At 38.7% G+C, this 144,179-nt stretch overlaps 1 protein-coding gene across 1 annotated transcript; it reads right to left on the bottom strand.

Moving 5' to 3' along the window:
• Positions 1–42,826: 42,826 nt before the first annotated feature.
• Positions 42,827–103,517, bottom strand: TRIQK (triple QxxK/R motif containing). Its single transcript, XM_077188031.1, has 5 exons — positions 103,493–103,517; positions 102,616–102,707; positions 85,511–85,591; positions 58,086–58,171; positions 42,827–48,122 (listed from the first exon to the last, which is right to left on the bottom strand). The coding sequence occupies exons 2-5, from the start codon at positions 102,680–102,682 to the stop codon at positions 48,009–48,011; spliced, it is 348 nt and encodes a 115-aa protein (XP_077044146.1). The 5' UTR covers positions 102,683–102,707; positions 103,493–103,517; the 3' UTR covers positions 42,827–48,008.
• Between the last annotated feature and the right edge of the window lie 40,662 nt (positions 103,518–144,179).

Here is a 144,179-nt window from a genome sequence, read left to right as displayed (position 1 = left end):
GGCCATTATCTGTGTTTCTTCTGCTTCTTTCTCTTTTGGCTGAAATGTCACATCTCACTTAAGCATAGAAGGGTGGCCAACAGAAGAAATGGAGCCAGCTACAGGAGTGTCATGAGAATACATGAATGAGACATGTATATTCATAGAAAGATTCATTTTAAAACAGAGTAGCAGAGCGAAGACACATCAGTTGCTCTTGCACACTGATAATTTACACATTTTACACATTAGTACTTTGCTGTTCTACAGCAAAAATGTAGTTACTATAGCAACTGGTTTGTCATATGACCAGGATTCTATTTTTAATATCACTCAAAGGTACACATTAACATGCATAATATACGGACTACTTATGGGGGCTGAACACATATATTTTAACATTTTAAACCTTAAGAGAGGCAACCCTTGATAATTTCTTTGACTATCTGCAATGTTTTATTAGGTTACCTATCTAAAGACTCACAAAGAGTGACGGAATGAAACTGTCATTGCAGCTCCTAGTGAACTCATGCAGTTTTCTCCTTTGTAGAACAAGAGACCAGAGGTGTCTATGAGGTTGAGAGCTCCCGAGAGTTCCAGGGCACTGACAAAGTCCAGATGGATGTTTCCAAGGGCTTTAGCTCCTGTGTATCTTTATCACCAGCTTATCATCTTCTCTTTCTCCCTTTTTGTACCATGCTCCTGAGCAAGCTTATTTTTTTGGATGACTTATGTTGAATGAATCAAGAAGACATCTTAAAGCATCAGTTTCTTTTCTCAGTCTAACATACAAATTGTTTCTGTAAAGATGTCATCCATCTGCAACAGACACAAATAAACCATCTCCCAGTATCAGAGAGCTCCTGGAGTCCCTTTCACAAGATGGCTGATATGACACCTTTCTCATTGCTGTTAAACAGAATTTATCAAATTGCAGATTTTCAGTCCAGTGGTCAAAATTAGTGTAGAAAGGGATGTTTAGAGAAAAAATAATTTTAGAAAAGGGGTGGGAGGGGGTTGTACATTTTTTCTTCTTGTCTCATTTGACTTTAACACTGAAAAATTTTTGGTGGTGTGGGTGTGGGGAGGACTCTTACTGAATTTGAAACTCCCATTCTGGGACCAGAATACCCATACAATCATTTACTGCAGCAGCCAGGGAATACACTGCAGCAGAGCTTCTCAGGTTGCGCCACTTTACAGTTTGTTTTGGAGGCCAATGCAAAGCACTCCTATTGCTCTATTGAGCCTTAAACTACTTAAAATTGTAACTGGTTAGGGAGGGGGAGGGATCCCAATTCAAATTATTTCAACCTTTTTACTCCCTGTGGAGACTTAACATGCTGTCAAGCCCCCTCTGACTTCAGCTGACGGCAAACTTAGATGGTTTCTACTCCAATATATAGTTTTAACCTTACAGATCCCTTAACACAGAACTCCATCTATACCATGCCCTATAGCCTTCAGCAAAGTTGTCCACATTGCAATTCTGAACTCTCAAAGGTAACCTTGAAGTATAACTCAGGTTCTTTCATGCTATGGGAGGCTTACAGGAATCAGTCTGCATGTCACTAACTTATGGGTAGCAGAGAGAGGCGACAGATGCAGAGCTGCCAGAAGTCAGGAAGGAGGACTTGTGGTATTGCTCCTGCATGTCTGAACCCAGAGAATCAGGTCAGTTCTCAACATCCTGCAGGAAAAAAGTGCATCTGTCTCTCAGCATGCTCATGTCATCCGTGGAGCCTTCAGTCTGTGGTTGATGCTGCAGCTGACATTGACTGGCTGTGTGACTGTGTTGCTGGTTGTCTGGTGTGGCTAAAATTATTCTCACATTGACCCAAACTTGAGCACCAAAGGAAAGTGTCTCTCTCGTGGTGTCATACTGCTGCAACAAGTGGCTTCTAGGATGCTTACCAGTATTTTTCACATGAAAAGACATGCAAACAGCCTGCGCAAAGAGCCCAAATGAAATCATCCCCTTGCCTGACTAAAAAAAAAAAGGTCCAAAGCCCAGCATCTCAAAAGGTTTGGGATCACAAGGACTGTCACAATTAAAGAAGGTTTGTCATATTCAGTGGCCAAATGGTTCCGACAAGTCAAAAAGACCTTGCCTTGCATTAGATGACAGCTCTGGTATCTTGGCAGGAGGAATTTGTATGCAATTATTTGTGCAGGAGGAGAGAATCATGAAGAACGTCTTATATAAATCCCAGTAAATAAATCAAAACTGCTATCGCATGCAGCTCTGTTTCCATTATTTTGCTGTTATCATGGTATACAACAGAAAGCTTCATTATCTATTTACATCAACACTCTCACAGGCCAGAATGTTTTTTTGCTTTCTGTTGCCATTATGTTGTATTATGTGTGGCAATGCCATAGCAACCCAAGATAACACAAGTAGTGTAGGGCAACAGTGTAATATTTTCTGGCTTTTGTTTTGAATGAGACAGAACACAGCTACCCACTCTATGCAAGCTATACACAAATACCAAAGATTTAGCAAAATGAGTAGCAATTAGCAAACCAACAGTACTTATTACAAGCCAGCATTTGTCTCCCTTGTGTTCTAAAGGTTTAAAATCACTGATGGGTACCACTACAGCATCTCAAAGGACTGAGCAACACATACAGCAGTGTTGTTCATAGGTTTGGTGTATGTCACCATCCACTGATACATGTTTGATCTAATTGAACATACATATGAGACGTCTGGGCATCCACATTGTATCCATCCCATCTGAACTGGGTCAGGTCTTGAATTAATAAGCTAAAGGCTGAGGATACCTTAGGATATGTTTATTTGGCAATCACGACAACAGTGCTATTTGTAATAGAACTTGTTGAGAATAAATAATCAATATGTGCAGGCAGAGTGAAATGACATTTTCAGTCTCCTGAGACTATGAGTTCAGCGTGCCTTCTCTGGAACATGCACTGATTACCATGCCATGACCATGTGTGAATAATGTGTTTGAGCAATCAGGCACAGGAAAGTATAGAGAGTATGATCACCCAAAGTACCGAACTTCCCTCCTGCTTGTTTAGCTTGTGCCCTGAAATCTCTCTGGTACCCTGGGGATGATGTAACCTGCAAGAGTTCAGCTTTTCAATATATTGGGACATTCACCATAGATTGTCCATTGCTAGTGGTTTGGTTTTGTGTGTTCTATCTAAAAATGACACACAAGCTGCTTCACACAAGCAATATACACTCCTGCAGTAGGTCACTTTGCATTAATTTGACTGCTTTTTTCCCCCTTCATCATTAGAGGGTTTTTTCCTGTGCTGAACTAACTTAGTTGGACAGGGACCAGATGACAGCCATTTTGAAAACTCTGACCTATAGATGCTATGCACAGAAAATAGACACCTAAAAAGATTTAAATATGCTTTATAAGCGCCAATAAAAATGGTCTTACTGCCAATGTACAGTGCTAAAACTAATATATGATTAGAGTTAGTATTAAGCATTGTTAAGGTTGACTTAGGTAGCTACTGAGCTGATGTTCAGATGTTTGGGTGGAAGCAAGAAGCATATTTGGGCAAACAGGTAATGACTGAACAAAATACAGAAGTATGCAAATACCCTCAGGAGCCTAATTTACATGGATGCCAAAGCTTTTCTGACCTCTGTGTGCAGGAATGGATGAGGATGAAAGAGAAAGAAATGTTCTTGGAGGCAGACAAGGCAGATTTGGTTAGTGCCAGAATTAGGATTACAGTAAGCCTCAATGGAAAAGCCCATCTGGAGCAAAGGGTGTTGTCTTGGATAGGCTTAAAGACACAGATAAAAGAAGACAAAGTAAATCCCCTAAACAATCTGGAGTAATTTGATCTTCCTGTCCATGGAACAGGATATTGATATTTTCTTGTAAGCAAATGTACCCACCTGACTAATATAACCTTTTTCCTTAACTGGTGCAATCTGTAAAATGTTCAAACTACTGGATAGTTTCTTGGGTTAAGAATGGAAATACACTTTATAAATATAGTTGAGTCACAAGATTATTTCACAACCATTTAAAAAATGCTCATTTTCATTGTGCAGGTGAAGCCGGAGTTAATTAGCATTAGTCACTGGAGAGAGCAATAACTCACCTAATTTTTTTTTTTGCTTTTGCCAAATGGATTGCAATTACTCCCCAAGTAATACTGTGATAACAAAGTTTAATACATAAAAAAAGTATTAAAAGCATCAAGAATGCATCATGGGAGAGTAGTAACTAAAGAACAAACTGAGTTAAGCTTTTTTGTTCAAATCTGGAAAAAAATATTTCTCCTAATAAAGACAGGTACTTTCAACATGGTTTTCATGGTTTTCTTTCAACCCCAAAAGACTGCAAAGATTAAAAACAAGAAATCTTAAATAAGCATTAAATATTTTTATAATTACATACATCTGTATTATTTTATACAGATGTTTACAATTGGGAAGGCAATATTAGAGCAACCAAAGGTCTTTTCTGTGTGTAAGCAAGCAGGGCCACATGTTCAGGAAACTGAATAAAACCTATTTATTGTCCCTGTAGGTTTGAGGTTTGGGGATTTTTTCCTGTTGTTTTGCTTTTTAATTCTGGTATTTCATTTTAATACAGTTTGTTAGCAAAGGTTAAAAATATCCTAGTTCCATCCCATCAAATGTTAATAACGCTGTTAAAGAATTGGATATCAAACATTGCTGATGGGATCCCAATAATCATGGAAATGGCTAAATCATTCCATAGCAGCACAGTATGGACACTGCAAGTACAAGGCTGTACAAAATCCAGGGTTTTCATTATTGTCCCTAGAAAACCGTGAGTAATGCCACCATTGTCCTCCAGATCAAGCTGAAAGATGAAAGTAGTTTTGCAGTTCACTCATCATTAAATTTTTATATGTCATGGAAAGATAGGTTGCTCTATTTAGCTCAACATGCAGAGCAAGCCTCTCACAAACCCTGCTGTAGGTAGAAGTTGAAGTCTAAAGAATAAAAAATGCTTTAGATTTGTATCTATTTTATAATACATAGTATTTTTTTCCTAAGGACTATGTTAGAGAGACATGCTGTAAAAATCCAGAGATGCTGCCAGCAATTAGGCAGTTGGGTGACCTAGAAATCTTCTCTGTTACACTTGTGTTTGCTTGCCAGTTCTTCATGTTCTGTCCTGAAAGACTGTTTTGTTTTTGTTTACACAGCTCTTGTAGGCAGAATGAGTAAACCTTTTTTCCCTGCATTTGCCAGTATTGGCTTCTCCATTTAGAGGCTTTGGATGGGCATTTCAGAATATTTGGTTTGACCAGAAATCAATTTTCATGTCACCTAAAAGAAAATGTCTTTTTAGAGCTGAAAGTATTTGGAACCATTAGTCAGGTAAAGCTGACAATGAAGTTTACATGTGGTTTAGAAAAGAGATCCAGATGTAAACCTTAGTTAATCTGAGTCAGGATCAGTAAGGCACCTGCTAAAAGGAAATTCCCTGTGGAAAAAAATCACCTTTCCCAAAAATATCCCCAATTTCCCATCTCCCTCCTTCCTTCTCCCACTACCTTTTCACTGTAGGTGTTATGTCTGTTCTGCTGAGATATTTATAATCTCCCCGTTCAAAGCCCTCCTTTGGGGCTCTCAGGCTAAGCAAGGAAACAAGGCAATGGGAGCTCTCACAGGAGAAGCAATTTTATTTGCTGCCTGAAATATTTTGGCAGAGACTCATTAAGCATGCATGGGAAGAGCTTAGGCAACTGCCTGAGATGTTTGTGATATCTTCTGCTCACACTGTCCAAGTATGTGGTCCTCACTGAAAACAACAGTTCAAAATTCAATAATTTTTCTTGCTTCTTGGAATAGCAATGATTAAAATTGTACATTTTTGACATATGGAGCACTTTCTTACTTGCTATTGTCTGAAATGATAAGAAAACAAAAAGGAAATAACTATGGAGTTTATTTCTAATTTCTAATTCCAGAATAACTATTCTGGAAATTTCTATTTCTAATTTCCAGAATAACTTTTTACTTTGGGTGGGATCTAATCACAGTGTGTTCAGAGTAAGGGGAGGAAGTTTGAGAAACTTATAAATTCCAAACATATATTTAAAAAATACATTAATTTTTTCTCTTGATCAACAAATATTAAAGCAAAATGGGAAAAGAAATAGTTACTAAAAGTATAGATATAAATATAGCAGAGGAAATATAAATTTAAACAATTATAAAAATCAGAACTCATATAGCAAATTTCACTGGAAGATCTTCAAAATATATTAAAGACTAAAAAGCTTAAGACTTCAGTTGCAGTATGTTCTTACATTCAGAAAACTTAAAGTTGTACTATTTAGAATAATATACACAATAAAAAATAATGTGATGCTGCTACAGAAATGTTAGCACTTTCCTTATCAGAGCCTGTAATTTAACATACTCTGCTAAAGAGTACATTTTTATAGCCACCTGGAGCAATCACCAGAATTACCAGAAGAATCAGAACAGGTTTTTTGACATTAGATGTTTAATTTCATATCACTTCTTACAGATACTGTCCACTATTGAACATTTTTAGACATTTCCAGCTCCAAAATGCTCTGAACTTCCTTCTCTGCTCTGAAAATTTCTGCAAGTCTGAAAACAAATGAAAATAAACTATTTCACATTTTTGAAGTGGAATAGATTTTATTTTGTAGCAGATTAAAATTAAATACTCCAAAGATAGTACTTAGTTTGCCACAAGCAACCTACATGACTATATTCAAGCCTCTGAGTCTATTTCTCTGTGTTCCTATAGATAGCAAAAGATACTTCTGTATTTGCCAACTGCAGTGCTTTGTGCATATACTTAGCTGTCATCTCACAGTTCTTCCGAAACCCATGAAAACCTGGAAAGACACTGAATGCATAAATGCTAACTCTCCATTTCCTTTTGCAACCATTTTCAAAATGCACACAATCCATATCCAAAAAACTTAAGGCTGGAAAGAGGACATGCTCTAGGCACTAGTTTTAGAGGAACTTACAAGTGGACCATAAATTTTTACAGCATATAAGAAGCAGAAGCCTGCAAATAGCAGGCAAACGCTTGCTCAGTTTAAGAAAAAATAATTTTTTTATTTCCAGATGTAATCTTTCACACTGCTGTGTGTACCTCCAAGACACATGAGTACAACCCTTGCACCCAGCACAATTCCCTCATACTGCAGTCATCCATCCATCCATCCATCCATCCATCCATCCCTACCAGCAGGACTCAACCTGTGCAAGCTGCCTTCTTCCACACAAGGATGTGCACTGCTTTGAAGCAGTTCATCACCTGGATAAATAATGCAGCTGTTTGTTTTGACAGCTAAAAGCCATCACTGTATCACTGACGTGCCACTGAAGATGTCAGAAGCCAGGCCATTTCACTGTGCTGAAGTGCTTTTCCTTTTATTGCCAGGCCTATAACGAGATTATTGAAATGATTCAACAATAGTCAAGCTGCAGTTATAGATACTTGTTGAAAGTAAATAATAAAAGCATTTTATCAGAATTGCTGTCATTTTCCTGTTGAGGGATACATCTGTTTCATAAGTACATTTTTATGTGTGCCTGCCTTATGTGAACCTGCTCTAATTTAGTTACACTGATAGGTACAGTTGTAGCTTTCTTTCTAACAATATTAACAGATGAATAGGGCAGTCATTTTCAGACAGCAATTTGCCACCACTACAGTCAAAGTGGATTGCATTGAGACTGCAACCTAGCAAGAACTACGATTTTATTATTACTATTGTTGCTGTTACTTTGCTGTTAGGTTGGCTTTTTTTCTTTTTTTTTTTTCTTCTTTTTTTCTTTTTTAGCAGGCTACTTGTTGGTATGCATTAATTTTAGACAAAAATCCATTGCAAGGAAAACTAAATGGGGGTCAAAAATATTCTTCTGAGAACACCAATGGTAAAGTGCAGCCTACGGATAGGAAAAGGTACAGACAACATCACCTTTCTAATCCCAAATAATGTCCAGAAATGCAAATCCTGATCACTCAGTGCAGCTGTCCAAAAGAGATGGAAACAGTCAGGGACATTCTTAGCAGATGACAGCTAAGGAGAACTGCAAAGCAAGTGGATGCAACATTGCATTTCTGAGGAGAGGAATCTGTACTTGTTCTTGGAGATACAGGGAAAACACATACAGTTTTGAAAAGCAAGTGCTTTTGTACTCAGATCCAAACCTCTGAGCTATCCACTTGATAAGTCTAGGTGCTGTTGTTCAAAATAGCAATCCCACAAACCCCACCCAAGCACCTAAAGGCAACTAACCTCCTACCCAGAAGCATTTGTCCACATTTGCTGCCAAGAATCAACTTGACCACTTCCAATCAGTTTTAACTGATAGCAGTCTGAAACCTACGAAGTTCCACCCAGAAGTCAGTGACCTTACAGGGGAAAGACACCTGAACCAACATTTCCCCTACCTAAAGAAGTGGGGTTCAAGAGCATAGGTTCCCCTTTCTGCTTGACTTCCTGGCTAACTAGCCAAAACACTGCCAAGTGTTCTGGGCTCTGGTGGTCTAGGGCTGCCAGGATCTCTTACCTCCACTTTCTAGATCCTTTAAGCACCAAACCTGTGGTTCTGCAAACATAAAGATAACTCTATCTAATTCCATGTTTATGTACTATAGGTTTTCAGACCTCTCCCTTCCAGGGCAAGTAGGAAAGCCTTGTTCTTTGAACACTCACAAGGAAAGCCCCCATGGAGCTTTTCTTCCTGTGCTTTCCTCACAGTAAGCTTGTCAGGGAAGAAGACATTTCACCCAAGTCTTCACCTACACACATTACTCCATCATGCAATGTTGCACCAGGCAGCAGCATCCACCTTGCCTCTGCTTGCAATGGTGAACAAGGCAATGAGTGGTAATGAACAGCTCCAGGAGATCATCTGCCTCTCCTCTTCAGTGAAGGAGTGGTTACAGTGACACCCCTGCCCCACCACCCCACCCCTCCTGTGTGGTGAGGCACAAGGAGAAAGATGGGCATAAAAAACCTATTTTATTGTTAAACGAATAATTACTTCTTCCTGAGTTCAGAGGCTCTAAAGGCTAAATTTATTGGAAATTAAAATGAGCCAATGAGCCAATAAACAGTAAGATAAAACAAACACTGAATTAACAGCTTTTCAGCATACAAATTTCCACTGCTATGACTTTACAGACATCAGTGTTTAACTTTCTTCTCTCTAATTTTCTAGATGCCTATTCTTAGCTAGCAAAATCTGTGAAGTGGGGAATTCTGTTGAAGTCCTCTTTCCTTTAATTTGCAAGGAAAGAAGAACAAGAGCCCAGTCAGCCTCCAGAGACAGTGGATTCTGAACAATATTGCAACTTGGCAATAATGAAATCCTTTCATCCTCTTTAATGTTTGCACCTGACAGTTAAATTCAGAAACTCTCAATTACTGGAACCTAGAAATATCAAAGAGTGCTTCAATATTGATTGCTACTACCACTCCAAGAATATTGGGAGAAACATGGGCATAGGCTGCCCATCTCCTCCTCTGCTCCCAAGAGATATGGGGCAGTAAAATCTTACAGGGTGAAGGAAATGGCATCATTGCAAAGCCAGCTTGGACTGTGTCAGAAAAGTTTCTTTTATCAACTTTTATTTTTTAATACTCTTTGTTTTGCTTAGAAAAATACTGTTTTCCCTCACATTTATCTCCATCCTCTTCTCTTTTTAAATAATTTCAGAAGGAGAAGGTTAAGCAATCAACAACCCTGAGGGACCACCTAAGTCAAAGGTTACCTTCAGGGGTATTTTCCTTTAATTTATTCCTATAAAAATATGCAATAGAAACAAGTTATCTATTCCACAACAGAGAGGAAGGGAGAGCTGCAGCTGCATGAGCTCAGAGACCTGGCATGATGCAGGCTCTAGAGGAAACCCCCCCACAAACCCCACTCCAGAGTATGGAGGAAGAAATGAGCTCCTCCCTGCTCCTGGGAGTCCTGCCTCTGCTTGACTTCACAGGAGCTGGCAGGAGCACTGATGGGAGCTTCCACAGAGCCAGAACTTCTCCCCAGGATATGAGAATCAGCACAGCACTGTTAAACACATCCTGAAAATCTGCCACGTCTCATGAAAAAAAAAAAAATTGGAGGTGGTTTCCCCTTCTCCTCTGCAGAGAGGGAAGCTCCTCACACTGTTTGTATTACATCCAAATATCTTCTTCAAACAAAATATTTCCCTTGTGAAGCAGTGCAGCCAAAAACCTGGAGGAAACCTTGGTACAACTTTTCCTCTGAGATGACAGTCCTTACTGGTAAAAATAAGAGCATAGTTCTGTGACTGGGGAAGACATTGACATCAGCAATGTGGGGTGTTAGATTAAGAAAGAGAAAATATAGTTGGAATCCTATTGTTTGTAAAGTAAAATCTGATCTTTTTGCTTGTTGGCCTATTTTAAAGAACTGAAGACACACTCAAATTTTATGTATACACATGTATAGATAAATAGCTAATTTATACAAATATATTATGTATGTTAGGCATTAAAAGCCTGACTAATTGTGGAAGTTTGTTTATTTTACCCAGAAAAAACAGATAAAGATCCTTGAGGATCTTTGCCCTTGAGGGTATTTTTCTTCTCAGTCATACAAGGATCAGCACAAAGAATCTTGGATAATACCAGAGTTTCCTGGACTGCACAGTTGCATAAAAGGTAGGTTACCTTTCTTGTTCCATTGCATTATTTGCTGTCACTTGTGTTGATAAAGATACCCCCATCTTTTTCTTCCTAGTTACTTCTCAAAGCTTTGCTCCTCAGCATTTAAAAAGAAAATTTCAGTAAGCCAATAAAGATCATTTGCTGTGCTTTAGAAACCCAACTTAATTGGGGTCTCCGTTTACAGTTGTTCTACAGACAGCTGCTTGTTGTCTTTTTCTAACTAAAGTGATAAGACTGAAAAGACAAATTTGGAAGCTTTCTACCCTTTTTCTAAGTCATCTGGCCTGTGAGCTGTGGAACCAGCAAAGCCCTAAACATTACTTCCCAGCAACCCACACTTACATTCACATCCAGCACAGATCTTCCCACTATACCTTCAGTTCCTCCTTCAAGTCCTCCCACTTGCTGGGTCTCATCCCCATCAGAGGGACAAATCAGCAGTGGCTTGTGTGGTGGCTTTTTGTGGAACAGGCATCCAGCAGTGTGCTGAGGCAAACACATCTGTTCCTCCACTGGTGCAGCTACACAGCACACAGCTGCTGGGCTCATGCTGCAGATACACTCTCAGTTGAGGAATTAATTTTGGCTATCCACTTCTATCCACTTAGTAAATGTTCATTGATTTGGTATATTTACATCTTTGAAGTCAGTTTTGGTAGAAAGTGGTAAACGGGCTCAAAAAGATAGGGGAGATGAGAGGACTAAGATTTTGCAATTGCTTAAATCTTTTTACATAGAGCTAAAAATGACTACTCTCAAAAAACGTCCTTTAAAATATATTTTATCCACCAAGCATTCCATGCAAGTGGTTAATGTGCCACAAGGAACAGAAAATCTGGAAAAAGATGTTTTCAGACTAGTTTTCTTGGGCCCAGCATCTATTTTTTTCATTTCCATATTAAACAAAAAAGCCAGTCATATGTAGGTTAATAAAGTGAACACAAGGGAGATGTACCTCTAAATTGGAGCCAGACGGTGAATAACAGAGCAGGAATGTACTTAAACCTCGGTACCAGCTCGTGACAAGGTCTGCTCTCTGTCTTAGCCCATGGATTTTGGAAAAAAGCTTCAGGAGCTAAGAGAAAAACTTTCAAGCTGACAAATACTCCTTGGCTGGAAAAGGCTCCTGTTTTAATTCAGCACAGATGTGGCTTTTAATGAAAGCATTATGGCTTTGCAGCTGCATGGATGATACAAACCTTTTTAAAGGAATAAATGACTCAAAATGCTTTATTTTCACTGCACCATTATGCTTGACCTTTGCTGGGGTACAATCCTAAAACCAGCTACAATGCTGTTTATGCTTACCTGTCTGTTATCCAGCCTAATCTTGGGAGAAATGGGGCAGCCTGACTCCTGCTAGATGAGAAAAGAGAACAGCCCCTACCTCCCATGTGGGATTTAACACTTTGCAGGATTAGGTGTCTGGTGAGTATAGACACCAAAGGTAAACAAAAAGGAAAAAATCTAAATGCACCAGACAGGGAACTGCAAAGAAATACTGGCTCACATTAGCACAGAGTCACTAGATAACTGAAAACTAGGTCAATGTGAGGAACACTGGGAGCTTTTGCTACAGCAGTCATTCTCCAGAAATTAAGCTGGATCCAAGGGCTGGCTATTTGGCTCATATTCAGACACCTGCTTCACACAGGCACAGGGGTAAATTGTAAACCTAATTTCTTTCCTTTGTTTCATGTCTTAATTCTGCTGGGCAAGAGACAAGACAGACACCTGTGCAATAAACTTTTTTTCTATTTAGTCAGGTAGCATCTTCTTTATCTCACATAGCTTCTGTCTGATTAGAGTCCAGTAGTTTCCTTCCACACAGCAGCATCTCTGGGGGTAATTAACCACACATACCTTACAACAGGATAAATCAGCTCCTAGAGAGAGGCTGTCTCTTTCCACCTATAGAAGCTCAGACCAGACAGCTTTCAGATAGCCATTAAGGTGCAGCAAATCCCACCCTTATTATATACAACCCCACTGTGTAATTAAAAAAATAATACTGAAATCAAGCATATCTTTTCCATCTCACAGAGCAAGCACTGTTGCTCTGAACATACAATCTAAGGTTAATTTTAGGTAAAACCTTTCAGTCCATCTTCTTTCCTGCTACTATTTCTGTACATTTATTTCAGATTTGTTTCCCTACAAGAAGAAGAAATCAACCCCCTGTGGTCAACATTTTCTTTTACCCAAAATGCCCTATATTGACACTGCACTAGTCTGGCCCTGAATCAGCAGAGCACTTATCCATTTATTTAAAGACTGCTGAATCAAGGCCAGAGGTACCATCCTGTGCTCAGCAGTGAACTAATAAGCCAAATATTGTGGAGTCAAGTTCAACATGCTGAAAAATTCACATTTATCAACTTGGGTTCCTGGAAGTCTCCACATTTCTGAAAAAAATTTGGACTTTCACTGATTATACTCTCTGTACTGGAGGTACAATATGTTGCATCTTCTTACCTACTCAGTAAAGTTTTAAAAGTATTTACCAATGCTCCAGTAAATCATTGGTACAACAGCCTCCAATAATTGACCCATAAAATGTGTGTAATAGGCAGAGCATATGGAAATAAAGAAAGCATTGTAAGAGACCAGTTCATTTCCTAGGGTAGCTAGAAAAGGAAATAAGGAAACCCTGGACAGCTGATGAGAGAGCCTAAACAATTCTGTTTGAAGGGAGAAAGTTAAAAGTTATTATTCTTTAGCAAATCATCCTGAATGAATTTCATCATTCTTGATTCAAATGTGGTTTTTTGACACTTTAATTATAAAGAAACCATTCCTGAACTATACAATATGAACAGAGATGCCATAAGTTTAAGTAAAATGCTATTACCAGCTCATTTTGCAAAATTCACAGCCTCATTCAAATTAAACAGCATTTCTCTACAACAGATGAAATGAATATTACAAAAATGAAATTGTATGCATGGGTTCAGGAATATTTTAACTATTTTATACTTTCTATACATATGTATGCATGCGTGTGTGTGTGTGTGTGTGTGTATGTGGTTGTCAAGAATGGCATGCTGGCAACTTGCAGTTTAATAAGTGTATTTTTTTCCCCACAGTAAGATACACTCTTATGTTCTTGAAAATTAGAAACATTTACTACAGCAGTATAATGAAGCAATGTTCATTAAAACAGGATTTGTAGGTAACACATTTCTATTACCACATTACAGCATCCACTTAACTAAAATACACACGACTCTATGAATTCACCTAATTTTTTTGCTTGTATTCTCCTGCTCTTCATTTATTATTGAGCTTCCACATTTATACACATTTGGACAATTTGCTCCAGAATAAAGCACAACCAATCTGCACAATACAACGTTTACCTCTCACCCCTTGTCTTTTTTTTCCCTTCTCTTCCCTTTTCTAGTCACAAATCATTTTCGCAAGCTCTGACTGATTAGTTGTCAGTTTTCTCCCCATTTAAAATTTAACAAAAACCCAAAGTTGAGCTCAGTTTGTTTTTCTTTAATAAACACATGCTTCTGAATAATGCAGGGCAAGCAGTTACTTCAGATATTACATAACACTGTAGCTCAATTGATAACATTTTCAGCCTGTAAATCACTTTCTAAATTTGTATGACAAGCATGGTTCATATGACATTTAAGCTAGTGACTTGCTTTACAAATGTATGACTCTTCTCTTCCTATAATGCTAGAAAAACAGGAAGCTTTAGTGCTAAAGTATTTTGATTCCCAAATGTAGCAAACTCTGTTCACACTTGCAGGATCTCTGTTCCTCTGCCATGCAGTGAATATTCAGGCAGCAAAAGGGCACTGCAGAGGGTACAAAACATAAAGGGAGACAAAGTAAGAAGCCGTTTTCAACACCAGCCAGAAGTGAATTGGAGCCCTTTGCTCTACCATATATAAAGAAAAAAAAAAAAGAAAAACAAAAACAAAAGCAAAAACCTAAATAAAAATCTTTCCTTAGGGAACAGAGCAGACATTTGTAGAACCTCTTTTCGTATAAGGTGTCCTCAACTCAATATTAGCTGAGGGAGAAAAGCAAGATGATAGTTGCAAACAGAAGCAAAAGCACAGCAACAAATCTAATGTCCCATATTACCTCATTTCTCCATTTTCACATTCAGGGTAGACAAACATGCAAATTTAAAAAAACTTTCTGGTTACACTGAAGGTAAATATGGTGATATTTTTGTCCCACTGGCATTAAGGCAGCTTAGGCTTTCCCTGAGTTACTCAATTCCTTACTGTACCTCCTTTGTGCAGCTCTATTAAAATACAGCACATGCAGAAGCGTATTAATTCAAATTGCACAGTTGTATATACACAGACTGACCTGATTTATAAGAACAGTCTTCAGTAAGTACTTAACACCTTGAATCTCCAGCTCAGCTGCACTCAAATAACATATATTGGACTCAATTCTCACCTCAGCTTGCTCAAATACAAAACTCCCTGTGGTTTGGGGGGCTGGTGGCTAATCAAATGCCAACCAATTAATGAAAAATAAGAGGTAAGATATTAGCTACACTGAAAACCACCAGCCAGCACAACAGGAAACAGGGCTGAGTGAAATTATAATTTCAGAATGCTATTAATTATTTGCAACTGAAGAAGGAAAACCAGTCTTGTGGTTATGAACCTGTAATAGGACTTGGGACCAGACGAGTGACTTGCTCTTGGTTGTGTTGAAGTTTCTCTGAATAACTTTGTGTTGGCCAATTTCTCTCCCATATCATTTTTTTATATGTGACATGACAATACCTACACCTGTTTGTCTTTCTACTTCTCTGTCCTCTTTCCTCACCTTCACCCATAGAAACAGTGCCATGGGAAGTACCCTCTCCTAAGTGCCTGTTACATTTTCTTTGTAAAAAAATACCCCATGGGGTTTAGGTTAAAGGAATATGAAGTGCAAAATTTTACAGTAAGATTGTTTTTTTAAAAAAAAGTCTGTTAGACTCACTAGAGAAAAATGCTGAGGTCTCAGTGAAACTATATCTATATGCTATTCATAAAACACAAATTTTATGCATATTAAGATATTACCTATTTCAACACTATTCAACCTTACTATATCACAAGTCCTAAGCTTGACTGCAGAAATACTATTTTTCAGCAACATTGAACTGCACAAAACCTTCTGCAAAATAAATAGAATCAGCTATGAATTAAACATTATTCAATCTTAAACAAGTCTGCATATAAAATTTTACTATACAATCAATAAAATTTTCCATTTTTTTATTAAACAATATAGTCAGCATTTTTCTCTAAGCAAGACTGTCTTTTGGTGAGGTTCTAGGGCTTATATTATGCAAAACATCAAAGTCCAGGGCCCACATCATGAATATATATACCTTTTCTTCCAGCAACCTCAGCAATTATAAAACTTGCCTAATTTTTTTTATTCTTCACTGAAATACATTAATTGAATGGATGATATGCATGCTTGTTAAACCACAGGGGGTTGAGTGACCAGATGAAAGCATTTTTTACCCTTATTAGGAGGCCATACCAATTGACTGAAAGACTTAGTTATCTTCCCACAAATATAATCAATGAAGTTTAAATTTAATATTACGTAAGACAAAAATGCAGAACTGCTAGAGTACACAGGAAAAACAAAAGCTTTTAAAATAGTTATTCTCTTTTTTAGCAGTCTGTACAGTGTGACATATCCCAATACATTGAGTACATTAATACATGTATGCCTTAAAGATCACTACCCAGAACACACTTGCTCATAATGCATTACAGATGGTTCTCTGCTAATTATTTACATTTTGCTGTATGGAGGCTATGCTGCTTACTGCTTTGATGATACTTTGAGTTACTGTTTTGATGACTCCAAATAACTTTGAAGACTTCAAGGTGATGCTGTGTTCCACTTATAAGTCTTCTCTTGCTCTTATATATGTGCTTAGCATGCAAATTGGAAGATTTCTATTTACAGGCCAGACACTAAGTGAAAAACAATCTGTATCAGAAAATCTAAAGAAGATAGTAACCTATGCTTCTCATCCATTGCTTCTATACTTGACCAGTCAACAATTCAAAATCTAAAAATTATTTCTCTGCTTGCAATGTTTGTGTTGCTTTCTTAAGTCTTGTGAATAATTATATTCAATATCTATTCCAAGTTTTTCAGGAATAAATCTCACACACTGATCTACCCTATTAAGTGTCATCCTCTGTCACTTAGTTCTCTTCATCTTATTAAAATATTTATTATAAAAATCTTATTTTTAATAACAAAAGATACTTTTGAGGGAGAAAATTATATTATTTAATGCAATTGAAGAGAGCAATGCTATATTTATGATTCCAAGCATGTACATTTTTTAATATACCATTTCCATTGTTTAGATAGAACTGTAAAGTCAATTTAAATTTACACATTCTTTTCTGATCATCCTGAAGGATGAATTATATACATCAGAAGAGCAAAACACTTCAGAAGTGGTCTTGTAGGAGTGGAAGAAAATACTTTTTTAGTTTAAAGGTGGAAGAAGGCTTCTGCAAAAACTTCCAAATTACTTTGTTGCTCTGAGTCACTTTAATCCCTTGCAGAGAATATCTTCTGGAGTGACCTCCTTGAACCTTTGTGACCAAGGCAATAAAACACCAAAAGACCTAGAGATTAGAAAAGAGAGTCTTGAAACTAAAAAGGGTGTTCCTCAGGGCTATAAGTTACACCAACAGAGTGAGAATGAATCCCAGTGGGAAGGGAAGATCCTGTATCCCTATCATTAATTATCTGCTTCGTAATCTACTCCCATTATAATTGCAATACTTTCCAAATGCAGCTCTCCTTTCTCATGCCTGCAGCAATGCACGTTGTTCCCTGTCTGACAAAACCAGTCTTTGTTTGGGATTCACAAGCTATGTAAACTGCAGAGTAGTCTTTAGGAAAAGAATCAGATCTTTGTAGTGTTTACGCTACGCATTTCTCTTCAGTGTTTTATACACATGATTTGCCCACAGAACCTCACTGATATTCCAATAGCATAATTTAAGAAATATTGATTTGCATGTCTAAATGCTGATTTGTTCTTTGCACAGCTTTACTCACCCCATGTGTCTTCATTATTTGCTTGTTCTTTCCTGTTATTTAAAAATAAAGAAAACCAATTTTATTCTGGGGTAAAACTGAGGACATGAAAACCTTGCTCAGAAGAACCCACGAGGATAATTTGGACCACATACGAGCGCAGTGCATATGTTTAAGAAGAGGACTGTGTTTAATCCTGCAGCTCACACAAGTGGCCTCCACCGCGCGCTTGGAGCTCTGTCCACCCATCCGGCACGAGCTGCAGGCCACACTCCTGCACAAACCTGCCGGAGGCACCGCAGCCTGACCCCCACCCACTGCTGACCACCCCACGCCACATCGTCCCTGAAGACACCAAGTGCTGTGCCCTCGTTTGCAGAAGACCACCCTGGTCTTGCCAGGGCTGCTCTGACTCTGTTACTGCACAGGCACTGATAACAGAGCATCTCTCCCAGACATGGTCCTGCACCTTGAGAAATACAGGACAGAACGCTTTCAATTAAGACAATAAGATATGAAATGCATGCCTGCAATTTCACAACAATGTCAAATTTAATATTTATGCCAATATTCTATATGGCCATATATAGTGTAGACACATTTGAGAGGTTTCATAATTTTTTGCTCATGTTTTTTTCCTTTTCCAAAGAGCGCAAAATTACTGGAGCACTCACACTCCTTCAGTTGGCGATACTATTGTTGCTAAGGCTAACTCCTGATTATATCAAGTATAATTCAGCAATGGCTCAGCTGTTAAGAAAGAACATTTAAAAAAAGAACAAGGCCTATGGTTTATGAAAGGATTTGTGGGAATTGGGGGACAATTACTATTCACTAAGACACTTGCTTTGCCAGCTGCATACATATATTCTATCTCCATGAAGACCCCCAATTCACAAAACTGAAACAGTCTTTCAGGAAAGGCAATTGTTTTGTGGGGTTCATTGTTACAAAGGCAAGCAAGATAATCAAGAACTGATCATTTATATTTGTCTCTTTTAGTCATAGATATGCTGGCTTGAATCTGGAATATTTCTAAATTATTTTTTAGTTATTCAATATCCTTTTTAATTCTTTGCTTTGATTTTTTTTTAGTAACTTGGGACATATTTTATCTTTAAAGTTTGCTGTTTCATTTTCTAATACTTTTAAAACACAGAAGAGAGGTGGCAATAAAGTAATCATTTTACATTAAGCATCAGGAGAGGAGTAATGAAGTGGAATCACAGTGTTCAAGTCCTTCATTTACAAAACACTCTTTTATCCCAAACACCTGCATCTTTCCCCAGGCTAAGGGAGTATTTTGACTTAGAATGTTAGAAGCTCTAGTGCATTATCACTTCAGATCACCTACAGCCAACTGATTCTGGGTGCCAATTAATGTTATTACCACCTAATCAAATGCTACTTAATGCAAACTGTGGGCTATACCCTTGGCTTTGTATACAGCCTGAGATTCACAGCTGACGAGAAGAAACCATTTGCCAAGGGCAGTTTACAACAACTGCAAGTATTACACTAATTTCTAAACCAAGACAGAGAATTAGAAAGAATTATATGTATTTCAAGAGGGAGACCTTATTAAATTACTTTCAAGATATTATATACAAAGGTCATATTGTCAAGAGTATCACAGGTTTAGAGGTTTCAAAATCATAAAGCTGAGTAGGACTCACTCCCTGTTCTGTAGGAATATTCCCAAAACTGGAGTGGGGGAAGGGTGGACTAGGTAATCTCCAGAGACACCTTCCAACCTCAGCTGTTCTGTGATTCTCTAGTAATTAGCCTTCCAGGTGGTGGGCATGCAACTGTGATATACAACCAGCTATGGTACACAGCCTTGCACCCTCTCACAGCCACGTGAATGGCTGCTCACGTACCAAAGCCAAGGTATCTCCCTTTTCACCTTCATCTTCCTGAGAAAACACCTTAATCAGCAGCTTGTAATCTAAGGTGGTATTTTCTGAATTTCTCCTATCTTCTCTGCAGGTGTTACTACAGTATAAATGTAAATGAACAACACAGCAAGCTTGGGCTTCCTGTGCTCAGGACAAAGCCCAAACACAAAAGGATTAGCTGCAGCTTTGCTACACTCATGTTATCATATGAAACACCAAAATATGCACTGCAACATGTTTTGGAACTCAGAAACTGAGGAAAAACTTTCCTGGGTGATGCCAGAACCACTGAATCTCCTTGTTTTTTTGTCCCAGGAACTGCCAACAGCTCGCCTCCAGATCCCATAAGGTCCTCAGACACTTGCAGCTGTCTCCTGGGAGTTTGCTGGTAGAGTGTCATATCCCTGCAAATGAACAAAGAGGAAACGAAACCTAAGACAATCTTTCCTTGCAGTTAATCTCCAACTCCTGACAGTGACAAAGAAGACAGCAGCATCAAGTCTCTTCACAAGTATAAGCATTGGTCAGCATGGTCTTTTCCACCAGATCAAAGTTCACTAAACAGAACATGCACAAGCCTTCTCCTATAAATTCTGATGGGGCAAAACCTGCAGTAGTCATATGATAAAAAGAGCTAATCAAGCTTTCACTTTCCCAGTACAAATTCATGCAAAAGTTCTGACAAACTTTCTGACAGCCTTTGTCCTATTCTTTGTTCTGACAAGGAATCACATAAAAACATGAGGTCTAAACTCTAGTGCATGTTTGGCTAATTTATCAGGAATGCTCACATACTCATTTTTGATCCAGATGAAATGTGGACTTAACAGACCCAATACTGTACTGTGCCGCCAGAACCTTCCTGCAAAGGGGAGTAAGCGTTTCTCACATTCCCAGCAAAGAGACCATCTATGACCATGCTTTCAGGATTTTGTGTGTCAGTGTTGCAGTGTGATGCCATTTCCTGTTTCACCTATCCCAAACCCCCAGGTGTGCCAGCCTCTCCTTTCCCCTCCCCCTGTCCCCGGGCTTAAAAGGAGACGGGACCATGCGGTCTGCATTCTGTTGGGAGCTGTTACATGATTCAGAGGTCTGTCATCCTGGAATAAAACTCTGGATTAAAACTCTGTGGCAGAATCCTCTCCTTTTTCTCTTCACCATCACCTGAACCTTTTCCACCAGAGGTAAACTGAGTTTCTGCTATGCCTGGATTTGTTCTGAGTGCCCAGCTGCAGCATCCAGCTGGCCAAAGGTATCTCTGAGGTGAAACACCACAGCTGCCACCTTTGGTCCAGCAGCAAGGGTCAGACGAGGCCAGGCACGTCCCACCCAGAAATATTGGAATTAATATTCCATATGTCAGAACAAACAGCACACTTCTCCACTTCTGACTCAATTTCAGAAAATCTTGCACACAGATTGAAATTTTCCAATATCTTCCCAGAATGCCATTCAATTTGCATGGGAGCTGGGCTTCAGTAGCTGGGCCTGTAAAATGTGTTGGGTTAGCTCAATCCATTCACAGAATATGTGATCACTATCTTATACATTATTTGAAACCCTGCCAAAACATACTTGAGAAATAAGTTATCTCACAAATTATTTCTGAAGAATTTCTTTTCTATTATAATTAAAAGCCCACTTTATATACACTAGGCATCTTATTCCCTTAATTATTATCAAACAGTTCCTGAATGGTTTATGCATTCATCCCCAAACACCCCAGCCCGTTATTCCCCACTGGAATTTAACATACGCTGAATAATAATTATATGAATATCTAAATGACAAATATTCTTTTCCAATATCTGTTTGCTGACCAAACTTTTCATTATCAATTAGGCAAGACTAAAGAAGGCAGAAAAAAGCAGTGTCATCCAGCAGATATGCTCTGTGTGCTTTGTGATGCCTTGAGTATAGGCACACTTTGGACAATCCTGTAGCTGATTTACACTTGACATCATTGCCAAGGGTTCTCCAGTTGGAAGGGCAAAAATAAAAAAAAAATATTTTTTATATAAAATAAAATATATTTTATTTTATATAAAAATATTTTTTTTATTATCAATGTGGTCTAATGGTCAACCAGTAGACCACATTGATAATAAAAAAATTTATTAGAGAATTCAGAATTCATTCTTCGAGTTGTATTTGATTCAAATTCATCATGCCCAGACCTTAACTGCTGCCACCCTCTTAGTCGATGTGTTCTTCTTTGCTTGCCTTTCAGATCCAGAGTGAGAAATTTCTCTCAGTTGATCACAACCCAGTTTTGATGCCTACTGCTTTTATTCTTCTCTTTACAACTATTTTCTAGTGAAATATACACACAAGCATATGCATTCAAACAAAATCATCATTATTCTCTTTTGACGAAATGCCAAAAAACTTTAAAATTAATGGCATCCAATCCCTTAATAACATTTTTCTGCAATCCCTTAATAACACTTTTCTGCAAACTTGAATATGGCAAAGAAACACTCTGAGTTTTCTGGTTTAACTATTTGGATTTTATTACTTTGTCACACATGACAACAATCTTAACAAACCATGAAAACAATATTTTATTATATAATAACTTTGTTTATTAACAAATTAAATTATTTTTGGTAAAGCTTCATGCATCTATCAGAAATCCTAAGATTCTATGCTTGAAATTGCATAGAAATATGGGAATTATAGTTTTAACAAAAGAGAAAGGCAATAAAAGTCTGGGGTCTCTGTGTACTCCAAACTCATATCTAATTCTCAGTCTAACTTCATGAGGCCAGTGCCTTGATTCTAATTCTCAAAGAAGATAGCAGGTAAAGTCATTGCCATATTAATAGCTGCTTCCAACTCAGACACCACCAAAGTAGCTGCAACTCCATGTGCTAAAGTTTACTGTAAATGGTTGCAACCATAGTGAAGGCTATTGAAATTTGGAAGTAGAATATTTTAAGAAGTGGAATCTGTGAAACTAACTCCTAGAAACAGGTCAGAAAAATGCAAAGTGCAACTGTTTCAGAATGGGACTTCATATTCAAGGTCCTTTTGACTTAAGCCTACTTTTGCTGCAATGCTTCCCAACAATTTAAGAGGTATAATTGTAAAATATTTGTACCAGAAAAACAGAGTCAAACTGAGAAAAATGTGAAAGTAAAAAAGGGGTTTTATCTGGCCAGTTTTTGAACAAACAAAAAGTTTGTTAATGCAAATTGCATACTAAAGTGTAAAGCTTTCTGTAGTTTTGGCTTTTAGTCATCAGGGATTTTTTTAAATTTTGTTTGTTTCTTATTGAATTTCTTTTAAGGCTCTTGTTCTAGCCTATTAAGGAAGTGTGGTCTTGCTGTAATTACAAATGAAATTTTAACTCTCACTTCGATGAAAGAGCACAGCCAGTTCTTTTTGAAGTGATATAAAAGGCAAGTCCATGTAAAAGAAAGGAGTCGTATTTTGATGTAAGAAAAATGTTGGCTACAGAGTTTCTTCAGAGAACGCTCAAAAGCAAACAAAAGTTGCTTGGGAGTTAGATTAATTTTAATGAGCTTCTAGGAACATTTATGACATATCTACCCCAGTGACCACAGGTGGATATCCCTGCTGGGTAACACTTGGCTGCTCCTGAATAAAACAGCAGAGAGCAAACAAACAGAAGAGACAAAGCAAAAAGGAAGATATTTGTGTCAGGCTACACTTAATGAGCACCTGCACTTCACAGGCATGGGTAACTATTTACCACCTTCTTCTCTCCAGATAAATATCTACTAAGAAATTAGTCCTCTTTCTGTATCAGTGACAAATTAAATTAAACACTTGAAGACTGCTTGAAGGCAAACTACGCATAGGTTAATTTTCCTTTTTTGTATGTCAGGAAAATAATCATCAAGGGAGCACGTAATTCAAAAGGACTCAACCCTTTGAGCACAGTCACGCTTGTTGCTTCATGACAGAATGACTATTGACCTGGACATGGAGAATGCAATTAAACAGAGCTTCCACCTTTAGTGGTCCAGCTGCTTGGCATCAGAGCACCCTAGCAGGTATCCATCAGAAAATCACCTGTGTAAACTTCAAACTAGCCACAGTAAGAGACATCACAAGATATTATTACATATGGAAGAAAGGTCTCAACATCCTTTGCATCACTGCTAGTTTGGGAACTTTGCCCATTTGTCTGGGTCCACCTCCCTTCCTCTCATTTGCAATGGTGATTTATGCACTGGGGGACTGGGCTTGTGCAACATATTTAAGAGCCCCAGACAAGTTACCCAAATAGGGCAGCAGCCTGAATGCAAGCTGTGTATGTAGTCCATGTGCCACAGCTAACAGGGGAAAACAGCTAACAAACACCAAGAGTGCCCAAAAGCTAATTTCACAGATAGTGTAGAAGGGCAGCAAAATAAGCAATACATTCTAGATAGTGCTAAATAAAAGTCCTGATTAGGGCATTGAAAACAACCACTTTCCACTTCACACTGGAAGCAAACTAGTGGCAATTCCACGAGGGGAAGCCACAAGTTCCTCCAGAGCTGCCCAGAGCAGAAGCTGAAATTCTGGCATGTTCAGCACACAGACTGACATCTGTCCCCAGCAGCATGTGCCATCCTGCCCATCAGAAGTGTTTGTAAAACACCAGTGTCCTTGTGGTATGACAAATGTGTATGCCAATACAGGACAGCATGTTTTTCAAAGATGCTCAAGGACTGACAGGAATCTGGAATAGCTGAAGAGTTAATTTTAAAGGCTAGATGTAGAAGTCATCTTAATGAAATTTACTTAGGTGTCCAATACAAATTAGCCACCTGAGTACATCCAGGAATCCTGACCACTGATTGGATGTCATTTCCTCTGGAGAGGACTGTTCGTGTTCAATGAGCATAAATGGAAATTAAACATTGTCCAGAATAGCCATGGAAGGCCAGATGGTTTAGACTTGTTTTAGATTAAGACACTTGCATTTAGGTACTCAAGTATGGATGTCTTAATATCAGACTGAACACTGCCCTGAACTTCTGGCCTAGCCTAGGACAATATTGTCTTCATGGGTTGAGGAAAAGGCACACTTGCAATAAACTTCCCCAAGATCTGCAATCAAGCAGAAGCGTATACAGGAGTTTTTTTGGCTCCTGACTAATCCAAATGGGTCATTTTCAGACTTTCTACTTTATGAGCAAAGAGCAGCTCACAGCAAAATCATAGAGCAGTCCTTCCTCAGGTATTAATCCCTTATTACTTTTTGTTTTGCCTTTAAAATATTCTAGAGGAAATAATTTCATTTAGGTAATATAATTGCTTCTTTCCTTCTATTTATCTTGGTCCCCTCTTTATATCTGCTACACCATAAATGATAGCATTTTTGCTTCACCTTCTCTCTCTTCTTGTTTCACGGCCTCAAATTATTCTTTTTATAAGTGGTTACACAATTTTCTGCTGCACTGACATGAATCTAAAGAAAACAGACCTCGTATTTCATATTTTAAATGCTAAACAAGGAGAAAAAGGATGAAAGTCCCATTGCAAAAAATTTTTCACTCAGATCCTATATTGTATCTACTGAGGGTTTTGCATTCAAAAATTTTGGATACACAGTAAGAGAAAAATACTTAGAGAAAGTAGCAGTACTGGTATTATTGCATTAATGTCAAAACAAATGTTCCACACTCTGATGGCAAGCAAGTCAATCCATCACCAAGGGTCAATTGCTTTTGCTAAAGGTGGCTTAGTTGTCATTAAAACAAATACACTGTTGTGACAAAAGCATCATAGGAATTATGCTCTGTGCCCCTTACAAAAGGAGCCTTGACATCCTACAACAAAACTGGACCTTTGGTACAAAAGGCCAAAAGCTTCAAATACTCTGTGTATGACAGAAGAGAACAGGAGAGGTCAAAGTGCACCTCCTGGTGTCTTATGTCCTCATAATAGCCGCTAGTGAAAAAATGGATTATCCTAGGAAATTGGCCATATCTACAAAGGCAAAGAAAGTACTCTCAGTGTTCTTTGCCAGCCTGTCAAGGGAAATCCTGACCTCAAGTCCCCAGTGATTGAACAGCCAGGTACCCAAACTGCTTCACAATCAACTTGGGACACCCCCTGTGCCTTGCCCAACATCCCAATTCTGACTGTGGCCAAACTCCAGTGCTACTAAGAAGTATATTACAGAATTTGAGATTCTGCCTCATTTGGGAGGTGTGGATTTGCAGATTCTTTCAAAAATATTGCAAGATGTTTATCTCACAGTGTGTTGATACCAAAAATATCCCTGCTATACTGTAGTGTTCAGAAAAGAAACAATATATTGTCTGAAACTAAAATAAGACAGTAATTCAATGCAGAAATTTATAGACAACATGTGACACTTGAATTAATCTTAAAGACTGCACTTACAGTCCCCCTTGGATTAAAGCTTTTCTAACACATCAGGAGAATCAAGCAAATAAAGTCTATGTTTCTGCACAGAGTATTTTATGTTCAATACTTCAATATTTATGTACAGCATTATTTACCCTACACAAAAATATAGTCTTTGTGCTTTTCATTGATTCAACACTTTAGAATTGCTAATACCCATGGGTATATTACACCCACAGGTTTATTCCTCTGACAATGCTAACCTCAAGAAAATGAAATTTTACATTTTAAATTAAAGGTAGCTCTAATTTGCAATCGTAATGCACTGTAAGAGATTATTATACAGTATGTGTGCCAAAGGACTACCTTATGCTGGTAAGGTACACCATGGTAAGGACTGCTGTGAATGAATGTGACACAGGAGAATGAGGGAAAAGATACATCAAGTAGCTCCAGCTTCTGACTATAACAACTCCACACTGCTAAAGTAATTTTAGATGTGGCTGATAATCTGCCAGAACCCACCAATCTCTCCAGCCTGGCAAAAAAACATCACTCACACACTACTCACCTGCAAAAACAAACCATGTCTTTGTAACTATGCAGAAAAAGGGATGTCCCCAGGGTATCTCCCTTTTTGAATGGCCTTGGTGTTAACTCTTCTGTCGATGAACATTTTATCAAGAGATCTTTCTGATTATATTGCATGATCAGGAGATTCTCAGTGTACTAGTTATTCATATTCCTATTTAGCCTAGATCTATGCTGAGTGTCCATGTCAGTGATCCCTATTCAAAGAAGCCATTCTGAAACAAAGTTGCTAAGGGTCTTCCCCTACAATTAACAACTGAAATGCTAGCCTGCTAAACTACCACTGTTTAATTCTACTCCCACACCAGGAAAGCTCCTGGTTCATCACTATCCTCTTCCTTCAGAGCTAGGAGCAAGAGCCCCAAAGAAGATGGCTGTACCATCTCCTGTACAGACTCATATACTGCGAGAGGTGTAAAAAGGCAAGGTTCACTCAGGATGATGCTCCACTATCTTATTTAGAGTTGCCTAATATATATCATGCCTAAATTGCTCCCTGAATCCCAAAGATCACTCCCACAACCCTGCTACAGCACACAGTAGTTAATAAATCTTCAGAGTGCTACCATTTCTCAAGGTGTCGTTTGTTGTCCTTAACGCAGGAGGAATAACAGAGTTCATGTTCCTTGACAGCCTTAAGTGTCCTGCAGGAAGAGACTGCCTATCCCTCATAAACAGCCACAAGGGTTCATAGGATTTGTGGTCTGAAACGGGCCAGATGCTCCCTCTGAGCCCTTCCAGAGCTCAGAGGCAGCGGTGCCAAGGGTCCTCTTACACTCGTTATGCGTATTGGCTGGTCTTATATTAGAAGAGTGTCTCAAAAAGCCTGTATGAAAACAGACCCCTTTGCCTTCGGGCATTGTTTGCTGCCAGTGATCGCAGCATCAGAGTTACTCTCCCTGATGTGGTCTATCGAGTATTTCCCGCTTAAAACTAATAAGCTGTGAGAGTGTTATTTGTTCCCCCACCTCCCACTTTTTCTAATTTTCACTGCAAACACAGCTTATTTACACTCTGTCTCTTTTAAAAATCAAGTGTCAACCAAGTGCTAAACTGCTGCTATTTGCCAACGTTTCATTAACACCTTATTAACTTCCAACAGCTGAAGGTGACTGGACCCTCACCTCTGTTTATTTCCTCAAAGTAACAGTTAACTGAAGCATCAGGATAGAGGCACCCCTGCAAATATGACTGAAAACAAATATGCATGCAGAATATAATCAGGCACAACTTCAGCCAGATCTGCTAACTGACACATCTAGTTTATTTTATGCACCATCACATACTATCAAGTTTGGAGCTCAGATTTTTATTACAGATGATGATAAAAGATCTCTGCTTTTCTCCCCTAGTCCATATCAGAAACGGGCTAAAACAGAAATACAAACCTTGTCCCAATTAGGCCATGAGTAGTTTGCTATTTCAGTTTAAATACCAGGTACAAAGGTGTGATCCTCTTGTCATGTAAATCAGCACAGCTCCACTGATTCCCATAAAAACTGTAGTGGTTTACACAGCTGAGCCTCCCCCCTGTGTATATATGTATATACATTCTTCTATATTGAATTCCAGTCCATGTAGATGCGACTGTAAAAGAAAGGAGGGGAGAAAAGAAAAGGCAAGCTCCAACAAACAGGACTCCCAGAACAGGAGGATGGGAAACATCCCCCTTCAGAGGTATCTCTGAATAAAAGGAATTAAAGCTTTTCTTCAGCTTTCCCCAATTACCCTGCCCTAACCTTCCTCTCCTAACACCCACTTCTGTGTCCTCATTTAATTTTGAAAGGAAAGGGGCAGGAGAGCTTAGATATGTATGTTTACTATATCTCTCTTTCTCTGTTTTTCAAACCACAGAAAAATCTTTCCTGACAGTATTTTTTTTTTTATCTCACCCTTCTAGACTATAATTTTGCACACCTGGAAAAAGTAACTGATTTGCTGGAAAGCAATATAGATATTTTTGCTCCTCTGCCCAAATAGGCAGGGTCATTGAGCTCCAGTGATGCTGGAGGAGCTGGAGCTGTTATGGTTGTTCTCCAGTTCATACTTTTATTTTTGAATGGCATATTGTTTTCTACAACTGCATCACATAAATATTAACTCTGGGAGCTCAGCTGTCAGAGGGCTAGTTATCACTTTTCATTGTCCAAACAGGAAGAATACAGATGTTTCCAATAAGCTAAAGAGGGGGCGGTCTCTTCTATGAATAAGCATTCAAGAACTTGAACTAATCAACAATAAAATTTTCATGCATCTAGTAAAAAAAAAAATCACTTTCTGAAATAATCACTGGAAAAGCTGGTAAATCACAAAGCAGCTAAGGTGAGAAGAGTAAAAGGAAAGGAATTGGCTAGTATTTAGTCAGAAGTCTAAAGTCCACAAGTACAAAGAATCATATGGGTGATTAATAAAACACGGATAAAATAAAATGGATAAAATGACATTAAAAAAAAAAACATGGATAAAATGGGATGCTGGTGCCACTAACAAAAGTAATGTACGTAGTTATTTCAAAGGCGGATCCTTGAATTATAGTTCTCATCTCAAAATATTGTGTTAAACTAGAACATTTAAAAATATTTGCAAGCTCATAACATGAAAATTAATGTAGCTCATCTGATTTTTTTTATTTTGCATCTATCCAGAAACACTCACAGGTTTTACTAGTTTTGGTATAAGATAGTGGATAACTTTTAATCTTTTATTCTCTTACTGTTCACTTTGTTTATGCTTAGTGTTACACAGAGACTTGTGTTCAAGGATTTAAAAAAGTCTGCAGGGTGGTATTTTTTACTTGAGGATTGAAATGAATGCTTTGCTCTCAGATCTCTGCAAGTACATCAGACCGAATTTTGGTCTCATTATCACCAATTTAAATCTGGAATAGTTCCACTACTCTCTGTAATGTTACTCCCAATACATGCTGATTTAACTGAGTTCACAAGCTGGTCCATTGACCTAAGTGGTGTCAGTGGGAATGTACTGTGAAGAAAATTTGATCTACTAAATTCAAATCCTCGAGGTGTTGTTCTAGCAGCCAAGTTGTTTAGAAAGAAAACACTGAACTTCAGTGTTGACCCTTCATCCCAGCTGGATCTCCACGTAAACTGTGCTCCTGCTGTAGCCTTTTAAATAGATCAGCAATTTACATTTTAAATAGATCAGCAATTCAAATTAGTGAAATGCCAGAATGTAGGTAGTGTGTAGTGAGAAGATTTAGCACTACCTGAAATTTCATCAGTGTTCAGCAGCATAACTCTCTGTACATTTTCTGAGAGCAGGGACTGGATGGGCTGTAAGGATTTGGCAACTGCATGCCTGTACCCAGGGATGGCAGAGGTGGCTGTTAGATAAGGGACAAGCAGAGATGGACATAGTGTCCCAGATTGTCACCAGACCTTGACTGGTGATAGCAGGTGGGCTGAAGCATGAACCTTGCTGGGGAGAAACATGCTGAAGAAGCATTTTGGACAACTGTGGGAGGCACAACCGTGTTCTGGCCAGGCATGGTTTGCTTATGTGGATGTGTCCCACAGGTATTAAGAGTGTGGGGAATGGAGTATATGGAGCAGGGATGCCACAAGATGATGGCTCTGTGTTCCAATTTGTACTCCTTCAAATGCCCAAATGTATCCAAGAATAGGAAGCATTTGCTCCTGGGAGTTCTGGGATCTACTTAAATGGATGTGGGTGCCTTTAGGTTTAAACTACATTGGCCTGTAGGTTTTTATATCATATTCTTGAATTTTAGTGCCACAGTAGGTAGTCAAAATCACACCAAAGATAAATGACAGGTTGTGAGAGCATAAACAGAAGTAAATGGCAAGGCCAGTGTAAAAGTGTAGCTTTGTGGTGTTTTCTTCTGAAGGTCCCTGCCGACGTCAGTCTGTGTCACACAGTGGCTCATTAGGCCCTGCTAGACAGAGATTTGTCCATCTGCCTTCCCACAGAGCCACACACAGAGCAACAGCCCGTGAGGGCCAAACGCGCGCGCCGTACAATAATCCTGTGGGATTGCTTGTAAGGTAGAAGCAGACAGTTCTTCTGAATTAGTGATAGGAAAAAATACAAGCATCACAGAATGAGATTTTAATGAGATGTTTTGTTTGCTTGCTGCTTTTTGCGGTGCTTCCTAATTTATTTGTCCCTCTCTTCTCATATTTAACCATTGCTGCTGGGCAGCAAAAAGGCTTGGAGCTACATTATGTGCACCTTTGACCTTCAGCACTAGTCTTACTGTGAATGGGTCAGATGATTTGGGGGTGATTAAATGCTGCTGCAGTTCTCAAGCCCAAATAATTTTCCCCTCAAAGAAATGGTGAAGTTTCGGTACTTAGGCTCATCTACATCCCTTCCTTCACACACACAAAGAGATTTTAATTGCTGCCACCAATTAAAGGCTGCAGAGGCAGGCAGCCCTCACCCCCCACTGTGCTAGGTCTGTCTGTCCTTGTGTCGAGGAATTCCACTGCATTTTATCGGCCTCCCTCACGGCCTGACACGCAGGCAGAGCAGTGTCACACACCTCCGCGTCTGCCTTAAAAAGCATCTGCGCCAATCACAGCACAATTATTCTTAGTCCCTCCAGCTCTGGCATTTGTTCACCTCACACCAGGAGGAAGAATAGGGGGCATTTGCTTGGGATAAACACGAATGACTGTGGGAGATCCTCTCAGGAGCAGCTCTGTCAACGAGGACATTTGCCTCCTTGACAGCCCCACGCAGCCTGTCGGCTTGGCTGCTCTCTCCACAAGAGAAATGGCAGCATTTCAGGCTCTTAAGGGTGTGATTGATGGGTGTTGTCGGTCCCTACCTGTCAGCTCATTGCACTGACAGGAGTGAGACGCCCCAGGGGAGGCAGCCTTACACTATACAGCCCAGCCGTCCTGCTCAGCGAGACCCCGATGTCCCTGCGCAGCGCTTCTGGCAGGTGGCAATCTGCCTGGCAGGACGGGGGAAGGGCAAACGAAGAGCTGGGAGCGCAGCTTTCGCTAGCAAGGGCAGTGACATCTCTCTCACAAGTACCTGGAGACGCTGGAGCGGGGCTGCCAGAGCAGCTGAGGCAGGCTGGCTGCTGCAGAGCGCTGGTTCAGCCTGGGGTTAGGACAGATCCTGCTGCTGCAGCTGCAGCTGAGGGGACGTCAGTGGGAGAAACTTGTGGGATGCTGGCACGACTCCATGGTTTCGCATGTGCAACATTAAACACGTGCAGAGGGTTTGCAGTATGTGCTCCTGAGCCCAAGGGATGACAGAGGTGATGGAACCATTTACCCCCGCCTGGAGGAATCCCCCACAGATGCCCATGGCAGAGCTGGCACACGTAGGTGTGAATTCCTTACCCCACAGGAGCGAGGCTCAATGTCATCTGACTGTTCCTCTGGTTTTGCATCTAACTACATAGAAGAGGCTGGTCAGAAAAATAATTCACCCTAGGAACCAGGAGCTTTTTTTCTGTTTTGTGTTTGACAAGCAGGAGGTTTAGGGCTATTTTTAAACATCAAAGTTTAAAGAGGATCTTTTCATCCACAAGAACATACAAAACCTCAGACCATTCAGCCAGTGTTAACAGGAACAAAGCAACCACAAGAAAATCCAGCTGCCTTTCAGCTGTCCATTCCCTTTCTAGCTGTCCCCTTTTCTTCCCCACCCTCTGCCCCTCCAAACCAGCAGTGGTTAACCTTCGAGCAGCTTGACCTGCCTCTCCCTGCACCTGGCTCAATCAGCACTAATGCTCGGGCCAGGAAACCCCAGTGGGGCCATCCAAAGCCCAGTGAAGTCAGTGGAAATACTCCCACTGGCTTCAGGGGCGGCTGCAGCAAGCCCAGCTTGAAGCAGAGCCATCTTTCCTTTAAAACTTTTGCTGGACAGTTCAGAGCCCGCAGTGTCGATGCATTAATACTTTTGGGGACTTGCTGTGGTGCCTGCAAGGCAAGCACTGACGTCACAGCTGGATTGCTCCTTTCAGCTGGTGCCTCGGATAACAGCCTCACAGCTTCCCGTTCCCCTCCAAATCAAAGGCAGCGGCTGCAGCTGCACAGACCAGCGAGTCTGTTTAGTTTCTGTGGGCCAACAGCCACCAGCTGTAGAGGCTGCTGTGCTTTTTGCTGGATGGGAGCTTTTAATTCCAACAGACAATGTGTACAAATATTTCCCATACCAAAATTGTTCCATATCTTCCTAAGTTAATTAAATGCTAATTTTCTAATGAGGTGGCAACAATGGCAACAACCTGTTATCAACATGCTAGCTAGTGCCCATAACCAACCGGTGAACACAGAACCCTTGCGCTGTTATTAAACTGCATTCCTATATTAATTAATTACTTTTGCAGCTGTATTATTCTGAAGCTGGACACAAATGTGGATAGCAATTAAATGAAAAAAAACATTTACCTCATTTGTAGATTCCAGGATTGCTTTGTGGAATTTATTATTTCACAGTGTTGTTATAGAAACCTCTCGTGTTTTCATGTCTGCTGTATGCTAGTTTAGCAAGAAATGGTGAAAGGAAAACTCAGGATAAAAATGCTATTTGTTGTGGTCTAGCCAGCAGCCAAGTCCCACACAGCTGCTAGCTCACTCCCCCATCAGCAGGATCAGGGAGAGAATCCAAGGACAAAAGGTAGAAAACCCATGGGTTGAGATAAAGACAGTGTAACAGGGAAAGCAAAAGCCACGAACACAAGTAAAGTAAAGCAAGGAATTAATTCACTTCTTCCCATGGGCACGCAGGTGTTCAGCCATCTCCAGGAGAGCTGGGGCCCATCACACATAATAGTCACTTGGGAAGACAAATGCTATCAATCCCAACATACCCCCTTCCTCCTTCTTCTGACTACTTTGTGTACTGAGCATGATGCCACATGGTCTGGAACAACCCTTTGGTCATTTGGGGTCACCTGTCCTGGCTGTGTCTCCTCCCAGCCTCCCATGCATGCCCAACTTCCTCGCCGTTGTGGCAGTACAAGAAGGAGAAAAGGCTTTGGTTCTGGGTGAGCCCTGCTCAGCAATAACTAAAACATCTCTATATGATCAGCCCTATGTTCAGCACAAATCCAAAACATAGCCCCATACCAGCCACTGTGAAGAAAATTAACTCTACCCCAGCCAAAACCAGCACTCTCTTCAATATACATTCAGCATAAATTAAGGTTTAAAAGTTTCCTGAGTTGTGCAATAAGAATGAAATCATGGAGTTCAGATGGAAGAGTTTGGATGTATCTGTCATGGCTTTATACTCAGAAGAGGACTTAGGTGCTTACAACATGACAGAGTTGGAATTTATGTGCTTACATCCAAAAGAGAGATTCTGCTGTCTCCTTCAGGAGGTTTCCAATCTCTAAACTCAGCTGCCAGTACAAAAGCTTCCCAGGCATCTTGAATTTGGGTCATACTCAATAGCTTTTTGGTGTTAAGAAGATCAAATTGCCCAGCATCCACTTCAGGCAGAACACCTTAGTTCAGACACAAAAATATGTTCTTCTGTTTATCTTCCTTCAGGGCTGGTTTGAGTACTCCAAGAATTTCTACCAAGGAGCTCTGAAATTGGATTTTTCATAAAACACAATGGCAGCTATTGATTTCTTTTGAAATATGGCTGCTGGAGTCCTCCCCTGGTGTAAGCTACTGTAGTATTTGAATGGGATATCAGAGATGCAGCTCAATGCCTTACTATGCCCAGTCAGAGCTCATAGAACCACAGAGGGTCCTGAGTTGAATGTGACCCTCAAGGATCATCAAGTCCAACTCCAGATCCTGCACGGGACCATCTCCAAGAGTCACACTTCCTGCTCGACAGCATTGTCCAAACAATTCTTGAACTCTTTCAGGCTTGGTGCTGTGACCACTTCCCCAGGGAACCTGTTCCAGTGCCCAACCACTTTCTGGGTAAAGAACTTTTTCCTGATGTCCAACCCAAACTTCCCCTGACACAAATTCAGGCCATTCTCTCAGGTCCTGTCACTGGTCATGAGAGAGAGAAGAGATCAGTGCCTGCCCCTCCTCTTCCTCTCATGAGGGAGTTGCAGACTGCAATGTCTCAACTCAGCCTCCTGTTCTCCAGGCTGAACAGACCAAGTGACCTCAGCCGCTCCTCATGCAGCTTCCCCTCAAGACCCTTCACCATCCTTGCTGCCCTCCTTGGCAGCACCTCCTCCCTCTCTAATAGTTTATTACCTTTGTTCTCTTGTGGTACCCCAACCTGCCCACAGGATTCGAGGTGAGGCCACCCCAGCGCAGAGCAGCGCAGGACAATCCCCTCCCCTGCCTGGCTGATGATGCTGTGCCTGATGCACCCCAGGACAGGGTTGGCCCTCCTGGATGCTGGGCCGCTGTCAACTCATATTCAACTTTTCACTGACCAGGACCCCCAGAGGAACATACTCCTCTTGTGATATACTCTAGTCAGAAGATTTCATCTCCCTGGAAGTCATTGTGAGATTTTCATCCCTTCTCATAGAAAAAGATTGGTAATTTCCATCAGGACCACGATTAAGAGATCCAACAGGTGCTCCATTTTTGACAGACCTGGCACCTACTGCCATCAAGAGAGCATTCAGATGGTGGAGAAATGGACAAGTCCTCTTGATGGCATTGAAATTAAAAGCCTGTTGAAAATTCCAAAGTGGAGAAGGGCATGGGATTTCAGACAGAGTCCTGATTTCCACATATCTGTGTCCTGTCATCAAGTATGCTCCACCCTCCAGCACTTCCATGTGCTGTTCATGGACCCTGGACACCCAATCAAGGATCAGGGACTGAGAAATTGAATACATCAGGGGTAGAGTGTTGTGGTGGGGAAAACCTGCACTGGTTCTGAATCCTCTTAAATCCTGGAATTTGTATTTGGGAAACTCCAAATATTTTTTTGCCAGTGGCCAGCATGCTACAAAAGTACAAAGGACAAACTTTTCCCCACTGTTGCAAAACAGACTATGTTTATAATGACTAACAGATTTTATTAGGAATAAATTTTATGCACTATGTTTAGATAATGAGGTAATGCACTTCCACATAGAACATTTTACAGCCATTCTCTTAATGGTATGAATTTCATCACAAAGAACAACAGGTGAGATGCACCTGTAAAACATTTATTTGAGGGCTTCACAGAGCCAATAAAGTGCATGGGATTCACAAAGCCAGTGTCCTACCAAGGAATAATAAAGTCTGCCATGAAAATTAAGACATAATGTAAAATTCATGTTAAATCTGTTTAAAACAACTTGTTTGCTGAACTCAGGCAAATACCTCTGAATTGTTTTCATTACATTAACTTAACTTGAGTTAAGTAAAAAAACACAAAGCTGATAGTAAACTGTGTTTGCTATCTATCACACTAAGGAATAGGCAGACAATTGCCTCCTCTGTATTCCTGTGTGCTGTATTCTTTTCTACTCCTAATGCGCATAGAAAAATTCTTAGTGTTCACCCTAGTAGTTGATGACAATGACAGTAATAACAATGATGATGATCATGGTGATAATAGTGAAATAATTTACATTGAAATAAAATGTTTCCATTAAATAATTCTACAAACTTTGCAAAATGATGCAGTGGGACCACTTTACTCAGTTACTGAAATGCAGCCACCTCTGGAGTGAATCACAACATCTGCTCAAATATGGGTAAGGTCAATCCTCTATGATAGATTAGGATCAGGAGAAGGAATAAGTACTATTATGTAACAATGAAAGGGAAAGTATTTGAGTTCAGGTTTGTAGGAAAACAACAGCTAAAATCCCTTTGCTTCAGAGAAAAGTCCTACAAGGTGTTTAGTACTTACTATGTTTTTGAGTTTTGCTTCAACCTCATGGCAAAATCTTAAGCTGCGCAGTGATCCCTACACTATACTGGAGGAAGGAAAAAACCTGGCTGTGACATACCAGCCCTGTAACTTCCCTGGCTGTCAAACATATCCTGAGGAGGATTCAGGAGGAAGCCTGTTGGCATCATGCACTGAATGAAGTGAACTGCTTTTTAAGATGACTCCTTTCATCCCAACCTATCACTTTCATCTTAATGAATTTGGTATTATTCAGCACAGTGGATTTAATTAAAGATATTTAAAGTATTTAAATTAGTAATGTTTTAATAATTAGAAATAAGTATTTTAATCAGTGACTGAATAATGTATATTATTAAATTCTTTTTTTTTTTGCAAATAATGGACTAGGTTTATTCATTTCACTGTATTTTCAATTCAGCACTGTTCAGAAGTTGCAACTCTATTATACTGGCTTGTTGCAAAATATAGTGAGTGCAAAACATCTTATTTAATGCAGCCCAAGAAAACACACATACATGTGGGAGAAAGAATATGACACAGTCTACTAGACCCCTGCTAAACTCTCAGTGCTGATTAGATACAGTGGTGTGAAAAACACTGGAAAAAAACAAATCACAAGTCATAAACAAAAAGGTTATAATTATGCCAGAGAAAATTTACAACTTTTATACCACTAGAGATAGGACAAGATGTAATGGCATTAAATTGGAAATGGACAGGTTTCGATATTAGGAAAAAATTCTTTACTGTGAGGGTGGCACTCTGAGACATTGGAACAGGTTACCCAGAGAAGTTGTGGCTGTCCCATCTCTGGAGGTGTTCTAGGCCAGGTTGGATGGGGCTCTGAGCAACCTGGTCTAGTGGAAAGTGACCCTGCTTAGGTCAGGGAGGTGTGATCTAGATGATCTTTAAGGTTCCTTACAGCCCAAACCACCCTATGCTTCTATGCATGTGCCCAGAGTCTTACTCAGCACATGCATAACATGTGTATTCATCCCTCATACAGGCAACAAACATGGGCTAGCCTGGGAGCAGCCCTTCAGAGACCACACACCCAAGCACACCCACAAGTAAATTTAATATTGCCATGGCATGAAGTGGGTCAGACAGGTTGTTGCAAAAGTCACCTGTGGTTCTACTGTGGACTGGGAGCAGACATCCTGGGGGATGGTGGCCCTTTGGTGGCATATTCACACATCTGCAACTCCAGACTGCCTTCTGCTCTACAGAGACTTCTGTTGTGCCCAGTTGTTCACTGCATACTCAGAATCAGTTGAGAATCTGCCCTTAACCAAACCAACCTCTAAATTATCTTCATTTCTGACCAAAGTTGGATTTAGACACCAGCCTCCTGACAATTCAGCAAATCTGAATCTGTGTCCCCTGTGGCTTCTGCTCACCCTGCCATGAGCATTCCTGACTTGGTTTTGTCTCCAGGGTATTGCTTACTCAGGTCCACTGCAGAGACCAGCCCTGCCAATACTAAAACTGCCTGGAAGGCTGATGCAGCACAGGGAACACATCAGCTGCACTGGCCCTGCAGGGACTCTGAACTCCCAGAGCAGGCAATACCACTGGGAGAAGTGTGTCATGATGGCATAACCTTGAACAGACTTCTGCCTTCCCCAAAACAAGCCTGCCAGAGGCACAGCACCCATCTCTGTGCCAGCCACAGTGAATCAAGCCACTGTCTGCGTGGGCTATTTTCACACTTTAATGCAGCTGCCATATAGCCAAAAAACAAGTCATTAGGAACATAGCAGTATTAGTCAAATCAACTTTGTTTTTCAGAGGGATGAAAAGCAGTGATACAGTTCACAAGTAGGGAGTGTCAGTGGGTGGGAGTATTACACAGTTTTCCAGGCTATTTTCTTCCCTGTGAGCAAATTTTCATTCTTGCAGAGACCTCCTGCATAATTGCTGCTGGAGGTCACACGAGGTTTGTTTTTCCCAAGCTCCCAAGCAGAGTGAACTGGCCAAAGCTTGGGATTCAGATGGAGAGGAAGCGCTGCTGCTCCAGGCCACGGCACTGCTGTGGATTTGAGGCTCTGGAAGAAGAGCGTGCTCTGCTTGCTGGTTGCTTTCAATTCACTACCATCTATTCAGCCACATCACTGATTATTCCTCCACTGGGACATAGATGGCCCAAAGCATTTTCCACTGGACTTTCCATAGAGGAACAACAGTGTCTTTCCTGAAATACTTTATTCCAGTTCCACCTCCAAGGACAGCTGTGATATCTGTCTTCAAATAATTAAGACTAGCATAAAGTAGAGGTTTTTACAGACTATCCTCTTTTTCTTCCTCATTAGCCTGCCAACTTCATCTCTCAGCCCATGCTAAGGTCAAGAAACACCTTGTGAGAGGACCAACATATTACAAAATCTCTCAGAGAGTCTCTATTCCTCAAGACTTCTGAGACACAGAAGAACTTGACAGAGCACGAAGATGTTGCTGGTGGATCTGATTTGATATTTGGCTGTGAGGGATGTAATGGTGGGGTATCTATATAAGCTATAATTTAATGAACTGAGAGCTTTATTTCTGCAGGTTTCTAAACCAGGGCAGTGAGGTAGCCTGGTGTTTTGTAATCCTGTTTTACTCAATTAAAGTATTCCTGTTGGCTGGGTGGAAAGATGTGTTACCCTATGACTACACATGATGAAAGGAGACATCAGGAGTGTACATGACTCCTTCCTCAGACTCCATCAGCTAGGGCCTCTGTAGTTCCTCTGGAAGAGAATTAGCATAGTTCTTATTGAAATATTTTTGGTTATTTTTGGTGTTTGGTATTTGGTTTGTTTTTTTTGGTTGTTTTGTTTTGGTTTTTTTTTTTGCTTGTTTGTTTTTGTTTTTGGTTTTGTTTTTTTTTTTTTTTTGTGGTGTATTTTTTTTCTCATATCCAGCTGCACCAATTTCCTGACTTCAAGAATTAAATTGTTTAGTTATCTGTAATGTGCATAGAGTTCTATGAAGCTTTACAAAGGAACCTTTGCTGTTAGGCTAAGAATGGTTTATTGTAGCACCTGCAGTTCCTCTAATCCTGAATTGTTAATGAACTGAACAACTTTTCCTCCTTCTTAGCATGAGAAACACTTCTCATGAAAAAGAGAAACACTCTCATGAAAAGACTGCATTGGGGTCCTCTCATAAGTTTTCTTGGGTCTCTGCCATTGGAGAAGGGAGTCCATAAGCAGCAGCATCTGGCAGAACATCTGCATCTAGTCCCTGCTGACATCCTGAGATCTGTCTGCCCAGGCTCACTCCTCCCTTGATACAGAACTTGACACATCGTGTACCCCACTGCCAGACAACCTCAGCAAATATTTCTCTCTCTAAGGGAGGCTGTGTCAGTTTTTCAGTGTGTTCATCCTGTGTTACCTCATTGCTTACCTGATGGAAGACTACTCAGACCCTTCTCAAACTGCTTAGGCTCTCTGGAAGGAACCTGATGAAGAACCTTGATCTGAGCAAGCTGGAAAGCCTGATCTAGGTGCAAAGATCAAATCTAGCCTTCTCCAGACCAATGACCAAGGAGTTTTAATTCTTCACAAATGACAGGGAACCTCAGAAACTAAGATAAATGTCAATGAGTGGATGTGACCAATCTGTTCCCCAAGGCTTTGCAAGGAAGCAGCAAGGAAGTGGTGAAGGTCCCCATGCCAGCTCTGAAGGTGTTTGGTTGAAATCCAGTTATATTTTTTCCCTGTTATTCTACATCACTTTGAGTTGTACATTATTGTAAATACTCCCTGGTAGACCCTTTCAAAGCAATTGAATAACTCAATGTTTAACAAAGATACATTAATTTTCTTGGTTAAGTTTTGGGAAATACAAGCTCATTTTTCATTCTGAGTTGGCAATGACAATCCTTAAACTAGTGGTGGAATAGGGGGAATAATAGCTTTGTGGAAATTATTCTAGAGATCTGTACTGTAAGGAATGGTGGATCAATGAAATCTTCCTTTCTGTATTTGTATTCTTTTTTAAATTGAACATGTTTGATGACTATGCACAACTCCTGTGCTGCAGGAATGATTCTTATTTCTAAATGCCCTTGCTCGTGGGGAACATTTTTTTCTTTTTTCTATCTGTAAAGAGGTATAAAACAGAATCTATCTTTTTCTGTAGATAGGAATTAATTTAGTAAAAGATATCTCTTCTGTGTAGAGGAGCCTAATATAGTGTAGAAGAAATGCTTGCCACTGTGGGTTTGAGGGTGCTACATTCACAAGCCAAGTGAGCTGTCTCGGATGGGCTGCCTCCCCATCACCCCAGAACACTGACATAAGCCCAGTCGCAGCCGTGTGTACATGAGAGGTTGAATAATGCATGGGAACAGTCTCTTGAGCATTTATTTTAGTCCTTTCATTTGGCCTTCAGGCATTTCCCACTCCATCCTGATATCAAGTTGAAAATTTCCTAGGACAGAAGATAAAACCCACTGAAGGAAAAATTTCAAAGCCATTGCTTTTGTTGGAGTCATACATCTGATATTTCTGTGGAGAATTGATCAAATTTCATCATCACAGTCTCCAGAAAAAGTCATACATATTACAAATAATTCTTATTTTGAGGTAACCCTTAACCAAAGCGATGTAATTACCACTCTGTAACATTTCAGATAAGAAGCTATATTTGACCAAACTGTATCACTGAAAAATAAAGGCCACTCTTCTATTAATTAAAGACAGATGATTTCTGAGAGGCAGTTTATGAGAAAATAAAAAATTCAGATGTATTCTCATGAATAACACAGTCATGTTTACAACTTATTTAAATGTGAACTCAAAAACCTCCATGTATAAGTGCAAGGACTGTCAAATATAATTCACAAGAACAGGCTGCTCTTCAAAATAAACATCTATACAGTGTACTGGGAGAATGCCTCCACATATATTGACTAACTTTAAATTAATTTGTGGCTTTGGTAATGATCTTAAAAAGCACTCTACTCTCTTTTCTGTTTAGTGCATCCTGTTATTACTGGAGAAGCAGAGATTGAGTGGAACAAAGGCAAAGTACTGCCTGAGAAGAGCAGTTCAAGAAAGGCTATGATTAATGAACACATGAACATGGTTACCTGCAGTCATGAGCTCTTTGGGACAGCAAAAACCCATGATACTGTTGTTAAAACAGCCCTGCCTTAAGTAGACAAGCATAGCACCTTGGCTCATCTTAAGTTGAAGGAAGTAATCAAAAGGGAAGTAGGGAAAAACCTGAGTTTCAGCATGCTTGTGGCTCTAAAGGTTCCTCAGGCAGAAAAGACTAAATAAAGCTGCCCTGAATTCACAATTTGCTGTCCTCACCAAAACAGAAAAAGTTTTACTACATTACACAGTAATAGTGACTTGAGGCCTCTTCAGCTCCAGCCATCTGAGAGCAGGGGAGATGGCAGCTCACTCCCCAGCCCCTCCTTGCAAAAGGAGAAGGGCTCATACTACCAAAGGGCAGTAGGCATCAGTGTGGCATTCTTTGACTGGATAGGAGTCCCACAGACAGTAGGCAAAACAACTATGCACAACAGTTTCAAAAGAACAACAACAGACAATTTATCTGGCACCTTCCTGAGAACCTAACAAATAAAAGTGAATTTACTTGTGGTAACAAATCAGGCATCAGTAATGGTAGGAGATTTACCCAGTAGATTAAGCTCTGCTCCATTCTTTTTGTAGCTTGTCCAAAGCAACCCAGGACTGCAGTCCTACTCTAAACACCAGCAGCTACCACTGAGCAGGAGAGATGCTTTAGGAGTGCAGAATCAGCAAAAGGGCTCCCCTGCCATGTCCCTCCACATCCTCCCTCTCTGCTAATAGTCTCACAGGAGAAGGTGTCTCTAGAAAAATGTGGACATTGCCAGTATCAGAACATTCACATTTAACTCTGTAACAGATACACAAAGCTACTCTGTCTTAGCATAACATGACTTTTATACACATGAAGGGAGCAGCAACTACTCTGACCTATGCTTTGTGTAAATCCCCAAACCCTGTTTCTTTCTTACTTAAATAAATGACCCATTGGTCCAAGAAGAAGCTGCTTTGCTCCAGACACCTTTATCTCCTTGTGGCCCTTTTATCATTCTATGAAAAAGAAGAAGTTGTGGTAGCTCTGACTTAGCTCTTCTTGAGCAACATGAGTTGTGAGGTGGTTGGCTCCTGGAAGAACTGGCCATTTTGCTTTGATTTTCGTCCAGTCTTGTTTCTGGACGAAGTGAAATAGAACTATGACATCTGTTTGTCACCAAGCTCCATACTCACCTCTTGTGGTTGCACTATTTTAAATTTCTACAGTATCTTTGTGGAATGGCAAAAAGAGTACTAAAGATCTATATGCTGCTCAGTTTTTCCATGGTCCAGCAAAGCTCTTTGTAGCTCATATTTGTAACTGACGTGGACATACACCTTTTAGGGAGAGTTTGGGCAAGGCATGAACTGTGGTCCAGGGTGGACAGCTTTTCTATGCTGTATGTAGCTATGGAGAATAAGACAACAGAATCAAGCCTATTGATTGACTAGTCAGGTATTTATTTGTTTTTAACATGCAAAACCAGTACAACAATCACAGGAGCTAGAAAAAATGTAGCACTGAAAAAAGTATTCATGCAGAATGAGTATTGTACTTGAACTATCCTCCACAATCATCAGTCAGTCTGTCCCAATATTTATAGTTCATCATTACAACTGCCAAAACTGGCAACCACAAGGATTGTTGTCTCAATTAAGGACAGTAAACAGATTGTCCCATTTTTTTTAATGAAAAAATCTAAAATGTAATACTTCACAGTTTAACATGTTTATTCATTTAAACGAGCTAAAAAATAGTGGTGTGACATCTGCTTCAGAGACACTGGTACCTAACATTTTGGCTGTCTCCCCACTAATTTGATTGTGATTAAAGGGGGATAAAAGGATGAGTAGAGGATTCTGTCAATTAAATGAATTGATGAACTGCAAAAAAAATATATTTTCACTCTTGGAAATGTGTAGAAAGAAATACATCTCCAAAAATGCATTCCAGCAAACTAAGAGGATGATATAGAAAAGTACTGCAAAATATCTCCACTGGCTCTTTCAGGAAAAAATATTGTAAGCATAAGATCACAGATAATCTTTGCCAATTTATTCATGTGATGGCTTCACTTCCCAAAGTGCAGGCATAATCCACTGTAAAATCTTTTAGGATGCAGTTCCAACATCGCATTTCTGCTGTCTTATTGATGTGCCATACTGTTATTTTCTTAGTCATAAGCACCACTAATTACTATGCTACTGTAAGTAGAACTTGAAATGCAATCAAGATCTGTAGTATCTCTTTTGTTGGCACTCTAACTTGCCTACTCTGCTTTTCAAGTACAGTTCTCTACAGAGGATTGTCCTGAATGCATTTGACCTTCACCAAGCAGCTCAGTTGTGCCTTATAGGGATGACAATCCCTTATCAATCATCAGTCTGCTGGGAGCTCCTAGCAGCATCTTCCTTCTGAAAATGGCAGCATACAAAATTTGGCCCTAAGTCAGCAGATGAGCCTCTTCCATGGTAGCAACCTTCTTGGAAGAGGCATGAACAGCTTTGTAGGGCTTTCACTGTGCTTTCCTTTAGTAGAATTGTTTAACACCTGTGTTTTCAAACAAAACTTTTAGGTCAGCTGCTCTAGAGGACACCTAAGTAAACAGATGAGTTTGCTCTTGTTGTAGCTACTTGCAGTTATGTGCTGCAGCACAATCTCCCAGTCTACATGTCCTGCTACAGCTGGTCTGATGCATGGAAGGAGCTGATTCTGAATCACATGGTGTCTATATGACATGCAACAGTGAACATTAACTACAGCATTCTTCAAGAAAAGTTTAAATGTTTCTCTAGGGTCTATTAGGGAAATGCTTAACATGCCTCCTAAGCTTCCAGTAAAATATGTTTATGGACTCTAGGTAGTAGAGCTAGAGCCTTTCCTTGGCAATGTTCACTAGAAGCACTAGTAGAAATACTAGATTGAGGCTTCTGTCCTGAGATGGTCTACATGCTGGTTCTGCTTTTGAAGAATCAAAGAGAAAAGGAAAACCACCTAGGAAGATTTACAGAGCAAAATCACTTCTGGAAGACTGTTATGCCTTCCTAGGCAGAGATTATTCCAGACAGGACATCTGCTCCCACCCACAGCACAAGGACTCAGTATAGGCATTTCCTCCACAACCTCTGCTAGAAAGAAATTCAGTTTACTCCAGGAGTAAAGAGCAACTACTGATGTCTACCTTTTCCTTCAGGAGAATATTTTTGAAAAAACTCATTAAGCCAGGTGTGCTGTGTAAATTATTTGATCAGCAATCCTTCTTTGAAACAAGCATATAAAAATACTAATTTTATAATAAAAAAAGTCTTGTACAACTGAAGTGATAGAGCTGCATGGATCAACTCCAGAAAGAGAACTGATCTATTAGTATTGGGTAGGATGTCAAAGGAAGTTCTCTTCATTGTCTTTTATGCATTCATAGGCCACATTCAGTTTTATATGAGTTTAGCATCTAGAACTGCCTAAAGTAATCCAGATATTCTAAAACTGACATCAGTGCTTACTTTTGAACATTGTGCTGTTTAGATTGCTTTAATGTCCTTTCAAATGTATATATAGTTCAGTGTGTTCAACATTAATAAGAGAACCAAATAGAAAAAATCATTTATTAATCAAATAGACACCGAGCAACTCATACAACAATAGATGGTCCAAAATCCAAAAGGTATATTTCAATCTCAGATATAATCAAGGGCAAAATAAGCCACATGTCCCATTAGGAATTATTGTACAGATAAGAGAAGATGTGTATTTGCTGCAATATTTACCATATATTTCTACATACACTGAACAGAATTCTACCCGGTCTAAGGAAAAATAAATTTTCCTGTTACATGAGAATATCCTTCTAGTACCTGAAGGGAGCCTACAAAAAAGATGGACTTTTTACAAAAGCATGTAGTGACAACACAAGAGAGAGTTGATTCATACTAAAAGGAATTAAGTTTAGGTTAGATATTGAGAAAAAATTATTTATTCTGAGGGTGGCGAGGCACTGGAACAGGTTGCTCAGGGAAGCTGTGGATGCCCCATTCCTGGAGGTGTTTGACACCACGACGGGGCTTTGAGCAATGTGCTCTAGTGGAAGGTGTCTCTGACCATGGCAGAGATACTGAAAATAGATGATCTTTTGCATCCCTTCTAACACAAATCATTCAATGGTTTCATGATTCTATGATGTTTCATGCAAATGAAAAGACCTAATCCAAACAAAGCCAATAGGCAAACAGCAAAGTGTGGGCAATAAGGACTCATAAGCCACACATCGGGGAAGCTGATAGAATCACATACATATGCACTTCAGGTTTGGTCTGATTCACAGTTATGGGAAATGGAATATTCCTGTTCTAGGAACTTCATGTTCATAAATTTGACAGTAAGAATTGCCTGCTTTTTAATGCAACCAATTGAGAGAGCAGGTTATGAGAGAGAGAGAGAGAGCAGGGCAAAGAGAGAGATGACCTGCATGAAGGAAGTAACTACGTATCTCTCTCAGACCATACATGACCCAGAGAGCTATATGCTGACATTAAGGAAGCAATCCCTCCAGCATGTTATAGAACATGAAAACTGCTAGTGTAAAGGAACAGAAGAGGAGTAACAGGAGAGGTCTGCAGCTTCTGTGACACGTGGTTGGGTGCTGGTGGAGTGAAAGGAATATCACATGCAAGGAGACAGCTTGTGATATGCTTTTCCCTCCACTGGAAGTTGGGCCATGTGTCAGACAATGCTTCACCATAAATTCAACATGTTGCAAGGTGTTTGGTCAAGTGTGCAACTAGTAGGGGACTGTAAGTCATATGCATACAGAAATGTTAGGCTTTTGTGTCTGTAAGAGTCATACATAGAAAATGAGATATATTTGCATATATAGTTTTCTCTTTCATCTATTTTTCGGAAGACTGTTGTACTCTGAATTTCTAGAGTCGTTATTTTGCATGGCATAAAGTGAATGAACACTATGACACATATGAAGTGGATCCTTAGAGACTCATAATGTATATGGTCATAGTTACTATATGGTTTAAAAATTAACTGTATTGATCCAAGTTTCTTAAGTGGTGATAATGGGACTGTGTCAATTTAAAAGAAATATATTTTCCATTATAATATTTGCTGTGATTTGTATCCCTTTGTCTTCAAAATCACTATAAGAAATCTTAACCAGGCATCTCAGGAACAAGACAGTAAATACCTCAGTTGCAATTAAATCTAACATTCAGCTCTGAAATTTATGTCAAAGGCAAAACCAAGCCTCAGAATTACGAAAACTTTTCTGAAAGTCAGCCTGCCTAAATTTCCTTGCGACATTCAGCACCAGTGGCTTTAAACATTCTTGATATCAAATGGAATCGGAACTGAATCTCAGTCAGGGAAAGACTGACCACACTTTTAAGAGGATCAAAATGGAGTCTTTACATCCACAAGCTCAGTTATATGCCAAACTCAAAGCAGAACAGGATAAAGCCAGAATTTTAAAGCTCCCTGCAGCTGCTCTGACACACCAAATTCTTCAAGTGGCTTTTGGCTATGAAAAGGAAAAAAATGCTATCTACAGTGCCTAATTTGAAAGGTACTTTTCAAGAACTGAAGGATGTAATGGAGCCAAGATTTACCAGTTATTAGTATGCCAGGAGAAAAAAAATGTTTTCTTATTACTTACAGCTTCTCACATTAGTTTGATGATTAAAATGATTGTATAGCTGGAAAGGAATGTTTTTATACAACATGCCCCTAATAGGTAGAGCAAGTTGATACCAAAACCATCAGGAAGAGCATAATTAAAACACAATTTTGACTTTATATTAATAGTAGACCAATAAACTAATTAAAACCAACATCAACTAAACTTTCTATTTACACTAGTTCAGACAGCACAGGAGGCAAAGAACTGTGTTTCAGAAGCATATGTGAATGTTAGAGCTTCTGTCATCCAGGTGCCATTTCTAACAGAACACATGTGTGCTGAACAGTTGGCAAAAGAATGAAAAAGATTACTGCAGATATATGGGCACACAGAATCTGGAATGACAGAAAATTAAGTCCATATAGAAGGTGACAGACTGCTTGTAAGAAGATATTCTTTTCCTACAATTTTTTCCATCTTCATGCATGCGCACACATGCACAAGAAAGATTAAAAGGGAGAGAAAGGATGAGGGTGTTTTGATATATTATAAACACAAATGAAGAAAAGACTTTTTATTTGGTATTTCTGCTTTCTTTTCAGAAAGGAACAGAAAACTAATTTTGTTATTAGGAAGCTCTGATTCCTAAATTCGGTCAAGGCAGACACTCCTGTGAAGTCAGCATCAATACCCATGAATATAGTAGCACCTGTCTTTTGACATCAAAGTTTTCTGCCTGAGAAAAACATAATGTAAACAATAAACTTCATGTATTGTACTGCTGCTCCTGGCTTTGTTGTTAGACAAATACACTTGGCCAGGAATAAGTGTTCTTATGTTGGAGACCTGGAATGTGACTGACGTATTGCAAAACTTTCTTATGAATTTGGACTGAAGAAATGGCATCATTTACTGTCTTACAGTGAAGGGACTGTGTGTTCCTATGTAGTCTTGTTGAAGCTGAAGAAATCTTGATGATAGATTCATTGCATCTGCTAGTTTTCATCTGGATCCAGATCAAGGTCCACTTCATCGGAAACATTAAGATAAAAAAAAGCATAGAAAGCCAACAAAAATACCAGTATAGCTGCAAGGACAAGGGCAACTTCCTGTAGAAATAAAAGAAAACAAAAACAAAAACCTGTTAGAAATAATACCATATTTTCAGATTAATCAGGAATAAATGTTATTTCTCTTCTACAATGCACATCAGAATAACATCAGACATAATATAATTGCATAAGGCATTGATACTTTATTGATTTCTCTATTGTGGTTACCACTCCAAGTGTTGTACAATCCATTCACTCACCATTTGGTGAATCTGATATACCATCAGAAAGAGGATATTTAGCTTAAAAATCTTTAGTCTTACCTAGAAATAAGAGCTTTATATCTTTTTATTATTCAATTCCTTCTTTTTTAAAGGAAAAGACAGAATTCACAAACCACAGTTTTGAACACAAATTTAAGTTATGAATTTACACTGTGAATTTTGATGTTTTCTAGCAATATGTTACTGCTTTTTGCCAACAAATTTGTAATTTTTTAATGAAGCAAACACAGTATGGTGGAAGTCAATGAAAATTGCTACCTCTACCTCCCAACCTCCTGGCATGCAGTACAGCATGGAACTACATACTCAGAATTGGATGAAACTTTTCTTTCTTCAGCTCTGCAATAAGGCAAAAAGCACAACAATTTGCACTTGCCTCTCTTCCCATAAAATATTGCAACTTGCTGCATCTTCCTTAATTAACATAAAAGAGACTTCCAAAGTATACATGATTTATAGCAGCTTTCAGAAACAGAAAAATGTTTTTATACTACATATTATACTCATTATGTGACTGCCTATCATCTTAAGGCTGGACTCTGTAAAAATGCAATTATAGTACAATCATCCACTTAATATTTCTTCTATTTCCTGTATTTCTTTCCTTTTTATTTCATTCAAAGACACCGTACATTTTTAAGTTTTTATTTTTCTGTAAGGCACAGCACACTTTCCATAGTTGACCCTCATTTTGCTGGACAATGAAAGATTAAAGATAAATTTGAGAAAAATCCTTATGTCCCTTCAGCTCACAGAAAGTATGACTCTATAGCTAACAACTTCTACTGCTTGACTCTTGATCATCATGATGAACTTTTAAAATTGTACACTCAAGATGCTCCAAAGGTTAGTTTGTACCTCCAAATCCCACTCTCTCTCTAAGGAAAGAAGTAGAACTTCCCCTTAAATTCTCAGCTTCATGTTAACCTACATTTCATCCATTCCATTACAAAACAACTACATCAGAATGATCCCAATGTACATTTAAAATGAGAGAAGAAAAAAAGTTCAGTGATTTTATAACAACTGATCTGAATTGGTACAGAAGATGTCACATCAAACTTACTCTGTCAGTGAGACTGAAAGGAGATGCCTACATTGAACCAAGACAACAAGACACCCTTTACTGTCCAAGGACAGAATCTGTCCATCCAGTGTCCTCTAAGAGAGGCCAGGTGAATTCTTCCCAAAAATTACCATTTCTCCCCTTAGACTAGAAGGGAGTGCAGATGGTACCTCTTGTGTGCATTGTGGGATAAATCCTACCCAGCATCTCTAGGTCGGTGGTTGCTTTGTGACCAGCATTGTGTTCACTGACATGAAGGAGTTAAAACTGTGCATTTCATTTTTTAAAGTCTAGCCCATAATCTGGCATTCTTCTATAGAGCAGCATTTAATTTGCATTTACATGAATGCATTATATAGTTTATCAGAATGTTGGATCAATAATTCAACATATGCCATCTAATAAATTTTGAAATACTACTGCCTAGTTGGCATATGTTCTATAGGAGCATATTCTTTATTCTATAGAAACCTTTGCTTTCTATTTTATATGGATGATTGAGATGTATTTTAAATTTGTTTTACCACATTAAAATTGCTCCTGCAAATTTGCTGAGGCTGTTGGCTACAGATTTCAACTACATTTCCCTCTTAGAATTGTATCATCCTCTGAACTTCCTCCTCCTGATTTCATGATTTGATTTGAAAAAAGTACATCTAATTCACTCATATATTAAAGGAAAGTGATTTTTGCTTTGTTGCAGTTGCAACACGTCAGTATCTCACAAAAGGGCATGGCAGCATCAGACAGGTTTCATTTATTTCCTTGTATCCACAGCTGTGCTCCCAGACCCATCTGGCCGCACAGCTACTAATCTTAAGAGGATGTAATAAACAAGTGACATACAACTGCAGGCTCCATCTGCTCAGGAGAGTGGACAACAAAACCACACAATGCAGGCACGGCTCACACTTGACACAGAGAGCAAATTCATTCCAGTTTTAAAAAGTTTTTTCCGTGTTTGGATGCCACACTTCCCACGCTTTCTGCTTTACAATAGGTTTACCTTTCCCCTCCCTCCTCCCCAGTCTCCCTTATGAAATGCTGTGAGTAGCAGCAGCAAATTTTCAGGAACCTTTGCATTAAAAATTTGTTTCAAAGGAAGTGGAATTGGGAAAATCCTAAGTTTTATTCTCAGGCTGCCCAGTAACTGCTTGACAGAAGCAGTTCTTTAATTCCTCTGCCTAAGTTTCACAGTGAGTAACGCTGTGATAACAATACTATTTTCCCTGCACAGCCATTAGGAACTGTGTGGGTGGAATAGTATTTATTATCCCTGGGAATGAAAAGTCTTACTAAAACTCCAGGTTTGAGAGTTATACAAGAACCTTACTTTTGAATTACTGAAAAAGGCAGAGTAACAAAAATATAAAATAAATGGCCTTACAAAGGACATCTGGCTCACAGCTAGGGATATGCAGTCTCTTAAGAATTGCATCCAGGTTATGGACTTTTATAAACATAAATTTTGCAAGGTAAATAGCAAATGAGATGCTGCACCACTGTACTGTATTTGCAGCAACAGATATATATTGTCATTTTAATTTGTTTTATACTTTTCAGGCTTTGCTATTTGTATTTTAAGTCATGCATAGAAATGAAATGTTAAAATACTCCCTGCTTGCCATATACAGCTCCCTTTCTCTTGCACTTTATGGATCATCCCCATCATCCTCTGCAAAATCCATTTACTCAAAGGATTTTACCATGAATAATTAAAGAATAGAGAAAAAGTTCTATAGAAATAAACTTAAAATGATCAGAGGGAATTTTCTCCTTTTTTTTTCTTTTATATCATGGTACAGAACACTAGGAAACAACATTTCTACTCTCAAATCCCAAAGTACAGCCACAGAAGCCTTTAGAAAGGAACAGAATTTTCTATTTTATTCTCTTACATGTAGAATAGCATATGTAGAACCCTACTGATTTCAGTTTGGTTAAGTTTTCCAGAAACTTTTCATAAAGGAAATGCATACCATTACAGCATGATGTAGATTTAATTTTCTTATCATTTTTTGGCAGTTTTATGTCTCTCAAACCAAAATACTTGGATTATGTCCTCAAATTCACCCTAATGGAGCAAGTGGCAGAGCTGGGATCTAAACGAGATTAATCAGGAGAGGGGTTGAGGAAAAAATGTTGGCTATGATAACAAAAATCTGGACACTATGTATGGCAGCATCGTATCCTACTCATATAGAGAAATATCACACTTCCAGGAAATGTCAGGGGGGCTTTACATGTTTTTTAATTGTCCTTCAAATAGAATCACACCTTTTTTACCTGAAACCTGCATAAAATTAAGTGAAAGAGTAGCCCAAATTGGTCTCTTTGAATTGCTAAATTCTCCCTAGTTCTTTCTGAAAAGAGATGAAAAGAAGATCAAGCTGACCAAGGATACTTGTGAAAATAAATGTATAGGAACTCACAATCATTTTACCTTATATAGTTTTTAACTGAAGACTTTAGGTGAAGATTCACTGCGACCATGTTTTAGAGTTCCAACAAAATTGTATTTATAAATGAATGTTTAATTCCTTAATGCAGGACATTCTACAGCTAACAGAAGGCAGCAACAAAAGTAATTTATGAACTTTTATCCACACTTTTAGGTTCCAATTTTTTTCTGTGAAAACTTCAGATGGAAGAAAGATCATTGTTGTCTCAAAAAATGAGAACAAGGTACTATTAGAGAGTCATCAAAAACACCTGGCTCCATGCCCACAAAACAACAGGATTCATTTTAAAACAGCTAGATCCAAAATAGTATGCACAGGTGTCAAAGATCCATACAGTACTTACAAAGTGGAGTACTCTGCCTTGAAAAACTGTGACTCTAAGAAGGTCTTTGGATTTCATGGGTAACTACTCCCTCACTGTGATTTCTGGATGTACAAAGGTGGAGGGATTTCCAGCAGGGAGATGACCAGTATTTATTTTATCATAGAGAAGAATGAGAGGTAGTTTGGTTACAGCATGTAATTATATACACCTGTATTTAACTAAAGCATTTCACTGTGTGGGGTCCTTTTATCCTGTTTACAAGAAACTTTCAAGGCCCAGCTGCAGTTAGGTAAGTTCAGTCTTGAACTAAGATGCCATTTTCTAGGAGCAAGAATGATTGAACATTCTTCAGGAAAATATGGACTCCCATATCTGTGAGTCCTTAATCAGCTGATCTCCCTCAAAAAAGTATGCTTTTATTTAGCAATTGGAAAGAACACTTCAACTTTGACTTGTGTGAAAAGAAGGACTTGGCTGCCAGGAGCCAGCAAACTCAGCTCTCCTAGCTGCTCCTCTCCTTCAGGGCCCTAAGAAAACTCAGATTACTCCCATGGCCAGTGCTACAATCTGAACCCCACAACTATCAGGTTATTAAAAGTAATAAAGTAATAGCATCCTATGTTTAACTGCTCAGACTTTTTTATATAGCATCAAAAGTTTTCTGATGTTGACATTTTCCTCCAATTGTATTGATTTTGTTTCCAGGATTTGAGGTTTTGCTGTTGTTGATTATTCTTTGAAGTGCTACAGACTGGTCCTAAGTAGACACATAAGAAGGTTTGAGAAAGATGGTCTACTGCTCCAAGCTGGTACAGAAAATCCTCCTAAGATTTTGGTGGGTGCATCTTCTTCACATCTCAAACCACCATGATTACGATACTTATGTGTTCAGGTGAAGTAAGGATCTGATTTTGTTCTTCTCTTTGTACTTGTTGTTTCCCCTCCCTTTCATTTCAAGGTCAGGGATCAAAGCCTGACTATAGGGATAACTGGGAATATCACACTTATCCACTGCTGGCACATTAAGCTGCTCTGCATTTTGTGAGACACATAAGTTGGTTTGAAGACCCAGTATTTTGGCCATTACAAAGTGCTTGGACTTTGCAGAAAGTATTTGGATGAAATTTTATGATCTGTAACATACAGAAGTGCACATCAAATGATCTAATAGTCTCTTGTGGCCTTAATTTCTACAAAGCTATGAAACTGTATCTTGAAAAATGTAGTTCACTAACTTAGCAGATTATGAATAGCATGAAATTGGAGAATATCTTTTGCTAAAATACACCAGGAATGTGTTGTTATCTATTGCTATCTAACTTGTTCCATTTGAAAGAAACTCTCTATAGTGAGGTATCTAACTACACAACAGATTAAGCAGATATGCAAAAGAATGACAGACTCAAGCTGTAAGCTCTCACTTTGTTTAGGAAACATTTTTTCCTTAGCTGAATCGATGTACTGTGTTGCTAATAATTCTCTGTGGAGTGATATTCTGCAGTCAATAATGTCTTTGCAGGTACTTTGCAAATACTACTGTTAAGATTTGTGCCTGCCTTTCAAGAAGAGAGAAAACTTCATCACTTGTTCCATGGACTACTGATTTCTTCTTGCAGCCTGTGAAAAAAATCTCTCCCCAAGAACTCCCATAACTTTTGGTCTCTGCATACCAAACTCCAGCTATCTGGGGGGCAAGCTTCCACACTTCTCAAACCATTTTTGCTTGTCACCCTCCTGCTGGCATGTTTTCCTCACCCAATGAGAGCAGATCTAGCACCAGTGGTGGAAAGGCCTTCCTGCTCTACTTGGTAAGGATGAACAGCTGGGCTTCCAGCAGGACAAGCCCCATGCAGGGGGCCAACAAAATGATCCAGAGAAAGCTCAGAGGCTCCCTTTTTGGTATTACTACAAAGGATTTTGTCTTCTCCAAACACCAGGAGACATATAGCACATTACTTTCTCTTGGAGCTGTTTCTTGAGACTAGGTCCTGCTTTTCCAAGAGACACAATATATTTTGGCACTGTCTACATTAGTGTCACACATACAAACAGAGCCAGTACAATAGCTCTGCTACAATATTTAATCTTTAAACATGTTTAAAGAGCAAATATGACACACCAAGTACTAGCATGGTCACCCTGCTTGAACTAACTTTGGATAGTTATTAGTACTCAGCTGCTTCTCTGACATTATCAACACAGATAAAAATCCCTCATTGGGGAAATTAAAAAGTACTAAATGCCAGTGACTGAAAGAAACTTTGTTACTTTAAACCTTGCATTAAAATGACAAGGCAATCAAAGTTTGACAAGACAAGCTAATTAGTATGCCAGCGATGAAATGTGAAGAATCTCCAGGGGATTGGTTCTGAAAAGTTTTATGTCATTTATAGGGCCTTTTTTTAAGCTAATGTTGTCAGCTCTCATGGTGAAATACACAACAGTTGAATTTCATTATCCTCGTTGAAATTAAGGACTAAAATCCCCTCACTATTTTCTAGTCCTCTTTTTTTTTTCTGCCCTAAATGCTACATTAAGTCTTAGTTTACAGCCAGGCATGTAATTTCTTCAGGACACTAATGCAAAACAACCCTAGAGTTATCAATGACATAAAACAGCTTATTGTTTTAAGTGGCTGTATGGTGCTTATTGTGTTAGCTTATTGTGTGTATGTATTTCACAGAACTACAAACATATTCCCCTTTCCCAGAAAGTTTATACTTTTACATTTATCCTTCCTCTACAATATTTTTATTAGCTTCAACTTAGCTTTTTATAATAAAAGGTTAATTTACTTTGAAATGTTGCATACTGCATCATGTACTGAATAGATACATATATAAACAGTACATTATAAATACACGTATGTGTCTGGTTTCTTCTCAAAGATTTACAAGAACTTTGGACATTTCTATTTAAAGTGCCTACTTATTACATTGCATTGTAGTTATATCACTTTGTTTTTTCTCTCAAAGCAAATTTAAGTTAATCAATTGCTACATCACAGAATTAGGGCCTACATAATAAAAAAAGACTAAAATCCCAGCCTTTGGAAGGTGAATCATGCTAGTCACTACCATTACTCATCCCAGGGAAAAGGAGCAGCTCTTAAGAGACAGTGGGGAGTCAAAATGGTTTTTTGCTTCGGGTGGCAGGTGAATTCCCTGCTGACCTACCTCACCTCTCCAGGTGCCCTTACAGATATGAGACCCTGGAATCTGAGGACCAGGGAGGTGAGAATGTGGATGAAGATCCACCCAGGTTACAGGGGTTGTCTAGGGCAGGGCAACCTACCCTGCACATGAAAACCTCCTCAATTAAGAAAAAAATAAGGGTAATAGTCATTGGTGACTCCTTTTTGAGAGGAATGGAGGGCCCAATATGCCAACTGGACCAAGCTCACGGGGAGGTGTGTGAGCCTCTGGAAAACCACCAACAAACTTCCCAGCTTGGCATGGCCCACTGACCATTGCCCACTGGTTTGCCAGGTGGACACATACAAAGTCCCAGCAAGACTAAGGATGATCAAGTGGGACCTCAAGGCATTGAGACAACTGGTCAAGGGATGAAGAACAAATTGTGTTCTCTTCTGTCCTGCCAGCTGCCGTCACAGCAAACATAAATTGTCAAGAATTATTTCAAAAATTATCCAGAAAACAACAGAGGAGGATTTAGGATAGGTGTGGAGGATGGATGTAAAAAGATGACACTTGGCAGCTGGAGGATCCTAACACCAGACTGAGCAAAACAAGCCGTGCTCCAGAGAGGGGTTATGGGGCTTCACAACTAAGCAGCCCCTCCAGGGGTAAGAAGGAGATTTCCCTACAGACACTCCAGGAGCATCTACTGCCCATGGTGAAGTTCTGCTGCTGGAGGGATTGAGCAGGGTGAAGAGCTGTCACTGTGAGGTGGGAAGAAGTGCACCTTTACCCCAAGACATTAAATACACTTCGCTTCACTGCTGAGCACTCTGGGGTCTGGAAGCAGTAAACTCTGCAGAGTTTACTCTACAGAAATTGCCCACGTTCTGGTAGAAGTATTGTAACATTTACTAAGCCTGAAGTTGTTGGCATTAAGCAGGCTCAGTGAGAAGGATGCATTTAAAAGCCCTCCCTTCCTTCCCCTACAAGCAGAGCCCCGAAGGGAAAGATGCCCAACTTACCTTTCTTTTTGCTTCAGTTCTGTCAGTTTTTCTCAGCAATTTGGAAGCAAAAGAAATTACTGTGATGTATTTGGGAATGATCCAGATTTTTTTTTAAGGTCCAGAAGCACAAAAAAATATTACAGCCAGAAGAAAATATTTAAAAGATTTTTTTTTTTAAGGCAGAAGCAGAATTGTGAACCTCAGACATCACACAGTGCAACAACTAGCAGAACCCCAGAAACACATCCACTCAGGACCTGGAGAGCACATGTGCACCTTGATGGCAAAAGTCCTTTATTCACTAATCCTCAATTCTTCATTACTTATATGATTACATATATGCTTTCCCATTCACTCTCATTTTTAGGAAAGAATTACTTAAGAAAATAAGGAAATGAAACAGGTTTTGAAGGACTAAATCTCATACTCTTCTCACTTGTGAAAGACATGCAAAAAACATGTTCATTTTAAAAGAATTAGGCTGTACACTAAGCCTCCAAGTAGAACATCACTTTTAAAAGGTCACGTCATTGAAAGAAAAATGAAAAGAAAAAGGAAAATTTAATAAGAAAGGAAAGAAAAGGAACTCAAAAGGTTAATAATTTATCCTTTAAACAAAAAAGGCAATCTACTTTTTCTCATTAAAACCTGACACACAGCACTAACTGAGGAGAATATGTTGTGAAAACATACTGCATCACACGGTAATGCTTGATCGAGATCAGCAATCAGGAGCAAAAAGAAAGCACTGTTTCGTGATTATAATAGCAAATTCTGGAAGACAACCAAATACATCATCTGGCAGCCTAACAGCTGTTACAGCTTGGTAGTAATACCTTGGCATTTGCTATAAGCTATAACTTGAAAAAATTGATTTCTCATCTGCCAGAAACAAGAAAATGTTCTCCTTTTAACATTTCTGAAGTTTCTTTTACTAGAATACTCAGATAATGGATCTACATTTTTATTTTCCTCAGGTTTTACTCTTGCTGTTAAGTTAATAGTGTATCAGTTAGATTAAAAAAATAAATTTGAGTAAAAAAATACTGGAGGCAACATAAATAATGTGTGTTCAGATAGATCCTGTTTTGATGACACACTGGGTAGTAGATAACAGAGAATATTTCTAATTGTCCTCCTCACTCATATTCACAGCTGTGATCTAAAGTAATTGTTATACTTCATACCTGCCTGAAAAGGGAACACTTTCAAAATAAAATTTAGTACCTTTCCATATGCTTTCCTTTGCTGTTAGTTAAGTCTTCTTTTTCCAAGTCAGAAGCACTACACAAGGATGCAGACTGAGACAATAATGCTGAGAATTAACAATACTTAACAAACCCAGTCTTTAAATGACTACCGGTATAGGATGAGAAGAGGAATATGAAAAATGTTTATTGTAATTTGTCTAACTATATGAAATAGTAAAGAATTTGTTCCATGTGTAGACAGGCTCCCTAAAACCATCAATTTTCTAACCACACAGTACTTTAAACCTTAAAGTAAACATGCATCATAACAAGGACACAGACTATGTAAAATCTTTCAGCACTTCAAATATTCAAATCATTTTAGGGTTAAGTAAAAGCAGGTAATCATAAATATTTTAAATGCTAGGATTCTACTTAGATTTTGAAGTGTCATAAACAATATCTCTCAGAAATCAATATTCACACAGTACATCTATGGGGAAAAGAAACAAACAGAAAGGTGGTTTGAGCTATCAAAGAAGTTTCTACCTTTATGCCTAGTGCAGTTTTCTTGGCCTCTGCTTTTAATCTTGTAGCTCTTAACATAGGCCTGGTTTTCTTATAATCTTGTTTCCCTAGAGTAAAAAAGCATATTCAATGAAAACAATGTAAAAACAATACAAAGAACGTGAGCATTTATTTCAGTTGAAAAGTTAGATTCAATATATTAAAAACATCTCACAGTCCAGCATTTTAAACAACAGCTACTATGTAACACAGGGATTCAATCTGTGGAACAACCACACTTAACAAAGACAGTGACAGAAACAAGATCTGACAAATCAGTGTAGAACCTGTTACTCCAGAGTGACATCAAAATATATGGATAGATATCCAGCAGTACAATGTTTAATAAATTGTTCCATAGGAATCAGTCAGCAAATAAGTTGATTAAAGGTAGATTATACTTTTCCCTCTCATTGAAATCAAAACAAAAATTTCCATTAGAATTTTTCTTGCTTAGTCATCTCTAATGCACATATAAATGTGGAAGACAAGACATTCTGGTAAATGTAAAGGTTTGTAATTCTGAACTGGAACATTATTTGCAGGTATCAGAACTCAGAGATATGGAGATCAGTCTAAGTAAATGGTAATAAAATCATTGCTTGACACAGTCTGCTTGTAGAAACACATTACACAAAATCTTCTAGATTAACTTTCTTCAAGTTACAGGAACTGTCTCTTGCAGACACGAAGAGTGCAGCCCAGGGCTTGATTACACTGAGTCCATATGAACTGAGTTCAGAGGAGGACATGTAAGCATTCAGAAATGGTAGAAATGGTAGAAATCATTTCTCTCAACTTAATAACAAAGCATAGAACACCTGATATCTCTCAGGGATATTTCTGCTGTCTGAAAGGCCTGTTAATGTTGTATCATGAACTATTAACCATAGCTTCTTTAGGTTATCAGAAGTCAAGGTACAGATACAGTCACAAAAGGAGAAGAAAAAGAAGAACCTGTGAAGAAACCGCTCAGAGGCATACAGCCTCAGTACAACTGCTTTGGCTTTTTAAAAAAGTCCTTTTTATTTTTTCCCTCCTGATGCATACATATATATTTTTTTTTTCTTTATGCCTAATTCCAAAGCTAAACCATAATGATTAAAGCAGAGTGTTTGGTCTTTTTCAAATCACTAAATTCACCTATTTGTACATTAGCTTTCATTACTGTTACAGTCAAATAGTTTAACCTTTCCTTTAAAACTTTGTCCAGTGGTTTGTACACAAAAATCCCATTTATCCAAGCAGATGTGATTTTATATTAATAATCAATAATGCAAACTTCTCATTTTATGGCCACCTTGAAAACTGGGATATTATTGTGTAGTGATGATATTCTGAAATGTGAGTGTCTCTTTCCAGTAATACACTGGATTCATGGAAACCCACTTCTGGCTTTGTCTGCTCCTTGTATTACCCTGCTAATACTCAATAGAGAGATGGTCTGTGTAGCATAATGTGAATGCTGAACTCGCATTACAAATTTGCCTTTATTATATAATCTCTCCTCGGCCCTATGGATTATATATTGGGAAGGTCTCCATACTATTCTTTGGTCAGATATTATTCATTAAAGACTTGAAATAACTTAAAAATACTCAATAACAAATGGAAAAATAACTGAAACCATATGTATTAGGAATAAAAAAAAGGCAGCATATATCCAAGGAAACCCAGAAGACAGAGTGAAGAAAGGATGACAGAAAGATGATTTATGTCAGAGACTCCAATATATTCATATCCAGTCAATACATCTTACTAGCAGGACAGGACCACTGTACCATTATTTTTCAGAAGTCAGTAATATCTGATAATAGGATGCATCAGGAGTACAGTAATCTTTTAGAACAGCTGGAGAAAGACTTGCAGAAACCACAAAAATGGCTAAGTCATGAGATTACATCAGCCAGAGAAAGAATAATTTTCTTCTCCCTAAAGTCTCACACTCATACTTTTGCCATGAAATAGTTAAAAGATCTTTCAGAATTTCCATTACAAATGGCAGGAGTTTATTACTCATAAAAATACACTCCAGGCTGAAATTTGGCGTAGATACACCCCAGCCTTGAATTTTTTGTTTGTTTGTTGGGAGCCAACTTTCATAAGTGATGCAGCTGTTCTTACTTACTTGTGAACAAACTATAGAAATGTATCAATCTGAAATGTTTTAAGCATGAAAAATATCTTCATTTAGAACTATATAACTGACAAGCACTAAATTCAATCTCAGTTCTCATAATTCAGGTTTGCTGCTCTTCCATCAGGGGTAAATGAAACAAGAAAGTCAGAAATTTCCCTTCCAGTGATGCAACAGTATTAGATAATGAAAATTAGAAAGCCTGATAAGGTCCACTAGGAATGGGACAAAAGTCAGGTAGTAAAACACACCTTCCTTTCTTCCCATTGCCCATTCTCCCTCCTCTTCTCCACAGCTCAAGTGCAAAGGTGACATGAGCAGGGGCAAATATTGCATAGAAGACCCAGTCTGTGAAATACATGTACTGGTAGAACCATGTTTATTCATCCAAAGCTTACTGGTGCTCTTTCACTTGGTTTCTGGCACCCTACTATTCCTTATTCCAGTATCATGGCTACAGCTAAGACTGGATTCTATTTACCTAGAGAATACTTCCAGATTTATATTAAGTCTGTTATGAACAACTAACCCTCCTATAACAACTAGGCTATTTCAGTGATGACTCTACAACTGGTAGTTCTCCAAATCCATGCACCTGCCATTAATTTACCACTCTCCTTGCTAAATGTAATAGCCAAAAGGAAAAAAAATACAGTAGGGAAACAGTCTGAGTCCATCAAGTGCAAAAGTTTAAAAAGGGCATCTGTGGACTTCTTTGTAATGAAAGCCAGATTCAGCAATTGTACTAAATGACTCCTAAAACATGTGAACTTTCTGAGGCCTTGGGAAAGACATCTGCACTACAGGACTACAAAGAACAATGAAATGCAAAGCTCCTGTCACGTGAATACTGATCATTACCACCTGGAAAACAAGCAGAAAAAAGTAATACAGGCTCCCTACAGCTTCCCTTCTTTTGGGCTTGCAATTTCAACCAGTTGGGATAAGTATATTCACACTCTCAATGTCTTCTATTTTTATCTCACTTATCCTGCAAGCTGTCTTGTACATTTATCTGTCAGAGTCATCAGTTTAAGCTATTTCTTCTTCTCAGGAAGTGATCATCAAAGCCAGTTGAGACAGACTCATCAGACAAAGCCCCATTTGTCTGTTTTATCTGATGCCTATCTGAGACACCAAGTTTTCCTGATGGAATATATGAAGGCAAGAAGAAGCCAAAAAGATACCACTGGAAGATTTCCAGACCAAATCTTACTTTTCTTATTAAACATAATCCTTACCTCTTTGACTAGTCATTATTGTTATCAATTTGTCATCTCTTCCCTCAAAATCCAAACTCTAGTGCCAGCTTCCCTAAACTTTTTTTTATAACTACCATTATTTATTTATTTATTTTTAAACAAATGCACTAATTTTTTCCTTTTTCAGGTCCACCACTTCCTTTCTAATTTTAAGGCCAAAGACTTAAAGTACTCCATGATAAGGCAACTATTTTTACTGACTGCAGTTCTCTGCTTGTCCTGCTTCCTGACAGTGCCTCCAAAGACCATCCACCTCCTCATCCAGTGCCTGAAGTAGCCTTTGCCTGTCAGAATCTCTACAGAGCTTGCCTGGCACCTCCTCCCTTCCTTCCATCCTTCTTTTCCACTCCTTTGGTGGCAAAGTGACCTCAGTGGCACCTGAAGTGAGCTGTGCCATGTTTACAGATCCTGTTTGGAAAACTTTCCTGAGATAGAAATGAAGACTATTTTACTAGCTGCAGGATTAGAACAGGGTGAAGATAAGGGAGCTTTTTAGCTACTGAAACAGCTATATTGTGAAAAATTACAAGGGGTGCCTCCTTCAGAGTGGATATTAGAGATTCATACAATATACAAAGTGAGTTTGTTTCTCTTCATGTAACTAGGAATAAAAATCTATGAATTTTACAAGACTTTTTAAATTTAACTCTGCTTACAAGGGAAATTGAGATCCCATAATATATTATGATCAGAAATGACCTGATCTTGTATATTTAGTACTCTTTTTAATTAAAACCTCCAATGGCATGACGATAAATGCAAAAAAAACTAAGTAATATGTATAAGTTAGGCAAGTTATTTAGGTTCTGGATTAATTTTGTTGTGCATATTACCTGGCACTTTCACAGAAATATTGCACAATACTGTCCCTCTGCATACATACCAAGCTCCTTCATACATGCAACCGAGAATGCAGGATGTTGAGCACTGTATTACAGAAAACTGACCACATTTAGGATTGTGTTTAAAGATGCTGCTGTTTAAGACACAACCTGAAAAAAATCTACAGAATAACTTCACAAGGAAAAAAAAATTGTATTTCCAACCCTTTTAGATATTTACTCTTTCATTCTAACAATAGCTCATTACTGGAATTGAATAACAGACTAAAGACTGCCTCTCTGCTTTTCAATTCATCAGGCTTAAGCAGAAACACGACTGCATCTTTGGCCTTTGTTGATGCTGCTGTCCAAGCTTATTATCATATGAATATCTAGTTATTGTTTTATAAATGTTCACATTTCAGGAGCTCCCTGCTTTCTTTTCTCTCAGCAGACTTTACAATATCCACCTTCATTATCATCATGTGGCAGCATTGCTCTTCGCCTGCATTTGCTACTTTAAAAATTAATGCACTGCTATTTTCTGAATACTGTACTGCGTAAGCTGCTTATGAGTACATTATGCTATCAAGCAAGCACATGCAGAAAAGCTTCCTAAACTGTTATTCTTTCAATGAAAATACAGCTGGTTCTGCTTCAAAGGCACTTCTTTTCACCTGCAAATGGACTTGCTTCTACACTTATTCCTCAATTCATTGTCTTTTATTTGTGTCTGCAAATCTTTAATTGCCTTTAATTAGAAAGAAGTAAATTCAGAGCTTTAATCTTGCAAATACATTCAATCATAATTCTGTCTGGGATGAATACCAAGTTCTATTCACTGACTGATCTTTATAACAAAGGTATATAAATTTATTGTCCGTTTATATAGACCACATCAATTAAGCCACAATGGAAAACCAAATAGATAAGAGTCAAAATATTTGAAAAGAGAAATGTGCAATCTAAATTTAATTACTCAGACAAATAATTTGAAGATGAGTTATTTACAGCATGCCAAAAAACCTGACAGATAGTTAAATTTTTTTAATCACGCTACAGATTTAAAATTCCTTTCAACACTTTCAGTATAATTTGTAACAACCAACAAACTGCTGTCCTGAATCTTTCTGTGCTGGTATTATAGTCATACTCAGAACATTAGTAAGATGTTTTCCGTACATTAGCAGTCCATTTCATATGTTAAAGTACTGCTTAAGGATCAATAAAACTACAACTAGAGGGTAAATTTTAGTTACCAGTAGCAGTTTAACTAAAGTACCTTACTGTAACTGATACTGAAAACCATACTAAAATACATACATATCTAATTAGAAACTAAAGACAGATTGTGGCAAGACTTACTGACAAACTGCAAGTGTGAAATCACACACCTAGTTAAGCTGAAATCAATTGGTTTATCGTGATTATTGCTATGAATTAGTGAAGGTTCCAGGAACCCTCCACAAAACCCCACAGAACAAACAGAACAAGAAAATGGACTCCTGGTCTTTTCAGGGTTTGACTTCAAGCATCCCATCCCCTTACCTGCAGTAACAGGGGTAAGGGAGAGTTAGATCTCACTAGCATGGAAAAAGGCCCAGGATGGAGGAAGGCTCAGTCATGCCATCCTCCACAACCTCCCTATATGCAAGACACAGAATATCACATCCATTACACCTGAGTTCAGTTTTAGGTAATTGCTAGTTTAGGTCTCTCTTTAACTCCCACAGAGAGACTTCTCCAAAGAGTGAGTGACAGCAGCCTAGCACAACCTAAAGAGCTCCCTGGTGCTGCCTGTTTCACTGTCAAGAACAACTAGAGATGTTCAGAACCCAAATCAGATGGGTTGGCTTCAACTCTAAGGTTAAGGAGAATAAATATGAACCAAGGAAATAGCTCTAAGGGATAAACAGAGAATAAGAACCAGTTCCTACATGACTTTATCTTGATTCAAGATGTTACAAACACAGCCAAATTACCTTTGAAGTAATTATCTTTGGTATTATAAGTACTATAGAGAGAAAATCCCAGAGCTACAAAGGGGCTGTGAATTGCATTGAAAACCACAGCCTGAATTCCATCCCTGCCCAGCTATGAGGTGCTGGTTCCAAGCCAGTTAGCTATGCCTGTGCTACAGATCCCCTGCACTCTGTACCATAATTAGCACACTGCCTCTTTAGAACCGCTCCCCTGTACCAGCTATGGTCCTGCTTTAAGCTACAGTCTCATGGGATAGGCTAGAAGACATTCCTGGGGGTCCTATGATCCATCCCTCTGCTCAGAACAGAGCCAGTTTTTAAACTGCATTCAACCTGAAAGTCAGCTCCAGTGAGTATGGGAGCAAGTCTAGCTGAGCTTATCCAGCTGAGTTTTTAGTATTTCCAAAGGTAGAGATTCCACAACTTCCCTAAGAAACTCTTCCCAACATTTGGTCATCCTTCTAGTAAAAATATTTTTCACCTACCTACTGAGAATATTTATATTCTAACTTGCCTTTTGTCCTACCATTGTGCACCTTTGAGAAAAGTTAGGCTTCACCCTGCCTGTGGCCTCAACCTATTGAATATTTGTAAACAGCAATAACATCTCAGCTTTCTCTTCTTAAAGCTGTAAGGACAGCTCTCTCAGCCTCTTCTTGTACATGCTGCACTCCAGATGGACATCCTGACCCTTCACTAGACGTATGTCCAGGTCCTCCTTGTTTTCTTCTGCATGTGCATGGCACTTGCCTTTTTCAACTATCAGGGAATCAATCCCATGGAACCAGCTGAATGGCTGACAGCTGAGAGAGAATTTAATCATAAAATCACATTGCCTGAAGTACCTTAATGCCACCATTGCAATGGAACTAAAGTGCACCCAAGGAATTCCATAGGGTCTGTAAACAGCCAGTCAATGGACTAAAAGGTTCAAATCAGTTTGCACTATCACCAATTCCCTAACTTTAGAGTAGTTTGTTTTTTAGTAGGAGTAAAGGCAAGCATTTATTTTCTTACATGCCCTGGGATGTAAGAAAAACTGAGTATGAGCTCAAAACTGAGCTCTATCATCTCATACATAGCAGTACAACTTTTCTTTAAGTGCCTTTCTAAATGCCAGCAAGTTAGGTGTCTGGCATGGGGAAAGAAGTGTTTTCTAAAGTGCTTTGTAACACCATCGAAAACCACAGAAGTACCTACACACCTACCTCCTAAAGTGCATGAACAAGTATTTAATTCTATGATCTTTGAGAGATTTTAATTCAGTCATTGTATACTCACTGAATAATACAATTTATTTCAACCGGGTGAAACTCTGTGAAACTCTACTCTCACAGAACACATCTTCAACATGCCTGCTTCATTCTGAAAATAATTATTTATTTTAGAATGTTGAGGAACCTCAGAAAAACAAGGTTCCATGGGAATTTCAAGCCTAACTTCAGTAAAAATCAGTTGGCAAACCACACAGCAGTAACAGTTTTATAACGTCTATCTGAGAATTGCCAACACAGCTCTAGCTCACACCCATGGAAACAAGATCAAGCTCTCAAGTATTTATTATTGCATTTTGTGTTATAAGTGTCACACAGATAAATTCAATGACCATTCTTTTCCTGAGAAGCAGAAGTGAGATTTTCTTCTTTTTAATTGCTGTGATTCCAAATAGTGTTTTTGGAGTCCTAGGTTAACAGGAAGATTTTTATATGTCTTATACCTACACAAGACTGTGTCTGTACTAAGAAAAGGCATAAAAACCTCCCACAGCCTCTCTATTTTATTCAGGTTTAATGGCAGCTCAAATCACTGACCATTTTTCAATCTTGAGAGACGGAACAGCTTGACACTAATAATACATTTGCAAAGGACACATCATCATTTAACACAACATTAAGTGCTCAGGGACAACTTTTTACTGTAGACACAATGTGCTCTGAGCTCAGGGTTGACATTTAATGCTACGAAGATAATCCAACCAGTCATTCATGAGGGGTAAATTAATTTTCAAGCAACTATATTTCAGCTTTAAGCCAACAAGAAGGACGCATTAAAATGAATAACTTCATTTTATGCTGCATGCAAGATTTAAAAACCTCAAAATATAATGCATTCTTAAGTACATCAAAATATACCCATTTAATTATTGCTATCTTTCCCTGATTCCAAACCAGAAGTCTGGTAATATTTGTTAAATATAGTATTCTGACTGAAAGCAGAAAATCCCTCAAATTTTCTATGAGTTGCCATGAAAAGCAGCTTTTAATTTAAAAATTGGTTCACATTTAAAATTTGTGTTAGCCATACTTTGATTGTAACAGGTAATTAAGAACATATTTAAATTAGCACCTTTTCTGATACTTAGGGAATATTTTAAAAATCTATATAACTATTTAAGAAAATAAATTGAGGAAACCAATTATTACTAATGTACAGAACAACAAAAAACAATAAATCAGCTAATTATTCAGGAAATTTGTTTTCAATACCTGTAGAATATACTCAATTAACTGTAAGACTATAATGAAAGATCTGAAGAACAACACTAAAAATATTGATGCTTACTACTACTATTTGATAGGCAGTCCTTTTTAATGCCTTTCAGTGCTAAACTATCTGTTGCAATCCTGTGCTTAAGTCCAACAGGTGCATACCTACAGCCACTAAACAGTATTGGCTCCAAGTAAAAGGAGCCTCCACACACAGGATGGCAGCTCTTCAATTAACCTCTCCAACAATCTTGTTAGCATTCCCTACTCAAACAGACAACTATGAAAACATTAAATACCTTTCTTAAAAATAAATTAAGAAATTAATTTATTAATTTGAAACAGATCAACTGAATTAATTTGAAACAGATCAACTGAATTAATTGTTTGATCTGTTGATCTGTTCAATTAATTTGAAACAGATCAACTGAAACTGGGTGGGCATTTAGCTTCTTTCCTCTCCACCTACATAATATATACATACCTTACTTCCTACATGTTGTTTTGAGTACATTTGTACAACTTTGCTATGGAACAACTGCTTGCAGTTACACCTTCATATAAACATCCACATTTTAGTATAAATTCTGAAAATGAAGAAAGCAAACCAAAACTACTACTGCAGAGACTATTTACAAGAGCACATAGTAACAGGTCAAGAGAGAATGGCCCCAAAATTGAAAGAGAGTAGGTTTAGATTAGATATTATAAAAAAAACATTCTCTGTTGTGAGGGTGGTGAGGCTGGAAAAGGTTGCCCAGAGAAGCTGTAGATACCCCATCCCTGGAAATGTCCAAGGTCAGGTTGGATAGAGCACTGAGTAACCTCATCTGGTGAGATGTATCTCTGCCCATGGCAGGGGTTGGAACAAGATGAGGTCCCTTCCAACACAAACCCTTCTATCATTCTGTTCAGTATTCACTATCAATACAATTAAAAGCCAAATTTTTATCAAACAGTTGATGAGATGATTTTTGGGGACCAGAAACTATTGTACTATTTCTTTGATTATAAGAGGTGTGGAAAAGGCAGCATAAGGTGTGGTAGGAGAGACACGCAGAATACAATGAGTCTCTCTGCCTCTGATTCAGGCTGCACCCAGCTGCAATTTGGCTTACACTGACTTTATTAATGGTTGGCTGCAAACAGAGGAAATGTGATATAGCCCCCTCAAAAGTGGAAGCAGATCTTATTGGTATCTTTTATCTTTTCTTACATATTCAATCAGTCTGCCTGTGACTCTACTCACTGTTATAAAGCCTTTCTCTAAGATTATTGCATAAGCATTTCTTACACTTAGTTTGTAGGTTGAATATTTATGCCACAGTTAAGAAACTTGCCCTTCTTCTGTTGTATTTTACTTTGTTTTCCCAAGACATTTCCTTGATTTCTAAAATTTAGTTTAAATTTACCTCTCATACTGGTATAATTCACAGACTAAAATCAGCATCCCACTGCCAATTAAAATACTGGGTCCAGGCCACTCTGGATCAACTAGTAACTACTGAGAACAGCTTTCATATCAGTTTGGTACCCATCGTGCAATACCTTAATATATCTCTAGTTTGTTTACCAGAATACATTGATGAGGCCAAGGTAAATGGCACCTCTTCCTCTTCCCCATCAATGCTCAGTTTGCTACTCTATCAGAGAAGAAAATTGAACTGATTTGACAAAACACATTGGCTGTTTCTGATCTCCCTGTTGGACTGTGGATCCTTACAAGAAACTGTCCCTGTGTTGAAGAGCTTACTGTGAAGGATGAGGAAGATGCAATCAATAATTTATTAATATTATATGTTCCATCTGTCTGCTTGTTACTGTGATGTTGGCTTTATAATTACCAGAGGTTAGCTCCAATAAACACTGGCCTGTGCTTAGGCAGGAAGGTAGGAAAAGTCTAGTAATAGTTTTCTATTGACAGCACTTAAAGGCAAAAAAGGAAAATACAGAGACTGAAAACCAAGTCTTCCTGTTCAGTTGCCCACAATCAAACACATCCATGTAACAGATGTTCCACAAAATATTTTCTCTGCTCTTCTTATCTCTGCAACTCCAGAGACAGAAATTTCTACCACTGTCTTATATTAATTACTGTCTTTTGACCTTGAACAGAACAGAAGCAACTAAAATCACTAAATCAATAAAGGAGAAGTCAGATACTCACTGGGTTATGTTTTTAGGAAAAAATTCAACATATATATGATTCTATATGTATATGATTCTAGCACCAGGATCAAAAGGATCCTGGTCAAAAGGATGCCACCTTTCTTCATTCCTCACTGAAGAAAATCTGTTCAGCAGCCCTAGCCTATATGAACTGTCAAGAAATTCTTCCAGACCACATCTCTGGCATTAAGCAAGACCAAATCAACCAGTGCCTGAAAAATTTCTTCAATAACAGTAATTTTAAACTTCTTCCTAATTACTCTGGTGTGTATTGTGCTACTGCCAGACAACACTACTAAGTCATTACCAAAAATGTTTGCTGAATAAGCACCACATCACCAAGTACTGTAGCAACACTATTAAACCTTCTGGATAAAGAGTCACTGGTGTTTCAGGAGAGCAGGCTGTCTCTCTGCTGTAGTTGACAACACACTACCTGACATGTCCAGCCTTATTAGGTGACTGGGGCCAGTCCTTGGGGCATGACACAGGGACTGTGTCATGTGGGACTGTGGCACCACAAGAACCTGGAGTCATCCCTTCTCCCACATCTGATGCTTCTCCACAAGCACCCTCCAAGGAGGCACAGACATCCCCAATAATATCTCACTAACCTTTCTGCTGTGGGGCTTTGCTTAAAGGAGGGATGGTGACAACTTGTCCAGGAAGGGGATGACACAATCTGTCATCCACAGCTTCTTTTTCCCAACAGGAACAGAGAGGCCTTGGAAGTGGTATGGAAAACCTGAGCAACTCAGGGAGCAGATGAGGCTACATGAAACATAAAGAGGACTTTCATTGCAAATACCACATCACGTCTGTTTCTATCAGCTTCAATTCTCTGTTCTCACACACAATAGGATGGCACTATTTGAACAGTATTAAAGCACGTTTCTGATTTTGTGAGAAGCAAAAAAAGCCTTGCAGTAAACAAAGATTAATAAAGTCATATGATGAACCAGAGACAGAGCACCAGAGACTGTACACCTCAGGAAAAGTTAGGGCCACTTCTCTGTAACACCTGCTTTGTTGGGCAGAAATCCCTTTAAACGTTAACCTGAGACTTTGCTGCTGAGTTTACATTAATTCACCACTGGTCACAACTTGCTAAGGAAAATCTTCCCAGGTCTGAACCAAACAAAGCCTGGAGCTAGAATTTGTGGGGAACAGACTAAATTTATCAATTTAGTACAAGGGATAGGATTCATGTCGTTCACTTAGGAGCAGAAGACCTGCAAGAGCTGAGGGGATATCCTATGAATAATCACAACCGTGCTTGGAAAATGAAAGGAAGAAAACATCTGAGTAAGGAGACCTGCAAGAAGTCAAGCACCGTAAAAATGGCAAAACTGTGATTCTGAATACCTTAACTTCTGATCCAGTGTCTTATCCAGTGGATAATGCTTTTCTCACAATTGAAAATAAATAGAATGCCCTCTGCCAAGATACAGAGATTCATTTCTTACTAGTAAGTCATATCATTCTGGACCAGCTATATATAACAAAGCCATCCCAAAATACAAAGTGTAATTTATTAATTCTGCTTAAGGAAAAGGTTTCCAGTAATACTGACAGCATTTGCAGTTCTCACTTCAATGAAGCACATTGCAAAGGATGCTTCGTCAGACCTACATATCACTGTCACTCCACAAGTCAATGCACTGACAGTCCTAGCAGAGGTGGATGTCACAGGATACCGGGAAAGTGATTATGTAAGATAGAAAAGCAGATTTTTGGAGTCTCACTCCAGCAATGCAGAAATCAGAAGCTTTTAATGGAATTAGCCAAGAAGGGAACATCTCTTATACACATCACCATTATCCCTTGGGATCCTAAAATAACTTGTGAGGAATAATCTCTACAACTCACTCATAATTTTAGCATGCCTAAGAACCACATGTCTTCAGTTCACCCGTAATTTAAACTTCTTTCCTTCAACAGAAACACTACCTGACAGGTCTTAACTAAAATTGAATGACAGCAATAGCAGCTTACTTAAAAGTGTAAAGGAAATGCATATTTATGAGCACCCAGAATAATGGTTTATGGACCCGAGAACTAAGGGTGTAATAATGTCTTGAAGGCATATTAGGAGACAGAATTTTACCTTCAAGAGTCAAACCAGATTTCTGTCAGTGATGAGATGGGTATTAAGATAATAGGACAGAGGAGCCTGGCTAACTTTTAAATTTAATTTTTCAGACCTTCAACTCCATCCTTTTCCCTTTCTGAATGGTCACAGAAAAGGAACTACATGTGTGTGTATAGTTAAACAATGGCATCTTACTCCTAACTTTGGGACTGGACTTACTGCCTGACAGGTGAATGTCTGGAATCCTTCACAAATACTGCAGTCTAAAATACACAGTGAAGAAAAACTAGGCTTTACTTCAAACCTTCTCTTTGGAAATACAATACTTGACAAATACTTTGTCAAGTAACTTATATGCTTCATTTTTTCCAATAACTGACATCACAGTGATGGTAATGATTTTATCTGAAACCTTTTGATTATGTTTCACCATGTGCATCAGGATCACTGCTCTGTTGATATTTTAATGAATAAAATCAGTTGGTTTCAGTAATAGCCTTACTTTGAACATCACTATATTATAAATTATTTAAATGGTGAAAGGCATGTATTAGGGCAATCTATTCAAAGAATCAAGGGTTGCTTCCAGTATCCTTTTTTCCAAATCTTTAGTCCACAGGATGATCTTTTAAGTATGATGTCTCTTGTAGGAAACATACAAAAGATGGAAAGACTGTTTAGGAAAAAATTCTACCATCTGGAAAACTATTTGATTGTATCAGATAAAGCATGGAGCTGTCTTCTATTCCTGAATCTTTCATAAAACTACTGTATGACCTTGGGAACTCTCTTTTCCTTGCAAGACTTTGGTACTCATCAAAAACTCTTGAGATCATAGTCTAATGGTATAATAGAAGTAAAAAACACTCATGAATGTTATCTATTGGAGATGATTCTCCAATGGCCTATATTAATTTATTTTTAAGGATTTTAAAATTACATTTACAAATATAATGAGAAATAATTAAACAAGTACCTGAAAAAGTAACTGAATCTGCTACTGACCCTTAAATTCAATTTCTTATTCATTAAAAATGTGTGTTAAATATTTATAAACCCATGGACAAAGCAGTCTCAGTTTCTGGAATTAAAAGCATACAAAATTAAACAGAATTAAACAGACAACTAACTTTTAGCTATGCTTGGTTCCTCATATGTATGTGGACATTGCTCTGATCACAAAGGTCCTATGTGCCACCCCCTGCATTCCCTTGATGAAGTCCCTCTGTCTAGAGTCACCTAATGTGGTCTAGCATGTGACACAAGACACAGCATATCAGCCATGCACCATTAGGTGGCCAGTGATTTGTTCTTAGTTCAACTTCTGTGAGAGTCCTGATGCAAACCATCAGCACAGAGGAACCCCCATCTCCCAGGCACTGATCTGTGCAGATGAGACTTTATTTGTAAACTCTCTGAATGGTCCTCTATTGGCATTCCTCAATCTGGCTGATTCTGTTCTTTAAACTCACCAGAAAGGACATTTTCATTATACATAATATGCAGAATGAAAAATAGTCAATACATTTCTTTTTCAAAGTAATTTTTCAGTTCTTTGCAACCTAGAGGTTTGTCTCACATTTGGAATGAAACTCTTCTCTGAATGTCTCATTTTGCAGATAGATAAATAGGTAGATACAAGAACACACAACAACAACAACAAAAGCCACACACCCTCCCTATGGCCCAGACACAACGTCACTTTCAGTAACACAAGGTCACTTTCAGTAACAATACGGTCCTTGTGACAGACATGCTTTTCCTATAGCCAAAAAAAAAGCCACTGAATCTCATTATGTCAGTTCTAAAAATTTAGCAAAGGGTTTTTGCAAATGCAGAGTAGACAACACGAAATTATTAAAACAGTATTACTACAACATTTGAGATCAAACACTGCTCAAATAGCAGTCCTAGTCGACACACCAGTGTGATATGTTAGTGACCAACAGTCCCCAGACATACATGTGTCTTCATCACTTTCCATTCCAGGTGTTTACTCTGCTATAACCCAGTCAAGCCAATATATCAACCTATTCCAAGATTTACTGAGACCAGAGCTCTTCCAATGTCCCCCACACCGGTGTACACTTCCAAGATATGAGCAATTCTATGGGGAAGATTCCAGTAACTGCTGCGCACCTGCATGAATTTCTTTCAAACTGTGATAAACTAAGTTAAAATAATACTTGGCAAATTACTGGTTTTACATATGCTGTGTAATAAATAGGTGGAGAAAGAAAACTCCACCTAAAGAAAGCATCTCAGTCAGTGATATCTGCAGTGGAGATAGAACATATTACCACGCCCTTACTCCACTACCTGTGGTGCCTGCTGTAAACTGTTTGAAAATCTTCCTTTTTACTTACTAATAAAACATGTTCTTAGGTTCCTAGTCAACCTACAGACACCATGTGTTTTTCTTTTCTGTCACTCCCTGGAGATGAGCTAATTGCTAGAAGTATGTGGTATGAGCTCCTTTTAGTTTCCTACTGAGATTTTTTGATGACAAAACACCCGTGTCACATCCTGCCATTGGGACATGCTGTAACAGCTAGGACCAATGGGCAACACAGGAAAGTCCTGTCTAAGATGTACAACTGGGGATCCTCTGATAAACTGCACACTATACTTACTACTAGACTGTTAGTTACTGCACTTCTGTAATACAAAGAACAAAAAGTGCAGCAACACCAAACATACACTCAACAATTTATTAAAAAGTCCCCAAAACAAACAGAAAAAAATGATGCTGTGGAAATATTGTGATAGCTTCACCACACTGTGTTGAGAGCACAGGCACTAAAAAACAAAGTTTAGTGTTATGATCAAAATGTGTTCCTTCTCTCTCATCTCTCTCCTTTCAGCATGAATTTCATGTTCTCTCCAAAAGAAAAAAAAAAAAAGGAAAAACCAGTGAAATTCAAGATTATGTTGTCAGCTCTCCTGAAATCTTGATTTTGGTAAAAATATTCAGTATTAATTTCTCCACAAGAAAAACTTCAGTTAGAAAGTTATGGTAATCCTTCCAAATGCATTCTCTTGCTATAAATATCTATGAAAGCTGCTCCACTTCACAGTGAAACTTTGTCCATATGGAACATATGACTAGGAAGGACTTGGTGAACTACTGAAATCCAGTGCTTTGCTAGAGAAAGCACATGTATCATGCTGTTTTCTTTAAAACTGATCATAGAAAATGATCCATTGGAAAACAAGTTAGAACTTTCAGTTTGGGAGGTTTTGGAGAGGGGGGGGGGCATTTTGGTTGTTTCATATTGTATTTTTTTCTTTAGTCTACCAATAGGACATTATCCAAGAAGCTCAATTGGTAAGAAACTGCCTTCTGTTTCCTATTATGTTTCTTTATGAACAATTTATACAGTTATGGACTGGATATATATGGACTGTGTCTCTCCCATGTGTTTACTTTGGAAGTTCCAAAAGGAACCATATTTGTCTTAATTTGTGTTCAGCTGTGCTAAACAAGGCTCTTCTTGGTACTCCCTAGTAGTTCTTTCAGCATTTCTTCACTTCCAATTCATCTTTCTTAAACACAGATGAGCAAAACAGTACTCAATACTTCAAACTCACTGTCCCCAGTACCCTATTTAATTGCTTTAATATCTTTTATCATTACTTTAAATACATACAAGGATGAAGTACACTTTTTTCATGACCCTGAGTAATCACGAGGAGCAAGGGAACCTTTCCATTAAGATTTCCAGCCAATGAATTGATATCACTGGTTGTGAACTTGATGGTCATCAATGTCCACAGTTGATACCACTTTGGCCATAAACAACAAATGGTGAAGAAATATAATTAGCTTTTCCAGCACCAAAATGTTATTGATTTTATCTTCACATTTATGGATTGGATTTTGCTCTCAGTTACAAGGATAAGCATCTGAAATAACTGCTAAATTCAGTAGTGTGATACCTGTCCCAAATTTCCACCACGAGAAAACCCAACCTTCCTACTCGTGGTCTCTTGACTGTAGGAAGTGTTTCTATGCAGACTAAAAATTACCTGAAAGGTAACTGAATAAAGCAAAAAAAAAAAAAAAAATTAACACTAAACTATACTTTTAATTTCTCTTTTTTCATCTGTGACAGAAATAAGATGAGGAAGACAACCCTCTGTGGGATACATTTTTTCTGCTTTTGTAAGAGCCAAAATGTTTTATTCTACCTCTCCGAGGAATACATGAAAGCATTTCCCTCTTTGTCCTTTCACGATGATTACTCATTAGAATTTGGTAATTTTCTCTACACACACATGAGTTATATTTTTTTCTTCCATTAAATCATTTGGATAGAAGCTCTTACATGGAATATATATGCTACAAGGTCTGTGGTTTTCCAAGCTCTCTATCAAGACACATAGAGCCTCCTGTATCACAGACATGAGTTTTTCTTGTAACTCTACCAATCTTTTCCATCTGGTATTGTACTTAACAGGTGGATTTTCTGAGACACTTCACACTATGAAGTATGTTAAGGATTGTACCTTCAGTTCTATTTGATTTGCAATTTATTCAATGTTTCTCTCTGTGCATTCTAGTTTGCACAGTCCTCATCTATTCCAGAAAAGACAGAGAGGACAGCAGCCGATCTTTTCTGTAAAAGTATTTCTTCAGAGAGAACTCCACTAGTTGAGGGTTGTCATTTCCCTCCACTTCTTTCCACTGCTCAGTGGGCAAAACACTACTGCACTACACCCGAACATTATGGAAAAAGCTGTGCCAAAACCAGCACTGCCTTCAGGTTTTGTTACGCCTTCCACACGTAGGAAAGGCAATATCATTGCTCACTGAAGACAGTGTAAAATACCTCTAAAAATATGTGGATTTAAAGTATTATAGTTATTATTCAGAAAGTAACACAGCCTGTAGGCCTGGTCTGACCTACAGAGGCCACTGGATTGAGATCAAAACTGATTCTGAGAAACTGAGGGAAATTAACACAGGGCACGAATCCTTCTTACGCTTCCTAATCTGTTCAATCTTCATGCTAGATGGAATAACAACTCTTCCTAAACTCGGCTGACATGTGGCTTGGCTTTGCAAAGTATTCAACAGAAATACTGGCTTATGGCACTTGCTGGCCTGAGTTTTGCCACACCAGCTCCAGCAGTGTGCTGTCCTGGCTTTGATGTGTATTAGTTGGTGCAAGCAGCCAGATGATGAAGGAGATCAGGGAATTCGCTCAACTCACAAACTGCTCAGCACATGTTTTACTTAAAGCTGGATCAAAATGGCATACAAACAGCTCTGCCATCCCAGAGGATGGTAGACTATACACTGTGACATGGTGGCAGGAACAAGGAGAGAGAGGTAGGCGTTTTTAAAGGTCACTTTGTAATGTTGAACTGTATCCTCTGAATATCAGGTTGCAGATGCACCAATATATTTAGACAACATGAACAGGAACTGGAATTAAAGAGCATGCTCACTCCAATTGTTACAACAGTCTCTGACACGTGTCCACTGTCACTCTCTCCCAAGTAATTCCTACACATGGCTTAAGAAGGAACTGAAAATTGCCTGGAGCAATTTTCTATAAGCAGAGTGCAAGCAGCCACTCTGTTTTAGGGATAAAAAAGTTTAACAGTACTATCAGGGTTATCTGACCTCTGTGCCAGAAAGCAGTACAATTCTTGCTTAACCTACAAGTGCAGACATGAATCATCAGCCCAAACTCTCACCATTCATCTGTTAGAACAGAAGCCTGTGGAGATTATTCTTACACATCTCCACTAAGTGCCTGCAAAAGGCCCCATTTACATTCTACTCTAACTAAAACTTCTCCCTGCTCTTCAGTTCACAGTGACTGCAGGTCTCTCAGGCCAGGTCTAAACTGACAGCTCAGACTCGTTCTGCCTGTGATATGAACTGGTAAGGTGCAAGCAGGAGATGCATTGCCACAGTACACAGCATCATGGCCAGGTTAATTAGTGCTGATAAGAGACAGGTCAAGTCAAGGACTGTGCTCAAGAGGCCCAAAGCTGAAGGGTTTAATGCACAGTGCGAGCTCAGACTTACTCAAAACAGCTTCAGTAAATCCGGGCCTCTTACCAGTATGCTGTAACCTTGAGCTGAAGGGACTATGTCTAATGCTGAGACACTGTTTCACTCCATATGCTAGTTCATTATCCAGCTCCTCTCTGTTTTGACTGCCAACAAATAATGATGTTTTTCAACACTTCTCCACTAGGAACTGAATGCACAAACATCGCATCATAAATGCCACCCAACATCTGCCAGGCAGTTACCATCTTCCCATGACTATCACCTAGGCTGAACCTGAGCAAGTGATTTACTGACAATCTGTGTCACATCCTCTTACCTATCACACCCTAGATCATCCAAACACCAATGCTTATGAATGGCCCAGAGGTATTAGGTTAAAATATCACAAGAAATTATTTCTAACAAAAAACCTCCCTATGTATTCTAAAATTATTGTTACTTATGTTATGTAAAACCAAATATTGCAACTGAGGATATCAGTTTTGGTACAAATCTTACATCACCAATGCAAATATGCTGATAATGATAAGATATTCACAGAAAATAAATGAACGAAAAGCCAGGCTTTTCCACTTTGCCTGATTAACAGGCAGTAAAAATTCTTGAAAATATTATTGCTTACTCTATGAGTTATTCTAGAACAGTTCAGTAGCTTAGCTGAGCAAAATTCCCTCAGCTGGTCCCATAGTGAATAGGGTATCTATGTAACTGAGATAATGACAAGGACCAGATTTCAAGTAAAGTATTTAAAAAAATTAAGTAACAGATTAGTGACTTGCCTTATATTATCTGCAAATTTTTAAGTGAAACCAGAATGCTCAGTCAGGGGAAATTATTTGTTTTCCCACATTCTACTTATTGTAGAGCTCTTCGTTCACTTCACGGTGCTTTTCTGTACTGATTCAGCATACTACACGAATGAAATATCTGAAAATAACTTTGAATGTGTGAATACTTTCAATAGTGTTTATTTTAATTAGCCTTAACCATCAAATAAAAAAACTAGTCACATGATGTTTGAGATTTCTGTAACTGTAATTCAAATCAAGCAAATGCCTTTTCTTATTTTCATTCTAGCAGTTTGAGCTTCCTAAGACCATTCTCCTTCTGCCCTATAAGTTCTTTTCTTATCCAACACTTTAAGCCTGCAAGCAATATGCAGAGCTGAGCAGACAATCCCATAAATAGTTCAAGACCTTGAAAAGCACAATGTAGCCCGTTCCTAATTTTCTTCCAAAATAAGGCATAATACAAGCAAAAGCTTCCACTGAAAAGGAAAATATTTTTCATACAATCCAGTTACAGAAATCCATGACAACACGCAATTAATGGACTGCATGATAGCAATCGCTAATGTCATTCATTACATTCAATTCATTACAAAAGCCAGATGACTATTCTGTGGTCATGCTTTTCCTGAACATGGACATCTAACACATTCTTTCAAGGCCATGAAAAGGTGCAATACTTGATGAACTATGTAATGCACATGTCACATCCTGAAGCATGAAATACAAAAATCCCTTCAGTTACACCTCTTGACTTGATCCAGGTGACTCTTATGTCTTTCTTCTTAGACCACTGCCCCTGCAATGCTTGTCAGACTCTGCTGCCTTCATTTCTGCTATCCCAGACAGGGAGGAGCAGCAGAGACCACCACTTTCCATGGTAGGACAATGGCTGGACAAAACTTAACTGCACCCAAAAAACCCAGAGCTACTTTTCATAGTATTGTAGCTAAAGAAATGCAGTTACAACTATGAATTACGTTCACCTTAAATATCTATCAAGCACATCCTGAGATATGCATCTGTGCTGAGCATTTCATTCTCATGCCTGTTCCACTGCTCTGTTATGATGAAATGAGAGGAAATCCAATTTGTAGTTCACTGCCCAACTCTCCTTGCATTTATATTAATGCAATAGCACCTACAAATATAAGCACATGCACCACACATAGAGAATGTGTATATGTGAACACTGTACACATCGAAAAATTATGTCTGAGATTTTTTAGAAATGGGTGCCTAAAATTAGATTTACATATTCACACTGAGATGAGAGTACTTTGAAGTCCAGCTTTCACACATGAGCTAAGATTTTCAAGGCCTGGTGAAAGAATTTCTAAAAATGTTAAACTGCTCTGCCTCTGAATGCAATATATACATGCTTACATGTGTCTATAGTGAAAATGTTATGTATTTTGTAAAGGATTATAAAAGTTTTTTCTTGGTTGACTTTGACTACAGAAATGAATTCATTGAAGAATTGAATGAAGGTGAGAGTAAGTACAAACACAAATATGTAACATTGCAACAGCCCTGTAGACACTGCACACCTTACAGGAATTGCAAATGCTTGAAGTAACACCATGCTGAAAGCCAGTTCAGCAACTGGAAACATGACAAATTTCACTCTCATTTACACCTATACCAATTTGTAGCAACTCCATTGAGGGAAACAGTGATATTGTTGATGAGATTAAAATAAGAGCAGTCTATGAACCTCCATATGTATAAGAGTACTAAACAAGTGTAGTATGAACATATAGTAAAAGTAGTATAATCAAACAAGCTCAAAAAACTTTGCTGTGGAGAAGGGATGGGAGCCAAGAGTTTAGAGACACAACCCTTCTCCTTAGCTTCTCTTCAAGGTGTGTGAACATATTTCCACAGTCCTCTGGATCTGCAGCCACCCCTCCCACTCCGGCACTGAGTCTATATCTGCCCAACAAATGAAAACTAAATAATATCCTCACATATGTAAGTACACCATCACCTTCTATGCTCTCAGCCAAGGCAATAAAATACAGCTCTGCAGCTTTGGACTTACAAAATATGTGATCACAAGCTGCATGTGCTTAAAATTCATCATCAGTTTTCACAGAACATATTTAAAAACATCCCAATCATCACAAAATGTGAATTAAATTAGTATAGCCAGACTAGGCTTTGCTTCACAGCAGTGTTTTCCTCAGCTGCTCCTGCTTCAGTTTCCAGAAAGTGATTCCACTGGCATAAAATTAAAATCAAAACAGCACTGACTGACCAAAGGATGTAGTTCATTTTTTTGTGACACTAAATTCATTCTTCATAAAACCTCCTCCCAAAAAAAAGAAACTACACATGGTATCAGTGGCCTATTGCTGTGAAATACAAAACTCAAATTCCAAAACTTGCCAACAGTCACACATAATAGCAAAAGGAATGCTTTTTTCCTACTTCTCTTTATTATGTGCTTAGTAATAGATTTTTATTAGAAAAATCCAAGACAGCAAATGTAATGTTCCATATGCAAAAAAAAAGATACACCAGAACTGCTATTTTTGGTTTTGTTTTTTTTTTCCAATATAAACAGTAGGAGAAGACTTTCTGAGTAGTCAGTATTTGTTTCCTCTCCTTTCCTTTCCCACAGTAAATAGGCGACCAGCATTAAAAAAGGGAAAAAAAATATGACTAGTTCAAAAAATAGACTGGAGAAGTTTTATTCCATTGACATCTGTCCTGCTACATCTTTGCTTATGGCAGAGGAGAGCAATCTCAATGATGTAGATGTTGCCTTCTTGGTTCCATGATTTTTCTTAACAGACAAAAGATAGGGGAATTGCTGTTTTGTGAGAAACGGGGAATTTTGAAATTTTCAGTACAAATTCAAAAATGTCCAAACATTTTTTGCTGTTGCTATTATTTCAGAAATTATATCTCAAATTTTCATTCTGATAAGCATTTCCTGATCCAAACCAACCACATTTCATGTCAAAGTATGCAACATATTTCAAATAAAAGTATCAAAATGCAACATTTTCCCTCTTTTAAAGCTGAAAAGGAAGGATGATAGTGGCCAAGTTTTTTTGAGTATTCAATAGCACTACTCAGGACAAGGAAGATAGAGGCACACTATGTCCATAAAAACAAAGAGAAGGTAAACAGTAAAAGAAAGCAGAAAAGTTGAAGTGGTAAGAGTAAAGACAACTCTTTATCAGTAGGGTAGGTAGAAATGGCAATATGCCACAAGAAGGGCTTCTCTCTGGAGACAACAGGTCCATGCTCCAGCTGGTAGCTGGAGGTGGGAGCCCCAGAGATGTTTGTGCTGCCACTAGTCCCCAAGCTCTTCTCCATCTCAGGGCTACAGTAACATCACAGCCTCAGCCCTAGGATGAGGCACTTTTCTTCTGGACAGGTCACTGGTCTCCACACCACGGACATATGTCACAGCACACATCACAGCTAAGACGTTCACGATACACAGACTAACATTACCATGCAATTTCAGATGCCTTTAAGCACCTGCCCATACAGAGTAACATCAAACACTTCAGAAAGCTTCAAGCATCTGCCCTTCTTGTTCTTTAGCCCAAGCTTTTATACTTTCACCTTACATGCATCGTACCTGTGTGCCTTCTGTTCCTCTTGGTGATTGGTCAGTGCATCTCAGCACTCCATGGCTCACTGCTTTCAATTCTGTTCACCTGCTTTTCCCAGCTGCAGCCCACTGGGGATGAGGCTGGCTGCAGCCCCACTCCTAAATACCACAAACTGTGTGCTACAAAGGCCCAGCTTTACCCACAAAGTTTTATCTGTTAGTTCAGGTGGGCACTGCTTTCTCTCCCGCGCTACCACAGCAGGACTCAGGACTCCTACCCAGTCCCCTTCCCTGCCCCATGGCTCCCCATATGTGATGCCAATGAACACCACCTCCATCACCAAGTCACCGCGCTCACTCACCAAAGTGAGTAGCTGTGTGCTTTCCAAAGCAAAAAGAGAACATATGTTCATTCATAACTTTTATTCCTTCCCAGGGGATGTGAGGAGCCTTATTTGCTCCAAAGAACCTCCAGGCTATGCCTGTATAAGCTCCAGATCAAGCTGGCAAGTCAGGAGATATAGAACAGACAATAGGCAGACCTTTGAGTCTACAAATTGAAGGTTGAATGATTGGCAAACAACCTCTCCTCATGAAAAATTATGCTACAGCAACACAATAGTAATGGGAGCCAAAAGTATGTCTATTCCTGATTTGTAGACCAGGTTTTAGTTATGCTATAATCCTCTCAGTATGCCTGCTTAGGATCCCACAATCACACAAGTCATGAACACTACCCACAAATCCTACAGCTTCCATGCCGAGCAAGTGACACACCAGATGAAGAAGGATGGAAAATATACATGTGGAATTGTTCTGGGAACTTAAAGCACACATAACAGTAAACAAAGCAAATATGGTACAAAACCTGTTGCTATTTTCACAGCATTTGTGGAGCTAAGCTGCATAAATGCAGAAGGATGCATACTGCCTCACACCTTTCCTCAGATTCCAGCAAATTAAGCACAGCAGCACAAACAGCAGCAGGGATAAGGAAACACTCTGCAGAAGAGCTTCCCTGTTTGCTGCTGCACTACAGGTACATGTTTGGGTATGTGAGTGAGAGATGAGCAAGAAGTGTTAAAATTACTTTTCCTCATGGTCTCTTCTACAGCCTTGGCTGCTCATGGAGATTTGAACAGGGAGAGATCCCTTGGTGCCATCCTCCCTCCTCCAGGTACAGCTAAAGCCAGTTCTAAAAGGTTGCTGTGGTTGTCCCCTGTCCACTTGGGGCTAGGCTTCACGAAGCCATTCCCACTTTGGTCTGAAATAACTAGAAGACTGTCTGCTCCCCACTGAGAAGGCAGTGCCACTGTCAGATACTGGAGCACCAGCTTAAGTGGCACTACAGACAAATTTTGGCTGGTGTCAGGAGAGATGGCTGAAAGCCAGCTGACAGGGAAGAACAGTATCAATCTCTGTGCTGGGGGAATCCTCTGAAAATGCTACTGAAGCAAACAGCAACTGCTAGTGGCACAGAGGCAAACAAAACACGAGTGATCCTGTTCTCATGGAGAAGAGAAAAAGGCAAACGGCTGAACTGAAGTAATCAACATGAACTTGAACCATGGCACAGGGCAAACATGTGGCACGCCGTATGGAAACTCAGAACAAAACAGAAAGCTTGGAACAAAATGAAATTAAAAATCTGCTTCTATTTCAAATTACTCCACTAAACATCTAACTGAAAATTGTGTTGGAAGTTGATATGACTTTGTGACATGTTGTTCCTTGAAGGCTGCCATTTTCCATCAAAAAAAAGGTATGAAAAACGTTTCAATCTGGTTACCTTCTATCCAGCAAGGCTAGAAAACATTAAGTTGTAAGCTAAAAAATAACATCACACCATTAGTCAGGAGGAAATAGCTGTTCAGCCAGCATCTATCATAATGTTTTCAACAACCCATATCCAAATGCCTGGAAAAGAAGGCCAGTAATCACTCCAAGCATGGAATTTGAGCTTTAAATGCATTTGATGAATTTTTTTTTTTAAAGACAGACCCTGTGCAGCCTCACTTTGCTTACTGTTCTAGATATAATCTACCTTAGAAAAGGTGACCAAATGTCCATCTCCAAAACAACTGAGCCTGTAGCATTAGGGTGCTCTGCATTCTGAGGGATCATCTGTTGAACAGCTTAACACTAAAACATCCCTGCAAAAGTACCTAAGTGTCAAATCTAAGTCTTAAAGAATGACTGCATTTAAAAAAAAATCTTTCTGTGTAATTTCTAATAATAGGCCAAGAAGAATCAGGAAGAGTTAAAATGAGGAATCTAGAGCATTTCTCCTATGAGGGAAGACTGAGAGATCTGAGAGTACTTACCTAGGAGAAAAGAATAGGTTCAAAGAGGATTTCATCAGTGTATGGAAATACTTGAAGGGAGAGTGCAAAGAGGACAGAGCCAGGCTCTTCTCAGTGGTGCTCTGTCACAGGACTAGCAACGGGCACACCCAGAAACACATAAGAAAAAAACCTTCTACTTTGAAGATAGTCAAATACAGGAAGAGAGGTTGTGGAATTCCTATACTTGGAGATATTTAAAAAACATCTGAACACTGATCTGGGCAACCAGCTCTAGGTGGCCCTGCTTAAGCAGGGCAGATGGATGAGATGACCTCCACTGGTCCCTGTCAACCTTAACCATCCTGTGACTAATGGATGAATTATTACCAGTTATGCAAAACTATATAAGAACAAAAAAATCAAGCAGCAATGACAAAAAAAAGCACTAAAACCCAGAAAACAACAGCACTTTTATATTCATTAGGGAAATATTGGATTAGATTTGTCAATAATACACCTATTTGTCCTATAATACACCTAATGGCATAATGAGACTAGAGGGCTCACTCCACCAAGCTCAGCTACAAGGACAAAAGATAGCCCAACATGGTTACACATAAAACTCAAACATACCTGCAAAACTTGAGTTTTAAATCATATCCACACATTTTCAAACTCACCCTCTTACATTAATTAAGTTCAGAGAACTGATTTCCATTGGCAAACGCTATAGTGGTATCAGTGAATGACCAGAGTAGGAGCTGAAACAACCATTATCAGAGCAAAAGGCAGAGCACAGTCCATTCATGCTCTCTGTCCTCTAAGGAGTATTACAACCACAGAAACACCTCCTAAGTTATGTAGTTTATTTGCCTGCCAGCATGAGATTCTTCCCTACAATAATTTTAACACTTGCTTTCACCAACTTAAGAGCAATGTGTCACATCTAAAGAAAATGAGTTTACTATGAATGCCCCCCCATAACCCTAGCTCTTTCACCTTGAGAATGTACATTGTAAACAACCTTTTTTCCCCCAGACACTTGTTTTCTGCATATTTAAACAGATGTGTGTGCTTAGCAACTGTAAAACAAAGTCATTTACTTAAATAACTGTGTACCGATTAAAGTATTTCATTTTATATATAAGCTTTCAAAATACTGTGACTCTTTTATATTATTTAACATACAGAGACAGAATCTTCATATATGGATTTCAAAAATAACTCACCTTTGCATTTAAGCAAAGAAAGAGGGATTTGCATTTGCAATGTATCTATATGAAGGTACATGTGTGCATGTACATACTTTGTGTATGTGTTACCTAAATAAGTATTAGTCAAGGATAGAAAAAGTCCTAAGGAAAAAAATTAACATGTTTACTAGATTCATTAGTGTGAGAATAAATGCAGTTATACAATGCAAAGGTCTGTAACATTCAGTGTATCAAAATTTGTTATGAATGAGGAAAGTATCTCGTTAGAAATGCCCATATATGAAATTAAAGACAAACAGGAGAATCAGGAAAGTTCCAACAGGTCAGAAACATTGTGAAGCCATTTTGCTGCAGTATTTCACTAGTGTTTCCAAACACACAGCATATACTTTATCTGAAGTCACTCAAAATACTGTCTTCAGAAAGCTGAATGACTTAATCAACAGCATTTATAAAATGAAGTTTTCAAAGAGGAATGCTACGTTTTGTTACTAGTGGGCCTTGCTGGGGAAAAAAAAAGTTTTGTTTTTATTTTAAGCACACAAACTTTTCTTTCAAACTCTTACCTATTTGTTTCCTGTACTGGTCAACAGGAGTCCTTGATGTAGAGGCATCTTTTCTACCCATTGTTTTCAATCCAAAAATCACTGTCAGTATCAGGAAAAAAAAAAACAAAACAAAAAAAAAACTAAAACAAAAACCACAACATTATTCCTAAATAAATTACTAACAAAATCAATTGCTTATAACATCAGAAAAATGGTAACAAGCAACATTTACATGATTACACACAAAGACATAAGCCTTCCCAGAGTACAATGAGACACTGGAGTTAATCATCACTATTCTGAAGACTATTAGATACATTCTAAACATACCTTTTTCTCCATTGCATGGGTTATTAACATTACAGAATGCCTGTTAGTTTGAATGAAAATAAAGAAAAAAGAAAGGATTTAAACTGATTGCACTGTAATTCAGCATTTGGTACCACTGTAATTCAGCATTTGGTACCACCAATTACATTCCTATATAATTTATTTCTTTAATAAACCAGGGAATGAATGTAGTATTGTGAGCTGTTTCCATTATTGAAAATACATTTACACCACACTTAGGAGTCAGAGGCAGGATTAGGCTGTGTGCATCCACAGGTGAAATTGCTCAGGAAAACCACCTGCAGACAAGCAGATACCTAAAACACAGCAACCCCACTCTCTCCTATTTTCCTGCCATGGGCTCTAGATATCTGTGAATGAATAGGAAATGGAGAACAAAAGCTGAAAGCTGGGGCTGTATGCATTTTACACCTCTCAGGCATGGTATTGATAGTTTAAATTACCTTCATTGCATTTCAGTAACAAGCAGCCAGATTCTTGAATGGGATTCTCGTGTTGCACAGCCATGTTGCACATCCTCACAAGGAGGTGACACTAGGACTGCACAAGGAACTGCATAATCATCCATACAAAGATGTTCCTTCTGGTATACTGGCGCTTCCACACCATTCATGTAACTGAACAAGCATAATCTGAACACTGCTCTAGTAAATTCCTTATGTATCTTTTAACATGCAAAACCTTATGGTTTTATATTCATCCCTCACAGGGCTGCCTCTCAAGTGGCAGATACTACAAACACACTCATTTCACCTCTTTTTCCCTGGTTATGAAATAACTGGCTGTTACAGTCATGCTTATTGCTCAAAACACCATTTTAGCTGGGCTGAAGACATTACTCACCACAGTGACGAGAAGCCCCACCATCTGACTGCCTCTACAACACAAGAGTCCCAACATAAACACCCACACTCATGAGGGGTCTGATGTTTTCAAGAAGTGTCAGATTACTGTTCAAGCACTGAAGATGCACAGCAGCCAACCCCTGCCTTTTCCCAACTGGCCCCGGTGAGAAGCATGCCAAGGGCAAACTTCGGCTGAATCGTGCTGGGTAGCCACAAACCATGTGCAGATTGTGCACATATGGCCATGGAGTTATCTGCAAGAGTTGCACTTTTCTGTTAGGCATAACCAGCTGCGCTACAGCAAGACAAGAGTCCCTGGTTGCTGCCAAGGCACACTTTCTGGGAAGTGCAACCCTGGAAGGCACTGAAATGCCAAATCACGGCCCAAAAAGCATGCCATGGCACTGCTGAACACTACTGCCAGCATCCCAAATTTAAAGCAACCACCATTTATTTTCTCCATAGCCTCAAACATGATTTAAAATATAGCTGCAGAAATGATGCCCAGTTATTTGTGCATTTTAACACCATAAAGTTTATTATTTTATATTTATCTGTTCTTCTATTATTCTTCACAGGACTGGGTTGTATTTCATAACATTCACATCATAATAATTAGAATGGAAAAATAAAAGTACAATTTGAACTTTCAGCTAACTGAGGAGGTAACAGATACATTTTTACACTGCAAAACTAGATCTTGGCTTTTTTATGGCACTGCTAAGAGACTGTTTTGACTTGCCTTTTGCCATTTCCATAGTCTACTAATGGTTTATAACAAAACATCAGCTGTGAAAGATGTTTGCAGTTTTAGCAATGCCAATAAAACAGAAGAAGAAAACACAGGCAAAGATTATTTCCTGACTTAAGCCACAGAGAAACTGGCATTTGCCTGTGTGGCTCAGTGTCACCAACTCTGGCATCTAGAAGCTCGAGTCCTCTTTGTTCTTCAAAGGGATGCAATAATCATCATTCATTCCCACTGTTTTGATGGTTACATAGCAAATGCCTGAGAAACCCATGGAGACACTGGCACACAGAGCCCAGTGTCTAATAAGACAGCTATTTGCATAGAAGATCAGCCACAATTTAGAATGTGTTGTGATAGATGTGGAAAGGGAATAACAGGTCTATACTATCATGTTTGAAACTGAGATTGTTTTCACAATTTAATTCCTTGGGGACTATGGCTCATCACCTTCTCTTGTAAAGAATCCCACATTCTTGGGCAACTTGCCATGAGGTAGATTTAAACTAAAATATGGATTAATAAGAGGTAATATTTATTATTTATGAACTTTGCTGTAGGAGTGGTTTTCAATGCAACTTTCTAACCATTTTTTGATAAAAAAAAGCCTGAAACCTTTGCTGAGTTACAAAACTAATCTTCCCCATTTAAAATAGGAGTGGTCATCCTACAGTAATTGGTCATCTTTACTTTAAAAGAAATTTACACTCAGGTCTCTGACCCCTTTGCTGCTTCTGACAGCAGCAAATGGAGGATCTTCTGGAGGTTCCTCCTGTATTTCTTTGCCAAACCAAAGGGGTAGGCAGCACACCATGCTGCATCATGCATCCCAAGCCTTCAAATCCCTGAAGTTTTAATGACTACACAACCATTTAAAAAAACATGTAAAGGAGCTCATCACTGCTTTTACTGAAAATACTTGACAAGTAATTTCAGATAATATGAAAGCAATGTGAGCTGTCCTCAACTTTCAAGCTTTTATAAAAGATGGTCTTAAGAAAACAAAGCGAGGCCCCAATGATTTTTTGTTTACTTCTGCTTCAGAGATGCTACAAGATTAAAAGACATCTTTGTTTGTGTGGTACCGTTCACTATTTTTTCACCCCCTTTGGCTTTCCCTCTAGTAATTCACCTTTGAAAATTACACATTCAGAAAAACACTTTGTTCCTCTCTTCTTTTACTCTTAAGCAGTGGCTGATAAATTGCTTATTATAACCTCTAACTGTCAATAGCATTTGGTGAGATAAAAACCAGTCCTAAACGTCCACTTGAGGTCTGGCTACACTTTAAATCCCAATTCACTGTTCTTGATGTATACATAGCATTTTCTACACCAGTTTAAAAAAATTGAAGAAATTACATTAATTAAATAGAAACTTACTATAAATGACTAGATATGCTAATAAAAAATAAGAATAGGATCTACATATATAGAGATTGCACTTTGTACATTATTGGTGCAATACAAATGATTAATAACAATGACAGGCCTTAAAATGTATATTAGTGCACACTCACAAGACATGCATATCTGCATGTGTACAAACTTTCCCAGCATGATATCTGACAGCATGTCTGCACTCTCCCACTAGGTTGCCTAAATATTAACAGTGGGCACATTAAAGAAATAATCAATGAAATTACTGGTTTTGTAGCTGAGATATAGTTAGTCAGCTGAGAGAAAAGAAGTATAACTTCAGGACAGAAAAGAACCACTACAGAATGTAAAGCTACTGAACCAAGTCTTTGGCATCTGTATATATGCAGAAGTTCCTCATCTTTAATTGCAAATAGATTTCTACCTTAAACATAATTCTTTTTTTATTTGTTTTGTTGGATGTAATGCAGGTTGATCATCTGAACTCATAAATTGATTCATTTTAAACATGTTTCAAAGACGCCATGAAAACTTACTGATATCATTGAAGGAACTGGTCTTCTCCCAGTTAACTCCATAGCTGAGAGTTTAATAACTAATGGATAGTAAAATATTTGCAAGTTACAAGAAAGCAAAAATAGCCTTTTATCTACCTCAGGTAAAATTCAAGGAGCACATCGGATCATCTGGAAACATCAAGTTATCTCAAAGAACTGGTAGCTCTACATTTAAAGTGGGAAGTCATCTGCACATAGGTATTTTGGAAATTGTTGCTGCTGGTTATTATAATTGGTTTTTTTGCTATTGTACTGCTGAAGTACAGTAACTAAGGTCTGTCTACACAGCAGTGGAAGCAGCCTACAGCTGCTAAAATAATGTAGATTAATTATTTAACCATACTGTAGCCAAGAAAAAGAATTTAAAAATCTTTACTACTATTACTGCCTTAAAAAAAACTTCTACAAACCAAATACATTCAAGTTCTCTTGGTAAGCCCTACAGTAGTCCTCCATTCCTCTGGAAAGTCTCTCTCAAAGAATGAGACTATTATTTCCAAGGAAAGAGTCCCCTGCCCATGCTCCTTCTTGCAGAATCTATCTCTGCTTTATCTGGGGATTTATTTATTCTTCCGTTAATAAAAGAAATGCAATACTTCTTTACTTAATTTAACCTTGAAAGCAGCAGAGGTGATTTAAATTTAATTAAATTTAGGAAAATTAATCAAAAACACAGGAACCATAACTCCAGTTAGAACAGATACTAAAATAATTTCAACATTCTACACAAGGAGAAGAAACACTTTATCACATCCCAAGATTCAAACGATATAGGAACTACAACTTTTACTCAGACATATATCAGGCTGTTTCATAGCTTCATGTAAACACTAGGAACAAAACACACATTGTTACTTCCAATTAGTACCCTCTGCACTACAGGGAAAGGAGATGCTCTGTTGTTTTTTAGCTATACAATACCTACAAACTGTATGAAATTACTCTGCATTTATTTAACAAAAGTAATAAACAGGTAATAGTTCATAGGAATTTAGAGCATATCCTCATGAATATTTCCAAATCCTAAGGAAATATATTCTGAAAAACTAATTTAATCAACAACCCAGATTAGTCCCACTAAATTTCAGGAACATAACTCAGACACATAAGCTACACAGGAGGTCATCTCCGCTCCCTTTGCAATGGGCAAAGAAATAAATGTAATAGTTAGGAGTCCAAATCACCTCTGGCAATCTTGCTTTCTTGTTATGTTCCTAATTCTCTTCAGAGTGCCTAAAATTTGGTGGGATTATTTACACCCGAATATTTGCATTTTCTCATCTAGTGAAGAGTCTACATAATTTTGCTAAACATGGAATGTTTTTAAACATCTGAAGAGTTGAAAAGATTATCCTTAAATGTACTCACAGCTAGGAAAAGAGTGAACATTTCAAGGGTGGCAAAACCTGAATAAGATTTTTTTTAAAAGGACTTCATATTTATATAAAATTGCTTTCTTAAGAAAAAGTAGGCTATTAAAAATGTTAAAAGGTTCCTTCCATTCCCAGAAGCATATAGTTTGCCTCTGCTTCTACAGGATGAAAATGCAGTAGGCCAAAACACACTTATAAAAGCACTACTTACACAGAAGAGATCTATTTCGCAATTGGTATTATTCTTACTATAAAAAAATAGGAAAATTTTCAGAAGAATATTCCTAACTGTACTGATTCTATACACCTTACATTTTATTTTCATTATTAGGTTGTTATGCTTTCAGAAAAAGATTCCCTACTTACTTCAGAGATGTGCAGAGCTATAGCATGTGTGAAACATATATTCAATTTAATATGAAGACAGATCTTCATCTGAACAAATTTAAAATTCCAAATGTCCAAAGAGGAACTTTCCACCCCCCATTTTTATTAATCTATGATGGCATTGATGTGTCAAGAAAATATCCTTAAAGAAGTTCATGAAGGGGAAAAAAGCATACACGTAGTTCATTTCTGCCTTGCCAGACAGTTCAAAATATAGTGCTTCACAGAGAAAAGAGTAATCTCCACTAAAGGGAAAATTACACAATAATTGACACCTTACTTCAGAGAAACATTCTTCAAAATAATGGAATCTGTCTAAACATTTTTGGGGGAAAGAGAAGGACATGGGACTATGGTAGAAATCAGAGCTAAAAAGGATAGAAGAATGGACACCCAGACCACCCCATTGCCCAGAGGCAGATCCATCAAGGATGGATAAAGCTTCTATGGGAGCACCTGCAGACGCTGTAGAGACGCTCTGCGGCACGAGGTGTAGGGAGGATGTCACCACCATCACCCCACAAAACAGAGTGAAGCACAGCTCTCTGCCTCAAGAGTCAGAAGTTCATAGAGTCAAGAGCAACGATGAGAAACAATTATTTGCTCTGTCTCAGTAACTGACATGTCAGCAGAGGACACTTCTGCAGTTCAGTTAAATCTCAGCAATTTTACTCCCTCTTTGATCCCCACCACATACCCCTTCAGCACTCATTTCCTTTGATGAAGTAGGGACTAACTTAAATAACAGTATAAAGCTATAGGTTAAAGACCTTAGATTTCAAAATCAGCTAAGTCTGCCTAAGCACTTCAACTCCAGTAAGTTACAAAGTTGCCATTCTTAAATGCAATAGAGTCCCATACGGTTTTACCGAAGTCTTACTCCAAAGTCTCAGAGACTGTTTTGCCCTCCTAGGTGTTACAGCAAGGGAAGAGTGACTTTCCCTTCTTCAAATGAGAAATTAAGCCCTCTGTTCTCCCCACTTTAGTGTGGGAACTGACAAAAGTTCTACTTTTCCTAAATGCTACTTCTTTCCTGGGACTGCCACAAGCCATGGCCTTGCTATAAGCCTGAATGCTTCACACACTTGTTAATTTCTTATTTGTAGAGTTTTAAGCTTAGGCTCAGTTTTGATGGAAATTAAATTCTGATTTCTTTCTCCAGTGAGAAGAAGTATTTAGGGATTATCCTTCCCTTTAGTATATCCACCTTAAACTACAGTTCTCAACCATCCAGAGAACAGTGATTCACAAAGTTTTCAGTATTGCAAAATGGGGTAGTGACCTTTATTGAAAATAAATCTTGTAACTTCTAAAGTTATTCAAACACACAAAAAAATTGGAACAGGTAGCAATTTCATATTTATCATGCTTTTATTTCTATGATGCCTCTCTTTTCACTTGCCTTACCTTAAGACTACTAAAACCAAAATATTTCAGAGCAAATAATTTAAGAGCTGAAATGGTTTTTTAAAGTAATATATCAGAACAAGACAGTTTGAAACTGCTGTAATTTTTCCTTTCTTTTCAGGCTCACACTGTTTATAAAAAATCCAAACTTTTTAAAGCATGTGAGGTTAAGTCTCCACTTAATTTTTCTCCATTAATTCTAACATTGATATCCACTTTCCTTGAATATGCCTATCATTCAAGCAGAAACCCAACTCTTGGCAAATAAAATTATCTTAATAACTGAAAACCAGAAGAAAAAACAGTCACAAATACATCATGCAGGCACAAAGCTGGCAGGCAGACAAATGTGCCCTTCTCTAACATATTTCACTGTATTATCACACCACGTCCCATCATACGACTTCAAGTCATAGTAATTGCCAGAACTGGTCACCATGTTTATAGCCAAATGAGTGCTTCCCTTCTTATCCTGAGCAAGCCTGCAAAAGTTGAAAGCACTCTACAAATGACAGCAGCAAATAATACTTGAGTCCACATAAACCTAATCGTAACACTTCAGCAAAACCAAATTATTAGTTCCATTACTACACCTGGTGTACAACAAGACTTAAAGGATAATCCTGGAGGCCCAAGGGCTTGCCACCAGAGCTATAACGCCTCAGCCCTGGGGAGGCCAAAGCAGGCAATGAGAAACTCCCCTCTAAGATTAGGGTCAGAAGTGCCTCCCTCCCATAGGCCTCTGCAGGCACATGGTAACGTCTCAAGTCCTATTGGTTCCTACAGTTGTTCCACCCCAGTTCAACCCCCGTTCTCACATATTTGTGTTCTCTGTGTTCTCTCCCAATCCCCATCGGTCCCAGTTTGCTGCAGTGTCACACCCCTGTTTCCCTATTGGTTCCCCTGGTTGGCTGCCCCCCACCCCATCCCATTCACCTGTTCCCACCGGTCCTTGACGCTCAGATCGACTCCTTTTCCCCATATAAAACCCTGTGCCCGCAGTCCAAGTTTGTCTTTGTCCCTGGAGTCCCTTTGAAGTAATAAGAAGCTTTCAGATCTCCAGAGAAAGACCCGTCCTTCGCCTCTTTCATCAGCCATGGTGGCAAGCATGCTCCGGGCCCTGAAAGCGCTGCTCGCTCTCAGAAGAGCCCATTGAAGCTCACCACTTCAGGTAATCTCTCCATCCAGCATTCAGAACAAATGCACATTTTTTTCCTTTCTCTGAAGCTACTGCAGCTCAATAAGTATTAAAAAGGCTGATCTATAAATGAAGAAAAATAGTTTTATGGCTTTTTTTTTTGTTGTTTCACATGCTGTATTAAGCATTCAGGAAAGCAATTCAGCTTTTAAAAAAAAAAAAACAAAAAACCAAAAAAACCACCTAGTCTAGTCACCAGGCAGAAGAAACATAAAGTATAAAGAGTTTTAATTTGGTGGGTTTTGTACTTACATTTTCCTTCAACAGGTTTGGTACTTACGTTTTCCCTCAACAGCTCATTAAAGACAGAGCAATTACAGAATGGGTCAGGTTAGAAGAGACCACAGTGGGTCACCTGGTCCAACATCCCTGACTGAGGAGGGTCTTCCTGCAACACATGGCATAGAACTGCATCCAGATGCAGATGTTCCCCATAAAGACCAGAACATAAAGCTGGCATGCATTTAATCAGCCTTAACGCAATGTATCTTTTTTTGTACTTTCTTTCTTTTAAATTGAGACAAAAACCAGTAGATAACCAGTAGCTAACTTAAGTGTTAACAGAAAAAATGTAAAGTTCAGCCCAACAACACTTAATAATGAGCTTAATAGTCAGCCTTAGTGAACACAGACCCATAGATGTTAACAGCTGCATTTTCAAAACCAAGTCCTACTTGGTTTTGAAGGACTAGGCCATAAGTGGGTGAGAAGTTTAATACGGTGTAAATAACATCAGCTCAGTAGTTTCCCAGGTTGTTCAAAACAATAGGCCAAGCACACTCTCTGCAGATTTTATCTAAATTGCTCAAGACTTGGCTCTCCTGAAAACTACCTAGAGATCCCATTAAAGGCAATGATTTTTAAGATAAAGAATAAAGTAATAGCTTACATGATACCATCTCTTTGGGAGCTTTATGTTGTATTTGGGCAAAAAGGGGAGTGTAAGATCATTGATATCTATCTACAATCGGAACCTTGAACAAAGATTGAATTACATGAATGGATCAAAATCAGGCTAAAACCTTTATATGCACCAAATGAAAAAATAAGCTTTGATAATCATCAGAAAATCTGGTAAACTGTTTCCTTGCCTCATTTTAAAGCAGAGAAATTTGTGGAGTGCAGCTGGGAAGAAAGGCAGCAAAATGAAAACCCATCAACCAGCAGAAAATTATCAGTTGAAATAGAATGTCATGTGAACAGCTGAAGATCTTGGATGCAACCATTTGTGCAAATGCCTGTTTGGGCTCTTTTCATGGCTCTTCCCACTAATAGGAACAGGGTGGGAGGAGACTACAGCCCCATCTCTTCCCTCTGCTCCTGAACAGCACGCAGGTGTGTGTCATAAGGAAGATATTTCACTTCAGGGTTCATTGTCCAGAAGAATGCCAAAAGAAAGGAAGACACTGAGACAGAAACATTAAAAAAAGTATTCCTTTTGTTTTTGAGTCATTCAGTATGAATGAAATATTATTTACCATAAAAAAGTAGTAAAATACAAAATTAACACTTTTTTATGGGTGGCTGCTTTAGGAGATGGCTCATTTTTTAAGATCCTGAATTCGAATGCATTAAAGGTTGGCCTTTTCTGGCCTAAAAGATATCTCTGATGAGAGATTCCCATACTGCAAACCAGTTACAAACAAGAGAGTTTTAATACTGCTAAAAGACATCATTTGGAAAGCAGTTTGTGAGCATTTCTTACGGAATCTAGCCTGAGATAAAATGGCAGACGACAATCCACTCCATTTGTTCAAATTTCCAATTGCCTGAGTGCATCTCTCTAAGCACTAGGGAGTCCTTGGGTGACAAACCAGGACAAGGGGGTTTGCACATGCCCTTGGCTAGAGTCAAAGCACAATGTGTGCTTCTGCCATAAAGTTTTATTAGGAGAAGGTGATTGCACTGCCTGAAATCTAGCCTTGTAAATCACATACAACAATGAAAAGCCTTCTAGAGCATACAGTTAAATGAGTTCAGATTAGCTTTCTTAAGAACACACTAACATCACAAGAAACTAGGTCTATTGCCTTCTTGCTACAATTGCCCAGTCTGGCCACTACTGTATCAACAGCTGTACAGCTCTGTAAGTAACTATAAAAGTTTAAGGAGAGCTGGGTCAACTCTGAAAATGAAGCTAAATTGCCACCTCTTTTACCTTTCAGAAGACTTTATCCCATGCACTCAGCTTTGCAGCTGTCCCAGTTGTTTCCACACTGACCTATATATTTATTTTAATAAGGTGAGTAAATAAAATGTGTAACAGTATTGTACAAGGGAAACACCCTTCCAGATCTTCACTACTTCCAGCAACGTGCGTAAATGTGAAGGTTCAAAACCAGGAAAGAGACAAGTTTGGTAAGAGAGTCATCACCCTGGGCTTTTTCCTACACACATTATTCCCTCCCCTTCAAGGTCCCCTCAAGGTGGAGTACATATAGTGCCCTTCTATGGTCAGGATACAGAATTGAACCAAGCCTATACAATATACATTACTTGTGTGCAATAAATGACAGAATACAAATGCTTTGAATTCCTTAGTCTGCATATATGGCTATGTTTTAGTACAGCATCCACATTTACATCATAATTTCCATGGATCTATATAAACATGCATGAAGATAAACAGGCACTCTTCCCATGCAGAACTGGAAGAATTCACCCAGAAGCCTTGCTCTGTAAATTATTTCAGATGTATTTTAATGAAGCCATAAAAGATATTAGCAAGTGTGCCAGGAACTTTAGTTTTAAATTATTATGATCTGTTACTCTAACAGAAGTTATTAGTATTATTTAACCCCACTGGTGTACTTGAAATGAAAATAGTTTCAAGTTTTTTTCAATAGGTTTTGCCTCTATAATATTTTTTCCAGAACACCCTTCCTGTTTAGCCTGCTGGTCTCTAGCTTTGTGTACACAGAAAGATACCAAAATAACCCAGGCTTTCAAATTATGCTATCTTTCAGAATAAAAAGTAAGCATCAATCTAACAATGCTTTATTAACCTTTTCATTCCAAATTACAGGAAGATTCATTCATAAATTAAATAACATGTCAAAAAATTCCAAGGAAAGCAACATCCACCCTTGCTTTTACCATTTCATTATTTCAGAATAAAAAAAAACCAGTAAACTATTCGCTGCTGCAATTCTTAGTAGCACATTAAAATAACACTCAAATTTGTTGAAAGAACATATTATCTAAAGCTTTTCATTCTGCATATATATATATATATATATATATACAACAAAACAGAAACAATGCTTTTCATGTCCTCTGCAAAGGGAAGAAATGACAAATTCAAACAGATTCAGCATAGCCTTGCCTAGGACACTAAACAGTAGGTATGCAGGAGGGCCCCTGCAGCAGCCAGGTGGGAGGGAGAGCTAACCGAGCTGGCCAAGGTAAGGCAGATGTGTGGTCAGAAACACCACGGCAAGCGTGAACCCAATCTCAAACCCACCTCCCAAGGGCAGTTCTACAAACAGAACTCTGTTCAGGACCTTCATCATGCTTTCAAATTTTTCAGGACATGTTTTCCATCGAAATAAAACTCGATGCAACATTCCTGCACTGGTCTTATTATTCAAACTATGCTTCTACCTCTCCTAGGCAGCACATTCTTGACACTGCCCTGCACTCGAGTCCCCTTTGTCTACAGGACCTTCCTCACAAACCTCTAAGTCCTTCCTCAGCCGCACCTCTAGAAGATAAGATTTTTCCATTCTGCACACACATCCAGCTTTCCTTGTTCCCTTGTAGGCACATGAACTACATTCTAACAGACTCATGTTAACATGATCTCAGCCGTGCTTTAAACTTCATCCTTTCTTCATCAATCCAGCAATCACTGAACTACTCATTCTTTGCCACTATGCTCGTATGTTTACACACAGACAACTGACCAAAACAACAAGCACATCACACCTCATGTAAATGCTGGAACAAGTCCCCACAGGCTCTCAACCATTGCCAGTGGCCTCCCAGCCATTACTTCTGAGTGCTGGCAGCTCAGCAGCTCTTTATCCATTTTATTGTTACTGTACAGTCCGAATTTTAAAATTAATTTTAGTTGCGTAACAGTAAATCAAGGACCTAACCAAATGTTAGCTATATACTGTGCTTTCACTTTGACAGCCAAGACACAAAAACAAAATAAGTAATCCACTGCTTCAGGTTAACAATTTCCTTTTGGCAAGAGTCTAAGTAATACAAAACTGGTCTAGCAGTAAAGTAAGTGATGCAATCTTAATTGGAGGCAGTGTAACCAGCTCCTCACACAATGAGAGCAACACACCACCTACTAAACAATTTCTATAGCATACATATTACATGAAAGAAAGATCTATGGTTTTAATATAAGCTTTTAGGCATGATCACTTCTAAAAGCAGACAAAAGTCAGAGTATAAGCAGAGGTGGCGATACGGTAAAGCCAAGCTTGGAAATATCCTCCACACTGACTTGATACAGTGACAAACTGAAAATATAGGTAATTTAAAAAATAAAGTTTTAAACTTATTCAACTCAAAACCACAGAGGAGTCTCTTCAACAAGATCTGGGTATCTGAGAGGCTTTAAGATGTTGCTGACCCAGGTGCTTAATCTCCTGCCACAGTTTAGGAGGCTGCAAGAAAGGACAACAAAAGGGGGTATGTTCTGTGCCCAGGACTCAGGATCTGATTCCCAGCCTCCACATCAGCACATAACCCCCTAAAAGGAATGTGAGCTCAGGTGAGGGAAGTGAACTGAGGTGCAGGTATTGCCAGCTCCTCCATACAGACTGCAATCTCAGGGGTGGGGAGAAGCAACCAGCTGGCACCATCTTAAACTACAGCATTTAAGGCTTCTAGAGTACATCTGTCAGAACCATTTGTGAATAAATTTCAGCATAAGAGTTTGCAGAATTGAGAACTTTATATGTAAAGATTACAATGAAAACACAATAGATAAAAGCATAAAAAGCTACACAGGCTGATTGATAATGTAAACGTGAGAGGGAATTATCATGGGTAAACGTAACCTTTTCTTCATTTACACCACACAGCACAGCCAGGGAGAAAACAATTGAGACTTCGAAACCTACTACATTTGCAACCCAATCTGTTTCCCCAATATAAAAAACAGCTCATGACATAAAAGGTTATTATTTTGTTTCACTACTTATTTTATTTTAATAGAAATACATGAGAATTAATTCAGCTTCCTGGCTAGAGACAAAAAACTACAGACAATGCAACCCCATTTTTAATTTGTTGTCTTACCTAAAACTAGAAATAACAGCATTAAAAAGTGACAACAAATTTGTGTAGAAAATTGTGTGCTTCAGCTTGTCCTCTGGATTTTAACTTTCCAACTATCATTCCCAACACTAAGTTACTGGCATCATTTGCTCTTTTCCCCCTCTCACACTTGTCCTTTCTGCCATGACTTCTCCACCATAAGTTTCTGCTGTCAGAACAGTCTTTCCTTATTTATTCATTTTACCAGCACAACGTCTAGCCCTGGATTTCTACTGCATCCTTCCTTTCCTATCTCCAGTCCTTCTTTACAAACCCTTCTGGGTTTACATTGGCTAATTCATCAGCCTTTCTTCCCAATTCTGCCTCTTTTTTGATTGTAAATCACACTCAGTGAAGGATGATGACAAGAACAATCACAACATATGAATGAACAATATTTTGATTATGTATGTATTATATTTAAAACTGCAAAAAATCTCTGGACACAATAAACTGTATTGTGCAAAGCTTCACTGTAACTGCAGTGTGTGTTTAGAAAGCCAGAATCAAACTTAAAAAATCACTAATGATGATTTTTGCCCTGTGGCTAAAAAAAACACAAAACAAATGAGAAACAAAGGAATTAGCACTGTCCCTGTCAGGAATGCCTCAAGTATTTACTCAGCTCACTGATTACAGGGGTGTCTGTGCACAGCTAGTGATATAAAAGCACCTGGGATTCCATGACATTTTCCCATGACCTTCAAACAAAATTCTAAAGAATAAAAATGTATCAGGAATCATAGGCTGTTGCAGATAATTCTGCAATATTAAAGCTGCATTAATGCAAGTTCTATTTGAAAACACACATGCAAGAACACACACTGCAAACAGACATTGTTGTTCTTCCACAGCCATGCCAGTGACCATCTACGTTTGTCATTACATGCAACAACAGCTGCTTGCTCTACAGCAAATACCACTTTTTTTCTAGAACTACCTTTCTTTCCTGTTTTCTTTTCAAAAGGAAAAAAAATGTTACCTGCTTATTTTGTGTGTCAAAAAATACTTCAAGAATAAACCTGATAATTAAAGAGTTATAACAGACACAGTTTCTTCATCTCCTCTACCAACCATGCCACAAGGTTTATGTTGTACAAAATACTGCAGTGATATATAGGATCATCAGGTTAGTTAACTAAAAGCAGTTCCACTGTGCCTATGATTGATCAACTATGGGACTGTTAAAACATTAAAAATGTTAATCTTTGTAATAATCTCCTGAAAAATTTTTATATTAATTTAAACCATGGATCATTTTAATATTTAATCATTGCAGACTTCACTTGGAATGAGGATAGCCATTCACTGAAAAGCACTTCATTTTTTATTTTGAAAAATGATCAGCTAGTATTTATTTTGTAAATCTCTTCACATATTTTCCTCAAGAAAAGTAAACCTGCAAGCAAATGAAAAAATCCACAAGAGCAGAAAAATTTAAAGCAGAGTTTGGGTCAGAAAACATTGACTTTCACACTCCTGTTTCCCAGGAGCAACTGCATTACAAGAGTCATACTGTATGAGAGTCAGAGGGCTGGGGGAGATTTCTACTGCAAATGGAAATGACTGCCTTCTTTGTCTACATCTTACAATCACCTATCTTGCATTGTCTTCACATATCTCATAACATGTAAACATAGTAATTCACTTTTTCTTCACAAGTACTTAACAGAGTGTTTTTTAACAGGCAACCCAATTCTGGAACATTAGCCCAACTCCTATCTTCTCCTATAATTCACAGCTTGCCTTGCTTAATGCAAAATTTATATTAATATGGAAATATCCCAAAGAAAGAAACCCAACAACTTCCTAGTCATGATAAAAACTCACAGAAACTCTAAAATTCTAACTGCAATTAACAGTAACAGTAATGGTATCAATTAATTTTGAAAAGTATTAAAAATTCTCTAACCAAAACTAATTCATGGTCTAGAGAAACAAATTTCACAGAAAAATTCAAGAATAGTATCTTCACTGCACTGCAAAAATAGAATCCAAAGAAAACAACTCTTGTCTTGTTTTCTACATAGGGCCTACTAAAACTGGATGTTCCCTGGAGCTACTGCCATAAAGTACACTGAGCTTCAGGTGTCCTTTAGACTGGGCTGCCAGAATATGGCTCAAATACTTGAATTAAGTAAATCCTAAAAATACCCTGAGTGGCACCAGACGTTAATGTATTAGCTTACATGACTAGACTTCATTCTGTATTTTTGACCAATAGTGAGGTTGAAGATTTTCAAACTGGCACACAAACTGGCTTCCTAATCTGAAGAGGCTGCAGAGTCTAACAGCAAGAACTACGAAATCCAGAACAGGCAGAAGTGAGTGTAGCACCTTTCAATGCACATAAACTTACGCTGCATAGTTCAAATTCATGGAAAAAAAGCCCACAACTAACCAAGCAAAAACCAGTAATAAAGGTACTGCCTTTACTCCCGATTTTATGAAGAAAGTATGTATCTCCTTGTGTATTACCTTTCACTAAAGTATGCTCTTAAGGAACAATGTATGGAAAAATCCTGGTCATTCAATGTGATACAGTAATAAACTCTGGAACTCAGTTGCTTGTACTTGAAATGGAAGACATATTCCTGTTTATAGGACTTTATAAAAGCCACATATATGTCCTTGTACAAAATTCAGTGTAAGACTTAAAGCGAAACACATGAGGAAATTTACCACTGCTGAAAGGCATCTCTGCTTTAGTAATCTGATTTGAAGTAATCTTTCAAAACCTAGATGTCTGAAGAGATCCCACATTTGCATTGAGAAAGTATTTTCTGTATTGTTTTTGCAAATACAAAATACTATTTTAAGCACAGCAAGTTAGTTGTAGAACATTATGGTAATCTCTTCTTGGCTACATAAATTCACAGAATTCCCAAGACTGTTGATGGACCTTCTCAGGTCATCTACTTGTGCTCATCTATTCCTTCTCAACCAGGTTTAGCTAGAAGATTTACACATAAATTATATCTGAAGTAGACTTACACCTTTCCAAGTTTCACAATGACATATTATTCCTAGAGAATAAATTTTATTAATGAATGATGAAAGACAATCATGTCAACAAAAAAACTGGCCAAATTTTTCTTTAGGTGAGCAGATAAACTATTTTCTGAACAATGGTTTGTCTCCAGCCAGTTTTGTACCAAAGAGTGAAGTGATTCAGCCAAGGGTGACGTGCCAAAATGCAGTACTTAAGAAATGGTTCAATTTTCTCCGCATTTGTAGAATTTAGTGTGTATCTTAAACATCACTTTATACAGTTTTCCACTACAGAAATACATCTTTAATAGCAGGTACCCTACCCTTCTGATTAGCTCTTTAGGAATGAGCCTGGGCCCCAACAGGAAGGAACTCAAAACCTATGACATGCAATTGAATTACTGAGTGTGAAGGTGTGTGCTGCATATCCAGCCCAGTTACACCATACGCTCTTTCAGAGGGGGTTTCTGATACTACTATGATCTGTCCTTGTAACTGTGTGGGCTGATGGAAGGTGGAGCAGCTTGAGAGCCACATCAACAGCATGGTAGAGAATCCCCGGCCAACACTTCACATTTAGAAGCTTTTGCAGCTCACATATTCTCACATATTTCTGTCCAGGATTTTCTGAGCACAGGCATGACCAGAGCCGTCTGCAGAGAACACAAAGACATCCAATGTACCCGGAACACATCACGCCTATAAGGCAAACATAGCCAGCTCAACACTCCGGGTTGGATCAGATTTACTGCACACCCACAGCCGGCCCGGTCTCACTGCACGTGGGCGGTCAGCACACACAGAGCAGCAGATTGTCCAGTGCCAGACACCCTAAAACCTCAGACAAGACAGAGTTTCGCACACACATCCAACAACGGGCCGGCAGTCTGTGAGCAGTCGTGCTCACGAAGGAAAACCGTGAGCTATCCTCCCATGAAAGCATCGCACGCTTCGGCCAGTTCGGCCCCGCTGCGTGCCCGGGCCAGGCCTCGATCACGGCCCCGCCGAGGACACCTCGGTGAGGGGTTTGTTTCCCTCCAGTTTGGCTGCCTGGTCAGAGTCATACTGCTTTGAGCACGGAAAAGCAGCCCTGGCAGTCGAGAGGTCCCGGCACGGTGAAACGGAACACCAAACGCGACCGCAGAACAGCGCAGCACGGCAGCCATTCCCGCCCACGCCCAATATGGCGGCCGCATCGCCGACCCTCTCCCACCCCAGTCCCTCCAGCCGGCGCTCCGGGGGCGGGGCCGCCCGGATTGACAGCGCGCTCCGGCCAATCGCGGGGCCGCGCGCTTCCCGCCGGCCAATGGCAGGGCGGGCCCGCGGCGGTCAGCGGGCCGGCCGCGCGCGCCGCCGGCGCGAGGGCTCCCTGCCCGCGGGCCAATGGCGGCGGCCCCGCGGCGCGGGAGGGGCCGGCGCCGGGGCAGCCCCGCTCGGGCCCGGCGGCCGCGGCCGCTCGCCCACCCCGGGACGCGGCGCGGTACCTCGGGCCGAGCGGCACAGCTCCGCCTCCTCCCTCCTCCCTCGCTGGGGCGACTTCCTGTGCTAGCGGGGCTCCCGCCACCTCCTGCCCGAGCGTCCCCGCCTCCCAGTCCCGCCCGCTGTGCCCCGGCCCCGCGGCGCTTGCGGTGGCTCCCGCTCGCCTGTGGCACTCAGTGTGTTGCAGGGTTTTCCAGGGACGGTGCTGTGTTGCTCCAGACTTGTAGAGCGAAAAGCAATTAGCCACTTTCACATTGTAGAATCACAGGATGGATTGGGTTGGAAGAGACCATAAAAATCATCTAGTTCCAGCACCCCATCATTACAAGCCAAGTGGGAACTTAGATTCGAGGTCCTAAAAATAAAACACATGGAAAATTATGAACTCCAACAGGTAATTCTGCGGGTACCTTGAGATGGTGCTGGGTCTTCTGCAACAGATAATTCTTCTGTGCAAGAAGCAAGCCTCTGACTTTCAGAACAGTTTACTGATTAATGTTGAAAGTGCATGCCTTGGTTCTTGGGAAATGGCACTTGATGACCAAGGGTAGCGCTCCCTTGTAAGGAAAGATACACAGAAAAATAAATACTCGAATTTGTTTACTTCTGGAACTTTGGAAGTGAAAGCCGTACACAGGTGAACTTTCCCATCTTTCTAGATGAAATGCCTAGGCAGTGGAAAATGAGCTTGCAGAGAAGTTATTACTCAGAGTTTGTGTCCTGCATGCATACCAAACCACAGTTTTCTCCAGCCATTACTATAGCAAGATTAATAGATGCTTTAAATGATATGGCTTCCATAGAAGAATAGCCTGTCATGATTTGGAGTCATGAGACAAAATAACTTTTTTGTCCCCTTTTCTTTTGTCAAGAAATCTCACACTGAAGATGTTTAGCTGCTTTGAATGTGGCAGTTCACTGGACACAACATTACATTTTCTTCCCAAGAAATCTTGTGCCTCTCTGGGACTGGAGTTGCCACAACCACCGTGGGCACCTTCTGATTTTTCAGTGTTCAGATTTTTCAACAATAATTTTATTTCATCCATACTCCTGATGGTAGGGCAGAAACTATATATGTGTGAAATATTTTAATATTTCATTTTGATTCCTTGATTGTTCTAATATGATTCACTTAAAGCCAAGTCATGATTATGCTCCTGGATTTTTGCATATAGTATTATGAAAAAAACAGCAATCATATTCAAACAGGCATTACATGTGATTTTTGACTGTAGAATCACAACCAGAAAAAATTTATGAAGAAATATCAGGATCAGTGGTCTTGGCTATATTATTTTGTATTATCTGAACCACTGCTGAGGACTTTGTCCATGTGAGTCTTAGTAGCAAAATACATCTGGTTCTAGTTCAGTTTCACCTAATTTGACCTAATCACAGTATTCATTTCACTACTCAGTTGTTCTTCTAAGTAATAAACCATGTATGCCCAGCAGCCTCAATACTTAATCTGTAGAAAAGCCATAAGGAATTATGACTTCATGAAAAAGAGCTCTATAAGCACTGAGATGTTTTCATCATTTTAGTTTCACTTTTTCATGTCCTCATCCTTAATCCTCATTTTATGGGAAAATTGTTTGTTTCCCACTGCGATTTTTTTCTGCAGGAAAAAAATTCTGATTCACACTGTTCAGAATGGAATGGTCAGAAGGGCAGTTGACTTTTGGACAATGAAGTGCTACTGACAAGCTTGCTGTGTTTTTTGGGATTAGCAGCAGCCTGGGTGGAGTGTATGTGTCCTAGGATATTTTTAATATGTTTCTCACAGGTAGTATTGGACATACCATTACTATTATGTGACTGTAACTGCAATGTATGTCAATCAGAGAGGATTTTTTTGTTGATCTTGCCACACCCACCAGTTTGCTGCCGTATCCCTGGATCAGATTAGTGTAAAATTCCAAATGTATTTTTAAATTACATAGGTTTATCTCACAATTTTTTAAAGGAAATATGTCAGCTGTTGTTTTCAGTTACTGTCTTCTCCTGACTTCCCTCGTGTTTTCATTCTTTCATAAGATCTTTGGCTTCTTCTGACAATTTGACAAGAATCTGTCCCTCTTTGTCCTCATCATATGCAATGATTTTTAAGTTTCTGATTTGTAAAACTTTTCTTAACAGAAGCATATTTGAGCCCATTGAAAATAGGTTTTCTTTTTTATTTATCTTTTGCAAAGCTTCAAGAAGCCATTCTTGAGCTTTTAGAGTTTAGTTAGTTTCAGTAAAAGGTTGGGAAATGATGCTCAACATCTTTGTTCCAAGTTGACAACACAGATTAAATTAACATACAGGAAACTATCTCCCTGAAGTGCAACAACTTGTCTACTGTCTAACCTGATGTCTCCTATTGTATGTCTAAACACCAGGTTAAGTTCAAAGGTGTGAAACAATGTTCTTAATTATTTTTGTTCTATTAATTTTGCTATCACCAAGTAAGAGTTTTTCCCCATCACTTAAACTGAGTTGTAGTCAGTATTGCCAATGAAACAGCTATTTGATTTGGGCTACTATTCAGTCTAACATTGAAACTTTCAGGTAATACCTTACTTCAGAACTTCTACAAGGTACAGTATTCCCCATCTAATCACACAGCTAAAACTCTCTTCATGCTCCTGTCACTTCCTAACAATGTCATTTCTGGTGTCTTTGACAGATACAGTCTTCATCTCATATCCAACCAGAACTGCTACTGAAAGAAATAATCACCTTAGCTCATCCAATTATCCATGTAATTCCTTACTTTGCATCTCTCCAATGTCTCCCTATGCTGACTCTGTACACACTATGGCTTCATGTTCAAATCCTTTCTTCCTATCCTATCTTGTTTTCACTTAGGTTTTGTATGTCATTTCTCACCTCTGCCTAATAAAGAATTCTGAATTCTGCTACTTTTTTCTTTGTTTGTTTTTGTTTGTTTGTTTGTTTAATAGCCCTGTTTTGCTTTCCTCACTTGTCACTGTTTCTCTCAAATCCATCCAAAAGTGAGCTACTGTAACTTCATGCTGCTGGTGTGCTGTGCCTACTCCTGTCATGCTTGACACCACTATCCCTAAAATCAGGCATTCCTAAAATCCCTGCAGCACAGCCCCAGACAAATGTCCTTACCCATGCTTCCTGCAGGGATAGGAGGGTGGTGGAGCCCATCGTCTCTCCTTCCAGCCTTCCAGCTGAAAATCTCAACATGATGTCAGTCATGATAGATGGTGCATTTTGTGACACAGGCAGGCTGCCATTAGGACAAACCCATTTCACTGAACCATCTGATGGTAATGACTTTCAGTGACAGACTGACCTAGGCTGGTCAAGTCAGTGTGCTGGAGGTGAAAGGCTTCATATTCCATTACCAGGACTCTGTGCCATCAAGTCTGCTCCATCCTACCCCTACTTAATCTGTATTGATAGACTTGGTAGCATTTCCCTAAATGCTGTCATCCATACAGATGTCTGCCATTGTTTGGTTGATGCGGTCAATCAATACTACATTAAATGGTACCTTCAGTTTACCCTTAGTTGTCTAAAGTAGATGTGATGTTTTCATTATTTATACAACTATGCCATTAAATTATGCATTCCAGATTAAAAGAATAAAAGACTTGTTTACATTATTATTATTATTATTACTCTGGCATCAATTTTTGGATTTCTGTGTAAAGAAATTAATCTCCTATCGGAGGGGGAAATGGGGACTGACAAGCTCTAGCTCCTGTTGCCTCTGGGACGTAATTATGCTTGCAAATACAAAACCAGAAAAAATCATAAGCTTAACACAGTAGACACTCTTGAAAGTTTCATCTCAGCATGAAGCTATGTTTTAATTATTATTTTTGTCTGCATTGTTCAAATCGACAGTGCACCAGCTAGAGTAAGTGCTTATCCTAGTTAATTCTTCATGAGTCTTATGTCACTGGAAGATGCATTTAATTTATTTCCTTTTGCTTTCCTTAAGCTGGCATGGACTAAGTGGTTATCTATAAACATTCCACAAAGGTTTTACTACCTTAGGGCCAGATCCAAAGCCTGTTGAGTCAATAGGAAGCGTCAAAGGTCTTTGGAACAGACCCTATTACAAGACAGAAGTAAGCTGTGATTTGTTTGGGAACCTTGAAGAATAAAAAAGGCAAAAGTCCTTATTTGTATTCTACAATATTAACAGATCTCTCTATATGATAGAGATTTTCTATTCTTATGAAGCAAATTTGGATACTTAGACATCCCCACTTACCTCAAAAAAATCATATATGTGATATATATATATAAATAAATATAAATATACACAATAAGTAAATATATAAAGATATATATAATAAATAAGTACATATAAATATATAAATATGTATTTATGTATACAAATACATAAATAAATAAATATATGTATATACATCCCCACACATCTATATATGTATGTCCTGATTCCAACTGAAGATTGATAGCATTATAATAAAATCTTTTTCTGCTACAATTTCTGCTTGCAAATATTATTCTACATAACACATAGAATTACCTACGTAACCTATAGTTGTTATACCTGAACCCATGTCATCTCTATTGTGGAAGAAGATTCTCTTATTTTCTGATTTAATTAGGTAATTACAATTATGTATTTTATATTGGGGGAAACAGCATGTTTTGAAAGTTACTGTGACACTAGTTTGATTCATTTTATTTTAAAAAGCTAACCTGCTAAGTATCAGAATAATAGCTATCTATTACAGGATCAAATAAAAAGCTTAGCTTCCAAGAATGAATGTGGATTTTTCAATTGCAGAATTTACCTAAGAAATGAACTGCCTTCAAATATTAGTGTTGTCATATAGAAAACAAAAACCTATGTACAATTTTATGAATAATTTGTAATATATTTTGAGATCCATACTCTCCAAATTGCATGATAGTCCCAAATGATTAGGCTGGTACAGTTAAGGCTACTTGGAAATATTTCTTCTCTCTTAACGTTTTTTTTAATGTGGACAGTCTTAAACTTTATATAAATCAATAAATTTTATGGACAGTTGACAAAATTATTCAATTAAATGACTACATATACAGACCAAAGTAAGTATGCTTCCTACAGAGTTTTGTCTCACTCCTGACACGTATTCCAGAGAAAGTTTAGTTTGTCACAGACTGTAGTTCAATGGTGTCTGCATTCTCCAGATTCATAGTGTGCATCAGAAGTGACTGTTCTTCTGTCTTTATCAGATAAGTTTTCTGCATCTTTTCACTGGGAAGGTGCTTATATACTGTAATCAGACCACAGACTAACCCTGCTTCTAATAAACTGAGATTTGCGAAGTTTTGCTAAGATTTCTTATCACTAGGAGTTTCCATCAGCTCTCACATAATTTTTACAGGTGTCTGCTGCAGTCTGCCTAATTTATCAAAATGTTTCCAAAATACAGATGATAGGAATGCATGATTTATTAAAAAAATTATCCCATCAGTGACAAATTCAGAATTAAAGCATGTCATTAATCCTGGAACTTACTTTCTTATCCAACAAGTAAGCACGTGCTTTGTCAAAGCTTTGTGTTGGCAAACTACATTGAATCATTTGGAAGCAGTGACCATAATAGTTTCAAAACATTAGTTTTTGGAATAAAGCTTTCCACCTTTCTAAGTATCACTTGTAATTTTTTGTTTGGCTTCATTTAAAAATGGTTTAGTGATTCCAGACCAGCAGTGGACTCTTAACACTCTTTTAATTCCATCCTCAATGTTATTTGCCGTTGGCCAATATTTTTATTCTCATTTTTTAATAAAAAATTAGCTTCTGTTCCTAACTGGAGCTTTGGCAAAAACCTTAAAACCTGTGGCTCACTCTCATTCCCAGAAAAACCTTATTAAAGTGTATCTTCAATAATAGCTAATTTTTGGGTTCACTGTCTGTTTCTTAATATCTTTAATGTGTGCTCTATCAATTTGTTACTAGAAAAGACCCTTCACCATTTCTTCCCACAAACCCAAGTGGACTGAAAAAATTCTGTAAAAAGTCTAATAACAAAATTCACAATTAGAAATCAGGTGTTTTAGCTTGGCAGCCTCTGCCTGCTTATGGCTTGTGCTTGACTACAGGCCACTGAAGTGTGAGAGCAGCTTCAGGAGTGTCCTCTTTGCCATTTTTGCTGCTGGTCCTTTTCCGTGGTTGGGAGGGATGACAGCAGAAGTGGTGGCAAGAGCTCTTCAGCCATGCAGGCACCAGCTCACTTGCTGTGTGTCTGGCATGCTGCTTCTGGCAAGGCTGCCCATCCCAACACCTTTTCCCTTTGGTAATGATTGACACAAGACAGAAGGATCCTTCCTAGAAAGATCCTGGCATCACCTGTGAGGGAAAACAGATGGGATTTTTACACAGCCTGAATTCAAGAATAATGTGGATGCTTTTTCTGTCAGCACTTCAAACCACTAAAGTTAGTACAGAGACAACCCATGTTTCCTGGCTGGCCACGAGTCCAAAGATGTAAGGTGATGAGGTCCTGAATTCCCCTTTACTGAGATATGGCTTTGTGGGTGTCATTCTCCCCTGGGTCTAAATGTTACCAAACCCAGAGTTCAGACACTGAATCTTAACAGCAGAGTGGTAGACAGCATTCACAGAGCATCCCTGTTCTCATCCTTGCTTTGCAGTGGTTGAACCAGATCAGAGCAATAAGAAGCTGGAATTTCTCAAACCTTACAAATAATGGCCAAGCACTGTTCCAGTTAACTGAGACAATACTGAACCAAAGTCATGCAGCTTTGCACTGCAATGTTTTACCCTATCTGCTATATATTGAGGCTCTTCTTGATGCTGCCTTGCTTTAATAGCTGCATGGATTTTATTTTTTTAAAATAAGATATATATCAGAATGATCAAAATATAAGCTAAAATTACTTTAGAAGGAGATCCAAGATTCGTACAGCTGAAGTGAGCCATCCTTTCAATATCTTTATTCAAATAAAACATGTACCAAAATGAAGGGCAGCCAGATCTGACTGGAATTACTTCAACAAATTTTGTAAATATATTGTTACTGACACTGATAGTACTAATGATATGTTAAATTATGCCTTATAAAAATATACAACAAGAAAGATATTTTTTGCCTGAAAATATCTAAAAGTAAGCTTTGTATAACACCATGAGCTAGTGTCCAACAACTAAAAAGTGGGTCAGGTTCAAAGGGGGTCATTAGTTTTCAAGGAGCTGTAAAAAGGTGTCAACACCAGTGTAGGATAAAATATGAAAAAACACCCCATTGCATAATAAGAAGCTATTTATTAAACATCAGGTGTAAAAAAAGTCTTGAGTAGCTCAAAATAACTGGAAAATTCATGGTTCAAACCCAATCTGTATTTATAAATAAAAAACTGGTTTCTCATAAGATCAGGAATTAGGATTAACTTTCTACTGCAAAATCTTTTCCAGGATAATTGAATTCTGTAGTGACAAAGAGAAAGTACATGCAGATAATTAATTAGCAATAATTCAGCATGGAGAATTAATACTTACTCTACATAATAAGGTGAAAGGTAGTATAGCTGAAAACACTATTATTCTTAATTATGAATATTTTTGTGCATATTATTCTTTCATCCAGTATTTAATATTTTCATTCTTATTGAAATATTAATTCCTGAGTTATATGCAAAATTTCTCATCCTGCAAACATTTATGTATATGTTTTATATTACACATTCTCATGCTAAGTTAAGAAAAGTTCTAGCTTCTAGGGACTTCAGTTTTCAAGCATTTCTTTTAAAAATCAGTTTAAAATAAAAAACAGTTTTTCCTTCTTAACAGACTGAAAATTTTCATGTTAACAGAATAAATAATAAATTAATGTGACAGGAGGTAGAATAAGTATGAAGACTGAAATGCTGCATTTACAGCTTTAGCATATTTTGAGAAAAATCTGATCAAAGCCATTTTATGAACAGAAATTTTCTATTTCCCTTTTGGGGTAAATTGTCTTTACTGTGGAAAGAGGAGTACTGCTGGGAGCAGATAATCTTTTTTTTTAAATCTGTTTTTCTGGAATGAGTGCTTTACTTATTCAGATTCATAGCCTGAATCTGAAAAATCTTTTTCTAACCCTAAGTGATCGTGCAAGTGATATCATAAAAAGTAACTTTTTATATAAGTTTTAATCACATATATTTCAAGTCTCAAGTAGGCTGTTCAGACAAAACACTGTTTAGAAAACCCTATTATACCATGCAGTAGTGTGTGATGAGGAGATGCTACATTTATTTTAGGAGAGAAAGAAATCTGTATTTCATTTGTTACACTGCTAACTTCACTTTAGGTAATTGCATTCAGCTTTATTATTGCCCAGAGCAATAACTGATTGTTAGTTATTGAAGTCTGAAATGATTTTTCTCATTTCCCAGGGGAATCTGGAGATTTACATGGTGCACAGCAGTAACTAATAGATATAATCTGGTCATAATGTAGCCCTATAATGTGTTATTTACTTGTTGAGAACATGGATGTTGAACATTTTAACATTTCCTCAAGAAGTGTTGCAGATTTTACTCATGATATGTGAGCTTTAAATGGGTACTACTCTTATTTTCACAATGGTTGCAATGCTAGCAACCATTAGAAGGTATATAAAACACTGGGATCACACACCTGTACTTACCCAGCTGCACAGGAACTTGAACACATTTTATCCTCAATTTCTAAAATGTACACACATGAGTTAAAAATAAACTATGATAAGTAAATTTCATCAACAAAAGGTGCTCATGAATTTGACTTGGAATACTGTGGAAAGGTGATTACATTGGGACAGAGAAAGGTTTTTATGGAGCACAGCTTGCTTTTCTTGCTCTCCTCAGAATTATTTGTATTAATTTCAGTACCAGTGTATGTGCAGCCTGGAGTATTTTGAGTAGCTGTGTGCATTGTTTCATGAATGTCTTGTGCTACTCTGTAGCCAAAGGACATTGAAGGTGTGCAGTCACAAGTAAAATGTCCCTGGATGTATTCTGGAAGCATCAAATGTTTTAAAGATGGGATTGAGATGCCTGAACTTAGGCATCTAATGCTATTTTGCTTGCTGTGGTGTATTAAGAGCCTGCCTCCCAGGACCATCATGTAAGGCACAGAGCCTGCAGGACTTTTTGCCTTTGGAAGCAGCCAAGTGAAGTACCTTAGGGCATATCAGGTGTCTTGTGACACACCTTTGTAGTCAACAAACTAGTCCTCTGAAAATCTCCTGCATTTATTCAGTGCCCACAACAAAGGACCCCAAACTAACTCTGAGTTTTTTTAAGGCAGTAAAATAAACCTTAAACAGCAATTGCTTCAAACTCATCTGTTCTGTGTCTTCCTTTGAACCACATTCAGAAACAGGGTCTTAGAGAAAGAAGAAGAAACTGTTCTGTAAACTTGGGTTCTTTCTGGCTTTCTTGAAATGCTGTTTTGAGGTTACAGTAAAATGAACTGTTAATGTTAGATAAACAAAACAATAATATGAAGTAAAGCAATCTTAGCCTAATAATATATAATAACCATGCAAGTATGTTATACATTATACTCAAGTAAATAAAATACCAACTGCTGATTGTATAATAGTGGTAAACATGTTTTATTAAAGTAGGTTTTCCTTTCCATCAAATATGAATGTTTTATGAAGGTTTCAAAGTATTCCTCGTGGAAACATTAAGGAATCTGTTCTTCTCTCAGTCCTCGGGGGATTTATGACTGTTATTCACATTAAATCTAATGAGAATTACTGACATAAATACCTGGTGCATCAAGAGGCATCCAGCCTCTTAATCCTTAGCGTCTTCATCATCCTTTCTGCACAAGCTCCACCTCTTCCCAGGTTGCTGCTGCTTCCATTCCTAGTGCTCATTTGCTCAAACAAAATCATTCCTGCTAATGTGGGAGTGAGCACTTTCTTTAGAGAGGAAGATTGCTTGAGGAAAATCCCCCTCCTTGACAAATTGTGGTGTGTGCTTTCTTTTATGCTAGAGACAGACTCCATTCCACACAGCAAAGATCTGGATGCCATTTCAAAGTTTTATTGGGATCGGTATTGGATGGGGAGGGAATCAGAGCTCTTTCTGCTCTCTGGATTCAGCTCCAGACTGTTTATTGTTAGGGTGGGAGATGAAAGGCAAGAGAGAAGGAAGAAAGCAGTAAAGTGAGGACTACAGGAGGAAAGGAGGGGGAGTGAGAAAGGACAGGATGGGTCTGTGCTCTGATAAAAACAAAATATACAATTAAGAGTTCAAAGCCATTCCTTCCCAAACAGCAGTGAGAAAGAGCAAAATAAATTAAATACAAGCAATACCATCCTCCTTTGAAACACCAGCACTTACTATACTCCCTCCCTCTGAAAACACAGAGTAAACACCCAGATCTGTGTCCTGGAGTTAAATATCCCTTTAAAGCTTACAGTAGCTGTTCAACATGAGATATTCAACTGACAGTACCCTCTCTATCTCAAAGCACATTCCAGAAGGAAGGTGCTTCTTTTTTTGAAGCCTGCCAATGCCAGCCTAGGTTCACTGCTTCATCTGCATCTGCACAAACTATAAATAAAAACACTTGAAGCCAAGTTACTGGGTTCCAGTGGGTAATCTTACATATTATGCTTTGATGGATCACTGCTGATAACATGTACTAAAAACACCACATTTCACACTAAAGCCGTGTATCAGGTAACTCCTGCTCTGGACCATCAGCCAGGGCCACATACATAATTACTAACAGATTATGGCTTGAATTTTTTTAAAAGGATTTCAGTCAAAATTGAAATTACTTAATCTCTCCAAATCTTGTAGGGCCATTCATTTTCCTGTATCTTTATTCTGATCTATTTCTTCATTGTGCTATGTTCTCTGCTAGTTCTTTTTCCTCTCTCCAGTCACCTGCATTAAATTCTTCTCTCCATTTTGTCCCTGCACTTGCATATTATAGATAGGTGCTGTATCAAAGAAACTTTCAAACTTCTGATGCTGGCTATTACAGCATTACTTCTGCCCTCACTAATCCCAGCTCTCACACATTGTCCCTTTTAAATTATATGAGGGTTTTTTTAATAGGACTTTTTTCCCCGATAAGTAAAAAAATCTCTACAGAACTAGAAGATTTTGAGAACTTGTCATACAATAGCTTACCTCATAAATTTACTTTCTATAATTGTTGTTCTAATAAATTTTTCCTAGACCCACACCTATGTTTGTCTAGCTAGTTAGAACAGCAGCTCTCAGTCTTTAATCAGAGCCTTCTTTTCTATTCTGGTTACAAATCCACCATTATATATTTGTCATAGCACCCTGCACACCAATTTTGAGTTCTCTTCTGAAGACACTCTTCTGCAAGATTCATAGCTGTGTTCTAGAAGAATTAGGTGAATATGGAAGAGACAAGGAAAAGCTTTGGATACTTATGTAAATAAGATATATTTTTTATGGCAGTGGAATAGAAGACTTGAAGTTTGGTAGGATATATGTCCAGGAAATGGGAATGGCTGGTAGGAAAACATTTAAGCCAGATGATAAAGCTAGTCAAATAGGAAGAGGAGTATGGTAATACTTTTATGGAAGAGTAATGCAATGGTAAAATTTAGCATAGACAACTTCTTTTTTTTTACTAAGAAGATTTCTAACCATTTGAGAGTGGAAGGACTGAAGTAACTTTCAGTGAAAGCATTTATAACAAGAAATCTGTCCCTTTTAAAGAGAGGCATTCAGAAAAGGACCTGGTGTGGTGCTTGGATAGCCAGGACTTAGTGATCCAGGGATTTTTATTGTTCCTTGTTTTTTTTCACTGACCTTGAAAATGTATCTGTGAATTGCTAGATCTCTTTCTTGAGTGCTGTATGAACAATTACCTCTGCTGTATGGCCTTGTGCTGGTGCCTTCCAGTTTATTCAAAGTGCTGATAACATTTCCTCCTCTAAACACATCTACCTGATAAGACTGAAATAATATTTTTCTATTTCAAGTGTATTAGAAAAATAGACTTAATTTAGTGGTCTTTGTTAACTTCATTACTAAGCAAAGTAGGAATCAAAATGCACGGTTCTTGCTAATGTCTTAAAGATCTGACATTCTAACTTGGTAAAACCAATTTTATTGAAGCTCCAACATTACTGTTAGATAAATATGTCAATACTGTACATACCCTCTTTTGGCTTGCAACCATGTACCTGTTTTGGACAGATTAACTCAGCAAATAAGGCAAGTGCACATCAACTGTATTAACTGTCAAGGGAATAACATATCAAGTACATATACAAAAAAATAGATTACATTTTCAATAAAGAAACCAGGACCTATTAAAATCAGCTTCTAAAATTAACTGTTTCAGTGCTTACTGCTGTTTGATACTCTCAGACTGTGTTAAGAGTTAAGAGCAATTATTGGTTCCTGCATTTCCAGAAGACACTTCATTAGGAAGAGTGTTTTCTTTGAGAGGTGATGGAAGTTTCCACCATTCTGCTTTTCCATCGAAGGCTGATAAACAGGTCATCAGCTGCTAAACCTGCTTTTGCAGAATGGGAGAAAGTCTATTGACTTGAGTTTACAGTTCCTTATGATATTAGTAATTTTTGCTGCAGTTCTAATTTCTCAGAAATTGTTTATCTCCTCACATCCTTTGCCCTGACCGTTCTTCAGGGTTTGCACTGAAATATCTCTGTGTGTTTCCTAACATACTCCTGGACACCTACAGTCAAGACCTTTATAAGAACAGTCATAAAAATTTCCCTAGACCTTGAGACACAAATTCTAGCACCCTATCTGATACAAAGCCTTTGGTATGGTCTTCCATTAAACAGCTCAGGACAATAAGATATTTTGATGGTGATGGTAGGGAAGCCACTGCAATATTCTGGCAATATCTTACATATTGGTAAGCTTTATTAGTAATTAGTGGTGTATTTGGCAAGGTGAGAGCCACCACAGCAGGACACAACTGCTTTCAGGGCAGAAATATCACTGTCCCTGGGTACATGTGGTAGGCATTCTGAGCCCTTTATACACAGGCTGTTACATAGTCTTTCTCCTGTGTTTTACCTCTTAGACTGCACTATTTGTTTAAAGCAGGAGATTTCAGTTCTTATGACTACAATTTTTAATTGACCACTTTACAAATAAAAATGAACTACACAAAAATTATGTTTTTTCCACACTTCAGGGGATTATTAAATGACCTTGTCAACTCCAAGAGGATAACAGAACCCAATGTTTTTCAGTTAGATTTTTTCCCTGTTGAAAATTGCCTGTTGTTTTTATTATTGTAAAAACTGGTCCACTGAACTTAGCACAGCCTCTGAGGTCTCAGTGAGAATCCTATGATTAATGAGGTAGCCATTAATGTCAGTAGATTGAACAACTGAAATCTGATTATATTAAAGTGCTTCCCAAACATTAGGGTCACATTAACAGTTTATTGAAACAAGCTGATAAAATTTAAAATGGTCATCCGATTCCCGAGGGTTCCTAATTGTTGCATGATAAATCACTCTGTAGAGAAATCTATTACAATGTTCCAAATGTGAAAATGTAATTTACTGTACCATTAGTGGGGTGTTTGAAGCACATCAGTTCTTTCATGGGGGAGTTTTGCCAGAATAAGACAAAACTCTGTATATGGAGGGTTTTTTCTTTTAGATTGAGATAATGCACGGGCCTTGAGCTGCTTAAATTATATAAGAAACATTAGCCCTCTCATGGAAACTATTCATCTGACAGTGACTTGCAAGTCTATTGCAAAAAGTACAGCATGAATGAGCATTCATCTATGTTTATGGTATTATTCTACTTACAAGCATATTTTTGCAGAGATTAAAAAGTTTTCATGGCTCAGTTATGGTGGCTTCTTACAGAGGAAGAATCAACTGAAAATTCACACATTTCTGGTTTCAGAATTTCAGATGCTGAAACAAATTTTTGCACGGAGAGCCTGAGTTATTCAAACCAATATCCACAGGATCTGGGTCTCTCTTGATAGTGTTTTTCCTTTCAATGTCAGAAAATTCCCACACACACCTGTATTTACATCTTTCTTTCCCCAGTTTATTTATTGTATTTTATTACTCTCAGTCTGTGCCTAGATAGAATTTGAGTTTCTGAGATTAATACACTTATTTCATTGTGTTTATGGAAATAAGTAGCTGAATGATGAGCATCTCAGGATGCCCTAATTTGGTCTCTAGTTCGGTGGTAACCCCAGTCAAGCAGTCACAATGACCTTAACTTCCAGCAAGAATGAAAAGTGGTTTAGTACTCAGCAGAACTATTTTAAAAGAAGGAAAAGTATCTCAGCTTCATCCTTTTCATGAAAAGAGGGCTAAGATATTATAAAAATGAGGGATAGAATGAGAGAAAAATCATCGAGTCATAGAATGGTTTGGGCTGGAAGGGACCTTAAAGATCATCCAGTTCCCACCCCTCTGTCATGGGTGGAGACACCTTCCACGAGATCAAGTTGTTCAGAGCTCCATCCACAACCTGGCCTTAAGCACTTCCAAGGATGGGGCATCTATAACTCCTCCAGGTAACCTGTTGCAGTGCCTCACCACCCTCACAGTAAAGAAGCTTTTCCTATGGTCTAATCCAAACCCTCCCTACTCTGTTCCTTTTTCATTTGAAGCCCATTCCCCCTTGTCCTGTCATGTTTTTGTTAAATGTCCCTCTCCATTTTTCTTGTAGGGTCCCTTCAGGTACTGAAAGGCTGCAACTAGGTCTCGCTGAAATCCTCTCTTCTCCGGGCTGAACAATCCCAATTCTCTCAGCCTTTTCTCATAGGAGATGTGCTCCATCCCTCTGATCATCTCAGTGGCCTCCTCTGGACTTACACCCACACATCCACATCCTTCCTGTGCTGGGGACTCCAGGTTGGATCTTACCAGAGCAGAGCAGAGGGGCAGAATCCCCTCCCTGCTGCCCACGCAGCTTTGGGTGCAGCCCAGGACACAATTGCCTCCCTGGGCTGCCAGTGCCCATGGCTGGGTCATGTCCAGCCTCTCACCCACCAGGACCCCCAGTCCTTCTCAGCAGGGCTGCTCTCAGCATCCCCAGCCTGTGCTGATACCACGGCTTGCCCCAGCCCAGGCGCGGCACCAAATGTTGCTTAAAAATGTTAGCATTTGTACTTAGCATCCTCCAGTAGGTACCTGGCTTTATTCAAGCATGCTGTTCTACCTGTGACAAAATTTGATTCACATTGCATGTGAATTCAAAAAACTGATGGCAGGATGTGAAGTTATTAGTACTGCTTGCAGCTTGGTAGCATCTGGGAGTCTCAGCTGCACAGCAGAGTTCTGTGTACAAGGAGAGGCACAAGCAGAGGACAAAAAACCCCATGTTTCAGTAAGTTTCAGAGAATGAAAAAATATATGGCAGATGGATGTAAGGAAGTGAAATGGAACATTAAAACAAGCTGCAGTCTTAGCATTGTGTGCTGTAGGTTTCACACACACACACAAAAAAAAGGAGAATTCTAGGCTGGCTGTGCAGAGAATAATAAGGTGCAGCTTTGTGAAAATTTGCTTTTCCCAGAGAAAGCACATCTGGAAGAGGAATTAATGCCACTTCTTCTTTTTTATACAGTGCCTCAGTGGTCAGAATAGCCTCATGGGAAATTCAAATGCAATTTTCCAGGCTTAGTAGTGTAGAAGTTGGATTGAAGAGGATACAGAAAAAAAATTTTGAACAGGAAAAACTCAAGATTTTTGAAATGGAAGAGACAAGAATGAAATACAGTTACAGCTGAAGACCAGTCTTTTAAAATTGGAAAAACATTTAGATTTATATTCAGGTGAAAGAGGAAGATGAGAGTAACCAAAAGCTAAGAGTAAGAGTGACTCTCAGGTCACTGTCTTATTGGGGCTTAGGAGAGATCAATCAGTGGAAGTAAAACAAAATATATAGTTCAGCTGTGGAACTCATTGCTACATGATTGTGAAGACTAAAAAGTGGTGCATTTTTGTTCAGGTTTTTTGTTGCTGTTTTTTTTTTTCAAAACAGAATAGACTTTTATGTAAGATTGGTTCATTCATACCTATTAAACATGACTGACCCAATGGGACTTTCAACTTAAGTCAGTGAACAATGGTGTATTTATTTTTTTTTTCTTCTCACCTGCTTATTACTTTGATTTCAGATAGAAGCCCTGTGCAAAAAGAGTCCCTAAAGATGATGAACATACCAGTTTTTCTAGGATGCTGATGAAAGTACCAGGCTTTCAAGGGCCCTTTTGAAACCACTGGAATGGGTCTGCCTGATCTTTCTGAGAGACTGAAGCCTGCCCAGACTTAGCTGAGTCTGACAGGACCAAACACATTCCCTTTGAAACTTCTCAGATCTTCCTGTGTCCTGATGGAGCTCAGGCATCCAGCTGCCTTTCCCCAGTCACTAAGCTCAGGACTGAAACTGTGTGAGATTCAGATCACTGTATTAGATCTGCTTTCTTTTCTCTGGGCTGTGCAGCTCCTTGTTGTCTCCATTCACTTTCAGTCCTTCTATTAACTTTGTTCTTTTCAGCTGATCAACTGATACTTTCAGGAGTTGGGATTTTTTATTGGGTTTCTTTTGGGTGGATTTTTTGGGGGGTGGTTTATTTGGTTGCTGTTTTGGTTTTTTGTTTGTTGGTTTTTTGATGAAGAAATAGGATGGAAAGCTGAAAAAGAATATGTAGAGATGACATTAAATGCTTCACCTGAGGAAGGAGAAAACAAAGACAAGGCAAGCCAAGAAAACGAGACAAATAGAGGGATGTAGATCAGCATGCTTCTGTGTCAAGTTCAACTGTTACTATTAAGTCATTCCAGTGTAGTCCTGATTCAGATCAGCATTTATTACTCACTTTGGAAAGTCCAGCATAGTTTGAATGAGCTTGGAAAATTAGTACCTGTAAAATGTCTAAGAGTGACAGGACCTAGATTACATGGCAGGGAGAAGTTTCTGCTTTTTTCTTCTCATCCTTGTGCATTTCTTCTCTCTGTCTTCTGTAGTCTGACACATGGGATGAAGGATTTAAGAAAGAAGTAGAGCAGAACATGTGAAAATTGTCTGGTGCCACAGCCATACCAGCACCAGCACCAGAAGTAGGGAAGAAAAAAAGGAGGAGAAGGTTAAAGTCTCAATCGAGAGTGTCGAGAGAGTGAACTGGGGGGCTTATTTTGAGTGTAAATTTGCCTTATACCTATACATGGAGCAATACAACATGCATTCAGACACACTATTACACTTGAAGTTTCCCTTTTTACTGGAAGCATTTGAAGACACACAATGACAAAATTTGTATGATCCACCTACAATGTGACTTGAGAATCCTCCATGAGTTTGTCCTCTGTGCACAGCAGTGTGGGCCTAGACTGGAACCTCTTCCAGACCTCCTCACCATTGAAGCTATAATGTGGACTTAGAGTACTGGAGCCACTCAAGGCCCCAGCAAATCAAACCTCCCTACCCTGTGCCATACTGATGTATGGTAATCATAGAATCACAGAATGGATGAGGTTGGTCCAACCTCCCTGCTCGAGCAAAGTCATCCCAGAGCACATGGAATGAATTGCAGCCAGAAGTTTCATGAGTATCTCCAGTCAGGGAGACTCCACAGCCTATCTGGATAATCTGTTCCAGTGCTCAGTCACCCACAGAGTAAAGTTCTTCATCATATTCAGGTGGAATTTTCTGTGCATCAGTTTCTGCCCATTGCCTCTTGTCCTATTGCTTGGCACCACTGAGAAGATCCTGGCTCCACCCTCTTCACATCTTCCCTTGAAATACTTAGATATGTATTGATGAGGTCCCCTTTCAGTTGTCTCTTCCTAGGGCTGAACAGACCTAGCTCCCTCTCTTTCATGTCCCTGTAAACTCACAACACAGAGAAACTGAAAAAACACATTGATGAGATACACTGGTAGAAGTGCTGAGCCCAGTTGGTGTCACCAATGGAAGTAACAGTGCTCAGCATTTTGGAGGACAAGTTTGAAGATCCAGCCACCACCCCTTCTCTCTGATCAATTTTTTTTAAGAGGTGGGAAGAGAGCTGAGGAACTGCCTCATCCAGCACAAACATAGAGTCTCATTGTGCTAGGTTGCCATGCTGGTTACCTGTATGAAGCAAAGAGACGTAGAATCCCCAGGCAGGTGCAAAGGAGAGCCCCTTTATTGCAAAAACAAAGCCTTTTAAAGCAGTTAGCTGGTTACCAGTTTACACAGTTTTAAGGCACAACAAGCCCAAGTCATCCAAGCACCCTACAACACGATGTGAACATGCAGCTCATCTCTCACATCTCTCACATCTTTCATGTCTCTCTTGTCTCTCACGTCTCTCATGTATCTCTACCCCATTCCAGCAGAGTCATTCTCCCATAGTTCCCTTCTACTTAGCCTAAGCAGCAGGCCTGAGCTGTGATTTAAAGGCCCTTATTTTATAGGGCTTTACCTATATGCAACAGTTACCTGAGAGGCAAAGGTCTGCCTCTCAGACCAAAGGGGTACTGCTGGTATGTGCATTATACTCACTGCATTACTGAAGAATTGGCAATAAATAAATAAAAAAGAAATAAGAAAATAGACTAATAACAAATTAATAAATTAGCAGACTGTTTCCATGACAGTGACTGATTTCCTAGACTACATGATATTAATTCACTGCACAGCTATTAGTTTGGGAGGCACAGGGCTGTACGTCACTCACATGCTTTCACTCCTCTTTTTTATTCTTAAGGAGTTGGCTGACTGAATTGAAGACTGCAGAGTCATGGTGACTGTGGATGTGCCCCCACAGAGTTTTTTAAATACACCATTTTACTGGGGAAAGGTTCTTCAGATGTAACTTGTCTGTCAATTTTTCTCTAATTATTGTTATTGCTGCAATCTATGAATGATATATATGAATTTCTGTGGATTTATAATAACTATGGATTTTTAGGTTTTGGCATTAGAAATGTGAATGTTGCCATAATGTGCAATTCAGCTCTTCTGAAGTTGCTGAAGGGTTTGCATGCTGGTTTGGAAGAACTGCTTGCACACATCACATTGCAAATTGGTGCTTTAAATGGCTGGCAATAGAGGTTTTTTGTGATACCCTCTGTGTGAAATTGCCTTCCTGGTTTTGGTAAACTTGACTGAAGTCAATAGAACCACTGCAGAGATGAATTTGGACCTTTGTATTTTGTTTATTCTAGAAAAGAAAAAAGAAAATATATTGCCTTTATGGAATAAGAAAACATACATAGTATTTACCTGAAAGCTCTGAAAAGCTTTTTCATAAATACATGTCGTATTTTCATTCTTGTAAATGTGTATTTCTATTTTCACAAAAATACTACTTATTATTAGCACAGTTAAATAAGTGTTTTGGATGTACAGTAGGAGTTTCTTAGCTCAAACATGATTTACCTTATCAGCTATAATGGCTACCAGGATAAATGCATATTTTGCTGTAAGTTAAAATGCATATTATTAATATTTTTATAGCAGTTTACATTTATATAGCATCTTTCATCCCAAATACCATAGTGTATTATGTATGTGAATAATCCCATTGAACTGGTGTGAATAGTCCATTGAAACCAGTGGGACTATTCACACAAGCAAGGCTATTCACATGAATTAGAGCTATAGAGTCTGGCCTTCATTATATAATGTATTTTTTTCTCTACAAAATTGTCACTCACCATACATGTTAGTTTTAAATAAATTAATTGCAGACGAGATGAAATTGCAAATGCTATTTCTTTCAATATATTTTCAGAAATTTACATATATGAATAAGGGCAGTAGGCCAAATAATTTAATCTCTCATATATTAACATAATAGTTTAGTGCTGATTTAAAATGAAGATGTCTCTTGCTAAGGGCTCATCCCAAAAAAACTTGCTACAAATAAGGAGCTTAATCCCAGAAGTTTTTACTTCAGGAAGTAGGTTTTAATCATGTTAAGGATCTTATTTCATTCAGTGGGTTTGCTCATGAGTTAAGACTCTAGAATCAATATCAAGGCCAGGTAAACAAGTGGCTAATATAAGCTATTGCTCTTTGGTTTATATTAAGCAAATATTTTACACTGAAACAGCAATTTGAGGAATCAAAATTGGTTGACAAACACTTCCAGTTCTACTTTTCATTTTTGTGTGTTAGACATGTTCAGAAAGCAAACTTTTCGTGAGATTTGGAATATGATACTTAATCAGCTCTAATTAAACAACATACCGGCAGTACAATTCCCTGAGAGAGTAATAAAATTGGTTCTATTTCCGGTGAAAGGATTCTTGCTCTGCTCTGCTCTGCTCGACCTTGTTTGTTCCTGCCTTCTCAGCCCACCCTGCCCTGTGTCTGTGCCTTTGTGGAGCCATACATTGACCTCGTTAAGGACCAATCTGGCAGAAAACTTACCAACTAATTTTTTTTTTTGAGCCAGTTTATCCCCACTATTTATCCAGATGAAGTCCATGACTGTGTCAATAGCTGTTCCAGCATCAGGGAGAGGGTGATGCTCCTCTCAAAGGGCAAAATGGGGGATGCCCTTTCTTCAAACTTGCCCATGAAACTATAGCATTAGTGTGCCAGGACTGAGATCCTCAGGGGCCTGAGCATTGGAAAGGCTTTAACACTTAGTGACATTTGGTTTTCCCTCATACACAAACAGAATGAGGTGTCTTGGAAAGTTATCCCAGGACACAGAGGTAGCAGCGGTGGTGTTCAGGAGAAAATGGCAACTTAAGCCTGTATGGGCTCTCAAGAGGCTCTTACCCCCCTCTCTTATCCACCCAGGACAGCCAGGGTTCAAATTTGAGAAACTGTCTGGCAAAGTGTGAAGATCAAAAAAGGGGTGCAGCATGGCTCTTGAACCTTGGCAAGGTTCTGGTAGCAGAGGGGCTACAGGGGTGACTTCTGTGAGAAGCTGCCAGAAGCTTCTCCCATGTTCAACAGAGCCAGTGGAAGACAGACTGGCCACAGGCCAATGCTGAGCCTGTCAGCAACACTGGTAGCACCTCTGGGATGATGTATTCAAGAAGGAGGGAAAGTTGCTGCACTGTTGCATCCAGAGAGAGACAGAGTGAGAATATGTGGGAGCAACATCTCTGCTGTCCCCAGGGTCAGTGGAGAAGGTGGGAGAGAAGCTGCTGCAGGTGCCAGAGCAGAGATTTCCCTTCAGACTGTGGCACAAACCATGGTGAAACAGCTGTGCCCCTGCAGCCCATGGAGGTCCACGGGAATGCAGAGATCCAACTACAACCCCCACAGCAGTGGATTCCTGAAAGAGACTGTGACCACAAGGAAAGCAGGAGGATTCCTGAAAGAGACCAAATTTCTGAATTTCAGGATTCGGAAAAGAATCCTGAAAGGTTTCCTGAAAAAAGAGTCCTGAAAGAGACTTTTCAGGATTCCCAAAAGATTCCTGAAAAGTCCTGGCAGGACCTGTGGCCCCATGGTGAGAGCAGCCCATGTAAAGCACATTTGCTGAGAGGACTTGTGACCCTACAGGGGACCAGCACTTTCAGAGTAGCAGCCTGTTCCTGAAGGACTGTACCCCGTGGAAGGGACCCACTCTGAAGCAGTTTGTGAAGAACTATAGCCCATGGGATGAATTTACGTTAGAGAAGTTTGTGGAGGACTCCTATGGGGGAAATTCCATGCTGGAGCAGAAACAGAGTGTGAGGAGTTGTTTCTCTGATGAGAAAGGAAAGACAACCTGTGATAAACCTCCATTCCCCATCCCCTTACACTGGCAAGGGAAAGGAGGGAGAGAGAACTGGGGGAAGCCTAGGAAGAAGGGAAGTGTGAGGGTAAGATACAGTTTTATTTATAAGATACAGTTTTATTTCTCATCCTGCTGTGATTTGATTGGTAATTAATTCAGTTAACTTCCCTAAGTCTGCTTTGCCTGTGAGAGTAACTGGTGAATGATCTTTCTCTGCCCTTATCTCAATTCATCAGCCTTTTATTATATTTTCTCTCCCCTGTCCTGCTGAGAGGCAGAGTGATGGAGCAGCTTTGATAGTCACCTGTCACTGAGCCTGGGTGAACTCATGACAACAGCACAGGGACCAAGTCCTTGGGGATGCACAGTCCTTCAGATCCCCATACTGCCTGTCGTGGAGCATTGACCGTGTTGTTTTGGAATCTTACATGAGGTGCTAGCACATAGGCTTAGGAAGACAGGCACTTCCTTTTCTTATTTGCCTTTACAGTGCAGTGCAATGCAAAACACCTCCAAGAGAGACACTAAAGGAGACCTACTCCAGAGGGGAGCACACCCTGGCAAATGGGGGACTCCCTTGCAGATGTGTGAGGTGATTGTGCTTACATTCTTGATTTACAGCAGGCAGAATGATGATGAGAAAAAACAGGAAAGCCCCATTCACCCACCAGTATGGTAAAACCAAGCATATAGAACCATGGAATTATAGAATGGTTTGGGCTAGAAGGAACCATAAAGGTTATCTTGTTCCAACCCCCTGCACCATGTGCAGGGACACCTTCCACTAGGCCAGGTTGCTCAAAGCCTCACGCAACCGGGCCTTGAACACCTTCACAGATGGAGCATCTACATCTTCTCTGAGCAACCTCTCCCAGTGCCTCACCACCCTCACAGTAAAGAATTGCTTTCTAATATGTAATCTAAATCTATCCCCTTTCAGTTTAAAGCCATTCCCCCTTGTCCTCCCACTACATGCCATTGTCAAAAGCCCCTCTCCAGCCTTCTTGTAGGTTTCCCTTATATAGCTGGAAGGTGCTATAAGGTCTCTCTGGAGCCTTTTCTTCTGCAGGCTGAACAACCCCAGCTCTCTCAGCCTGTCCTCATGGGAGAGGTGCTCCAGCCTTCTGACCATCTTCCTCTGGACTTGCTCCAGCATATCCAAGTCCTTCTCATGTTGTGAGCCCCAGTGCTCAGTGCAGTATATGTTACCCAGCTAGACCCTAACAGCTTGAGTCCAGTGAGGAGGCAGGTCTGGGAATGAGCCCTAGATTAGGGTTTGCATGAGATCAGTGTGGGCTTGCTGCTCTCCAGATTACCCAGGTGTTGGGCACACAGCTGGTCAGTAAAGTTAAATTGCATTCTCATGCTGGCAGGTGTATGGGTGATACCCTTGGTGCCTAAGGAAGTGTGGGCACTTGGGGATTTAGTTGCTTTCCTGCTATTGAAGCTATGCAGTTCAAGTGGCTGAGCAATGCTTGGAGTCCCTTTGCAGATGAGTCCTAAATTATTAGAGGAAGTGTAATTTATCTTTATATAAATGTCTGTAATTTATCTTTATAATAAATGTGTGTGTGTGTGTGTGTGTGTGTGTGCACGTGTGTATATATATATATATATATATATAAAATATTCTATGTATATATATATAAAATATTCTATGTAAAGCTTCCTTGTTTCCTGGTCTAGAGGTTCTATTACCCCATGTCAAGGAAAGGTGATAACCATAGGAAGCATATGAAACAAAAAATTCACTTTTAAGTTTTGTACCCATTATATGGGGTTGTTCATTAGTACTGAATATCATAGGAACAAAACAGTCTGATTCTCTCTCAAAAAACAAAGATGCCCTCAAGGTCATTTAAGAATCTCTGAAGGTCTCATATGAAATCATAGTAAAGGAGATTTTTAGCAAAATTTTTAAGAAAACATATTTAATACTTTGTGGTTTTAAGTATTTATTGCAAATATTTCAGATTTTCTCTACCTTTCATACTAATGTCATACTTAAAATAAATCACAATGTGTACTTCCTGTGATCTTTTCAGAACGCAATAAAACAGATTGTTTTTAATGGCTGTTCCAGCAATGAAAAATATCTGTGTTAGGTGGAAACAACAAATTGATGCTTTTTCAATTCCTTTTAATGGCATGAGGATCTTTGCAACATGCTGTGAAAAATATTCTCTTAATGATAGGCCTGTGGCACAACTTAAGGAGTCATCAAGAAATAAATGCTCTGCTGTCTGGCTGGCAGCTTGGTGTCCCTTAATTGAAGTATTATAAGATTCTGTGCAGAGTAAAGCCTCCAGGGTTTTGTAGCTAAATGGCACGGACACCTCTGATGAGACATGCAGATGAAGATGTGTCAATACAATCTTCACCAATTTGCTGTAATAGCAGAGACTGATTAATTTTATAACCACGGGTGCTTCTATTAGCTAACCTAAGGAATGATTTAGACTTTATTAAGCGACTTATTTCTATCTTTTTCTAGAGACTTCTGCAGCATAGTTTATCTCCAACTGCTAGACAGCAACACTTTTTCTAATAAGGATTCTAAATTTATTATTTAAGGACAGATCATGAGCATAACTCAGTTATGTGCAGCTTAGTGGGGGCAAATCTTTGTGACTTGGCAAATCAGCTGTACTTAGGTTGGTGTTTCTCAAAAAATAAAGTGGCTTGATATCCTATGCAACTGAAATGGCAGCTCCTGTATACATTTTTAATGTACAAAAAAGGAAATTGAAGCAACTAAATCAAAAGTATGTGGCTCTATATTTTTATCTTTTTTTTTTTGCTAGACTATAAAACTATTTTAATATTTTATTATAATTGCTTATGGACATCTAGCGTGATTTGGTTACCCATAATCAACCAACACTTTATATTTTAGGGCTTTCTTCAATAAAATATGAACCACCACAGGGACAATGCATTTCACAATTGCTTCACACAGTGCTGGCTGTGCAATCATGCTTTCTCTCAGGACTCCTGTACATTTCTGACTCCTGCACAGCAGACAGTCAGAAAAATGTCATATCCATTTTTTGGATAGCAAAACCCCCAAATTGGTGGCTGTCATCAGTTTCCTTACCCATTCAGCAGGAAAACTGATGGCCATGTTTTTTCCATCACAGAATGCCATCATGCCTCCCACTGTGGAACCTCTATGTCCTTCACTGCTGCCTCCTGACACAGCACTATGTCAAAGGAGAAGATTTGTCCAATGAGTGGAGTCAAGTCCTTCCTTAGTCTTACTTATCAAGAGTACTGAAGCATACTGACCTTATCTTTTTTATTTTTCTGTTGGCTTTGTGCTATTTTCCAACTAGTCAGCCTCACAGACACTATTAAAGAATGTGCTGTTTACAAAAATCAAGTTCAAACATTAAATTATAGCCATCAGCATAGATATGGAGTAACCCTCTTCCAGACCATGGTCCAAAGTTTCACTCATACCCTAATGGCAGAGAAAGCAGTTACTCTTGGCTCATCATGGTCCCAGAATCTCAACACAATTTAATTCAATCTTGTGCTCCTTTATTTACAGTCTGATTCTGGGATGGACACTCAGTGCATAAACTTATCTGGTACAAGGTAGGAGAGCTGCATGTACAGTCTGAGGTTCATATTTTTCCCCTACCAGAAGAAACATCAATGTGGGAGGGTGTTTCTTTGGATCAGGGATTTTTCCTCCCATCTCCTATCCCCTACTGGTTTTGTATTTTGATTTGTCTTTTTTTTGGTGAATGTGTGATTCATCATTTTTATATATTCATTTTTCAATTGTGGCTGAATTCATAACACTATTTCAACATCTATTTGTTTGAAAATATTTTATGACTTGCTTCATAATTTCATTTCTTTGACCAACTGTTGAAATTTTGAAATAGTAATAATGAATTCCTCAGTGGTGAACAATAAATTTTACTTGTTTTTCTGCATATGTGCAATTCACTTTAGTAGCAAGATTCTCCAGAATTGCAGTATTTCAGTAATTCATTCTTACAACTATCTGAAAGTTCAGTCTTCAAAATTACAGGAATCCCTACTTTTTGACTTGCCTGAGATGTTCTGAAAGTCAAATAATTTCTAACTTTGCCTGTTGTAGGTTCCATATACATTTTCCTCATGTATCTGGTGCAAGTTTCATGCCAGCGGTTGTCTGATGTGGCATAGCAGATCCAAGGGCTTGTCACTGCAGACATGTTCAAAGAAATCATTCTCCAAAGGCTTGTGGGAGCCAAGGGCAACTTTCTTGTGAAGAACAGAAAAAGCATCCCTTTGGAATTGAAGCAAACATTGGCGATCACCTTTCATCATACTTGCTTTGCTTTTTCTTTCTTCCCTACATCCATAGGCTTCATTTTTTGTCTCCTCTCCAAACTGGTTTCTCTATCATCCCTGCAATTTTAGAGCTTCTGATCAGAAGTGGAGCAGCATGTGAAATATGGTTGCATTATTTCAAGCATGTATATGCCAGTTCTATCCAATCTCCTTCCCTCAGTACTTTAGGCTTGTTCCTTCTGCAAAGATAAATTAATAGTGCCACTGATTCAGGTGGCATTTGTGTAATAATGCATAAGAACCTGCTCTGATACTTGCATCTCTCACTGAATGCTGCTCTGGCAGCTCCATGATACCCCACCTACCAATTAGTTTTCCTTTGAGATCTTCATGGGTAGTGAGATTGAGGCTGCTTAGAAGTATTGTGGCATTTACTGAAGATCCATTCCCTAGTGCTTGAATTGGTAGCAGAGAGACACCTGTCAAGGGAGCTACGACTGACAATTGTCTTTAAAAAGGTATATTTATAATGTGTGTCTATGTGTATTTGCATTTACACATTAGTTACCAGAAATATGCTTTAAAAATAATGATGTATGGCTAGATCATTTTATAAATTAAAACACTGGCCTTTACTTCACCTGTAGTAAATTGAAGCAGTGTCTCTAGCACGCTGTCCCCTGCATCCTCCTGGAGAGACAGAAAGGAGAGCTAAGCTCAGATGGGTTCATTGGCACCATATTACCCCATCCAGTGAAGTTCCCTAACCCTTGAATTGGTGCTGCACCTAACACTGATTGAATCACTAAACACTATTGATTTTGGCTTTCTAGAGAAGCCATTCATACAGCCTACAGTGTATAAAAGAGCTTCTATTCTCCCTGAAAATGATTTAGTATAAATAACTAAAATAAATGTCAGTGGGAGATCTGTGAACTTATTAAGTACAGGTAGAGCTCTTGATGCGTTGCACACAGACTGAATGTGTATATGTACAGATTTAAATAACGATACATCTATTTTCAGTCCCAAGTTTGGCACAGGACCAGAATGGACCTCAGAGTGAGTGCAAATACCCCAGACAAATTACATAATATGCATCTGCATAGGGAAACCTAGAGCTGAGGCACACCATGTCTATTAATCCTACCCCAGAGGCTACTAAAGGCTGCAGAATGCATACTCATAAATACAGACTGTGTCCCCTGGTCACCGAGGGGGTCCCTGGAGGCTCGTTTGTACCCACTTTGGCAAGGTGGTTTTGTGTCTTTGAGGGTGACCAGAGCTGGGCAAAAAATTCTGCTTTATGGCTAGAAAGCACCGTCTTGTTTATGTCCTGCATGGACACGCTGCTTTCTTTGGCCATGTAATTTGGGTGCAGGTTGCTCCCAGTCCAGGCAGGTTTCCACCACACCCAGGGGTTTGTTACCTCTCTCTCCTCTCTTGCTGAAGCAGGACTGTGTTGGTGAATGTTAGAAAGCAGGGACCCTGTGCCTTCCCCAGATTCCATCTCTGCCCACCACAGGGCATCCCAGCATCTCCTGGTCTTTAAATTAATGTCTTGTTTAGGCTTTTTAGAGGTAAAGCACAGAAAATACAGTACCATGGCAGATACAGGCATTTCAAGTTAACTCTGATTCATAGTCTACTGCAGGCACTAAAAATCTCTCTATCATCTCTGATAGACTTTGGATCAGGCAGATACTAAGGCTCTAACAAAATATTAAATTCTACATAAGTGTGCACACACACACACAGGGTTCATAAAGTATATACATCTATGCATTGCTTAAAATTTTCAAACTAATATAGCATAATGCTAATTTATAGAGTGGATCCTTTGCTCTGTTGGATTTTGAAAAATAAAAACAAAATAAATCTTCCCTAAAAATGGACAAGATTTTTTTATGTTACATGTTCTTACAGCATGACAACCATTGAAAGAGCTATTTAGTATGTTACATGGTTTAATAAAAATAACTTGTCTGGCAAGGTCTGAAAGCTTTTGCAGCTGCAGGGGCACTTCTTGGAAATAAATTTGTGTTTACACAGGTGCAGCCATATTTAACAAAATTTTTATATGCAATGCAAACAGCTGCCTGTCTGTTTTCTTTGGCAGAGCTCTTTCCAACTGAAACAATTTGTATCAAACATATCTCTCTGTGATACCTATATAAACAATAGACAAAATTCCTGTGAAAGGAAAAGGTTTTCAATAATGCACTTTTTAGATAAGCTGGAAAGCAGAAGCACTTCGATTAGAAAAGCTTGTTCCTTCACGAAATACTTTGCATTTGAGAAGGGCTCAGGAGTCCACCAAGAAAATATTAAACACTCTCTAGGAAAACTCAGTGTTTTATCGAGTTAAAGTCAAGCTGAAGGATTCTATGTTCAATAAAAGGTATTTGGCAAATTGGATATTTTCCTTAACAAGAGCACTGCCAGTAGTGATGTACACTATATTATTCAACTTTTGTAATATTTTTATATAGAATGAAGTATTTCCCAAAATATTTAGTCATAACTCAATTTTCTTTTTTTTCTATACTTTAAATATTTTGTTATAATTTTTTACATTGTATGAAATTCTTATTCATTCAGAAAACTGTTATTTACTGCAGTCTTAGTAACCCTGCACTTTTCACTTCTTTGCAAATAATCATGCTTTTGAAGGGCTGACCTTTTGCCAGCTTGCTTTCTTTTGGTCAAAATTCTGTAGATTAAAAGTCTGTGGAATTTAAATTGTGGTCTGGAGTTTGGGTTTCAAAGACACCTTCCTCAGCCTTCCCTGTTCCCAACCAAAACAGTGAGTAGGAAAGAAAGATTTCTTCACTTAATTTATCTTGATGTTCACAATTTCTTCCACTATTTGTTCATGCAAAAATGTTTTCTGTTTAATTTGCAGCAAAAAATGTTAATGTTAATACATGCTGCTATTGATTCAAATTACTTTCAAATATTTTTGAACACATACACAAAATACAGTTCTAACTTTAAATATCAGTCTAATTATTTCAGCAATGATGAGGAATAATTTTATGTTCACAGATGAAGAACAAACTCACCAACAACATTATCATCTCATGAATATTTTTTTGTTCTTTTGTGACCATGCAGTATAGCAGGTGAACCCAAGCATGTGATATACTTGATCAGTCCTTTTACTTTATCAAAGAGTGAAGTGGAGAAGCTAACAATGCTTCTGGCAGCCTCACTACAACAGAAACCTTGTGTCTAGATAAAGATTTTCATAAATTATATATTTGTGTAACTCCACTGACTTCAACAGAAGATCCAGTGGGCTTTGTGCTGTACTTGCATTTGTGTGGAGCTGACACAGCTTCTGAGTGCTCAGAATGACAAATCTTTGTTAGCACTGCTGCAGCTTTGCAGAAAGCCCTTTATGAAATGCAGTTTAGCCTCCCAGCACCATGGGGCTTGTCACACTCTCCCAGGCAGTGTGCTGGAAACATATTTTTAGTGAGGTCGCTTGTTTGTTCTTTCCCTGTGAATTTTCCCCTCAGTATAAATACAGTCCAACAAATGACCTTTTCTTAATCCTGTTCTGCACACAATATGCTCACACATCTCCACAAGATGTATTTACATATACCTATTTTATCCCCATATCCCTATATAGAATGAGGCAGTACTTCACCACTGCTCGGAATTATGGCACAGAAGATTCTGTGACTGCACATTTGCTACACTTTCCGAATTATTCTGGCCTTCTGTTTGAACTTCAATCTGATGAGCTGAGAACCCAGAAGACAGATTAAAGAAAGTTGTACTCTGTATGTAAAGGCTGCTTTATTTTTATCTGACTACATTAGGTGTGAGAACCAGCTAGAAAATGAAAATTCTTTTGGGGTATTAAGCTTCTCTTTCCCATCTGAATAGCATTTAAATCATTAACTACAGTGTGATTATTTGTTTCTAGGCTTAAGAACCATGCTTCTATCATCAGGCATGCCTGCACATTGGTAATTGTGTAAGCTTTGTGATTTTTTGAGCAATAGATTTACTAAGTAAATGAGGATTCCACATATCCCTTAAGCTCTTAAATTTTCACCCTGAAAGATTTTACTACAGTGTTTTTAGCTGAGCTGTACTATAGGCTAAATTAGGAACACTGCTCACTGACAACGAAGGAGTTGGAAAATCCAGTATATAAATTCATGTTAACAATCTTTTTCCTAATAAATGAACAATTAGATAGAAGAGGCTACTACATGAAACTGAAATTAAAAAAAAACACTAATAAAAATAGATGGAGCAAATTTCATCTTGATGGAGAAAATTTTTTTCCACGTTAACTTGGGATCATGTGCTCAAGAGCAATGATTTCACCAGAAGCAGAGCTGAGTCTGGGGCAGCTAACCAGAAGAGTTGAAATTGTACTCCTTTGCTTCAGTAAGTACATACTACTGGTTCTTACTGCTGCTGAAGATTCTTCTAAGCAAGTTGCCTGTCTGCTGTAGCCCAACACCTTTATAAGCAATCCATTCCTGTATCTCTGTAAAACCATAGCTTGCTTTCCACCAAATTCCCTCTCCAAGTGCATGATCACCACCTCTCTGTTCAACCTCAGCTTAAAAAAATATTTACAAGAATAAGTAATGGTATTAGGTGTATGAAGAATGCTATCAAGTCTATGAAGAAGTCTCCTAAGTCTATTAAGAACCTCTTAGACAAAAAAATTCTTTACAGAAGTAATTATTATTTGTTTCAGTCATTTCTACATTTTAGTTACTTTAGGTATACTTTATCTAAACCACTCATAAGACTTGTTTTATTTCCTATATGGGTAGTTATTTTTCTATGCTGTGTCTATGTGATACAGCTCAGTTTTGTATGGACCCTGAAGGATGAAGTGAAATGCTACAGCCAAATCCTTAGCCTTGGATCTTACTGCAAGCAAGCACAAAGAAGCTGAAGATGTACTTTAAAGGGATAGCCACACTCTTAAAGTTTTAGTCATAGAGGGTCCCTGAGAAAACAATTTATTTTACATAGATAGTCTAATGAAGATTTGCTACTGGCATCCTCCCCTTGAAAGAAATTCTAGGGCAGCAACCCTGAAAATAAAGAATAAAACCTGTAATCATTAGTGCAAACTGTAAGTTTACCAGGGCTGGGATAATGTGAAGATGCAGTAAATCAGGCACAAATATTAAAAGGTAATAATAAAAGCTATCTGAAACCAATCAGATAACTAGGTTAACTAAGCTCAACCATGAGGCTTAACTGCATTCTTTGGTATAAATTGTATCTTGAGTTATGTCTTCAGAACAAAGACCTGTGCTGCCCTGTAATGGGCGATGGATGAGGGAGCCTTACTCCTTCCTTTATCATTAGCTTATAAATCACCCTCTTCCCTTTCCTGCTTTCATCTTACTTCCTCTCCTTGAAGATCTGACATCAATTTAGGTCATGGTGCTATGTGACTGCCCCAAGAAGCTCCATCTATATCTGTGCTTTAGCACCTGGGTTGGGCATCCTGGCAGAGCAGCCTGGACAGGACTCCTGGAGCACACACTTCCCTTGCAGGTAGGCAGTTCACCCTGCCCTGTACTGATGAGGTCAGAATGTTGTCATTCCTTTACAAGCACGAACAAGTGTCCTTACCCCAGGTGCAGAATCATGAAGTTGCTGGGAATTAATCCTCCCAAGATAATGTGGGGGAGAAATGGGGCAAATATACTATTGTATCATTTAGACTAATCAAATGCACATTAAAATTATTTTGCTTGTGATAATGCTAGTTGCAATAAATTATCATACAGGTACTAGGAAATAAAAGTGGCCAAGGACTATTTGCTAACTTTCGAGCAAGTGACACATCTTGTATCCATATAACACAATTTAATTCACATTGCCTTCTATTTCCCAAAATAGAACAGAAACAGTTTTGCCCAACATAATCCAGCTGGGAGCAAACCTAGTTCCTTTCAGTCTCCCTCAGTCCTCCTGCATACTAGTTCCTGACTGGCATGTGCCACAACTGGACGGGAGAATGTGCTAACAATAAATACTACAGACAGCCCTGGCCATAATTATGCCATGGCTATATTTTGCCATGATCACCCTGCCCAGCTTCCTGGCACTGTGCTCCATCAGTTCAAAGTTATTTTGAAGACAGTGCAATATTTTAATTTTGCTAGAGCTAAGGATTTATATAAATCCCAGATTTATATCAAAATCCAAGATTTATATCAATCCCTGCTTCATATCAAAAGTACTTAGGTCTCAGCACTCTCCAAAGGACTTTGGTGATTTTCAGAAGAATGTTTTATCATATCACAAAGACAGTTAAGGAGTAGTAATTTTTTTTTTAATTGGTTTATAAAGGAGCACTGGCAAGGAAGATACTGGGGTTTCTTTCTTCATTCTTGGCTGTGTCTCAAAAGAGTGAGAAGCAAAACAATCTAGCAGCTTTTTTTTTTTAATTGTCTCTGTATTTTTTAGGGTGAGAATAAAGATTGCTATTCAGCACATGGCAACATCTCAAGTTCATGTTGACAATAAAAGAAGTCCGGTATCCTAGGACTTTAATCTGAAGTCCTGCAAAGCAAAAGCCCTTCAGTAGCAAGGATAAAATCTGTTTGCCAAACAATATAATCTCATTGGTCAAGTGCTTCTTGGTTTTTCAAAGCTCATGAGAAATCTGACATCTTTCATTCTTGAAGGTGTTCAAAGCTGTTCTCCTGAGCACAGAATTTATTTGGCTTTGTAATCAGCAGGTGTTTTAGCAAAAGCAGGCTTTTTAAGGAGCATTTGGCCGTATTTTGTCCTTAGTCTGGATAGAGTCACATAGTTTGACAACAGGCACAACCTTCTCAGCATTCCAGTCAATTGACTTTAGAGCACAAGCTGGTGACTTCAGTTACAAGCCTCTGTTGCCATCGTCTTTTATTATGTAACCCAAGTTATATTATTGCATCCCTGGTCTGCCTGTGATCACTCTGCCACTTCATTGTTCTGGTCTTTTCTGTTTGAAACAGATGTTTAAAAACATTTGAATAAGATATTTTAGTTTGTGGACTTCTTGTCATCATCCTGCAAATTTACAACAGTCAGCAATGTAAACATGTACTTGACAAACTCCAGCAGCTTGTAGACTTCAGAGTTCATCCACTCATTTCAGCAAGGCAGATGTTTCATTTTAATACTCTTCATACTATAGATTAGGATTATGCTTTTTCTTTCTTTTGCTTTCTTTATTTCTCTCTTTGAAAAGGGAATAAACCTGACATGCTACTAATGTCATTTCACACTGCGGGCCAGATGGCGAAAAATGCAAAGGCTGCAACTCTGTTTATGCATGGGAAAAAAAGGAATTTTGTTTCTGAAAGACTTTCAGCTCAATCATTTGTTACTTTAAACTAAACACTAGATGATGAATAAAGTAGGACTATCTGAACTTCAAAAAGGTCCTTGAGATTAAGTGCTTAACAATGTAATGCATCTGGAGGAAGAGTATTACATTATTCCTGCTTGCTGCATTGGAAAGATGTTGGGAATGTTTTCACTGTAGTGGCTGCCTGTGAGCAGGGTGCTTGAAGACAACATTTGGCAGTGCCTTGGAAATTTCTGGAGATATAAATCATATTTCCATCACTTTTTATTATTATTAGTGAAAGATGGTACTTGAACAGACTGTCTGTGCTAAAATAGCTTGTTTTATCTGCCATTTCAAAGCAACAAAATTGTGTATTTACCGAGAATTGTGTAAAAATGTTTGCACAGCAATTCAGCATTATTCCAGGTAACTTTAGACTCTGAAACTTAGGGATGGGAAAGTTTTCACCCAGCAGGTTTCTTGTGATGTGCAGCTTATAGTAGAATTCATCTAAAATTTGTGATTCTACATGATTTTTAGAGAAAGACTGAGAAAACAAACTGTGCTTTGATTTGTTTACCTTAAAGCACGTGTCTCAGAAGAGATCTCAGTTTGGAGATCAAACTGTTCTGGTTTGTTTTCCCATCCCACATCTGTGGTACAATTTTAGCACATCCTGAATGTTGCAGTCCAGTTGCCTCATTCTGGTGTTTGGATAGACAAGGTGATATTTTCCATGAAATGCCATTACTCTTCAAAAATAGAAATGGTTCTCATGCATCACTGAATGCTCCAGTTTGCCAGAGAAAGTCAACCCTCAGAAAATGGGGGAAACAGAAAGGAAGCAAATCCCAGGTACAGAATCATAAATCTTTGCATTTAGGACAAAGTATTTCAGTTCTTGAGTTTCTATTTATTTTAAATTAAAATAGAGGAGACAGTTTGTTGTTTAGGGTTTTTTGTTTCTTTGGTTTGGTTTTTTTGCTTGGGTGGGTCAGTGGTTGTGTTTTGTTTGTTTGTTTGTTTTTCCTGTTGAGAATTTTACTTCCCTAGCTATCCTCAGTACTTTCCAAACAAAGTGAAGTTTGGAAGCAGGAGGAAATATTTTGAAAGTGAAGTTTGGACTAAGCAGGAGGAAATATTTTGTTCCCCTGTTTCATGAGGGTTTTTTTCATGATTTTTCCTGTTACTGTGTCATCATGGTCTCTCTATGATACCGGGTTGTATCTGCAAGAAGAGACACCTATGTAGCTTTCTTCAAATGAGTTATGTCAGATTTTTAGAGGAAGGAATTAACTATGTAAAGGGGAACAACCTTTTGAGATTAAAATTGCCTGGATGAACCCGAGAAAAACTCAAATAGAAGAGCATTGACCATCCTGTGACCTCACAAAATTGCTTCCTTCACTCTTGGCTGAGCACAGTGATGATATATCACAGTATGCATGAGAATCTGCCGGGATGTGTTAGTATATTAGACCCTGGCTAAGAATGAAAGGCAAAGATAGGGTAGGCATCTTTCCCTGTAACATTTCCCTGTGCTGTGCACTTAAGTATTGTCCAGTGCCAAAGTGATCAGGAATAAAGGGAAAATACAGCAGAACTCTGAAAATAAGTTGTCACCAGTCTTTTTTTTTTTTTTTTTTGACAGTTCTACTGATTACAGGAAGCATCAAAGGAAATTAATACAAGTCTTTGGTTAAGCCAGGTAAATGCATGCATTAAAAATGCAACTTTAGGTGTGTGTCAACAAGGTAAGACTTGAATTTAGGATATCATCAAATAAACCAAACTGTGTCTATTGTGGATGTAGTCCTAAAGGTCATGATCATAATAACAAAACACTCCTACTGCTTAAGAAGTCTATTCTGTCTAGATATTAATATATAAGATATAAAAAAACCCCTTATATTAATGCTGTTTATATTTTTGTCATTCAAAATGCAAATTACAATTTTGAAGTACGATGTAGATCAGAAGTAGATGAGGAACTAAAAGCTCCAACTGAACCTCATCAAATGCCTGCACTGTTTGAATGTGTCTGAATCTAATCCATCCTAATACTTTTTGATTTTTGGCCAAATCCACATTAAAATAGAGACTTACTTAGATAGAAGTGAACTTTTAGTGTGAGTGACTGACTTCACAATTTTTCCAGCATTCATACTGCTAGAAATTCCCAAAGAATAATTTATCATAAAAGTTTTCCCCTATTGTAAACTCTCATATCGTATTGTAGACCATAACTTTGTTAGTCTCCAATTTACACACAAAACCCAGTCTACATCCAGACAAGATTCAAGTGTGTGCTGAACTAAGCATGGCTAGAATTTTTGAAATACATTTTGGAATAAATCTACTGTCAGTCTTCTTTCAGTCTTTTCATTAAGTCTATCAAAACTGAAAGGGAGGTATTTTGATATAGAAAGACTCCCTTACAGAAACAATACTGTGCAGTGTGAGTAGAAAAGTCTTATAAAATCTTTTTGTGTTACTTAATTAAAAGATGATGGGCAGAAGGGATAATAGGTTGTTTCTCAAATTCTAATGAATTTTATCACCATAATGATGATTACCAAATGTCTGTATTTGCAAAAGAACAGCAGTTCATAAATATCAAATTTGTGCTATTATTAATATGCAGAATGTGCCAGTTTTTATCAATATAGGAATCTGACAATTATCACTAAAGCCATTAATTAAAATTAAGAAGTAACTAAATAAGGAATAGGAATGCCACTTACTTCTTAGCATCCAAAGAGCAGAAATATCTACCTATTATCCTTTTCAGGCATCTGACACTGTGACAATGGAATAGAAGGTTGTCACAGCATAATAGTCCCCAGCTGCTGGGTGGATGTGCGCTGAAACTGAGGCATTTATCAGAAACAAATACTGGGGGAAGCTGGGAGACATTCATCCTGGGACAGCACTGGGTTAAATCAGTGGTGTTTCTGTGCCAGCAGGTGACTGATGGGTGTGCTCTGTCCAACGGGGGCTGGTGTGGCACAGTGGTGCCACACCTCAGGGAGCCCTGTGGTGATGTCCAGGGAAGGCAGGCACCCTTGCACCCTGCCTCCATGGGGCACCTGTGAGGTGTCACAGCATGTCCCCCCAAATCACCCTCTGCCTCACAGGGCACTTGGAGGACTGTGCACAGCAGGGCTGACGCCTGTGAGTGTGAGCGGCCTGAGGGGTGGGGATGACCCAGCACCAGGCATCCCTGGTTCCTCCACCATTGCGTTGGTAGAATCGGCTGAGAGGGTGCAAGGCAGGCAGGAGAAGGTCTGACACTGCAGGGCACAAGGGTGGCAGGAGATCAGAGAACAGCAGAGGTTTGGGGAAGGAAAAGGGACTGTGCTTTCATTTCCTGCAGAGAACCTGTGGTGCAGCCGGATCCAGAGAAGAGCCAGAGGCTCAGCATGGAACCACAGCCACACAGCCAGGAAGGAGGTTAGTGCACACCTCCATGAAAGCAGCCATCAAACCCCCATGGAGCACTCACTGCAAGCCAAATGAAGTCTGTGGGAAGGGGTGTTGCTGGGAAGGACTATACTCATGATTATCAAGACATTAGTACTCACTTGCAAGCCTCATCTGCACAGGACACAAAAGAGTTTGAAGCAGACCCAGTCTGCCAAGGCAGTGAAGGAGGAGGTGAAAAGGGTGCATCTTTTTGAGGCAAATACCAGTTACCTCTGTTTTATAAGAGGCTTTCTGCTCTCCTGGCATTGTGTTATATATATCTTCAACCTCACTCACCGCCCCCTCCTGTGTAAAATTTACACAAGCATTGAAAGATTGTGGAATACCCAAGGAAATAATTTTTCAGTCGATTGAGTTCTTAATGGAAAAACCTCCCTGAATGCTATCTTACAAATTAGAAGATCCCCTGCTTTCTAAATAGTTCAATTGAAATCAGCTTTTGTATTTATCCTTCAGGTCATTCAGGCTCAAATGTTGTTAGCTCTGAGTCAAAAAGTCAGATTTTTAAAGGGAAAATGTCAAGTCCTTTTAGGCTTCAACTGACCTTTTAAACCAGATTAGGGATTTGAAGCATTACACATGGATTTCTACATTTTATATCACAGTATTTAACAAATGATCAAATACAACTCCCAAGAATACTATTTTTACAAGCTTGACATTTCAGGCCTTAAAGGATGTTGCTGGTCTTTCTTTTACATAAAATTACCCTGGAGAAATTCAGCCTGTTTTCTGTTCCTTCATTTCTCTTTCATATGAGGGGAAGTTCTGTGCATTTCATTCCATGCTGTTGTTCTCTCTCTGGCATTGCAAGCAAGAAAATATCATGATGAAATCTTTGAGATATGCTCAAAGTGATTGCTACAATAAATTCACTCGGTGAGTGTCACATATGGTTAGAGCACAAATCAGGCAGTTATGGATGCCAACAGGGCCCTAGGAATAGATCTGACCTTACTTTTGTGCCTGGACTGACAGATAATGCCACTAAAAATGCACTAAATCTCCCAAGGTGGAAATAATGGAAACCCTCATGTGATTCCAAGTGCTTCCCCTCACACAGGTAGGACCAAGGAAATGGATGCTAGAGTGGGATCATGGATGTGTGAGAGGACACTCCTAAACTGAAGGAGCAAGCTGGGTTGAGTGCTCAGAAATCACAGACATGGTGGGAACAAGAGGAGGAGCCCCGTTCTGAGCTACTGTGGTCTGCAATGGGTCTCTGTCAGTCCTACATCCCATGAGCTGGTCAGCTGGCATTGCAGGATGGTGATACCCACGGAGAAATGGAGACAAGGTTAATTTCCTTCCTCTTCTTGGTCAAGGGAGGGAGATCCTACTTCAGAGGTATCACATTAGAGGACTCAGCTCTGCTTTGCTGGCTTTTCAGCCTTTCTGCTTTTTTCTGAGGATGGCTCATTAAGTGCTAATCATGGTAGTGGAATTTTTAGGCGGACTATTTCTCTGATCATAGTTGGAAAGAGACCAGAAAATGGTCACATGGACCAGCTAGGCGTCAGACAGCAATAGGGTTCAGGTTTAAAATGCTATGCATTAAACCAACAGCTCCTTCTATATTTGTAGTGGAGATAAGGTTTGTCATTTAGGCACATGGGTTTTGTTTGTTTGGGTATTTTTTTCCCAAACCAGACCAAGACCTGTAGATTCCCTGACAACCTTTACTGGTAGTTTCAAAATCTCTGAAGTCAGTATTATTGTAGAGGACATCTCAAGGATTTTCACATAGTCCCATTTTTGTTTAAGATCTCTCCTTGGTGACTTGACTCCAACCCAGACAAACAGAATGCAACATTCTGCTGCACACTGCAGTCCAAAAGGGTTAAATCACAAGAGTTTGTCACCAGTCAAGCACTCTCCTTCCCCTGATAAATAAAAGATGTTAAAAGGGTAAATTTGTAGAAAAAGGGCAGAGACTGACTTCAAGTTTCAGCTCTGTGCTGGTAGCATTTAGTACAAGTGGGTTTGTATTTTCTTTGCCTAATAGGCACACCACAGTACCTGTAGGGGTGTGGAGAAGTAGAGGCTTGCAACATCAACATGTTTTAAGTAAGTGCAGAGCTTACCTTCTGAAGCAGAAGTTTCAATTGCAAAAGTTATTGTTGTGTTGGAAAGAACTGAAGAAGTCTTGTTATAGCCAAAAATAGTGCTGGCTTTGAGTCTCTTCTGGTAACTGCTAACTATGAAGTAAATGCCATACAATTGTATACCTCTGTATGCTTTGGTATTTTCTGCACTGTGACATTAGTACTGTCCTTACAGGATCAGAATAACTCGTTTTTCCCATGTCCTACATCTGAAAGGGAAAACAAAAGAAGCAATCAGCAGCTCTGTGCCTGGGATACAAAATTACTGTAGGCTGAAGCTAACCTGTTATAATTGGTTAGAGCAATTATTTACAGTCTTTAATGTTAGTTTTGCTGGTGATTTCACTATTTTCAGCTCTTCTTACTGATTGGTTTAGTATTCTAAGATATTCAAAATTATGTTTATAACACAGAAAAAAGCTTTTGTAGCTTATAGCCAGATGTAGAAAGTCATGACAACACCTATTGATAAAATTACCAAAGACATCTGACAAATCCCAATTTGTGATGCTATTGGGGTTTTTTCTAAAATAAAATAAGCAGCTATGCAGCTGTTTTAAAATATTTGTCAGACTTTATCAAAATCATTTACCTATCACCATATATTTGTTTCTTGTAATGGAAAATACCTGTAGTATGACAAGAAGATGAGGTTAATCTGAAGCAAATCAACATGATAGTTTTCCATTATTGGAACTCAAACAGGCTCGTCAACAAGGGATGACACAGAATAACAATGCTGCTGCTGTTACACAAATATGCATTCACAGAACAAAGAGCATTTTGAGATGCATTTTCTTTCTGATTTGACAACATTTTATAATGAAAACTAGGCAATTCTTTTAAAGCTCAGGAAGGCAAGCCCCTTTGAAATAACATGTTCTCCTTGGAGCTTCTGCTTTGCTCAAGTTTATCTCCTTTCCTTCCACCAAACGATACTTTTGTCTCTTTAGCCATTATAAGAAAGTCAGAATTAAGAAAAGCTTGCCAGAAACATTTGGATTTGTCACATGCTCCAGTGTTAATGGGGAGTTCTTGGTTTCTGATACAAAAGTTGTATTTACATAATTTATAAATTTTATAGGACTGATCTTCTGGTCATGTGTTTTTGCTTTGGAAGCAATTGTATATGGATCCTTGTTGGACCCTCCATCAGACTACAGGCACTTTTTTAATGCCAATCAGCTCTGCATTAACAATTAGATGCTTGCTTGAGTTACACTGAATTTTTTGCAAGAAAATACCCCTAAAAAGGAGGGATATTGCACCCCTAGCTCCCATTCAGAGTGTTCAGGACTTCTTTTCTCCATTAACCAGATGTGGCAAGAAAACAACACCACAAAACTGAAATGGCTAGTTACTAATTATTACATAATGGTTATTGCATCATGCTTTATCCTCAATTTGGAGAACATCCTGTCACAACAGAGCTCTATAGTAGGTGATATGAGTCTGTGAACTTTGCAAAGCCTAGAGGGCATAATTTTTTCAGAGTTGCCAGGTAGGAGCACAGTCAATTCAGAACACAAAATCAAGAGTAGAGAAGAAAGTTTGACAATGTTAAAACCCCTAAAGTTTTGGAAATTGTTGTTTGCTTGGTTTAAAAAAATTCAAAACCCTCATCTCTTGCTTCAGAGAATCTTCTCTCTTAAGTGTGCTGCAGGAATAGTTTTCAGCAAGTTACTCCAGGAACAGCCTGTCTAATGAGGAACTCAAAAGAGTTTCTAAAGCAAATGTATCACTGAACTGTACTGGTGGAGCTCCTGGCAGAGCTCCTGGTAACCAGT

Source organism: Agelaius phoeniceus, chromosome 1, assembly GCF_051311805.1.
Source record: "Agelaius phoeniceus isolate bAgePho1 chromosome 1, bAgePho1.hap1, whole genome shotgun sequence".
Classification (NCBI taxonomy): Eukaryota; Metazoa; Chordata; class Aves; order Passeriformes; family Icteridae; genus Agelaius; species Agelaius phoeniceus.
This window is presented reverse-complemented; position numbering and strand designations above follow the sequence as displayed.

Excerpts from the sequence above, each read along its gene's own strand:
- TRIQK (XM_077188031.1), bottom strand. The coding sequence starts at position 102,682 with ATGTCTTTGTGTTCTCTGCAGACGGCTCTGGTCATGCCTGTGCTCAGA. Across the intron at positions 85,592-102,615 it reads AAAATCCTGGACAGAAATAT|TGATTTTTGGATTGAAAACA; the intron begins GTGAGAATATGT and ends TGATACTGACAG. Across the intron at positions 58,172-85,510 it reads CCAGTACAGGAAACAAATAG|GGAAACAAGATTATAAGAAA; the intron begins GTAAGAGTTTGA and ends TTTTTACTCTAG.